This window comes from Candoia aspera, chromosome 2, assembly GCF_035149785.1.
Source record: "Candoia aspera isolate rCanAsp1 chromosome 2, rCanAsp1.hap2, whole genome shotgun sequence".
Lineage (NCBI taxonomy): Eukaryota > Metazoa > Chordata > Lepidosauria > Squamata > Boidae > Candoia > Candoia aspera.
The window spans coordinates 19038023-19180340 of record NC_086154.1 but is presented as its reverse complement, the minus strand read 5'-3'; the positions used below and the strand labels follow the sequence as shown (position 1 = coordinate 19180340).

The following is a 142318-nucleotide window of genomic DNA, read 5'->3' as shown; positions in this document are numbered from 1 at the left end:
TAAATGTCAATTTTGTCCCATTTTTTAAAAACATTGGAGCCGTTATTGGGAAAAGCGGGGAAAAAATGAAATTGAAATTGAAAAGGAGGCTGACTTATCCATTGGCAGTAGTTCTCAATCCGGCAGGAAACCTAGAGCGGAACCGCAGGAACAGCTGATTGGCAGATTGAGCAAGAGGGAGAGTCGCTGCCGCCAATCAGTGCAGTGGAAGATGGTCGGAAAAGTGCACCCAGCAGAAAAGAAGCTGATTGGCTCTCAGGCCAAAACGGTGGGAATAAAATAAAAGAGTGTGCCAGAGAGGAACAGGTTGTCAGGGACAACCGTTCGCTAGACTCCTCCATTCCTGTTCTTCTGCCCCAGCTTGCCGCCGCCTTCAGCCCTCCTGCACTTCTCCAGCCTGCTGCCACCTCCATTCCTGTCCTCCTGTCCCAGCTTGCCACTGCCCTCAGCCCTCCTGCAACCTCTCTGCCCAACGCCACCCCTGCACCAGCCTCTCCAGACTCAACCACTGCCGTACCTCCCCCTCCTGCACCTTCCCAGCAAGGACCAGCAAATGGATCTTAAAAACTCTTTAAAACTTTTTTTATCATCTTACTTTTTCATGAATACAGAATATTACATAATATTACATAAGTTTAACCCCGTCCCATTTTGCCATCCCAATGTCCCATTTTTGTCTCAAGGAAATATGGTCAGCCTACCTCTAATACGTTGGGACTATGAGTTGTAGTCCCAAAATATATGGAGGGCACATTCTATTATGTTGGGGAAGGCTAGTACAGATGGCAGTGGGTTCACACATCAAGTCACGACAAAATTTGGGCTGGCTTAGACTTTACCTATTGCCCACTTGCAACATCCAGAAAGCTTCCTGCAAGCCAGAGCAGCCAGTCTTTAAGGCAAAGGTCATCTCTTCCCACAACAAGAAAGGCACTTTACAGTTGAACCAAGTCAAGAAAGACTCTGCCAGACCTCAAAAAGGATGGTGATCTATACCAATGTCCTCTCATTGCCATCAACAGCCATGTGAGAGAGCCAGTCCCCTGCAGCAGACGAATGCACGGCTGTCACTCCTGCCTAGAAAGCAATGCCTCATTCTGAGAGAGGGCCTGAATACAGTTTAACGGAAAAGGGGAAGTTAGCTAAGCTGTGGAAACCTGGCAATTAAATTTTGTTTCACATATTATCTAGATGGGGCTGATATTGCCTCTGAATTTCTTTGAAAGCCCAAGCTTAGGTTCAACCTACCTACAAAGAACAATACCTCAGGCTAGACTGGATGAGGAGGTAGGGAAACCCCTGTTCCCCACCACTTCTGTGCCTGCCATAAACAGCTACCTTGAGTCATCCATGAGGTAAAATGGAATTCTTAGTCTAACAAGGAGCAGTTGAAAGGACTTTGCCTGATGTCCCATTTGTACTAATCAATATTACTGAGAAAAGGAATAGATCAGATATTCCAGCTATGAAATCCTACGTGCTATCCCAAGAAGCAATCCCATTCAAATGGATTGTGTACTGCATTGTTCAAGCTTGTGCTTTGCAGATAAGTTGGCCTTCCAGTTTGACCTTGCTGGCTGGGAGCATAGGGAGTGACAGTCTAAACACATTTTGGGAAACCTCAGGTTGAGAAGGCTGCTGTGCAGCATTTAAACAACAAAAAACAACCCATTTGGGCCAAACAACATTTCTATAAACTTAAATGGACACTGCGGTTTGTATGTTGACAGATTTATAGTTGTCAAGCCCCATGCCATGTCAAAGGAGCAGGAACGATACAGACTTTATTTATTTATCATTTATTTATCAAATTTATCACCGCCCATCTCCCCCACAAGGAGGGACTCTGGGCGGTTCACAATGAAAACATTCGACCACAATATAATATAAATACTATATAATAATATCAATAAGCAGTAAAATATTAAAATGGAATAGAGTCCAGCTGGCTAAAATTCTCACTCTGTCCGCGAGCAAAACAGGGCAGTTCTAAGGAGCTAGCCATCCCGGAGAGGAACTATTCTCTTTCCCGCCCCCGGCATGATGGCAAAGCCAGGTTTTTAATTTTTTGCAGAAGTCCAGGAGTGAGGGGACCTGCCTCAACTCCTCTTTAGTAAGGTATCTTCAGCGCTAGTCTAGCATATGTACAGAATCTTGGAAACTGTAAGAAGAATTTCCTAGCCTCTTTTAGACTGAGTTGATAAAGGCAGAGTCTCTTTGAATGATTGAAAACTACTTCCTGGATTTATTTGCACCAGGGCTAAGTCTATTATTTATGAGAAAAGCTGTCAACTCACTCACCTGCCACTGTCTTGTGATGGTCCGTGTCTGTGTTCTGTTCCTCTCCTTTCTCAACCTCTCCACAATCGTTCAGAATAATGAATCTGGATTAACAGGAAAGTTCTAAATCACTAAGAAAGGGACGGGAAGTAATTTGGGTTCATCTAAATGCATGGGATGCCAAGTATTATAATTATGTTTGCATGGAGAGTGATTTGGACATGCCTTCTATGAATTTTAGCTTGTAATAATGATGCCTAAATTAGATCTTTAATAGTGTGTATAAATACATGGGTAATTATTTGGTTCTTTTTCCAAGGTGCATTACAGGTAGTCCTCACTTAACAACCATTTATTTAGTGATGGTTCGGACTTACGATGGTGTTGGGAAAACTGACTTACGACCAGTCCTCACATTTACAACTATTGCAGTGTCCCCACTGTCACGTGATCACGAGTTGGGTGCTTGGCAACCGGTTCGCATTTATGATTGTCGCAGCATCCTGTGGTCATATGATCGTCATTTTTGACTTTTCTAGCTGGCCTCTGGCAAGCAAAATCAATGGGGAACTGTGTGATTCACTTAACAACTGCTGCAAAAAAGATCATAAAATTGGGTCAGATTCCCTTAATGACACTTCATTTAGCAACCAAAATTCTGGTCCCAATTGTGATTGTTAAGCGAGGACTATCTGTACTTTTTTGGCAATGTTTAAGTACCCATTCCTTTTCCTACCCATTAAGTACCCATTTCTCTTCCTACATGGATGCAGTTAGTTATTTCCAATATACAATTCAAAGCTCCATTCTACTCTTTACTTTGGAACAAGTCCTACCAGACATATTGAAACTTAATTTCTGAATAAATATACATACAATAGCACTCTATAGAAACTATTGCTATGGACAATCAACTTTGAATAAGAAGAAAAGCAAAAGTAGCAACTTCTTTTGTTCTCTAAAAGGTGTGTGCTGATACTATCAAACTGCCATATCATACAATATTTTGTTTTTCCTTATCTTCTTTCAATTTAATCTTAAATGCAAGTTTTCCCTTGACTCTAGCTATGAAGAGAATGTAAAGTTATGCCACAGAAATGCAGCATTTTTAGGATTTTATTCTAAGCAATGTATATAGCTGAAGTTTGTGAAAGTCAGCATTTTTGGCAGTTATAGTATGTTTTGGTCTTATGAAAGCTTGGTAAAGTGAGGAGTTTCCTTACGCATATTAAAGGGAAATAGAAAAGAACATTGGTTAGCCCTTCTAAGAGGTTAATTATTGTTTAATGGACAAACGTGGTCAATTTATTTAAGTCCCCAATACTTTTTTTTTCAAGCTATGCGGTTTATTAAGCTGAGATAACGGGAAGGGACTGAGATTAAGAGAGGAAAAAGTATAAATTGAGAAATAATTGGCTGGTTGATAGCCATTCAAGCAAGCAAGGCCTGATGTAAAGCACTTCAGATATTTGGTGTTAAAGCAGCAATTCTGGAATGCACAAAAGTCTCCAGGGATGTGTGTTTGTGTGTATAATACCTTTGTAACTGATCTGTTATTCTATATGTTACATTCTTTTTTCTGTAATTTCATATAGCTCTTTTATGGTAACAATGAATTTCTTATGTCATGAAATCTATGAAAGGTTGACCATTTTATGTAAACCGCCCAGAGTCGCTCTCTGAGTGTGAATAAATTTGATATACTGTATAAATAAGTATAAATGAATAAACACAGTTTAGATTGTGTGATCTGCTACTGTTTTCAGTCAATATTTGTTTTATTGCTTTACTCGGTTTTATTGTTTACATTGTATAGCTCTATCTTAGGCTTTATAGTTCTAATGTAAATAGTAAACACAAAGTTCTAACATGAATAATAAATACAATTTTTATGGTTTAAAATGGTTAGCGTTACAAAGTTTTGTTGCTATAGTTCTGTTATTACTCTTTTATTCTATACCTTAAATTCTTATTCCCAGAATGGTTGCAATTTTATATTCTAAATTGCTCTACAGTCAAAATAAAGATTAATGCTTATACTGTGACAATGATTTCAACATTAAAATCATATTCTTACCATGCTTGGGACTCCACCTGATCAGTTATCATTTTTTATAATAATCTTGGCATTATTTACTAGTGTTTTCTCATTGTCAAGATGCTTGACATATGCCATATCAGCAGCACTTATAATATTCTTATCAGAAGAATATACTGTAGGAATGTAGAAAACTTCCTGACAGGGATAAAGAGAAGGATCAGATATCTGGTCCATCTACCCCAATGTTGCTGGCACTAACTGGCAGCTGTTCGCAAAGTTTCAGGAAAATGTTTTTCCATTCCATCTTGCATATACCAGGAATTGAGCCTGGGGCCTGTTTATCCCAGCCCCTCCTTATAGCACATAAGTATGGTGACCATATTTTCTTAGGAAAAATAAAGGACATACCTGAAAAAGGGGCAAATCTGAAGGAGGTTCATAAGGATTAAAAAGCTTAATTATGTTTATAACTTTGCTTTGAAAAGGAAGATTCAAAGCAAAACCAAGAAAAACACATATTCTAATAAAAACATCTAAAATCTAACAGTATATGTACATTTATTTTAAAAAGAGAATTCAATTTCCGAATTTTTCACCTGAATGTGAAAGACTGTGCATGAAGGGGTACCATTTGTACGGTAAAAGTTAAATGACCAAAATAAAGGACAAAAGTGAGTTTTTGAAAAATAAATAACTCTAAAGGACAGCTTTCTGAAATAAAGGACTGCCCTTTATAATAAAGGACATATGGTCACTGTACCCAGAAGTCATGACAACAGCAAAGGCACATTGGAATTATGGACTTCCTGTTTTCCGGTTCAGCCTCCCACTGCCATTCTTTGCTGTTCATGTTCTAGCAGAATGAAAGTCATTTGCTGCATATAATCTGTCTTGGTCCTTTGCCAGAGTACTAACTTGTACTTGCTAGCCATAAGAAGCTTAAAAAAATAATAAAAAAATAATAAAAATCAATCAAGGGCTCCCTCTTGTGTGAACCGTCTATTTTACAAGCCAGTAATATGCTGACCCAAGAGGCATCTCCCTTCCTTTTACAGGTGATACCACATACATGGCAAGTCCATGTATATATTCAGTATTTCTGGGTCTGCTTGTATAGTTAAAAACTTAAATGAAAATAAATAATTACATCTGCTCAGGTCAGGGGCATAAGAAGTTGTTTCAAATCAGCTTAGATTGTGATGGCTGGCTGGGGAATTCTGGGAGTTGAAGTCCACACATCTTAAAGTTGCTGAGGTTGAAAAACACTGCTTTAGAGAACCAAGGATGGAATAAATTCCTGCTTATATTGGCTTATTTAATGCTCTCTTTCTTTGGTGCTTGCAGCAATGTGGCAGATAATTGGAACTGTTGAGAGTAAAGTTTTTAATTGTATTTCACAGTACTGGGTGGGGGGCGGGGTAAGGTGGGGGCAGAAGATGTGTCCTCCAAAAGACAAATAGCAATTTTGCTACAGTGTATTTATTTATTTATTTATTTATTTATTCATTCATTCATTCATTCATTCATTCATTTATCCAATTTGTCCCCTCCCATCTCCTCCCATTGGGGACTCTGGGCGGTTTACAACCATCAATTAAAACAACAATTATAAAATATACAGTATAAAATTACAATAATAAATAATATAAATAAGAGTAAAAATAAAAAGTCCAAGTGGCGAAAGAATCTAAAACAGTCCAAGTGTGGGAGGAGTGGTCTATAGCAGCCATCCCCATGTAGATCTATTCCCCTCTCCACCCCAAGCGAGGCGGCAGAACCAGGTCGTCAGACTCCGCCGAAAGGCCAGGAGCGATGGGGCCAATCTCACCTCCGGGGGCAGCATGTTCCACAGGGCGGGAGCTACCGCAGAGAAGGCCCGCTTCCTGGACCCAGCCAAATGGAGTTGTCTTAAAGACGGGGTCCGCAGCATGCCCTCTCTGCATGATCAGGTGGGAAGGGTTGATATAATGGGGAAGAGGTGGTCCCTCAGGTAACCTGGCCCCATGCCATGTAGGGCTTTAAAGGTAATATTGATGAGAAGGTTCTTCCAATTTATAATACATTTGTCTTTTCAACTGTGGATGCAGGAGAGAATTCATGGTGTGGAACTGTCATGAGTAAGGATGGCGAGCAGGGGGCTCCCATCCAGACTGTCAAGCACATGCGTAGCACTGAGGAATTGGTCAGCCATTCAAAGAGACACAGATCGGGACCGCCTTAACCCTTGGGGTTTATATGTCTGGGTTTTCCCACGCTTCTTCAGTTTGTTAGGATTCCTGTTAAATACTAGCAATAAATATTAGAGACCAGTTCCTTGTCTCAGTGTGTTTCCTGGCTGTTAGGACAGGAACAGAGCATAAAATATAGTTTTTTCACATGTAAGTAACTGAGAAAACAGGCAAGTAGAACAGAAGAAACAATGATCAGTTTCAAGACTGGAAAGTGACTGTGACCACAGTATTCAAAAGTATGCATGAGAAAGCTGACTGCCTCTTCTGGAAAGGGTGGGTGGCATGAAGTAACTTAGGCATAAGAAACATCAAAGAGTGTAGGAGCCAGCTGGAGCATACTCATCACACCCTGGCCCCAGCCAAAACCAGAAAAAACCTTGCTTAATTTGCCTGCAATTTTTCCCATGTCTTTTTAAATTATTTCAGTAGAGGAAAAATGTGGCTTTTCTTGATGTAAATGTCTGCGACTTTCCTAGCATTATAGTACATTCCAGGAATAAACATCCCATGCATCTCATGTACTACAAATTTCTCCGTTTATCAAAACAACCATCAGTTTTCAGAAATCTCCCAGTAGTAAACCACCGTCCTGTGATTTCCCCCCCCCCCCAATCTGCATTTAAAACATTTGCCAGCTAAGTAGCTGCACCTAGCTGGTCTTGGCTGATTAAAGAGCCAGTTTGGTGTAGTGGTCAAAGCACCCTGCTAGAAACTGGGAGATGGTGACTTCTACTCCCACCTTAAGCACAAAGCCAGTTGGGGGACTTATGGCCAGTTCCTCTATTCCTTTTTAAGAAGAGAATGCACAGTGGGACAAAGAGGACATACTACCAGCCAGAAAAAAGGGGAAATTTCAACAAGCACAGCTCTTGGTTCCACGTGACTAGAAGCATCAACCAAAACTCCATTACCTCTGAAGCTATGAAAGATCTTAAAAACTCTTACTCACTTGGCTAATGGGAAAAGCAGAATAGATGTGTCTAGTTAAAAGAAAACAAAGGTGGACGTACTTCAAGAAGGGTTGAGTTTTAAAAGATTAACCAATTTTAACTGATTATGTTCAGCTCTACACGGGCTGAGTTCGCATTCCACATTAGGTCAGTTGGCTGGGCTTATTATCATGCAACATTATAAACCATGTTTTGATTTGCTAGGTTCACTCATTGCACTAAGCCACAAACAAGCCAACCCACTGATTTCCGATTCTCCCCGGCAGCCTTGTCCTTCCCATTCTGCTACCTTCAGATATCCTATTATCATTCTCTCGGTTCCTCGCTGGCCCATTTTGTGTGGAACATCCTGCACAATATGGCTCATGCTATTTGGAGTCTTATGAAGCCTCCTGGTAAATCCTGTCTTAACTTCTTGATCCTCATCCCTAACTGAACCAAAGCACATAAATGTATGCATTCTTTTTTTATCCTGTTATTCTCATCTCTTATAAATGGTTCTTCTTCCTCTCCTCCACAAAAACAATTCATAATGGATTGATTTGTACTCCATTACCATAAGAAAGACTCAGTCATTATGTGACTTCCTCAAGGCAGGATTTTCATAGGCCTTTTAATGCTGGTGGTATTAAACATTATGTCAAAAACACAGAGTTTCACAGAAGAAAGAAAAATCAAGCACATTAATGGGTCATTCTGTAAACCTACAGATGGCTGGACCCACTGAAGTGGCAATCTTATCAAAACTTAGATGGCCTGAAATTTACACTACCCCTTTCCTTCAGGTAAATGTGTTTGTCAGAAGCCAAAAGAAAAATCAGTAATTTTAAGCTTCTTCAAGTCATTCTTCCTCCTCCTTGTCCCCCCTCCCAAGGAAAATAAAATCAGTCATTATTCTGCTGTTCCTTCCTCTGGAGAGGCGATATCATCTGTACAATCTGGTGGCTGCCATCAAGAAAAACGGTGTATATATGTGCATGGTGTGTTTTTAAATATATGCTGATAGATACACCTCAAGACCTGTTCCTTACCTGGCAACCTGATGAGCAGGACTATAGCCTTTTCCATTGCAGTGCCCATCAGGTTACCTGTAACCCTCAACAGAAAAAGGGCTTTCTGCCCTAATACTATGCAGACAAATTCATAAACGTTTGGGCTATTGCTGGCTCTTGGTCTTGACAGCCAGTGGCTATTGCCAGCATGAATGGCAGGCAGCATGACTTAAGTACCATCTGCTAGGGAGCAAGAGTGGAAGAAAGGCACACCATATATAACTGCTGTCATCTGCCCCACCCACCCACTTCCTGTCCACAAAAGACCCAGGAGGAAGACTTTTAAGACAGCACTTTATTTGGTTCACAAGCATGAGAGCAGAGATGGGCAGCAGCCATTCCTGGAACACCTAGGCAGCTTGCAGAAAAGGCAAAGGGTCTCTGGAATGTGGATGGACTCCAAAAGAGTGGACAGGCAATGGGGTAAGAAAACAAATCAAGCTCAGAGGGGCAGTCCAGCAGAGCAAGTTTCAGCACTTGGCATACCAGTCCCCTGTTGATAGGGCTGGAGAAAGAGTAACATTGGGTGGCAGCCCTTACCACCAGGGTAAGGAAACTTAGCTGCTCCTGGGAGCATGGCCACAAACAACCAACATCTCTTGACAGGGTTGGGCCCTATAATATTCTGAAGTGGGAGTTCTAGGATGGATGGATGGATGGATGGATGGATGGGGTTCATGGCCTTGCTGAGTGCTGCTTTCCTATTCCTACTAGGTTCCAATTGTTCACAGCGTAATTCAAGATGGTGCAAAGGGTGAATCTTTTAAAGTGCACATGGCATAGCTCAGTATTGGTTTGTTCCAACTATCAGGAGACTCCAGCAAGTCTCATCTGCCTAAGCCAAGTGAGGAAAGCATCTCTCTAAAGCAGCATTTCTCAACCTTAGACACTTTAAGATGTGTGGACTTCAACTCCCAGAATTCCCCAGCCAGCATGCTGGCTGGGGAATTCTGGGAGTTGAAGTCCACACTTCTTAAAGTGGCTAAGGTTGAGAAACGCTGCTTTAAAGGGTATCAGTTGCCTCTCCTTTGGAAGGAGGGTCCCCTAAATCCCTTCCAAAGCAGGACTACCCCAGCCTACAACTCCCAGTCTTAGGTCACACAAGCTGGAAAACCACCAAGCATGGTTCAATGTTCATTCAGCTCAGCTGGAACCCCTGGATCTCCCATTTGTTCCATAAGGATGAGAGAGAAACCCAAGAGCACCATCCACTTCTCCTGAAGGAGGTCTCTCCCTCTTTCCCACCCCTCAGTCCAAGAGAGTGTTGATGCATGCAATGCCCAACCCCTTGTTCACTTCTTCTTTTTCTCCTGGGTGCTGGTAAACCAGGAGTCCAATAGCTTTTTGCTGTAATAAAGTTGCCAGCCGTGAACTTGCACCGCCACCACTACCAACAGATACATGACGGAGACAGCAGAGAAACCAAAGATGAAGCGGTAGGCTTTGCCATGGCGGTAGAGCTGCTGAGCCATCGGAAACATCTCCATGCTGCCATAGATGAGAGGCGCCACCGAGAAGAGGCCGGTGCTGATCATGGAAATCACCAGGTAGCTGATGTTGTTTCGGGGAAAGGAGAAGAGGCCAAAGAGTGAGGGGATGATACTGAGCAAGTATGGGTACTCCCACTGGTAAGGCATGGCCACCTTGTCATGGGGTAGAAGTTTGAAGTGAGCTACGCACATTTGTGCTGCCACCAACAGCCACAGTGCCACCTGCATGTAGATCAACTTCTTAATCTCAGACTTGAGAGATACGCTGTGGAAAGCAGAGAAAAGATTGAGTGGGGATTGGTGAGTTTGATCCTGTGCTAAAAGTGGCCAGAATTTAAAAAACTGGAAACAAGAAACTGACCAGTCTTCCCAACCCAATGGCCTCTGGAAATGGTGAATCAGGAAGCTAAACGTCTTTGGGCACCAGGTTAGAATGTATTCCAGATGATATTAAATCTCTGTCCTCATGTCTAGATTCGTACCATATGAATGACATGACATGGCAGGATAGCTAAATATTTTCAGCAACTGGATACTGTTTGGAACTCGGAAAGGGTGTTGTAAGCACTTTCACAAAACAGCTATTACAGCGGATTTGGCCAAGGGCAATGAGAAAAATCCATTTAGTTGAAAGCGATGTTGTAATGTTATTCTCTACAACCTCCCTTAGTCTCCATGAATGCTTTGTACCAACTCAGTTTCATTTTGCCCTTTTTATTGGTAGCCAGCACACTCCCAAATAAAATACTGCGCTGCAGCCATCCAACCATTTTTATTATCTAAGACTGTGAAAAGAATTCCCAGACATTCTTGTAAATATCTGCTTGACAATGAGTCAGTGTGGTATAATGGTTAAGGGGCTGGATGACAACTGGGGAGAGCCACTCTCAGCCACAGAAACTCCCTGAGCGACTCTGAGCCAGCCATTCTCTCTCAGCCTTGCCTACCTTACAGAGTTGTTTTTGTGGTGGGGGAAAAACAGAAGGAGGGAACACTTTGTACATCGCCTTGAACTCCAGTACAAAAAGCTGAATATAAATCATAAATAAGTAAAGCTGGTGTTTATTTACAGTGGGTGTTTCCCTTTAATTCATGTAAAATCTTTTTAAAAATATTCAGCTACTGCAGACAATCTGGCAGCTAATAAGACAAACACTAATGGGTGTTTCATAACCTACTCAACTACAGGACAGACTTTTGCTTCTTTGAAGCAAAGTAGTCCTAACCTGGGGAAAGCTGTTCCACAAGAAAGGTCAAGAGGCACTCATGAGAATGTTTTTCCTCTGAAAGCCCCAGGGCTTCTATCACTGCACAACAAGCAAACACTCAGTAACTGTTTTTCTCATTGTAATGATGTTGCAATGGAAAAACCTTCACCAACTAAATTTCTGCTATTTAAATCATGTTTACCCTGCTCTTCACCCCCACCCCTGCCAAGAACAACCACCTTATGACATCTATGTTACACGCAAGCTTATGATAAACCTCTATTTTCTGATATAGTAGAACACTGCCCATCAAAACATCTGGTAAGTCAACCCCATGCTGAAGGTCTGGAAAGACAGAACTCATCTTTTGTTTTCCAGCTACCGCTATATAATTCTTTTTTCAACCACTAGTAAAAACAAGTCAGTTCCTTTATCAATTAACCAACAGTCACAAGGAAGGTGGGCTTAAGTACCAGATAATATTTTGATCGGTTGGCTAGACTCATGACATCAGAGATGAAGCTTTTTGCTTGACTGGGCAAAGCAGTAGTTGGTCTGTAACGGTGAAGGCACCAGGCTAGAAACTGGGAGACTGTGAGTTCTAGTCCTTCTTTAGGCACAATGCCAGCTGGGTGACCTTGGGCCAGTCACTCTCTAGCTCAGCCCTAGGAAGGAGGAGGCAAGGGCAAGCCACTTCCAAAAAATCCTTGCCAAGAAAACTGCAGGGACTAGTCCAGACAGCTGCCAGGAATCGAAACTGACTCGCACAAAAACAATAACCCTGCTGAAACCTATGGTTGCAAATAAAGATATTTTAATACAGCTATCCTCCCTATTTCAAAAAGCAGAGGACAATGCTCAAGAAAAGGGAAAGCAAGGAGGGCTTGCTTAACAACATCCAAGCAGGAGGCCCAGATTCTCTCTCCCGCCAACCTCTCTGAAACAAGCACTGAAAAGGTGGTGAAAATGAAGACACTGCATTAGCTGGATTGAATGGATTTATTCCATTTGAAATTCTGTCTAGGTGATTCTTGCCAGCCCTTGTTTTTCCTTGGTTTTTTTTCTTCCCAAGAAACTCTCTTCTAGAGAATTGGCTTCATTGGTTTACAAAGGAAATTTCTCATTCAACCCTTCCAAGAGCATTTCATAGGCAAAGACTTCCTCCAGTCAAGCTCACCTCATAAGCACATGCACAGAACTATCTGGGCAATAACGGGGGAGTAATTTGCTACTGTTTCTACTTGGAATCTTTTCAACTTCCCAGGCTGGTCTGCAGCCCGGAGAGGTCCTGGTCATTTCCCACTCCAGAACTAATTCTGTTCAGCTGTTTCCAGCTCATCCAGGGCAGTTAGATGCTGCCGCCACCACCTGCTGTGTATTTCTGTAGATACCCTCAATAAAAGAACCCAGTTCCTTCGATCAGAACTGTGTTTCTCAGTCTTGGGAACTTTAAGACCTGTGGACTTCAACTCCCAGAATTCCCCAGCCAGCATGCGTGGCTAGGGAATTCTGGGAATTTAAGTCCACAGATCTTAAAGTTCCCAAGGTTGAGAAACACTGGATCAGAGGCTCGTAACGTAGAGGACAAGCAAGCAATACAAGGAGAAATGAGCATGTTAAACATCATTATTCAAATGCAACCGAGCAGCATGCTACCCCCGCCTTTTCCTTTGGAGAAAGGAGCATATGTAGGGGCGGAGCGGAAAATGCACTAGCTAAATCTCATTTTAGAGGAAGCCACCAATTCAATGAACGGCAGGAGCAGCGAACGAAAATCGTCCTGCCGAGTCGGCAGCAGAGCACCTATCAGACAAGGGAGGCAGGAGGGCAGCAGCTCCCGATGCTGCAACATGCACGTTAGAGACAGAAAAAAAACGATTTGGCTTCCTAACTGGGTGCATGAGCGCGACCCCACCCCCACCTCATTTGGTAATGCTCGGCCACGCGCTCCCGGTGCCGGAAGTCGCTGCCGTCGGTTCCCGTGGCTCGAGGTCCCGCGCGCGAAGCCATCTTCACGAAGGGCAAAGAGCGAACGAGGAGCGCATGCGTTAACGTGAGTTAACGTATTGTTCTTGGGGCCCGCCCTCTGCGAATTTGTACTTCAATCATTGGATGTTCTGTTCCTCGAACGGGTGGGCGTTCCTTGTTTAGGAGGGGAAAGGGGCGGCTCTCTGCGGCATTTGCTCTCTCGCGAGAAACTACATTTCCCAGTAGCCACTGTGCCTCCTAACTGGGTTACGCAGACGCGCGCCTAAGTAGACTTTTCCGTGCAGGTCGCCGCGCACTCGGAATGTTCCGGGCTGTCCTCCGCCACCTGGTCTGCGCGCGCGGCAGGTCGCGCGCGCGCTTCAGCACCCCACCGGCTTGGTAAGAAAGTCAGCTTGCAAGCCCGGCGGACCGTCAAACTCCTGGGGGAGATGAGTTGTAGCCATTCGTACCATAATTCATTCGCCTCCTTCGAGCGAGGCTTCTGTCGGTGTGATGCGTGGCAGGCAGCAGCTCAACAGGTGTGACTCATGCCGGCAAGAGATGCAGTGAGGGGTGAAGTATCGCTTCTTCAGTGACTGCATTCCGTGCCTGCATTTTTCACAAAGAGGGACGCGCGGAGGCACCTCAAGGGCGGGAGTTAGCTCTGCCTGAATGGCTGGAAGCTCCCTTATTAGAAGAAGAGTGTTGCAGAGATCATTCGAGCCAGCATTCCTTAGGGTTTCATCTACAACCTGCTTATTGCACCAAGCCTTGGTCTTACAGGCATGTACAGGATAGCTTTTTCTTCACCAGGTTTATAAATGAGAAACTATTTATATTCAGCTATTTTTAGTGTCTCTCCAAATAAACTCGTGAATGAAGATTGGGAGCTCAGCGAGGGAAGTATTGAACGGCTTTAGCTGTATTTGAACGTCTTTCTGAGAAAATGCAAAATAGCGGGGATAGCACAGGGGAATCTGGAAAGGATTGAGGCTTGGGAAAGCAAGGGGAGCGTCAGGGTTGTGATTAGCAGAACTGGTGGAGTGACTGGTGCATTTATATCCAGTCCATTCCATCATCTGGTTTGAAATTGGAGGGAGAGAAGCAATCCATGTGATTTATCTAAGCTTCCAGTTCTAAGCATGGATGTTTCTAAAATGTGTTCATGTCAGCAGGTTAGAGAGCTCTCTCTCTCCAGCCACACTGCATATAAACACCAAGTTGCCCTATGAGAATTTGGAGACAGAGGAAGTCAATGACACCAACTTTGCTTCAAAATTAGCATGGAACGATCCTTCATGGTAGTCCTTGTCCATTTATTGTATTCTCATTAAAACGCCTTTCCTCCTCTGGGCATCCATTCGCTTGATCTCTTACCTGTAATGAAGGAAGTTGTGACTCTTTGGAGGTTGCTGGTCTGCAGTTCCAAACAACTCACTGTGCTGGCTGTCAGCACAGCAGCATCTGGAGTGCCACAGGTTTCCCCCTCGTTATCTTTTGTGAATCTTTTGATGAGCATAATTCCAGTCTTTAACTGCCTAGAATATCTAGTGGTAGTAAGATATTTATAACAAAATCACATTGCTGGAGAAATGGGAATTAATATGAAGATGGTAGCTGGCTGGCTATAGAGTGCAATGGTTTTTTTAAAAAATAATTTTCATTTGGCTTAGGTATCACTTGCTGAAGCAAAAAAAATTGGAGAAATCAATGAGAGAAATACCCAATAAAACAAGCTTACTGAAACCCTTAAAATCACTGGAGCCTAAGTCACTGTTGAAACTACTGGAAGCATCTATTGTACATGCAGATGGTATGTATCTTGTCTCATAATTCTTGAGCCAGTGGTAGGGAACCCCGCAGAGGTTGCTGAACTCAGATTCCTATTATCTTGCTTAACTGAGTGTGCCAGCTGGGGTTAATGGTAAGTAGACCCCAGCAACATTCGGAAGGCCTGATTGATCACCCTTGAACTGGAGTTTATGGGCAAACCGTGAAATCAAATGGCAGGAGATTTGGATGGGCAGAAGACAATGTACAGAGCCTTCATGAAGTATCCCAAAGTAATACCCAGCTGCTAAGGAACTGCAACAGAAAACCTTTGCCTTCATGCTGGGCTTGTCATTTTTGACATCTGCTTGGCTCCAGTGGGTAAACTGGAGTTTTATTGAGCCTCTAATGGGCTACCATAGCAAGCTTCCTCCTGCTTGGTGGAGCACAGGTTTGTTTTAGACTATTGGAGGGATATAAGCTGGTTTAAACATCATGCTAAGCTATAATGTGGCTTGACCTTGGCTTACTATGTTATGTGATCTCAGCCAGTATGGTTTCAGTAAATGGTATGGGTGAGCAAACCATAGTTCAGCATTTTGAATCTTGTATATGTATACTTGGACTTGTAGGATTCTAAACTTTGCAATGGAATCCGTTCTATAGATACAGGTAGTCCTCATTTAGTGACCATCTGCAGTTACGATGGTGATGAAAAAGTAACTTTACAACCAGTCCTCACATTTATGACCTTCATAGGTCTGTAAAGCAGAGGAAAGCTGAAGTAAGATCTAAGCAGTTTCATTTAGCAACCACTTTGCTTAACAACCAATTTGCCAGTCCAATTGTGGTCGCTAAATGAGAACTACCTCTATAGGAAACTGGCAGACTACAACTTGAGTTACTCTGTACGTTTTTCTTTCAAGTATCTATATATTCTCTGTCTCTCTCCTTCCCCTGAATTTAAGAGAATGGGAAGAAAGGAATGAACATGGGAACTGTAAAGTGTAATGAGATAGCCCTGCTGTACCCTCTCCCAAAAAAGCCAACCTAACCCATAACCCTGGACTTATAAAATCCTGCCATGCCATTGTTCTGAATTGTGGAGGAGTCTGTAAGCATGTTCTGGAATTGTTTTGAACGCATTGCCACTTGTCCTTGCAATTTTGTGTTTCAGGTACACTTGTGGCCCTTAATAAACCTTGTGGTGTCCCTGTAACAGGTATGCAGTTCTGTGGTTGGATGGGGTATGGGATAGCTGCCTTGGATACTTTTCTTATAAATGAAGTGGTGAGATGTTGTTTATACATCAATGAAAGCATTTGCCTATTGGCTGTTTAGCAGTGTTCTGCAAATTATTTAGGAGAAATGGGAGGCTAAAAGGTTTTCTCTTAAAATAAATTGGGAACTGATAACTAGTTTTAATCTGGAGGACAAGCAGACCTCTTCCAGTATGGGAAAAGACCTCTTACATGCGTAGTCAATGAGATTTGGTTAGAATGTGTACGTTGATAGGCTCTCTCTTCTTCCAACAGGCAAGTCAGAAGACCTGACTTTGCAATCTGTCCTACCACAGCTAAGCCAGAAACTAAATCTCCCACAAGATCCCCAGGTGATCAAAGCTCCAGAAAAGTAAGTAGCTAAATCCTAGTTCCAGGGGAAAATGTACAAGTGATAGAGTATAGGCTATATATATTAGGGTGTCATGATTTAATATATCCACATACTACCAGTCTTCCATCACGAAATTAACCAGATCTAGCCTCCAGGCCTGCTTAATTTCAAGAATGATGCTTCTTTGTAGACCATCATACGATGCCTTGAAATAATCAGCAAGAGGGCAATGACTGAAATCTCATTAAAACAGGAATATTACAGCCGTGTCCACTGTGCAGAGCTTCAACATCTGGATTAATTGCCATTGTGATTTTCCTGGAGTTGGGCTTTTACTTAAGCAATGAAAAGGAATTGTTCAGAGAGCAGTTTTGTGGTTGCTGAAACCAGTAGTGTGTTGCTTCATTTATGCCTAAGTAATAGGTGAAAAAAAAACTCTGATTGTTCCTTCTGAGCCTAACAACTTGATGTTTTTGTATTGATAATTCAAGACAATAAAAAAGTAGAGCCATGCAGCTAGCGAATATTAGCACCATTCCGTTGCAGAGCTCTCCCTTTCTACATTCTCTGATGGCAGTCTTCACAGCAAACAGATGTTTTGCACTGAATTGTCCCTCGTTCAATTACCCAGAAGAAATAGAATGATGGATTCACAGATCACTATAGTTTCCCCACCTGAAGACCTCTGGATTGCATCGGAGTAGCATGTAGCACTCCCAGAGTTCTGAGCCAAATGAGAATTCTACGAACTGTCATCTCAATAAATCTGGAAGATGAGAGTTGGGGAAGACTGTTACTAATTGCTCAACATTTCTGTGGCCCTTCTGCTTTCTACAAAGCTAGTTTCAGTTGCTCATTTCCCTCCAATAGCTTCCAGTTTCAAAGCATCTGTTTCTTTTTTCATTCAGCAGCTGATTTGATTGAAGTTCTTGATTTTCAGAACCCCAAATTACAGACAACCAAGTGAAAGTGTATGAATTGCTTCTCATATTCTTAACTCTGCTCTCTACTCAACTGATTGGAATCTGAAGCATTTATTTCACTGACAGCATAGTGCTGCTGCAGGAGAGAGGGAAGGGGCTGGTGTGAAAATAAAAATACACACACTTCTTGAGCAAATCTCTGGAGCAGCCTTTCTCAACCTTTTGACCCTGGAGGAACCCTTGAAATATTTTTCAGGCCTCAGGGAACCCCTGCACATTCAGGCTCAAATATAGGCCAGAAGTTACAAAAATTATTACATTTGTTTCATGTGTAGGCCTGTTTATATGCATTAACTGTTCTTAAACTAAAAATAAGGAATGAAACTTTTCTCTTTAATGTGAAGTTGCCCGAATTTGAAATAATTTTTAAAATAAATGTGATCTCCCAGGGAACCACTAGTGGCTTCTTGCAGAACCCCAGGGTGTCCATGGAACCCTGGTTAAGAAACTCTGCTCAGCATCACACCTGGGTCCATTTTTCATGCAGCTCAGCCCATGCTGAGAAATAGGTACTTCCAGAATTGTTTGCCTGCGAAATGAGCTGTCTTTGGAGCAGCTTTTTGAAGTAGAATATCATAACTGGTTTTTATTTTTAGTAGATTTTTGTGTTTACAATGACCCTTTCCTTTTGTCTTTTATGTGTCCCACAATACTTTGATTTCTTTATTTTAGAAGCCATTTAGGGACTGAGCTATTAACATTTTATAAAACACAGATGTAGTCTGTAACTAGAGCAGAATATAGATATAAAGGAGCAGTGGAATGGCAGTCGTAGAATAGGAAAATATACAGACTGTCAGTCTTATAGGTGAGTTCATGTATTATGTTAAACCATGTAGTTTGATTTGGTTAGTATGTTCTAGCTAGTCATGGTTTATCCAGAATCATGATTAAGCAAGCCATGACTCATGATATGATGTAAACTCAGACTATATTTTAGAATGGAAAATGTCCAGAGTTGAGATCCCATCACTACTGTGAATTAGTTGAGTGGTGTCAAACCAATCCTTAGCAGTTTGTCCACTGGATAAGATTTCTTAATAGCTCCTGTTAAAGAGTGGGTGGATATTTTTTAAAAGACTTTGCATTTCTCTAGGGAATGTTCTGGACTTGTTCTGCTGTCGAGCTGCCCAAACACAACCCGGTATCTCCAAGATTTTTATATTCGGTGTAAGAGTAAAAAACATCCAGTTGCAACATACTGGTGAGAAAACATTTTCTGTTGTTTTCCTGTTTGGGGGATGGAGGGAAAGTGTGGAATCATTAGTTTCCTCAGTTGGAAAAGCTGCAGTCCGAGTATCTGGAGAGCACCCATTAAGGAAAGCTTCCCTAAAGGGACATTTTATTTTTCTCATGTGCCTTCCCCATTGTTCCTAAAGCATTGCCTGATGTCCCTCTCTTTGCAGTGCTGTGACCACCAGGACTCCAGCAGCTATGGAAGGGGAAATTCATACAGGCCTCAAGCTGGTGAACATTGATGGCTTTGACCTGGTAAGGACAGGGATAACAGTGGGAAGCAGGGGTGTTGTTAGATTGTGAGTCTGGAAGGCTTATAGCTGCTGCTTTGGACAGGAATGGTTACAGATTCAGAAGAATCCCAGGATCGCCTCTCTGGGATTGCACTACCTGCCATGGGCACAGATTTGGTTAGGTGTTACTAGGTGGCCAGAGAGTGTGCTAATGCTGACCTTTGTCTGGATTACAGGTGGTGCCGGTGGCTTCTCCTTCTCGTAAGAGCCTCCAAAGAACGGAGGTAAAAAAGACAGCGACGTACTACAAAGTGCTAGATTCAAATGAAGGCTGTGCCTTGTTGCAGCTGCAGCCAGTGACAAGTGAGTTACAAAGGCTCTGTGGAGCAGAGGAGTGATTGACCTAAGGGGTGATTGACAACAGCCCAAAGTAGACGGTTCAACTCTCCTGAAAAGTGCAATTGCAGGTAGTCCTCGTTTAACGTCCACTCGTTCAGCAACCATTCGAAGTTATGCTGAATGAGGGGTACTTGCAATGGGTCCTCATAGTTGCACTGTCATAGCATCCCTGCAGTCACATGATTGCGATTTGGGTGCTTGGCAACCAGCTCACAATTATGACAATTGCAGCATCCTGCAGACACACGATTGCCGTTTGCAACCTTCCCTGCTGGCTTCCGAGAAGCAAAGCCAATGGGAAAGCGGCAGGAGGTTGCAAATGGCGATCACGTGACTGCGGGATGCTGCAACTGCACAGAATTCGCCTAACGGCAACTGGAACTGCTGGAACTGTCGTCATAAGTTGGCACAGTCACATGACGTTGCACCTTATGACCATGTTGCTTAGCAACAGAGTTCCTTGTCCCAATTACTGTCGGTATCTATATCTGTATCTACTTTTCTTTTCAAATGGCAGGCATTCCTGACTTCAGGTTAAACCTTTGCAGCGTGCAGTTTGGAATCAGGTTCTGGTTCTTGTGGTTGCAGAGAAACTTATTATTTTTACTTGATTCCCCAGGAACTAAATGGGATTTGACAATCTCCTCGTTTAAGTAGGGGATGGGGCTTCTCTGGCAAGTTTTTTGTTTTTCTCCTGTACCTCTTAGCTTCTGTTGTCTTTCTTTAATTTTAATGCTATTTCTGTGCCTTTTCTCTTACAATTCAACCCCAAATTACCTGTTCCAGTCCTCCTTCCTCTGTTTGTATCCATATTCTGTCACTTCGTTGTTTCTTAGTCTATTTCCAAACACTTTGAACATTGCATTCTGGGGAAAAAATGTAGTTATAGCCTTGGTCTTTTGAGTCCTTTTTCCCCCCAGTGTAGAATATATTTTTTGGCAGAGGATGGGAATACAGTCGGGAAGTTGTATTGTTATTTTACCTTATTCTTGGATTTTGTATGTCGATTCTGTGCTAAATCATTAAAAAAGGCTTAGAAAGCCAAGCTAAACCACGGGAGGGGTGGCTGATCTCTCTTGGTGGGAGTAGCCAGCTCTAGGTGTCCTCCTCCTTCTTTTGGCAGCCTTTCGGAACCAGCTCCTGGTGCACCTGACGCTGATCCTGAGCCCGGCGCTCGGGGATCATGTGTATTCTTCTCGGGTGGGAACAGTTCTTGGAGAACCCTTTCTTTTGCCTGCTGAGAGTGCTCTGCCTCGGACACAGGTACCGAACTGCAAAATAGATGCTGCTCCTGGAGTTTGAGATATGTAGACATTATATACCATAGAGCAGTGTTTCTCAACCTTGGGAACTTGACGAAGTGTGGACTTCAACTCCCAGAATTCCCCAGCCAGCCTGGAGAATTCTGGGAGTTGAAGTCCACACATTTTAAAGTTCCCAAGTTTGAGAAACACTGCCATAGAGTGCCTACGTGTAACAGGATGTCTTTGTAACCCCCAGATGGTGTTTGCAGAATCTAAACAAACATGTCTCTGTTTGTGTGTGTATATATAAAGAAATACAGGTAGTCCTGACTTAATGACCACAATTGGGTCCAAAATTTTGGTTGCTAAGCGAAGTGGTCATTAAGTGAATCCGACCTGGTTTTATGACCTTTTCTGCAGTGGTCGTTAAGCAAACCACATGGTCGTTAAGTGAATCACGTGGCTCCCTGTTGATTTTGCTTGCCAGAAGTTGGCCGGGAAGGTAGAAAATGGCAGTCACATGATCACAGGACACTGCAATGGTCATAAATGCGAACCAGTTGCCAAGCGCCCAAATCGTGATCACGTGGCCGTGGGGATGCTGCGACAGTCATAAGCATGAGAACCGGTCGTAAGTCATTTTTTTCAACACCGTTGTAAGTCCAAACCATCACTAAATGAATGGTTGTTAAGTGAGGACTACCTGTAGTCTATTTCTGATATTTCAGCATTCTTGCCTGACATCTTAGGAGATTTTCTATGAGAATTACCAAGATTTCTGCATTCTTATATGAGATTGGGTAATATCTTGGTGACAAAGTTGCTGAAATATCACAGATTTGGTGAACTTATCCTTGCAATCTCCTTAAAAGTTAATTATGCTGATAGTGTTGAATATACACTAGGGGCTTCTCTTGATTTTTTTGTCTCTGACAATGGGAATAATTCAAGTCAGATATACAAGTACTATAGTTACAATAGGGAACCCCTGATCAAGAGTATATCTGGATTCAGATCAGTTAATTCTCTCTCTCTTTGGCACACACACACACGAGTGTTTGCATGCCAAAGCATTGTTCAATAACATTAGTGGTAAACTCATCAGAATTTAAAAGATCAGCAGAACTAACCAGGGAAGGCATGGGAAAAGAAAAATGTTGTTAAGTGAACAGCATAGGTGAAAGGTGTACTTCTGGGGAAGGTTTCACAGTGGGGGCCCATTTCTGTGTGAAGCAATCCTAGTGCTTGGCAAGCTGATCTCTGATCACCATGTATTTGGATGGATGTGTTCATAGAGGAAAAGACAGTCCTTCCACAGCTTTAGTCTAAGGCAGTTTTTTTTTAATCCGTTCATTCGTGTCCGATTCTTGGAGACTACCTGGACATGTCCCTGCAGTTTTCTAGGCAAGGTTTTTCAGAAGAGGTTTGCCATTGCCTCCTCCTTCCCAGGGCTGAGCAAGAGGGACTGGCCCAAGGTCACCCAGCTGGCTTCGTGCCTAAGGTGGGACTAGGACTCACAGCTTCCCGGTTTCTACCCTGGTGCCTTGACCTCTACACCAAACTGGCTCAACCAAACTTTAGTCAGAGGAAGTTTAACACTCAGGCCTAAACAGCAGTCCTTACAATAGCTTTGATGGCCCTGTAGCAGGATTATTAATCTTCTCCAACATTTCACCTCACGCCCATCAAGCTGCTTTTAGTTTATCAGGATGAACAATGGTCTCAGATGGTCATCTCCCTGACATTCAGAGCACCTGTGGGCTGTTGTTTAAGTGAAAAAAGTACATGTCCTTCTCCCCCAAATCTTGATCACATGGCTTATTGCATCACTTGGACCAAAGTAAACGAAATATTATGCTTGGATGCATGAGAGTTCTCCTTGCTCTGTGAAGATGATTTTTTTTTATGGATTTTCATTCTGTAAGCCGCCCGGAGTCACCGTGTGTGCGTTGGGCAGCCATATAAATTTGTAAATATCTGGCTCTAGACCTAGATCACTATTCCTTAGCTTAATGTACCTTTTGCTTTTGTGGCAAACATAAAGTAGGGTTGCTACTTAACCTTGAGTTAAGGCATCTGTCAACCTGTCACTTCGCTGAGGTGTTGGGAGTTCAGATTTCACCATCTAGTTCACCTGAAGACCCTGTTGGTTGGAAGCTTATGACAACTGAAGTCTATCTCGTCTGGAAAGCATTAAGTTGGGGATGATGTAACAAGGATGGAAAGAAAGTCAAGCATGAAGTAAAATAAGGGTTGTAAGTAAGTTGACACAGGAATTATTTATAATACCAGTCCTTCTCTTCCCACCCAACCTCTCGATAGGTTCTAGAGGAACATCTGATGAAAAAGCTCCAGGTGCAGCAACAAGTGATGTTTCGCTTGCAACTTCACCTCCACCTCCACCAACTTGTCCTCCCTGATGACTGCTGTTCTTCCCGCACTATATTGGTCGCTCCTCCTCCTCCTCTTTTCCGCCAGACACTTCACAATCTTGGACTTAACTTGCCCCCTGAGAGAAACAAGCAGTGAAAAAACGTGTGAAGCGCTTGTCTGAATTCAGTAAATGCTGGCGGCCCTGTCACGTGAACATGGCTGCCTTAAAATCCAGCAGCAGGCCTCCCACGCAAGAAGTTCCTACCGTTGTGGAAGAAAACTTTGCTCCTTCTGGAAGGAGGCTCGGGTGTATATTGTGTATCACCGGAGCTGCTTGAATAGGTGGCATACAAATGATTGGGAGTGAAGAAAGGCTTATTCAGAAGTGTGATAAGAGGGAAATTTCTAAGTAAAAACTTCCTTTGTAACCAACTGGTATAATCTGGCTACAGAAGGTATTTTAAGGTGGGCATTAGCCAAGGAAATAGGGTGTTTTTTTTAACCATCGGTCTTTGTGTGGTGTGTGTGTGTGGTACTGCCACAGCAACACAGGTCCTATTATTGTTAGGATTTATGCATTCTTAATGTCCAGATCATATATTGTTGGATGGAGATAAGCGTACTTAATGTTTTCTCAATGGAGTGATGATGCCTGCTAGGGGGATAGGAAGGAGATGAGCATCCAGCCACAGTAAAATTAAGGGAATGTTCTCTTCCAAATATTTTTAGTTGCTGAATGAGTTACCATATTGAAAAATGCAAAGGAGAGCTCTGAATTTGCAGAACTATTTTGCCACTAAATTACTTCTTTGGCATACAGTACAGGTAGGTTGTTGCTGCTGATTCCAGAGAAATATTTATGTCTTGTGCTCAAGTGCATGGAGCTAAGAGTTGCCATGTCAGAAAGCGTCTAGTCTACTCTTAAATATTCTGAGTGACTTAGGTCAGGCAGCAGTAACTTTTTGAGCTGCTGTTGTGCTGTCTCAGTGCATTAAAAATAATAAAACTGGAAATAGTCTAATTTTACAAGATGTCAGTATTTTAGTAAAATGTTTTAATTAATTTTCAGGATACAGATACCTTCAAAGTTGTCCTGGTGACTAACATGTGCTGTGTTGATATTGCCTGGGTTGGATGTCATTATTGAACACAAAAGTATCGAACAGGAGAGCGGCAGCAATAAAAACAGTTTTATTTTTCCTAGGCTTTTAATTATTAAAGATTTTCAGGTAACGATGAACAGCAGGAGCTTTACCTAAGCTTCCTCATCTTTTCATCCCTTATCATTTCTGGACACGGGAGTAAGCAAGTTTTTAAGTTTTGCAGTTCTCGTAATTTGAAAATAACTGGACGCATTCAAACCTATGGAGCCTATCCCTGGCAGCTAGCTCTTTTTCATGACTGTTCTGGGTGAAGGGCTGTCTGTGATTTGAAAGCTTGCCTTCTCATATGATAACAAAAGTTCTCTCTCCCTGTTTGTAATTAACAACTGAAGCATGACTTGATTTGGAAACCACTTGGCTCTTACTTGGACTTTGGACAGAGGCTATTAGCAGGGCCAGGGGGTTACCTTCCTTTGCAAAAGCTTTCTTCTGCAAGATCAGCTGGAGACTTTGGCTTCTAGACAGTGAGAAGGCTTTTGAGGTGAGACAGCCAGTACCTAGATAGTTTCCACAAATATTGCCCATATCGGTATACAGCTTATTCCAGGCACCAAGTTCCACCTGTTTTCTTCTGGAATTATATATTGCCTTAGGCCTGATGCAACCACGTTATGTGGAAAAAGGCACTTTCTTTTGCTCGATGGTGACGACGACTGGCAGTGGGAAAGCTTTCGAGCAGTTCCCCCAGTGAAAGGGAGGGGCAGGATCATAGGGGTTTTTTTTTTAATTTATCTGACAGAAACATCAAGAATTGTACTACATCTGCAGATTCTTCTCCACACCAAAATATGCTCTATAAAAAAATGCAGCCTAGAATTTGTTTTGATAAAAAATGTCACCTATTCCAGTTGAACATGCAGATGGCAACATAAGGTCTCCAGTTAACACTGGACTTGAGAGAACAGAGAGGACCTGAAATTTAGGTTTGTGAATAGTGTTTGCAGTATCTGGAGAAACTGTAGATCAATTATATGCAGCCTCTGTTGGGCTGAAGACCTGTAATACTTACCTTACAGTGCTGTGTATACTCACAGATAAACTGAGAATTTTAGGTGCCAAAATCCAGCCAAAAAATTGGGTTGGGCTTATCTGCAAATGTATATGGTAATATTTTTTAAAGCACCCTTATATCCTGTATATATTTGTGTATAAGCCCACCCCAGATAAGCCGATCCTCAAATTTTTAACCAAAATATGAAATATGTCACGTGCAGATAAGCATATTGTGAAATTTAAAACACAAAGTTTTGAAGGATCGGCTTATCTGCAGGTGGCGCATTTTTCATGGTGTTTTGGTTAAAAATTTGAGGGTCACCTTACCTGTGGATGGGCTTATATGCAAGTATGTACAGTAACGTTTTGGAGGCGGCAGTCCAGAGTCTCTACGCTGGATTATGGATTAAAGTATATGTAACGTCTGTGCCCTAGATGTTCTGGCTTAATGTTGGAATCCAGTAATATCCAGAAGACAACAGCTTCCCCATCTCTTACTCTGCATATGTGTAGGTATTTGAGGAAGCAATACTGCTAGAACTAAGAACAGATCGATAAAGGATGGTGGGACATCTTAAAGCTGTTTGTGTTCTAAGAATTCTTATATCTAGATCGGATAACTCTCACATGCAGTCAGAACTGCTAATACAGAAGACGCTATCAGTAATGCTTGTTTTAAACTATATACAAAAGATTGTCCCATTTTCTTTTTGATGGCACTGAAAAAGTTTTTGAGTTGTTTACTTAAAACATTAAAACAGTCCTCCAAAGATTAAACTAATGTATTACAAAAGTAAAATTTATTGTTTTACAAAGAATTTACAAGCCACACTGGTACAAAAACTTAGTGTAAATATGTAAAAAGCAAAATGAGGAAGATATGACTATCTAAAGCACATATTTTATGGAATGCAGGCCAATTATTAAAAATACATAAAATCTTTAGTATCCTATTGTATTCTTTGCTATTTTAATAAAAAGTATTTTATGCATATTAATGGAAATCTGAAACCCTGAAATTTAGCAGATTTTGAGGAGCGGGGAATTACCTGGTATATGACACACTGTCAGGCTCATTTTATGTATGGCACCAGAGCTAGTAAGAAAATGGTTAGATAACATAGAAGTAGCATGCTAGAATATGTGGAAAATTCAAGCTCATTTATTTAAGAAGCAGTCTTGTGCCAGAGTAAATTAGTCCATCTGGTCTAGTGATCTCTAATCCTGGATCTTAAGTTGATGAGAGTTACAGTCCTAACATATTTGGAGACCCAAACTTAGGAATCACCAAATCCATTACTAAACATTGTGCCTGTTAATAACTCACCAAGATCACAAGCAGAAGACTATACAAGTCCTATCTAAGGACACTTTGTGGATTGAATGGATTCTGGAACTTCTTGCATACAAAATGTGTACATTATTATGATAAATTGGTTTCCTTGATCATTCCCTTTTTTATAAGGAAAGTACTGTGGTTTCTTTTATACAGAAACCACAAGGTTTTCCATGGAAGCTGTCAGCTATTTAGAACAAGGACCAGGAACAAGTCTTCATCCAAGGGATGAATTTACCTTCTGAGAAAGGTCTTGGGAGGCCCAATACAAATAGAGTTACAGCCATGGTCAAAGGGGGTGGAGTAGGCTGTGGTCTTGACCTCCACTCCAAGTTGTCATGTTCTCCATCCAAAAGCAATAAAAATATTGTAGTACGCTCCTCAGCCTTCAGTGGGGCTTATGCTCTAGTTAGTAAAGACTATGTACTACTCCAAAAAACCCAAGGGGGAAAAGTCAAATTCCATCTTTACATGCCTTGCATAAACCAAATCAAAATTTGACCCTACTTTGCTCAATTAGTTGCTCCACAATTAGAAATCAATGAAATCAGTCAAAAAGTTCTATTAATCAAATTCTAAATAGGAATGTGAACTCAAAAACTAGTAAATCAAGTAAGACAACCACCAGCAAAAATTAAAATTAGCTGGTGGCTTAAAAGAAATAAAGCAAACTTACAATTATTTTTTTCCATGTTCAAACGTACTGTCCGTTATAAGCAGAAATAACAAACTGACATTCACCAAAATTTTGATAATGATTAAATACAATAATGTGAAGGTGAAGCAACTACAGACAGCAGAAAAAGTCCCCTAATGTCAGATTCCCCGATCAAAGGTTTCACAGAAACCCTTACTGGAGCATCTTCCATCATTTCCTTCTCCCATGTTGCCAGATGGGAGCGGGGTGTGAAGTTGGAGTGTAAAGTGGTTTATTATGGCTATGGAGCACATCAAGGACGCGGGGTCGAGATATGCCAGGAATACCATCTGGATGGAAGGGGGAGTGACATGGCTTCATGGGAAAGGGGACTAACTAAGGGGGTGTAGTTTTAAGTTTTGAGCGGGAAATCTTTATTCGCAGCTTGCCTTCTGCACCGTTCATTACACTTCATTAAAACAGTTAAAGGAATCCCAGCCTCCTGACTGTGATTGTGTGAATGCTCAAATGATCAGGTGCTGACACCTAAGTAATGAGTCCTGAGTTGCTGTTAAGGGAATCAAGTTCTGGAGAAGATTGAAGTATTTAGAAAGGCAAATGAGGTTAGGAAGAATCATTTTAGATTGTTGTAGTAATGCTGGAATAAAGTCAACTTGAAGGAGAAATACAAATATATGGAAGAAAAATCAAGGTAAAAAGGGAATATGCTGAGGCACTGGAACATACAGTTTCATGGATTAGACTGGAGATTCACTGTTTGTTTGTTGTACTTCTCCACCGCCCATCTCATATACAACGACTGGGCGGTTGATTAGAGCTTCCTAGATGAGAATCAAACTTCAGATTGTACCTCAAAATATGGAAGAAAGGTAACAGGAAGAACAGAAGTGAGGAGATTAGGAGCTGTCAGATACTGTTGTACTCCAATCTCATCATTCCCAGCCAGCATGATGAATGGCGGAAAGTTGGTAATTATGGTCCAGTAACTTTTGGTGGGCCAGTAGTTTATCTCTAGTGGACCATTTCCATTTATGGAACTGTGAACTGAAACTATGGGTCACCGAGTGAAAAGCATGATTATTTATAACAATGTGGTTATTGAAGCATTTCTAGTGTACCCCAAACCTATGAGTCAACTCATGTCTCAATGTGTTTCTGCAGCTGATGGTTTAATAAACCTCATCGCATTCCAATTGCTTGCATTGTCATTTGCTGCGTGACAAGCTGAAGTAACCCAATTAATCTATAAGCCAGTTCCCAACTTTCCATCCTAGACTGTATGACCAAAAACAGAATTCAGGGTAATGGGCTGCTATAGTCAACTGGTATGTCCTATCAGAATCAGTAGGCTGTACAATGCTTCAGTGGGTACAGAAATGCACAGATTGCACTTGGCTACAACTCATTAAAGCAGCCATATCCTTTCCCAGTATCCTGGAAACAGGCATGGCTATTTCCCTGAGCCACAGACAAGTGCTGCAGGCATGCCTCCACATACCCCATATCATCTTTTCTGCACCAACCTAGAAGCATTCCACGGCCTTACCAATCGAAGCAGGTGGAAGAAAGGCATAGGGACGATTAGGGATGGGAGGCCCTTATCCATCTCTCCACTTTCAAATAGACCATTTTCCAGGGCATACACTGCCCATGTCATCCCTCCAAATCTGAGCTACTGGCATCATATCCATGGGCACTAGAGTATTCCCACAGACTGGCCCTATTCCCCCCCACCCCACCCATTATACTACCATGTATGCCACAACACTTTTTTTTTTTAATGACAAAAAGCACATGCTTCCAATTCTTCCCTGGCCGCCTCCGCAGATGCCCACTTTCTCAGTGAACATTAGATAATTGTAGAGTACGAGGAGGTCACTATAGCTGAACTGTGTGTGTAGTGGATTTGAAGGAAGTAATGCAGAGGGTGGATACTGGTTAGAGCAGGAAGACAGGTTTGTGGGTGTAAGAGTGACACCAGGAACATGGAAAAACATTTAGGAAGATGTATTTTTCTGGAAAGGTCGGGGACTGAGTTGGCTGCCTGCCCAGAGACACACGGGCAAATTTGGTCAGCGATTGCGCTGGCACATCAGTTGGGTGGCACTAAAGAGTTATTGTGAAATATGCACACCATTGGAGAAGGATGTTCAAAGTGATTGTTTTGACTCTCCTCATAATACATAATACAGCATTTAGAGGCACCAAACTCACCACCACTGCATAATTGCATAATTATCCATTGAAATAATGGGAGAAACAGTTTGTTTTTTAAAGGATGAGGGACTTTTCTGAATTTGGCTTCTCTGCTGCAAGCACAGCCTGCAGACTGAATCTTGAATGGCTTTTCCCCCCGTTCTTTGCTTCAAACACCACCAACGGCCTAGAAGTTTCGCTTGCTTTTGGCAAGTTCAGCCTTTTTCCCATAACGCTTCCCCATGGTTTTCAGTCGTTTCCCTTCTTACGTGTCAAGGAGGTCACCAAAAACCACTTCTTTTCCAGGACAAGCGAATGAGAACTTCAGAACATCATCCAATCACAGGAAGCAAAAGCTCCTGAAGAGGGCTACAGCAGGGATTGAATCCCCCTTTCTGAATGCCACTTAGTCTTTCAGAGTCCCAGCACCAACTCGAAGAAAGGATATTAACCGCTAACAAAAGCATCACTTGGCAAAGCAAGGTCAATTCCTAAAGGCAACTCACATGGAGCTCTCCTCCCTTTTTTTATCAGAATGAAGGCACAGAGTCAGCCGCCAGGGTAGAATTATTCAGTGCGGATTCAGAATCTTTCCCCCCCACAGGAGGCAATACAGACATCTGGTTTTCAAAAGCTGGTACAAGAGGTGGCAGCTGCTGCTGATCCTAGGCATGCAGGTGAAGAAAGGATGAACGGTTACTGGATGGGGAGAAGGAAGCGTGTCCAGAAGGGGTGGGGTGACATTTCTGCAAGAGGCTGCAGCAGGAAATAGCTTTGGATCATCCTCTTGAGAGGTGGGGATGCAGAAGGACACACAGAGAGGCCATCATTTTACATGCAGGGTTAACCAGTAAGTCTTCCTAGGGCAAGAGGAATGCTGTCCTGTGAGCACTTAAGGATTCACTGTATACCTGAGCCTGGCAAGTGGTCACTGCTTTGCGGTAGAAGAATTTGGGAGCTGCAGGAAGTAAAGGCCCAGCTCTGGAGCAGCAACACAGCCTTTGCAAACTTGCCACAGCCTTTCCATCTTTGCAGAAGAGACAGGGGAGCCTGCGGGAAACAGCCAGGCCTGGAGAGGAACCAATAATACAGCACATGGGCTTACTGGCGAGTACCTGGACAGCTCTAAACAGTGAAACATCCTTTCAGTGCAGTAGGCAGAGAAAAAACAAAGCTACAGAGCAGTCTCAGAAATTAGGTCAATGCCTGGGTCAACTCCAGTTTGCAGCTGAAGGGTGGCAGTAGACAAGATTAGGCTATGTCCCTTCCCGAACTAATTATGGTTTAATTCACACCTACTAGCAAACCATAAAGACAAATTTCTAGACAGCGTCCCCAACCTGGTTCTGTACAGAAGTGGCTATTCCCAAGAATTCTGGGCATTTTATTTCCACATATTTGGAGGGCACCAGTTTGGGGATGCAGTTCTAAGGCGGGGTGGGGGGAGGATAATCCTGGGAGATGGAAGGACAAACATCACACATGGACCAAAGAGGCCCACAAAAGAAAGACACACTAATTGCAAACCAGGGGCTCTCCTTAAGGGGTGGAGGCTCTTCAAACAGAAACCTGATTAAAAGTATCTCGAGCAGAGTGAATGTTATGTGAACTAGAGAAAAAGGGAGCAATGCTTTTGGAAATGGAGAATGAAATCTGGAGAAAATCAGGGGGAGGAGGATTCTGTTCCAAATTCTATGGGATTTTATGGACTGAGGGATGCTTTTGCTGTGTTCTCAAGGAAAGGAGATATGGCTGAACAAACCTTGCATTGCAATTTGTCTGATGGACGCTCCAGTGATGTGACTCTGAGATGCGGTGGCGGGAGGCCTCCTGGGCTCCAGACAGCTAAAACTCAACTGTAATATTTCCATCACTGTATCTCAGAAAGGGTGCTGCATCATGGCTTGGGAATGCAAGCTGGGTAGCCCCATATGAGGCTGATCTCAGTCATAACAGACATAGAGATAGTAGATTGCAAGTTTATATAAGGAATGGATATTCCTTTCCACCAACAAAAGCTGTCATTTCAGCTTTGGGGACTTCTCACCTACAATCAGTGGTTGCTAGAGATTTACTTTACAGGGTCCATTTGCAAATTATTGAGATAATAAATGAAACCTACAACAAAATACAGCTAGTCCTCGCTTACCAAACACTCATTAAGAGACCATTCAAAGTTATGACGGCACTGAAAAAGGAGACTTACGACCAGTCCTCAAAGTTGTGGCTGTTGCAGCATCCCCTGCAGTCATGTGATTGTGATTTGGGCGCTTGTCAACCAGTGCACATTTATGATGGTCACAGCATCCTGCAGTCACATGACTGCCTTTTGTGACTTTCACAGCCAGCTTCCGAAAAGCTAAGTCAATGGGGAAGCCGACAGGAAGTCACAAGTCATGGTCATGTAACGTTGTGTTTAACAACCATGGGTGATTCACGTAACAACTACAGCCAGAACTAACATTAAGTCGGTATGGTCACATGACATTTCATTTTACAACTGCACTGCTTAGCAAGAGTTGCTGGTCCCAATTGTGGTCCGTAAGTAAGCACTACCTGAAATGCACTACAGACTTTTCCTGTTCAGCCAGCCGCTCTCAGCAACGTTCCTTCTCTTTTTCCCCCTCCTTCCCCCAATAACACTTAAGCCAACGTTTTGGGGCTCTTAAACGTGCTTAGCTCTCACTGGATTGTTTTGGTTTTCTCTGAAGTTCCTGCCTCAAACAATGTTTTGCATTTGCAAATTTTCATCTCCCAATAACATCAGTGCAGTTGCAGAGCCCTTCAAAAAGTTGCTGCTGAAAAAAGTTTTATGAGACACCAAGGTGGCACTGTTAAATGTGTGGGAACAATCACACTAACTGTATTTAATAGGCCTCTACAATATTTTGAATTTAATTCCCAGAAGGTACATCTGTGTGCATGAATGTTTTCAACTCTTTAAAGCAGCTATGTCTTTTCCTGGGCTCATGTAGTAGCTGGAGAGGGCAGCCCTGTCATTCTGGAACAATAAAACATCATTGTTTTAAAGAATTGCAGGCAGGTGCTATATTCATGTACCCACGGGTTCTGAAGCACCTTTCTGAATAAAATTCAAAATACCACATTAATGAAATTCAGTTTTTGTTCTACCCTTGCTTACCTTTTGGAGTGTGCCCACCAACATACCATTCAAAAGCCATATATGGCCCTCAACACATCACTTCTACCTCCCCAATTTATGCAAACCTGTTTTTTGATTTATGTGAGCAGTGCTTGGATGAATATACAAAGTTCAGCACCATGCATCAAGTTGGGTCCAGAGAGGCAAAGCATTGTGACCATTCCATGGAGACATTTCACTTTATAATTTTTAACAATTTTATAACAAATTTTAAAAAACACAAAAATTATCTGTGTCTATAAGAAGCAATGCACTGTAGTGTGTGAAGTAAGCGGTGGATGACAAAAGGGATTAAAAAGGAATGGATCTGGACATTTCGCCACTAGCAGATTCACAGCAGCACAAATGCTAACTGCAATGAAGCCGAGCTCATTTTCATCCTGCTTCTGGGGAAAAAGATGTGATGGCAACTGAGAGAGTTTCACTTGCTTTTTACAATTTGGCTGAAGGGGATCTCAAACTTAAGCCCTCGGTCAAATGTTAAAATGTTACAGGTGCATTATTCTAAAAGCCTAAGATAACCATTTCAGAAAGCGGCACAGAAAAAGCTCTATTCCTCCAAGAGCACAAATGAAAATGTGTCAATGCTTTTTAAAAATTAAAGATAGAAAATGCTTCTTAGCTACCTTGTACCTTCTAGAAAGGGTTCCCTTGTCCACTTCTGGGTCCAATCTGGCCAGTTTTACTAAAAGTATGTTTAGTTTAAAAACTGGTATAAAAATGTGATGGTTTAGGAATTGCTAACCTTTAAAACAGCCAGTTAAATGGAATGGACTTGTACTGGTCCATTCATGCCTATTCACAACCCAGAAATTGAAGATCCAGACCAATCTGAGTGATTTTAAAAATTAATAGAATTAGAGCATCCCATCCCTACCGTTTTTCCCCTGACCTAAAACTCCTGCAGCACAAAAAGATTGCCAGCACTTATTCCTCGGTCCCATCTCCCTGGCCAAAGCCCATTTTCTACCCTTCTACAGTACTCTATTTCAATCCAACAGAAAGCACCTGTTTGCATGGACCTAACTATACACTGCAGATCAGAAAACTCAGAGCGCCCTTTCGTATTGGCCTATGTCACCACCGTTCTTACCCATTTTCACCTGAAGTCCACTTCGTTATGGGCCAAACGGCACTGAGATGCCAAGACTGACTAGAGAACAAGCACACTGACTATTCCTGCTTGGCCCTCTCTATCTGAATCCACCAGGCTGGCCATCTTTTCTCTTTGACACTGAACATATTTGGCTCGAACGAATTACAACTGGCTACTGGTTTGCATTTGCCAGTGGTACTAGAACCATCCCTGCTTACGTTCATGTTCTTTATTTTATTGATGTAAACATTTATACTCTGCCCTTCTGTGCAGGCACAACACTCAATTCTTCACCTCTGAAAACTTTTGCAAGCCTGCTTTTTCCAAGCTACCACACAGTCTCTGTTTTCCTCATCCCTGCTTGTAACCCAGATGAACACTTATTTCTTCTCTGCACACAGCTGCCAAAGACAGTCATCCTAACAGCTGCTCATTGACCACAACCTACAGCTCACTCTGCCATGACACATCCTGGCCAGTTTTTCTGTTAAAATCCTTTATTGGGAAGGAGAGTCCAACTCCTAGCAACATGATTTCCTTTCTGGGTAGACCCACAGCAGTGCTGCCCAGACCCTATAGCATGATTTCAGTCTGCAGCGACAACCCCGAGGGGAGGGCGGCCCCTGAGTCATGGCCAGTTTCTGCCTCTCTTTGACTGTCGCCTTCTGATCATAGCCGCTCTAATGGCACTGAATTCTGCAGCTGAAGCTAACTCCATGCCCTTAGGGGACGAAGGAGTTGGGGGCAATGGTATGCTATGTATGAAGGAGTGTCCTACGCATCGTAAATGCGCATGCACGTTGCGCCTCATGGGAAAGGAGGAAGAAAGGGGAGCATGAGAAACATGCAGCTCACCAGAGACAGGATGGATTTCCTGCAGATGCAGCCTCAGGCCCGGCTTCCTACCTGCCATGCCAGTGAGCTTGGCATGACTGAAGGTAGGCTCCTGTGGGGTAGCAGTCAATTCTTGAGAGCTTGATTTGGCACAGAGCTGAGCTGGGTGTGTCACTTTACCTCCTGTCATGACAGTCGTGGTAGCCATACTGTGGGCCATCAGCACTCTTCGGTTACGGGGGTCTGTTTTGAGCTTGCTGGGCAGCTTAAACCCTGGAAAGACTTTGTTGAGGGTGGGCTTCTCCTTAACTTTGTTCTCCTTCCCAGGAGCTCCTGGCTCTGTGGTCTTGATGTTTGCTGCTGCCCAGCATGGGGTAGGTGCACGAGGAATACTTTGGTTACTGCATCGGCGAATCAATTTAGGGACTCTTTGCTGCTGTGGACCACCACAGCTGTTCTTTGGGTCAGCAGCTCCAGAGCCTTTTTCGGATGGAGGTCGAGGCTTCTTGACAGTGGAGCCTTCTACCAAAAGGCTGATGCCAATGTACTGGGGAACCTCCACAGCAGCCTATCACGAGAAGATGGAAGTGGATGATGGGGGACAAGTCAAAAGGAATCTATTAACCTATTCCAAGGGCAACTAAGAACGTGACACGATCTCTAACCAACTACTGAGACTTGCAAATGATAGCAAGGAAATACAGCTTACCACCACACCACAATCGAATAAGGAGGTGTACAGCACTTGGTTAATGTTATGTAGATGCTCTGTAAAGGGTGAGTGAAGAAAGAATAACAATTATGCAATAAACACCAGGTATTTCCAGATATATCAGTGTTTCTCAACCTCGGCAACTTTAAGACATGTGGATTTCAACTCCCAGAATTCTCCAGCCAGCATGACTGGCTAGGGAATTCTGGGAGTTGAAGTCCACATGTCTTAAAGTTGCCGAAGTTGAGAAACACTTGAGATTGATAGTTCCAGAATTTGAATCCTACAGATTCTTTTCAATTTTCAGATTCAGAAATTACTTCTTTACTATGGTAGAGGGGGTTGGTCTAACTATAAGCAAACAATATTTTTTAAAAAATTGTTTTGCATAATTAATGAAACTTTGGTATTTTGCATTTCAAAGATTCATATATGAAGAAAGGGTATGGAATGGCAATTCCCTCTCTCTGTCCATGTATCTCAAGACTTACTTCAGAGGATCCCTCAACCCACCAAGTCATATTTCAAGGGTGTACATGGAGGAATAGAGATGTTAAACTTGTGTTACGTGAATGTGATGTTTACTGCCACTCACAGTGCTTGAGTTTTTGTAAGAAATATACACTGATATTTTGTACTTCTGAAAATCCAGTGTAAAATGAAACAGGAATATTGTGTGTACTTATAATACACTGCAATCAGCACAGAATTCAAGTATAAACAAACAAAAATGTGTGGGCAATTGTGCAAAACAGGAACATCATTTATTTATTTTTATTTATTCAAATTTTGTTACCGCCCATCTCCCCCAAAAGAGGGGCTCATGCTTATTATTGCCCCTGTTTAGAAAATGTGAATAGGGAGGGAAGAAAAGCTAGGTGGCTGAGACAAGTATATAAACACCCAAATAGTTCTGACTGTGATCCATACTCTACATCAGTGTTTCTCAACCTTGACCATTTGAAGATGTGTGGAGTTCAGCTCAAGCTGGCTGGAGAATTCTGGGAGTTGAAGTCTACACACTTTCAAGTGGCCAAGGTTGAGAAACACTGCTCTACATGGATAGGATACATATGTTTCTTTGACCAAAACAACAAACAAAACCCACTAGGAATGAATTGTGTGAATTGGGTTTTGCAGTTCTGCAAGATCAAAAAATGGAAAAACAACAGCTTCAAGTAAAACTAGTCTTGCATCTAGATACAACCAAATATGGAAGCAATGTAGCCCTTCTGCTTGGAAAATGGTGGAAACATAATTTTTTTATGTTATTATGCATATTGTATCATTACAACTCAACAACAGACACATTCTTAGAGCCCAATTCTCCCTCACCAAAACAACAAAATTTTCACCTTCATTTAACCATTACAAAGCAAATATGAAAATGTTTGTGATAACTCTCTATAGTCTGAAATATTAATGGGGTATAAACATGCTTCTGATTTTCATTCTAAGTAATAATAGGTCTCAGGAATCAAGTTCTTGAGAAATGCAGAAAGCATTTAATATCTGGGACAGATAATAGGCACTTCCCAGGAGGTAGATCTCAAGCATCTGGATTTTTTTAAAAAATCATATGTGCATATATGATTCTACCGTGGGTAATGGCCTGAGTAGAGATCTACGGCTCTATCAAAATAAAGAAACATAATAACAAGTTCTAGACAAAGGTGCAATTTCTACTGGTGGGCTCATTTTTGTCTCGTATTTGGGTTCTAGATGCTAATATGCACAAGTCAGTTACTTATGTCTCGGAATGTGTCATAGATACAATTTCTTTAAGCCCAAAAAACAAAACAACACACACACGCACACACAGCGTAAGCAAGGCAAACACCTAGACTCATCAACAAAACTTCCACCAACAACACAACAGCCTCACCCCTCTGCTACGATTATATCACTGCGTGAGTTTCCCTGGCAATTCCTTGGGCTTTGTTGAATAAGGAAGCGAAGGAAAGACAGCTCAACAGGTTAAGCAACTGGAGGTGGGAAAATCAGTGCACCTGTGCTCTGCTTCCTGTCCTCAACCTTTTGTTGTTATGTTTTCTATTTCAGTGAGGGGGAACAAAACACCAGCAACCGTACAGGGGAAAGAGCAAAGCCCACCCCACCCCCATCACAACAGGGAGAAAATTAACATCTTGACTTCAAGGCCAGAATGAGACAGGAGTTTCCACCAATAAGAAGCTGCCATCCCACTTCTTTGATAGTGATGGGTGGGACATGGGAGATGACATCCCGAGTTCCAGCTAAGGAACTAGTGGTCTAGTAGTTAAGGCAAGTGGCTAGAAATCAGGAGACTCTGGGTGACCAAGCCGGCTGGGTGACCTTGGGCCAGTCCCTTTCTCTCAGTCCAACCCACCTCACAGGGTGGTTGTTGTGGGGAAAACAGGAGGAGGAAGGAGTATGAAGTATGTTTGCCGCCTTGAGTTATTTATAAAAATCATAAAGGTGGGATAGTAAAAAAATAAATAAAAACCAGTGAACTATGCTGCTCTGAGTTGCAAAGGCAGAACCCCAAGTTAGGTAGATCCAGTATAAAGAGAATCACCCTGGAAGAAGTGGGCTAGGCATCCCAACAAATTGGACTGAAACAGGGACACTAACCTGTTTATAGATGAGCTCAAAGTTTCCTGTGTTGCAGTTGCGATCATACTTGCGGTCAATGACCACCCGTAAGGTGTCCTCCTGCACACTGGCACACAGCCGGGTGGTGATAGAAGTAGAGGCCGCCATGGTGGGGCTGGCATTGATCTCAATCAGCCATGGCTGGTAGTTTTCTCCAAAGAGGAAGTCTGCGCCATAAAGCTCAAAGCTGTTTTTGCGGAACTCCACTAAGTCCTGAGAGGTCTGTATGGCATGAATGATGGCTGCCTTCATGCCAGGCACAATCACCTTTGACCAGGCTTCTGGTGCCCCCATTTGCCGCAGGTGGATCTGGAATTGCTCAGAAGACCACATGTTGTCAGGGGGAAGCTCAGAGTGGCGGTTCAGGGAGTTCTCATAATGTTTCTGGATGGAGTTATTACACAGGTGGATGGAGCTGGGTTGAAGAAGAAGACGGGATCAGTGACGGTGACTGGATTAGAGGCAAAGGATTTTAACACAGGAAATGCTTCTTGGGTCCTTCTCCTGTGTGGCTCTGAAACTACAGAACATACTTCCTTTGGGGTGGCGATTAGTCCTCACTTCCTCTGTTTTTTTAGAAAAGTCATCAAAATGCCTCATTTTACCAACCTTTCCTATTGGTGTTTATCATATGACGATTGTTACTGGATGTTCATAATTATTATATTAAGCTAATCGTGTGTTAATTAGGTTTGTTTTTTATTTGTAATAGACTTGAATGCCATTCTTGGTCAGAAAAGCAATAAACAATACTAATGTAAGAAACTAATATCATTTCAATTTTGAAAAACTGAACAAATGTGGGAAGCAATCTTCTACCGAGCCACACCAACAGTCTACTTATATCTGTATAGACTGCCATAACAAATGAGAATAGCCTTCAAAGAGTTCGGCCAGGAGCCTTTCAAAGTTTTTAGCGCTTCATCTACGGTGATAGACAGAGACAGCCTTTCTGGCACGCCCTTCCTTGCTTTAATATACAGTCTTCGTTCTTGGGAATATTTTCCCACAAAATAGAGCTCCTCTAAATCAATCTTTACCTGCTCATTCTGCCCCCAAATACCCTTAGATGTCATTTACAGCTCTCTTTTTTTTAATTCCTTCAACTATATCTACTTCTCAAGTGAGTTTTCATGTCTATATTGAATTGATACTCATTTTCACATTCCAGTGCAGTGCTTCTCAACCTTGGCAACTTGAAGATGTGTGGACTTCAACTCCCAGAATTCCCATGCTGGCTGGGGAATTCTGGGAGTTGAAGTCCACACATCTTCAAGTTGCCAAGGCTGAGAAACACTACTCTAGTGTATTCGTTTCCCTGTTTTTTTCCTTTTCCATCTCCATCCACCCCATTCTACCCTGCTTTTTTTTCTGGTCTTTCCTGTAAGGGACAAATCTAATTACATACTACTTCGCAGTTCAGTAAGCTTTTCTGTACAAAAGTCCTCATCTAATTACAAGAGGATTTCCAGTTAAGGAACTGCCAACTGAAGCATACAATTACTGTATATGAAGCTGCCCATACCATTAGCAGTGCTCCGAAGTTTTCATATAGGCTTTCCCAAACATAATATTTACTCTGGAATAATTTGAATAAATCCTGAAGATTTTAAGGGGACATTAAAAAAACCCAATTCAGATAGCAAATAGATTAAACCAAGGTTCTGAATGACATCCTGACAAGACAGAAAATCTTACTGCTGCTTCTTGCCCTTGTGTGCATCCATACATGGAACATACAGCCGCCAACAAGAAGACAAACTCACGTATCCAGATTGTGTAAGGAAAAGGGCTGTGTAGAGAAACGGATGTAGCTATGTCGGTAGAACCAGATGGTGAGGGGGTTCCAATCAGTCACCAGAAACCATTGCCGCAAGTCAAACTTGGTGCCAAAGATGAGCAGAGGTGTCTCAATATATTTCTGGACCACCCATTTGCCATCCTTGACAATCATGGGGTCACAGTCCACTAGTTTCAGAATATCCCCTAAGCGGTCCATGCACATGATCCCTGTTGGAAAATGCTCTATTTATTTGATTTATAGCCTGCCTTTCTACTCCGGCGAGTACTTAATTCAGCTAACAAAACGTTTAAAAAGCAAAAACAGAATATCAAAAGTTAAAAACATAAATCAAAATGCTAAACCAGTCATAAAATAAATTAACAATTAAAAGTCTGGTAAAAGGGGTGTGACTTACCAACTTTGTTCCACACCAACTATCTATTTATTTATTTATTTATTTGATTTCTATAGCCACCCATTGACCTCTAGGTACCTTGTGCATGCCCACTACTGAGTGCCTCATTCATCTTCATGGCTGTAACCATCCACAGTGTAAATTGCCTAAAACCCCAGATCCACAGTCTGTTACCAGTACAGCATATTATTTGTAAACAATCTGGATCAAGAGCTTTGGAAAACCAGATGGTCATGAACTTGGCAAGGCAAAGATTAGAGTTGGACGACATCTGTTCAGGTTAAATTGCCCTGGAATTGTTCTCTGACACCTTTCAGTGTTCCTTACCAATTATGTGAAAATACAGAATTTGAGCTCACATATCACACTTAGCCATAAAATGGTTTGTTTGGTCTTAACGGTCTTAAGCAAATACAGTTGTAATCAAAATTATTCAACCCCCATTGCAAATCAAGTTGATTGTCAAAATGTACGGACTTTCAGCTGTTTGCAATGAACAAATCAAACAAAAGCAATTGAAATAGCTCAACACAACGAATGCTTCAAGTGGTGTCCCCAAAGTCAACTGAAAATGCAACTTATAATGACTTCTCCAGTCTCAAAATTATTCAACCCCCTGAACAGAATCCGTCACAACAGCCCACATACAGTATGCAAAACAGGTGTTGTCTCAAGCACACCTGATGCAACTAATCAAGGGCTTCACTAGTTGAACCAGGTGTGCTTGAGCTGGAACACATGAAATACTTGAAGTGGCCACGGGTTTTTTGAGTGTCACGTTTGACTGCATGTTAGAAATACAGTATGGCTAAGTCAAAAGAATGCTCCAAAAAGGTAAGAGAAGGGATCATTGCCCTTCACAAACAAGGAACAGGATACAAAAAGATAGCGAAGGCACTGAATGTTCCTAGAGACACCATTGGAAGCATAGTTCGCAAGTTCAAAGATAAAGGAACAGTGGTTACACTACCTGGACGGGGCAGAAAAAGGAAGCTGTCAATGGCTGCAACCAGATTTCTGAGAAGGCAGGTTGAGAGAAACCCTCGAGTGACTGCAAAAGACCTGCAGCAAGACTTGGTGGCAACAGGCACTGAGGTTTCAGTGAGCACAGGAAGGCACATACTAGACACAGGTTTCCATGCCAGAACTCCAAGACATACAGACTGCTGACCCAAAAGCACAAGAAATCAGCTCCAATATGCTCAAAATCATATAAATAAGCCACAGAAGTTTTGGGATTCTGTTCTGTGGAATGATGAAACAAAACTGGAACTTTTCAGCCCAATGGATCAGCGGTATGTCTGGAGGAAGAAGAATGAAGCATATGCTGAAAAGAACACTCTGCCTACAATTAAGCATGGTGGTGGCTCGGTGATGCTCTGGGGCTGCTTTGCATCCTCTGGCACTGGAAACCTGCAGCATGTGGATGGCAAGATGGATTCATTGAAGTATCAGGAAATCCTAGGAGAAAACGTCATGCCGTCTGTAAGGAAGCTGAAGCTTGGGCATTATCGGACCTTCCAACAGGACAATGATCCCAAGCATACCTCAAATTCCACTAAGGCTTGGATGCAGAAGAAGTCCTGGAAGATTCTACAGTGGCAATCACAGTCACCTGACTTGAACCCCACAGAAAATCTGTGGTGGGATTTGAGGAAGGCAGTTGCAGCATGCAAACCCAAGAATATTACTGAACTGGAGGCCATTGCTCATGAGGAATGGGCTAAGATTCCTCAGGAACACAGCCAGAAGCTGGTGTCTGGCTATGCATCTTGTTTGCAGCAGGTCATAACAGCAAAAGGGTGCTCTACTAAGTACTGAAGATACTTGCCATGAAGGGGTTGAATAATTTTGAGACTGAAGAAGTCATTATAAGTTTTCAGTGGACTTCGGGGATACCACTTGAAGCATTCATTGTGTTGAGCTATGTTCATTGCAAACAGCTGAAAGTCTGTACATTTTGACAATCAACCTGATTTGCAATGAGGGTTGAATAATTTCAACTACAACTGTACATCTGGTGCAATACTTTCTTACTGAACAAATGATAATTAAACAAACTGGCTTTGTATGATGCGTGAATCCAGCCAAAACATCAGCATCTCTCAACTGCTTTGTCAATTCCCTCTCTCAAGTTATTTGGGGTATTTAATCCCTGCCCACGGTACTTACCTCTGCCACGAGACTTAGCTCCTGGTTTGACAATCCAGATGCTCCTGTCCCCTTCCATGTCCAACTGTGGGACGACCTTTGCCAGCCGTTGCAAGATATCTTCACAGCGCTCAATGAGGCCACCCGTCTGCACCAACTGTGCTCCTTCACTGCAATGACAAATACTTGACCCAACAGCATGTCCCAATGCCCTTCCATTGTCATAGCCTATTTCAGGGATAGGTAACCTGTGGCCTATCGGTGGCAAATGAGCCCCAAGAAACTGTATTACTACATTTGGGTGGCAAGCCATTAAGAAACAACACCATAATTTCCTACTATTTGGGGATAGAAAGATTTAGGAAATTGTATTGTAAACTCTTTATGTGAATACACTAGAAGTTCTCATACATCTCCCCTCAACAGGAAAACCACTGGAAATCAGTCCTATGGCATCATGACATCATGATGCCGTTGCCTCACCCACTGTAGCCCTTGATTGTCAGAAAGTTGCCTATCTCTGTCCTTTTCAGTATGGACAGCCAAGTATTCTAAACTGCACAATCTGTGAGCGACGAACAGAATGAGATGGTTTGACTATTATATTCTGAGCATTAGCATTCTGTGCAGACCACTGTAATGCCAGTGGGAAAGCTCCCTGAATATTAGGACTACTTCCGTATGTAAGGGCTACACCCATCTGAGATTAATACTGTAACCCTGCATTCTCATAAAGTGATCGGCCTTGCATAGGTCTTTGCAATGTGAGCTGATTAACTTTCAGCTGTTTCTGCTTGTAATGGTATGTGGGAATGACCTTGGGAGACAGGAGGAAGAGCCACAGACTAGAGGTATCTCAAAAGGTATCTCAGTCCACAGAAGGAAAAGAAGTGTGGGAAGCCTCTTAGAAGGGACCCTCCCTAGTTTTCTGGAAAATGAAAGTACAGGAAGGGAGAAGGGCTTTCAGACTTGCAAGATTCTGTTACTGCAACCTTACAATAAAGGTAGCGTTGGTACTCATAGTTTGTGCTTCTTGCCTGGACTAGCTTGAAGGACTGACACTGCTCCAGAGGAAATTCTGAGGAGACAGTATTGCAATACTTCCTTTGCAGCTATGGGGCAGTGGTTTCCCACTGGTGGGAACTCCCACCTCATCCTGCCTCCCCACATTGCAGAGTTCCCTCCTCCTTCTTGAAGTCAAGGGACTATTGTGCCTTGGCATCTTCCCCCTGTCCTTCCTTCCTAGTCAGTCTAAGACAGTGTTTCTCAGCCTTGGCAACTTGAAGATGTGTGGACTTCAACTCCAGAATTCCCCAGTGCCCGTGTGGATGTGCCGTATGAGAGAGAGAGAGAGGAAAATGAAAGAAAGGAATTGCAGAAAAGATAATGATGCAAAGTTTATGGTTCAGTCCCACTGCCTGATATGTCCTCCTTAGCACAATCAAGCTACAAAGTAGTGTTAAAACCCCTGATTTCTGGAAGTGACAAACCTCATCATCTAACCTTATTCTTCAAAAAGAATGAAAAAGAATTACTGCTAAATATATATGGACATACATTTACACGCACCCTATACAAACCTATTGTTGCACATATACATAGGCACACAAGTTACATTAATAGATCTGGAACATTATACTCACAAAAATGAGGTCTATGGATTGCAGAAACTGGTGGTTTCCCCCACAAAGTTCAAACTCTTATACTTACTGGGCTATCTGATAGTAGCTATGTAGAAAATCCTCCCAGTGTGCTTTTGTCAATAGCAAGGTGGATCCAGGTTCTTTGTCAATGTCCTGGTGTCTCAAGGTGCTCAAATGCTCCTCACAAGCATGTATGGCTGTCTCAATCAGCTGGGATGAGACATTGGCTCCTTTCTTGTGACGGACACATTGCTTGGCTTCTAGAAGGGAGAGATTATTGACCCAACAATACTGAGTGTATGTGATAGGCAACATCTGAGGGGGGCGTGTGGGGGCAAAAAGGCAAACTGGTGGAGGTCAATACACAAGCCCCGTTTTGTATGTAAGTATTTTCAAGTCAGACTTGATTCTTGATGACTGCCTAGATGTGTACATGTACAAAAGGGACAGACTTACCACAATATCACATCCCCATCTTGCTTTTTTTACCCCATCCCACCCCCATTCCCACAGATGCCATTGAGTCAATGCACACATAACATGCCACAAATGAAAACCCAAGCTTTTAACACCTGTATAGGCTGGGATGCACATTGGATTAATCTTTTGCATTCTCTACCAATTTCTCTTTCATAGGCCAGATGTATTAACCTACAGCATTCCCTAATCAGCATGCTGGGTGTAGGAATAAGGGGACCTGTATTCTCCATCTGCCTGGACAACACCGGATTGGGAAGGTTTCTGTGTTACGTATTAAGAAGGGAATTCCAGAATTATAACTGTTAATCAGATTAAAAAAAAACAGTGTGCCATCTTATCGTGACATGGTTATTAAAGGACCAGAGGGAAGCTGAAATGCTTTCTCTCACAATCAGTTAGTGATACACCAATGTAGTATTTTGAATAAAGTTGTACAGAACTTTGGATGCAAAGACAAGGAGATACTTCGGAGCATGCATGGGCACTCATCACATCTGTCTTAAAGCCACTGCATCTTTTCCCAAAATCATGTGGCTGCCCTCCACATCTGCAGCAGGATTCCAGGAAAAGATGCCTACAGTCATGGGTGTTATATGGCATACCCATATGTTCCAGAAAGCCTTTTTGCCTTCAAATTTGAAGCACTTCATAACCCTAGTTTTGAACACCTGATTTTTCCTCCACATGGACAGCTCCAATCAACAACAAGTTAAGTGATTTCCAGGCCTCGGTTATGGAAAGTATGTCCAGGAACGAATGTTTAAAAAGAAGGAAGCAGCAGCATTTGTGGGTCAAGGATAAGGGGTCGGAGTGATGCAAGCTGTGTTGTGACATAACTCTGCTGCTTTTCTACATGCATTGCAACATCACACCCAAGCCCCAAGGAGTGGAGCTTGCAATGTAACACTGCTTTCACCATCCTGACAAAAGCAGCAAAAACCTGTGAATACTGCTGCAAGGGAACAAAAGAGTATAAGACTTGAAATAAAGAAATTGAACCTTCCCATCAGTTCTTGCTTTATTATTATTATTATTATTATTATTATTATTATTATTCAAAGCAGTACAATACTGAGAATACAGTGTATCACAACTTGAGCTTCTTGGAGCTAAAAATGATTAGCTATTAGTACAGCGTTCTCCACATGTAAGGGCTGCTTGGGTGCATCAAAACAAGAACAAACCACCTGGAGTAAGCTAGCTATCATCCCAAGTTGGTTTTTGCTCATCTAAGCATTAAACCCTTTGAAAGCTCAAAACTTACTAAAGTGGGCTTTTATGAAAAGTGGATGTAACAGATAATCACTGTCATAAGCAAACTCTTCCAAAACTCAGAAATGGATTATTTTAGATATAAGCTAGCCCAGGGTTTCTCCACCAGGGTTCCGTGCAACCCTAGGGTTCCACGAGCGGTCACTAGGGGTTCCCTGGGAGATCATGATTTATTTTAAAAATTATTTCAGTACAGGCCTACCCATGAAACAAACAGAATAATTTTGGAACTTGTGGCCTATATTTGAGCCTGAATGGGCAGGGGTTCCCCAAGGCCTGAAACATATTTCAAGGGTTCCTCCGGGCTCCGAAGGTTGAGAAAGGTTGGGTCTAGCCCAAACAGTACCAACACATTTACAAAACTTATTTTCAAATTTCCATCACCGCCCATCTCCCCCGAGAATGAAAATGAAAAGAGGTGCCTCTTTGGACCGTATGGAGGTGGTGCCCACCAGGGCTGTGGCTTCTGAATCTGAAGTGATTAGTCTCAGACTACTTCAAAGTGCCCAATATGGTTCTAACTGCCCCATTTTGCAACTAAACTTCCTTTTAAAAAAAATTCTGAGCTCGGTAGCAGGATAATACTGCCACATCCCTGGTCTAATCAGACCTGGACAAGCCAGGAATGCAGTACAGCTAGGTAAAATGTATTTTTACGGGCATTTACAATAAGGAAAATAAGACAGAATCCCTAAAAATGTTCTGGGAGGATAACCAAGCATCATTCAGAGAAAGGAAACAAAGCCTATGTGCATTCTAGTTGTGCTGCTCTGACTCACAGACTAGAATTCCAACACTTAAAATAGCAGTTGTCAAATCATAAAGACTATTTTCCTGCAGGATGCAGTCACCTTGAAGCATGCATAAAAATAATAAGACAAAAAAGCACTTAAACCCCTTGAGCTTCTTCCCATTTGCACTAATCCTATGGTGTCCAACCTTTCAGGCTTTCTATAGACTCTGGCAAGAGATTATAGTTATTAAATCCTCCACGTTTTCTACTAGCTGCACCTACCTGAAGGCCCTTGACCACCATGGGGCTCATTCCGATTTTCATCCGACGCTGCCACGAAAAGTGGCTTCCTCCAGTAACGCTTCACCACTATTTTGAGAAGGCTCCTGGCTGCAGTAAGACGGAAATCCTCTACCATGAAAAGCAGAAAGGCAGAATGTGATTCCTAGAAGGGCAGTTATTTCAGTTTCTGTGCTTGCTTCGTCCCAAGAACTCGGAGCACTGGTGCACAAGCCACAGCCTGCAGACTACAATGCAACTCCCACAATACCTTTTTCCCCCCGGTTGCCCTGGGCCAGAAGGAGCTCTGTCCATGGCTCTAACTGATCTGCTGGCCAGGGCGATTATCTGGCCAGTGGGAAACAGATTGCTGCTGACCAGGCGTGGTGAATACTTCTTACCAATAAATGCATGCTTTTCATCTTTAGCTCCAAGACGATAACACCGTGGAAAAAATGTATCTGCATCAGCCTGGTCAAACCATGGCAGGTTACGCAGGTTAAGACACAGCCCTACCTGAGAAAGAGGATAGGCGTTTAAAAAATGTCTGAAGTCCATGCACGTGTGTATATAAAGTCCTTTTGCTCAGATCCTGTCAGCTGCTGGATCTGGATACATCTTCTCAACACATAAGACATACATATCACAAGAATCACAAATACATGATATTTCAGCAACTTCATCACCAAGATATTACCCAATCTCACATAAGAATGCAGAAATCTTGGTAATTCTCTTTGAAAATCTCATAAGATGTCAGGCAAGAACACTGAAATGTCAGAAATAGGCTATTTCTTGAGAGAGAGAGAGAGAAATGCACACACACACACACACAGGTATGTTTGTTTAGGTTCTGCAAACACCATCTGGGGGTTACAAAGACATCCTTTACTTTTAGGCACTCTATGGCAGTGTTCCTCAACTTTGGGAACTTTAAAACGTATGGCCTTCAGCTCCCAGAATTCCCCAGGCTGTATGTGTGTGCCCATACACACTTCTGTGTGTTCCAGATATTTACGAAACAGTCCTCTGCTCACCTTGGTGGTGAAGGTGCCTGCCCTGGCGTAGTGATTCATCATCTGGTCCTTGCGCAGGTGGCGACAATCAATAACATCTCGCCGATTGGTCCAGATGAAGTAAGGGATCTGGTTACGAACCAACCTTGACTGCCAATGAAAGAGTGCAAAAAGGAACAGCAGGTAAAGACACAGTACAAAAGTGTAATGGTTTGAAGAACAGTAGGGGATGGTAAGAGGTTAAATGGCAAATAATTAATTGTGAGAATTCACAGTAGAGAGAGAAGCTGGATTTGTAAACATATACGGATGGTTAAACACCTGGCAGCTCCATTCCCACAGCAAACTACATTTGAGTATTTCTAACCTGCATTAGATTTTTTGTGGCTTAGAGTCCTTTGTGAGCCTAGCCTATTGGGTTGGTTTATTATTTAATGTATGGTGCAAACCTAGAATTAACCCATTTAATTCAGTAACCAAGTTAGGCATGTTACATGAATGAAGCCAAAGGATATTGCGGAATATGACTTGGATTGAAGAGACTCCTACAGGGCTAGGAAGCTCACCACCTGACCTTGGGTCTGTATTCCCTCTAAGGCAACTTACCTGCCACGGCTTCTGTGAAAAATAAATTTGAAGGGAGAGGGAGAACCAGGTAGCCTGCTCCTATTTCTTTGGAGGAAAATGGAACAAAAACTTAATCATAAAATGAAGCACTTAAAGGGCAGATCACTCTGGCACCCCAAACTAACCATCAGGCTATAGGTACCATCAGTATCATCCTGCTCATCTTCCTCTTCTTCATCTGTAGGGTGAAAAAAATGAGTAAGAATTAGAAAGAAACAGCTGTAATACAACAGACATGATGAAATGCTTGGCTTGGGATCACGGTATCTCAACACTGCCACTTATACTGTGATCATCAACCAATATCCTTCTCCAAAGAACATCTCTATCCATCTACAGCGAGAGAGGCTTTTCAGCATTAGCCCATGCTGACAGAATGCCCTTCCAAGGGATCTTTGACCTGCATAACCTTTGATGTATCTTAGACACTGGATCAGTGTTTCTCAACCTTGCTGGCTGGGGAATTCTGGGACTTGAAGTCCACACATCTTATAGTTGACAAGATTGAGAAACACTGTGCTAGATCAAAACTGATTTATTAATTATCTTCCTATATTTATAAACTATGGAGTTCTTGCTGCTCTCTGAGCTTGGTTGTTTGCTTGCAGACATTTCATTATAAACCAGGGTTTCTCAACCAGGGTTCCGCAAGAGGCCACCAGGGGTTCCCTGGGAGATCACAATTTATTTAAAAAATTATTTCAAATTCGGGCAACTTCACATGAAAGAGGTAAGTTTCATTCTTTGTTTTTATCGAAGAACACTGTTCATGCATATAGTACATACAGGCCTACCCATGAAACAAATATCATAATTTTGTAACTCCCTATATTTGTGCCTGAGTTTGCAGGGGTTCCCTGAGGCCTGAAAAACATTTCAAGGGTTCCTCCAGGGTCAAAAAGTTGAGAAAGGCTGTGAGTGGTGTTTTACTTCTTTTAATTTTTTTGTTAAAACAACCATGAACTCACTGAATAAGAAGGGGTATATAAATATTTGAAATAAAATATTTCAAAATTTCCAAGATTTTATAAAAGGCTATAGGGGTGGAGTAAGACATCTGCCAGCAGCAGGGAGTAAGCAGATCCTCTTTCAGAGGGTTATAAAATCCTCTGGAATCAATTTGAGAGTAAGGGGAGATGCAAAGAGGACCAGAAAGTACCATTGTACAACTAGAAGGATTTCCCCCAAAATTCGGCAGCTGAACAGCAACAGTGGCAGCTATCAGTAGCACATGATCCTCCCATGCCAGCTGCTGTCAGTGGGTCTGGTACCATGACTTATGAACAATGTAGTTTAAGTACAAAACGTGCTGAGTGATGGGCCTGCTCTGTGGAACAGATTCAGTCTGAATACAAATTCTTTTCATACCACTGTAAGAAAAGGCCCAGGAGTAGCACCGTGCTTCAGATTCGTTCCAAAAAGTTGTTACAGAACATGTAGGAGCATGAACACAGCACCTGCCTGCAAATGCTGAAAGCAGCTTCGTCTTTCCCTAAGATTTTTGGCTTCCACTGCACAATCCTGGGAAAAATTTGAAGAATTGCAGAGGGTGGCACTCTTATGCTCCCCCATGTTCTGAAGTACCTATGTGGAATTGAGTTTGAAGGGCTGCACAGCCCAAATAAATACTGAGGGGATAAAACAGACTTCCCTGAGCTGGTGCCACTCAAATGCATTAGATCAATGTTTCTCGACCTTGGCAACTTTAAGATAGGTGGACTTCAATTCCCAGAATTCCCCAGCCAGCACGCCTGGCTGGGGAATTCTGGCAGTTGAAGTCCACCCGTCTTAAAGTTGCCAAGGTTGAGAAACACCGCATTAGATGACAAGTTGCATATCATGGTCACGATGACTGGGACTAATGCAAAATGAAAACCAAGTATCTGGAGGGCTCTAAATTTGGAGAAAACTGAGATAAAAATGGAGATTATGTCCATATTAAAAAAATGATTGTGCTTCTCTTCTCTTAGTTGGGGAATGTGCTTCCAGAATAATATGGAAAGGGTTACCTGCAGCAGTAATATTATTGCCAACAGTGTGCTAGTGGACCTTGTTGGCAATCCTGGCTTTGCCCAAGACTCCTTTGGAAGAATACCAATTTATGAATTGTATCTTCCTTCTATCAAAAAAGCAGCTGTCTATGTAAGGCTGTAGAGAGAACAATAAGCTTAAATAGTGGTTAAAAAAAAGAAAAAAGAAATCCAGCAGTGGCTGAGGCTCCTGAAGGACTTACCATCATCAGGTGCATCACTGTCATCACCATCTTCATCAGCTTCGCCATCAGGGAAACGTTCCCGCTTAGTAACAACCTTAGGAATCTTTGGGAACTTTCTCTCCACCCAACCTCGGACAAGCAGTCGTCTTCGGATGATCGGGTAAGGACCATGTATCATAAAGATCTTCCGTTGCTATGAGTTAGCAGGAGAATTAGAGGATTAGCTACTTTGGACTCCAGGAGGGAGGACTGACTGGATCTTAGCGGCAACACTCCAAAACAAAGGAAAGCAAGAAAACCTGGACAAAGGCTGATACAGGGAGGCAACTTCAGCCAATATCATTACCTTGATGGCTCTCTCCACATATTGTCTGGCTTGCTTGAGGCGATCTGGGTTGAAAGAAAAGTTGACATTGATGCTGCGTTGTGTGCGTCCCTCTATTGGTGTGGCTGCATATCCTAGGAAGGAAGAAAAGAAACAAAATTGCTTTCCCAGATTCATGACTTCCAATCTCATTTCATGCAATGGGACTAATATCTGTTTGACACTTGAGCTGCTGACTGATAGTGTCCCACATAGTTCCATGTTGTCCCTCACGTTGCTCAACATTTACATAAAACCACAGGAGAAGCCATCTGGAGTTTGGGGTGATATCAGTATGCTGTTGACATCCAATATTATTCTTTACCAACCAATTAAGGAAGTAATTGGAACCTGTGGATACTGCCTAAGTTGTATAACGAGCTGGATCAGGGAGAACAAGCTGAAATTAATCCAGACAAGATGGAGGTACTGTTGGTTACATATGAATTTGGACTTGGAGAGTAAGTTTCAGTCTGTTTTGGGTTGCACTCCCTCAGAAGAAGCAGGTTCACAGTCTGGAGATGCTCCTTGATCTAGCAGTTGAGGCCAAGAATGTCTTACACAATTACTTCTAATTTATCAGTGGTATCCTTTCTTGAGCCAAGCCACCAGAGTCGGCAACAATTATGTACCCCTTGGTTACATCCCATCTTGACTGCTGTACCACACTTAATGTGCAGCTACCCCGTGCATTGCCTGAGAGTGGCAAGTGACTCAAAACGCAGCAGCTAGCCATATATAGGCATAATCATACGATGCCTGTACCAAAAGATTTGCACTGCTTGCCAAATCTTACTAGGCACAATTTAAGGCTTTGGTATTGACCTTTAAGTGAGAACCAGTTTGGTGTCGTGGATCAGGCCTCTGGCTAGGAACCAGGAGATTGAGTTTTAGTTCTGCCTTAGGCATGAAGTCGAGAGAGTCACCTTGGGCCAGTCACTTTCTCTTCCAAAAAAAATGATACCAAGAAAACTGCAAGGACTTATCTATGGAGTTGCCAGGAGTCAAGACTGCCTCAAGCTGACTCAAAGGCACTCCCCCACCCCCCAAAATTGTTCTTTAAAGCACAGACTTGCTTAAGGCCTGTCTAGTGAAGAGGCCACCTCTCCCATTAGGAACCCATATGGTTGTTAATCTCAGCAGGAAAAGCCTTTCCAAGAGGTCACTCCTGCCACAATCCTGGCAGTGTGGGTTTGGGGTGTGAGCTCATGAGCCCACACAGTAGCAGTTCAAGCTTCTGTCTGTCTATCTCCTTCCTTCCTTCCTACCTACCTACCTACCTACCTACCTACCTTGATGGCTTTATTGTGTCAGCTGAATGCCACCCAGCAGCTCTTTTTAAGGTGACTTGTTCCCTTCTGGGGAAAGATGTTCACCAAGTCTATCTGAAAGGCTTCTGTGAAGAATTCTTACAATGTATGGCAGACAAGCGTTGGACTCCAGCTGGACAGTGCCAACAGAGAGGATCAGAGGCTTGTATTTGTGAAGTGATCTGGATTGTTTTGAGCCCATCACTCCCAAGGAAGTGGACAGGGCCCTCTGCAGTGTTATGAGTGTTAAAGGTACTGGTCATCACCTGCAAGGCCCTAAATGACTCTGGACCTGGTCAGGTGAGGGACCTACTGATTCCATCTCACAAGAAGGGTGTGTCCTTTAATTTGAAGGTAGGGTTCTAGGCACATAGCATTTGTATTTGTTGGTTCTTATTTTTCTTGTGGATTTTGTTTATATCTAGGGGGGTAGGCTTTTTAAAATATGTTGACATGATTCATTTAGAGCCTTTAGGAATGGGCAGCGTGCAAGTAAAACAAGTAAAAAATAAAAAAAATAATTTAATAAAGGGAACTAGAGAAATTCATGGAGGATCAGACTATCAACGATTACTAACTGGTTATATTGTAGGAGGAGAACCAGATTAGTCTATGGTAGCTACAAATCAGGAGTCTCTTTATTTATCTGCATGATCTGCATGATCATCTTGTCTTCCCTCCGCCTCATCCTGATTTAAATACTGCATTAGTTTAGCCCATTCTATACATCTGATGAAATGAACTTATATAGCTTATGAAACCTTAAACTTTTTAACAAACTTTGAGAGTCTGAAAGGAAGCTTCCAGACCCCAGCTGGTTATATATTACCTCCAAGATCAAAAGCAACATGCCTCTGACAACCAGCTGCTGTGAAAAACAGGCAGAAGCCAATGTTTTCGGTCACCATCTGATGGAAAAATAGAATGCAGGGCTACGCAGGTCATGGACTCAATCCAGCAGGTCTTCTGATGTTCTTAACAAGAATGTGGTAGCTGACGTAAATGAAGAATGTCACGAAACCTTAGAGCTTTTTCTAAGAAGTGAGGAGGGCACCAACTGCTTAATATCTCTTCCTAACACAGGCATTATTATTTAATGGAGCATCAACTTGCAGTTTGCATTGCTCATGGTACATAGGATCTGGCAGTATCCCAGCCACTTACCTTCTGGCCTGTATCTGCTGGTATGTGACGCAGTAGATAACTGGTGGCCATTAGGAGGCAGGCGCATACGTTCGACATTGCAGGGCACGTCTCCATCCGGCTTCAATCTACTAACTGAACTCATTTAGATATTTTTTTTTAAAGGCAAATGTTCAAATGGAACAAAGAAAGTTTCTACTGCAACATATGAAAAGGAATGCCTTGAGCATGTCCACCTCCTGTTGTAATTAAAAAACAGAACCAAAACGTAGATATCCCAAAGGATCTTTGTTACTGTGTAAAACAAGCATGTACCTGGCTTTTAGGGTCCTAAAATAAAAAATCCCCCAAAGGCTCTCACCCCATCATGTTGGTATCCCATAGGCCAGTGTTTCTCAACCTTGGCAACTTTAAGATGTGTGGACTTCAACTCCCAGAATTCCCCAGCCAGTATGGCTAGCTGAGGAATTCTGGGAGTTGAAGTCCACACATCTTAAAGTTGCCAAGGTTGAGAAACACTGCCATAGGCAATGGCCTCAGTCTAATGGGCACCTAACTGAGAGTTGGAATATAAAAAGAGCTTATTGAACCGAGTAGTGATCCCTCCATCTGTGTGAGCAAAATAATACATAACAATAAAAGAAGTAACCAGCAATTTCTACTTCTATAACAGAATCAAATATCTGCTGCCCCAAATTACTTTCTAGGACTTAATAGAGGCTCCTATGCAACTAAGCTGGCCATATTCTCTAGTGCTGATGCACCTAAAATTACAACAAATGTCTACATGTGGCATATTTTGATTTCAGATAAAAGGGTATTTCAGAGGTAATATTCTATCACGGGTTCCATGCAGAAAGACTGCCTGCCATTCTTCAGGCCAGGCCATATTTGACCCCTGTCAAACATCTTGGGCTTCCTCCACTAGATTGTGCCAAGTCTCAGAAGAAAATATGATGTTACCAATGCCAAAGTCATGCTCTCTAATTAACAGTTTAGAGCACTGGCACAGGAATTGCAACAGATACAGTGAAAACCTGTTGAATGTAACAGAGCAGATTTGCATTCGGACTTCACCCAGAGATTATAAATAAGTCCATTATTTTTAAATTTACATAATTTACACTATTTGCATAGTGACAAAATAAATGTTTTTATGTTATTCACCTCAATTTATGCCACTTGTATAATGATGCTGATGGCAGATGATGTAAAAACATCAATTATAACCCTTATGCAAATGACATAAATTATGTCTATTATGTCAATTACAAACATGTGAAGGGGCATTTGAGTTTAAAAGTCACCCTCCCCTCCAAATGGTCTGTTAAATTGAGTTTCTATTGTATCTTGTCTTACCAAAAGGTATCATTTTTTTCAATGCAGATTGAAAAGAGGCAGATTGAAAAAATGCCTCTTTTCATTTCATTCACTTGAATGCCTCTTCTTTGGACCGTCACAATTATGGAAACCTCAGTCTGTTCCCTTAAGTAGATATTTAGCAATCCTTTGCAAATCTTCTCCATATAAATAATCTTAATGGGTCAAACCAAAAGGGTCCTTAGGTTTTACTACTAATTTGTAAAATAATTTCAGAATGTGAAGTTCTGCACTGGGGTTTTTCAGCAATTCTTTCTAATTACCCCAAGGCTAAGCCGTTGTCAGCCTTACCAGGTAGACCAGACAGGAAACATAGCCATATAAGCTATTTCATTGTAAAGCTACATTAACAGAATCCTGAAAGTCTGAAAGTACAATTTTCCCACCATCACCTTTACAGCCCAAAAACTTAGGGAGGGTCCCTCCTGAGCCTCTTGCTCCACCCACTGTGCAGCTGTGGGCTATGCTCCCTCTTATCTGACTTATTCCCTAGGCAGCATCTCTTTGCCCAGTCTCCCAGGATCATTCCCACATACAATTACAGCTGTCCTCTAAAGAAGTACCCATAACACTGAAGTTATTACACATGGCAGGGAGGTTACATACAGCATAGGATTGGGCTTCTTGCAGGATCAACTTCCCCTGAGAACATCTGCCAACCCCACATGCTCCCATAGGGAGGGCATGCTTCAGGTTTCCTCTTTTAAACTTGGCCATCTCATGGGACCTAGGAAGCACACCTTTTTGGTGGATGCCCTGTGCTCTGGAAAAATCCCCACCCCACCCCCACCCCGCCAATTACAACAGGCCCCCAACTCTGCTTGCCTTCAGAAAAGACATTAACACCTGACTTTTTCCTCAAGCATTCAGTCCAGTTGAGTGGACTCCTCTTTTGGTTGTTTAATGATTGTGTTTGGATGCACTTTATATTTTATATATTAGATAAGTTTTTAATGTTATGCGGTTTGGGGGATGTTTGGGTTTATTGTTTGCTTTTTGCTGTAGGCCACCCAAAGTCACACTGTTTGAGTTGGGCTGCCCTATAAATGCAATAAATAAATAAGTAAATAAATGTTGCTTGTACATAGAAGGATGCTTTAAAGGTGAACCCTGCCTCATGAACTTACAGGTTGTCCTCACTTAACAACCATTTGTTTAGTGACAGTTCAGACTTACAACAGTGCTGAAAAAAATTTATTTACAACCAGTCCTCACTCTTACAATCATCACAGCATCCCATGGTCACATGATCACTATTTTTGACCTTCCCAGCTGGCTTCTGGCAAGCAGAATCAATGGGGAAACACACGATAAGTAATCACCACATGGTTCGCTTAATGCCTTCAGTGATTTGCTTAACAACCACCACAAAAAGGTCATAAAATTGGGTTGGATTCACTTAATGACCACCACTTAGCAACCAAAATTCCAGTCCCAATTGTGGTTGTTAAGTGAGGACTACCTGTATTCCATTTACTTAGAACTCAATGCCAGGAGATCTATGCAAAAATACAAAGTGAAAGCCATAATCATTTTTTCCTTTGTGTCAGATATAGGCTCATGGAATTTGAGCCCAACCAATTCCACAGGGTTGTTGTGGGGAAAAATGAAAGGATATTCCCAAGTAGGCTGCTTCGAGCTCCTTGAGGAAAAGCAAAACAGAAATCTAACAAATACATAAATCAATCATGGTTAGTTTGGAGGAGCGATTCCCTTACCTCCTCCTTCAAGCTTTTTGCTCCCTTCTCTGTCATTATCTCCTTCTCCTTTACACTTCAGGCCTGCCTGCAAGAAAAGAAGTTCATGTATTTATTTTTTATCCAATCCGCCCAATAACCAAAGTTCTCTGGGTAGATTAGAAAACTATTTAAAACATTAAAAATGTCTAAAAACGTTTTTTTAAAAAGTCCCAAAATATATAGAACATTGAAAGCAGTCAATACTATTAATAAGTAGCACAGAAAAGATATAAAAGAAATAAAATTCGGTATTCCAGTGTAGGATAGACATTTAACATCAAACAGGGTACAAAAGGACAGAAATGTCTATGAGGAGCGAAATGTCTTTGTCTGGTTTTGAAAATATTCCATTAGTGGGGCCTCTCCTTACAGCTACCAACCTCACTTTGCTTTGCAAGAAAACTCAGAGAAAAACATAAAAAATGACTGCAGAGTCCAGACAGGTACATAAGGGAGAAGGTGTTCATTGAGGCAGGCTGGATCCACATCATTTAAGAATTAAAATTTTGAATTGGGCCTGAAAATCAACTGGCAGCCTTTAGAACTGGTGTTGTATCTGCCATTTCCAATTAGTGATCTTAGAGTTCTACTTTGGGCGAACTGAAATTTTCAAGCTGCCTTCAAAATGGCTTCATATACAATATATTGCAATAATCCAGACAAGAAGTTAGCAGAGCATGTTTACTTGACACTAATCTTCCCTGCCCCAAAAGGGTCATAGCTAAGGCATCAGACTAAATGGATAAAAGGAACATCTAACACCAAGCTACCTATGTGCCCAAGGATAGCGATGTATTCAGGAGCACCTCCAACAATGTACCTGTGCTTCCCATGGACTGCTACCCAGTGGGTAGGTGGGCTTTCCCCCACAGCTGTCGTATTTAGAATCAACTTCAGTATATACTGGCACTCATCCAGTGCCTCACTGTGCTTAGATATTGATTTAGACATCCATGCCGCAGTTCCAAGAACTCCTGAGCTGCATCAGAAATAGCCTTAGCATGCATACTGAATGCCCCTAGAATGACCAGCCTGGTGTCTTCAACACCAAATCTGAAATCATAGCTGTCAGCTCCGGTAGGGAGGCTGTTGGTGAATGGTAACTCAGCATAATCACTAATTTGTCCTGAAGGCCAAATACCAAGTACAGACATTCAGAACTGTCACTCATGTAGACAGGAAGTCTGAAGACAGGAATGGAATTCATAGCAACTCCCCAAGCGAACAGGAAAAGCTAACTAATGTTTGGTTGTATACTTCAAAAAAGAGGAAGAACAAGGAAGAATCCAGATGAGCAAAGAGGTGAAAATACTGAAGGAGTACGTCTGAAGAGCTAATTTCCTGAACAGCTGCTGATTGCAAGAGGGGTGCACTGAAAACTTCGGATTGTCCATTGTGGATGATTGAGTGACCACTTCCTTCTGAGCCAGCAGAGGCTGCTTCAAAAGACTATACAAGACAACTAGTTTCCAAGCTCCACTAAGTTATGTTTCACATTGCCATATAAAGTACAATTCCCACTGTCCAGGTACAGAGAAGAGCCCTCAAGGACAGTCCCCTTATTAACTCTTTATCCCATTGGCATGTATTTCTTCTTCCTTCCAACCTGTTAACATTGGGAGGGAATCAATCGAAGAGAATATTGGTAGCTCAGGGTTGAACTGTGGAGTCCTTGGTGCTCTCTGAGACTTGTTGTTTTCTTGCAGACGTTTCATTGCCAGACTAGGCAACATCTTCAGAATGTTGCCTAGTCCAGCAATGAAACGTCTGCAAGAAAACAACAAGGCTTAGAGAGCACCAAGGACTCCACATTGGGAGGGAAGCTGCCATCAATCACTGTCCTAACAGTGAGAATCACACTGAGACGAGGAGTAGTTCTCTAGTGTTTATTACTGCTACATAAACAGAATCCTAACAAACTGAATAAGTGTGGGAAAAACCCAGACATATAAACCCCAAAAGATAAGGCAGGCCTGATCTGTGTCTCTTTGAATGGCTGCTTAATTCCTCAGTACTATGCATGCTTTTTCCACCCTGGATGGGAGCCCCTTCCTGCTCCCATCATCACTCATGACAATCACTGAGAATACAGGGAAAGAGTCTAGAAATGGAATCTGGTGGGCAAATTTAACATGAAGTCCCTAACCATTTTCTCTTTGTGGGTATTCAGCTAACTGGATAGAGAATAAGTAAAATTAAAAAAGGTTTTCTGCTGGTGATAACCAAAGAAACAAAAGTTAACAGGTATGACTACAATTCTAACTGCCAACATTTGAGGCATATTTGTGTTCCTGGCCGACTGGAAACCAGGCAGCAACAGTGAGCTTGTAGCAGTGCTTGAAGAAAAAATAAGGATTGGAGCAGTGAAAAGTAACATCTGGTCGTAAGAGGGGATGAAAACGTATTAGACTACAGAAGGCACTATAATAGGAATTGTCAGAGGAAACAGACTTCACAAGCAAGAAAATCTAGCAAAAGAAAAAGGCAGGGGATAACAATGACAATCATAAACAAGATGTGGAAGACCTTCTGCACCTCTGAAATTAGAACAGCTTTTATGCCTTTGCAGAAGGAACAGGCCTGAAGCCTTCAAATGGAAAAAAGAGAAATGGCTGAACAAGAAAAAATGAGTGATCCTTGAAGAGTAGAGGGGATGCAGCTGGGCCATACAAAGAGATAAATAGAAGAGTCATTGTACCTATTAAATCACTTTTATGAAAAGCAAGTATATGCTGAATGAACCCATGAGTTCATGAAGTTTGCTGTCTGCAAGAATCACGGATTAGTGTTGTTAGAAGTAAACTGAAAGCCAGCTGTTCCCACATCACTTCAACGTTTCAAAGCACCACACAAAGGGTCTGTTCCTTTGAAGGAAGAAAAACTATGTACAGGTAGTCCTCACATAAATAACTGCAATTGGGACTGGAATTTTGGTTGCTAAGCAAAGCAGTCATTAAGCAAATCACCATGGGCATTAAGTGAACCACATGGTTGTTACGCAAATCACGTGGTTCCCCATTGATTTTGCTTGACAGAAGCCAGCCGGGAAGGTCAAAAATGGCGATCATGTGACCACGGGATGCTGCAATAAATGTGAACCGGTTGCCAAGCACTCAAATCGTGATCATGACTGTGGGGATGCTGCAACAGTCATCAGTTTGAGGACCAGTCACAAGTCAGTTTTTTCAGCACTGTTGTAAATCCGAACCATCACTAAATGAATGGTCATTAAGGGAGGACTACCTGTATGAATTCTTACATGGTCACAGTCAAACAGCATGGTATCAGGCTAGTCCACTAGCAAAACAAGAGACAGATGGAAACCATATTGGTATAGTACTTAAGGCAACAGGCTAGAAACCAGGAGACTGTGAGTTCTAGTCCCACCTTAGGCATGAAAGCCGGCTGGGTGACCTTGGGCCAATCACTCCCTCTCAGCCCAAATCTCCTTGCAGGGTTGTTGTTGTGGGGGAAATAGGAGGAAGGAGTATTAGGTATGGTCACCACCTTGAGTTATTTATAAAAATAATAAAGGCGGGATATAAAATAAATAAAATAAATAAAATCCCACCCCAAAAAAGAGTGGCTTTTCACCCATTAACCATGCAGGCAGGAAAAAGAATTAAAAAACAACAGCAACCTGAACCTTGATTTCACTATCAGTAGGACTTGCATTTAATACATAGTAGTTGCTAGAATTCTTTCATGATGGCTTCATTCATTTTTCTACAATAAATTTACTTATCAGAGCTTTTGTGTCCTTGGAAGTTTATTCTTGCAGTTTCTTGTTTAGTCAGGGAAATGTAGTTGGACACCATGGCATTGAACTACTACGGGCATATACGAACTATCTGCACCTTTATTCCGCCAGTAGGCAATCAATTGTTTTGCTTGACCTCCTTCTTGTTTGCATTAGATATTATCTAACCAAATTATGAGTCTTCTGCTGAATGGCAGTCTAGGACATTAGCCTGACCATGGGCTGTGATTTACTGTCACTTCATGATTGGGAGAAAGTGACAGATATGACAGAACAACTTCCAGAACTGCCAAGAGCCATTATAATTGCATCACAATGCAGTTTACAGACCCAAAAAATGGTATTCTCAGCCTCCTTCCAGATTATGGAATAGGACTAGCAAACAAAAGAAGAAGAATATAGGTAAACACCTGGCTTTGGAAATGTGGTCCACAGATGGCAAGCTTCACATCAGACTTGGTTGTGAGTCTTAGTTCTCCATTTAACCCTTTTTTCAGGAATTGCATTATCAGCAGAAGGCTCTCAAGATAATGACTTGGCTAGATGTATCTCTTTATTAGCAGACAAAAATGAGGTCATATATACACAGAAGATTTACCTGCTGCAGTACACAAAATCAAAGCCTATATGCTCCAGGGCTTAAAGAGCTAGGCTGTTTCCTCCTGTCTTTCCAAGTCAGTGGATACCTGGGTATCCTTAAGATGTCTACAGAAGGCATCTAATAACAGTTCTTTCTAGCCTGGGAATTTCTCATTCTTATCTCACCAACTTCATTCCTTACAACCAGGGAGATTTAGTTGTAAGAGACCATGGTCTAAATTATCTGGATGATGGATTACTGAGGTAAGATGGGTTGAACCACCTATGGTCTGGTAAAAATATGTCTGGCCAAATATATAGAGAACCTGTTCAAAAGGTCTGAATCCTGTGAGGGTTGAAGGTGAAAAACCAGAAAGAAACATCAAAGATAAAGTCTAATGCAGTGTAGAAGGAAATAGGAATGTTACTGTTATGAAACACTAACCACTCAATGAAAAATCAGCAAGAACATTGGAACATAAAGGTTCATGGCCATTTTTTAAATAACTAATGCCTAGATTATGGCAAATAAATAAGCTGGGATTGAATTCCTAGTACAAAAAGATACATATGACTCATAGATAAGTGACCTGTTGGGATGACTCCCATGTTTGGAACATAGCAACTGAAGCGTACAATTTGTTCAAAAGGAACAAAAGCAATGGAAAGGTAAAGGAGTTCCACTAATATGCTCAAAAAGTATCCAAGCCTGCACAGAAATTTAAATGAATTTGCCAATACTGTAGACAGCGTTTGATTAAAATAAATAGAAGAATGAATGAAAGCAGTATTACTGTTGCTATCTACTAATGCCCGTTCAACGAATAAGGAGGTGTGGAATCAAACTGCAGTTCTTTAAAAGAGCATTAAGTAATAGCAATGGAACTCAGTTAATGGATTTAACTGATAGGAAAGTGAATTCTGGTTGAATATTAGGAAAACATTTGTAACCGTAAGAGCAGCTTGATAGTAGAACTAATTAATGCGAGTGGTAGTGAACTCTGCTTCGCTAGATGTTTTCAAGCAGAAGTACCATCATCTGTTATCGATGCTTTAATTTAGAATCCGGCACAGAACACAGGGTAAGACTTTTCAACCTAAATGACGCTTTCAGCTCATGACAACACAATGCTATAATTGTAATATTTTGCATACACTATTTTCTCAATTCACCTGCATATTCTAGGTGCCAGATCCACCGTCTGTACAGCGACTCACAATTACCAGATACATCGGTCATGGCGCACTGCACAGCCACCTGGAAAGGACAAGTGACAGCTCACCATTACAATGTGCTACCTAATTTCCCCACATCACTACCCCATATATCATTTAGCTCAGAGCAAATCTGCATTGTAATTGAGGCATCTACAGTACCCACTACTTCTGTGTGTGTGTGTGTGTGTGTGTGCGTGTGCGTGTGTGTGCACGCCTTTGAGTCAGTTTTTGACTCCTGGTGACTGCCTGGACTAGTCCCTGCAGTTTTCTTGACAAGGTTTTTTGGAAGTGGGTTGCCTTTGCCTCCTCCTTTCCTGGGCTGAGAGAGGGAGACTGGCCCAAGGTCACCCAGCTGGCTTCGTGCCTAAGGCGGGACTAGAACTCACCATCTCCTGGTTTCTAGCCTGCTGCCTTCACTACTACACCAATTGGGCTCCGCTTCCTATTACAAGGTGGTGAACCAGTGCTCCACAAAAGAATACTTTTTGAAAAAGCCTTGTCACAAGAAAGAAACTTCTAGGTGCAGAGGTATTTAGATTATTCCTGAGAAAAAATGGAAGGGTTTATTTGGCTGCCATTGTGGTGCAGTGGTTAGAACAGTGTTTCTCAACCTAGGCCACTTTCAGATGTGTGGACTTCAACTCCCAGAATTCCCCAGCCAGCCTTAGAGAGTTACATTGGGACCAAATAAACCCAGATTCAGGTTTCCCATTGACCACAGAACCCAACAGGTGGCTTTGAGCCAAACACCGCCTCTCAGTCTAACCAACCTTACAGGGTTATTGTAAGCAAAACTGAGGGGCGATTCTCATTTATACCAACTTGAACTCTTAAAAACAAAAGACATATAAGAAATAAACAATCACACCAACAGCTATTGGCACACTGTCAGAAGCTTTGCACCAGTGCTACAACTGAGCTAATCATATTTACCCTAGGGTTATTTTTTTAACAGGATTTTCCCTTTGCTTCAGAGGAATCACAGTTGCCGCAGTGATCACAGGAGAGTCGAGGACAGTTTCCAAATCAATTTGAACCTCACACCAACAACCCTCTTTTAGAAATGAAGTGCTCCTTAACCAACCTACCTGTGTCTTGCACTTCCTCATGCCAATACACACACACACACACACCAGCTATTTGTTTTTTTATCCAGCCGCTTTCTCCCCTCCAAAACTGAAACCGTTTCCATAGCTGGGAATTTTACACACTGCCTACTACCTAAACCAGGATTTCTCAACCAGGGTCACAAGGGTTTTATTTATTTATTTATTTATCAAATTTTTATCACTGCCCATCTCCCCCCACAAGGAGGGGCTCTGGGTGGTTCCCTGGGAGATCACAATTTATTTAAAAAATTATTTCAAATTCAGGCAACTTCACATTACAGAGGTAAGTTTCATTCTTTATGTTTAGTTTAAGAACATGGTTAATGCATATAGACAGGCCTACCCATGAAACGAATATAATAATTTTGTAACCTCTGGCCTGTATTTGAGCCTGAATGTGCAGGGGTTCCCCGAGGCCTGAAAAATATTTCAAGGGTTCCTCCAGGGTCAAAAGGTTGAGAAAGGCTGACCTAAACTATACACATAAAAATAAGGCTCCTCCTGAAGCCCAATTCCACTTGTGCATAAAACCAGGGCTTTGGACCAGGGTTCAAGCCCCAAACATTTGCATTTATGACAGAGGAGAAAAATGTCTCTGAGCATATCCAAAGGGCACTTCTCTCCAGGCAGCCCTCAAAGGGGTCATGGAAGGGAGGGAGGACATAGACCTCCAGCCCAGGCTGGGACCTTCTGCCTTTCCAAAATTGTCACGACACTGCACCCCGGGGCCTTAGCCAGCGTCGCGCGCCTGGTTCCCCTCCCACGCCCACCTCCCAAGGCTGGACTTCTGCAATACGAACCGGGACGCACTTCCGAGGCTGAATCTCCCTTTCAGGCCGACGCGGGTCCGGGCAGCTCCTTCTCCAAAGACAACTCCCAGGCGGCTGTTTGGAGTTTCTATGGAAACTAGAGCGTCCGGGTAGATGCCGCCGGGCGGGAAGGCTTGCTTTGCCCTCTCCCCATTTTATTATCTTTTTTTATTTTTTGCATTTGAGCAGAACGGGTTATGCATTCCGGTGCACCAGAAAGGCGTTGCGATAAATGAAGCGGGCGGAAGAAAAAGCATACCATGACCAGGGAGCTCTCAAACAGACCCCAAAAGAGGCGATGCCCCTCTTTTGACTTACCTCTTGCACGTCAGTCAGTCGGACGTTACTAAGTGTGGGGAAGCCCCTTTTAAGGGTCCTGCATTTTCTCACGCAGACGCTTCCCGCCTCCTGCCCACCCTCACCCCCCTCTATGGCTGCTGATCTTTTCTACTGTATTTGGGCTGAATGCGCCGGAAAGGAAAGTTGGAGAGCAGGCTCGCTTCGGGTGACCGCGTGCCTGGAGAGACGGCGATGCGAGGACGGTCGAGAACAACCGGGCGCGCCGTTGTGGAGAAGGGAGTGGAGGAAGTGAAACCCGCGGCAGATGTCCTAGAGTGTGGGAGCAGGGAACGAAGTGACATGGTGGCTGGGTGGGCTTGGCCTCTTGTGTTCTGTGAACCTCCCCATTAAGCAACTATGCAAGCCACATCGGGTGGTTGTATTTATTCCTAAGCAGAGTCAGAGAGAACTCTGGCATCCTTGTTGGGTGCCAGCTGGGAAAAGGGCTTTCTGATTAGCTGCACTTAGACTTAGCCCAAGAAGTCCATTCCTTTCCCATTGTGTGTATAGAGGTTATTGAAAAGCCTTATAGGCAGTCCTCACTTAACAGCCACAATTGGGACTAGAATTTTGGTTAAGCAAAGCAGACATCAAACAAATCTGACCCGACTTTACGATCTTTTTTGCAGTGGTTGTTAAGCAAACCGCATGGTCATTAAGCAAATCACACAGTTCCCCATTGAATTTGCTTGCCAGAAGCCGGCCAGGAAGTTTGAAAATGGTGATTGCATGACCACGGGATGCTGCAGTGATCATAAATGTGAACAGGTTGCCAAGCACCCAAATCATGATCACGGGACTGTGGGGACACTGCAACGGTTGTTGCAGGACCGTCCGCAAGTCAGTTTTTTCAGCACTGCTGTAAGTCCGAACTGTCATTAAATGAATGGTTGTTAAGCGAGGACTACCTGGTCTAGTAGTTAAGGTGCTGGGCTAGAAACCAGGAGTCTGAGTTCTAGTCCCACCTTCAGCATGAAAGCCAGTTGGGTGACCTTGGGCCAGTCTCTCTCTCTGAGCCCAACCCATCTCACAGGGTGGTTGTTATGGGGAAAATAGGAGGAGGAAGGAGTATTTTATATGTTCGCCTTGAGTTAATTATAAAAATAATAAAGGCAGAATAAAAGAGTCGTTGTTGAGATGGGCAGTGAAAAAATGTGATAAATAAAATATAAATAAATAAATATTCCTGCAGGCTTTTATGGGATGTTATGGAACTTTTCACACTAACCTACTTTCTTTGCTGATTGAATGCTGCTGTAGGTAGTACTCTTGCACCAAGAGGTTAGTATTTTAATACATTAAAATACAAAAAGAAAAAAAGAGCAGTGCTAGCATTTCCCTAACATGCAGCTCATGCTGTCACCCTGCTAGCTTGGATGAATCATTTCACATTTCTGTCTTGAACTGTGGGCAAAGCTAGGCAGGCCCAAGAGGATACTGATCTGGATTCAGCATGGGCAAACCTACTTTGGGGTAAGAGTATGCAAAGCTCAGACGAGGCCCTGTGAGAATGTTTATGGCTCATTAGAAACCAAGCCCCCTAAGCTTGAGGCCTACCTTGAAAGAAGATGAATGGTGCCACTGAGTCGACTGCATGGAACTTGCAGAGAGTGTTCAAGATGTCTCAGCTATGACATCAGAGGACACCAGAACCATTTCATGGGCTAAACTTCTATTGGTCACCGGAACCATTTCTTGGGCCAAACTTATTTCGTCCTCCTGTGCCTTTGCTTCCCACATCATTAATCCAAGACTGAGAAGATGTCTGCTTTTATTCCAAAAGATAGGAATAATGCCTCTATTTTGTTACTATCTCCCATGGATTTATAGAAGAGGATTTACTGCTAGAGTTGGGCATTGTTTATGGATGAGACCTAGTGAGACAAAAAGACCCAGCTGAGTAAACTGGGAATACTTCAGCAGCGGTGACTTGTTATATTCATCCAGGCACCCAAATACGATTGCAAGAAGCATGAGTAGGCAGCTTCATACGTAACACTAGTAGCATCAAGATGTAAATATGGCTTTCAGTGATCTAGACCAGGGTCGGAGAACCAGTGATTGTATAAACGTTGCTGGCAGTCCCTAGAATTCCTCGCAACTGGCCATGCCTGCTAGGGCACATGGAAGTTTGGAGTACATTTCCCCTTCCTGATTTAGATTTCTGTCGTAGAAGGTAGAAAACAAAACACACATACACGTAATGTGTGTGCATGAATTTTGCCAGCAGTGCATCGATCGAAACAACCCTCACCTTTTTACTGATTACAGTATATCTCAGTCTCTAAACTGCTACAGCAGTTGAACTGAGGAATCATCAAGGCTGCTTTTTATGTAAAGAAAGGGAATAGTATAAACCCATCATTTTATAATTTGTCAAGATAGCAGAGGCCTTTGGATGGGGGAGTGTTGGAGAGAAAAGTTCAAAGTAAGAGTTTGTTGATTTTTATTTGTAACTTTTTTCTTCAAGAGTGAGGCGAAGAAGGGATCATCCACTGGCTATTCAGAGCTTCACTAGTGACTTAAGGCAGTTGTTTAAAACTTTTAAAATGCAAAGAATGCCTTGATCTTAATCAGATAAAATGTGTCATACAGTTGAAATCCTGCCCCCAAGTACCACTGCAAGCCAGTAGGAAGAGAAAACAGAAACCCTGTTTCTGAACATTAGGAAAAGGTATAGCAAAGCCTACCTTATAAAAATTATTCTTATTTCAAAAGTAGGAGCTCAGAGATAATTTCACCTTTCAGAATATACCTTTTTTTATTGGAATTTGGGCTTGGTAGAGGGAGAGGGACACACATTCAAAATGTATTATCAGTGAAAATGTCCATGGAAGTGATTTGCTTTCTTTGAGCGATGCAAAAAGAATTAGCTACAAAAGTGCCCACCTAACTTTGCATTATAGGCCACTGTGATGCAACCAGAAGTTCAGAACCCTTCCCAGGCAGCGTGGCAAGATGGAAATATAGAAGAAACCCCAGTAAAGCTAGACAAGAATCCTTATTTCAGGAGGCAAAGACAAAAAGGCTTTAATAGGGTAAAGTAAGAAAGATACAGCGTCATAGCAAAAAGAAACAAGTTACAGATTCCAGCTCCGTCCCATTCAGCTGACGCATGGCCTGGCCGACTCCCTCCCCCCAGTTCCTTCTGGCACAGGTATGGAAGCGAATTAACATTTCACTGTTAATACAAAGGGTAGAAACAGGAGGCAGTGCTGTGTTCAGAATGATCTAATTCAGTGTTTCTCAACCTTGGCAACTTTAAGAAGGGTGGACTTCAACTCCCAGAATTCTGGGAGTTGAAGTCCACCCTTCTTAAAGTTGCCAAGGTTGAGAAACACTGCTCTAATCCCTACTGGATTGGGAAAGGTGGACAGGGAAGAGCACTTTCTCCAGGTTATGGAGTGACTTGGCACAAAAGGCTTGCTATGTCCAACACCGACCTTGCCTGCAACCATGACCCCAATACATCACTCGGAAGGTGGATCAAGGTAGCCATCCAGTTATCACCTCTGCGCAGAAGGTTCCAAGCCTGGCTATCAACTCATTCATTCCCCGTCTCATTTTTTTCTGGTCCCCAGACTACAGAAAATGGCAGGTTTTGTCAGCTATTGCAGGCAGTCTTTCTATGCACACCACTGAACTGGAACTCCCCTAACAACTTCTGCGGAGGGTTGCTAGGGCAACCAATCCCACCTTCCCCCCTAGTACATTCAGGGAGACAAATTACAGCAAGTGATCATATATTTTAAAAAAAAAAGAATATCAAGTCAACACAATCTTATACAAGCACAGTTTTGTTCCAAAAATATTAAAAAGCACCCTCCCCTCCCCTCCCCTGGGCACACTGGCGAGAACGGTGTTCACTGAGCTGGGGCAGCCCTCGCAGATCTAGCTGCTTCTCATTTCACTCCTGAGCTGTGGCCTCTCTGTAGCCGCAATGAGGCAGCGGTGCAGAGAGAATGAGAAAGCAAAGCTGTGGATTCCAGCCCTTGGTCTAGAACTGCAGGGGAAAAAAAAAGAAATTAATTCAAAATTGTATTAATACTACTGATAGAATACAACTTAAGCAAGGCAAATACCATCAATGTCCTCTCACACACATAGGTACCCACAGCATCATCATTGCAGTTTTTAGGACAGTATCCTAGAGCAGGGGTTTTCAAACTTTTCTGTACTGCAGAACCCGTTTGTTCTGGGGGTGGAAAAAGAAATCCTTGAACTGCAATTGACAAAATGGTGGTCACAGTGTTTCTTCATGGGAGAACAAGCCCTACGCTTTCCACAGTATGTGTCAGCTCTTCAGGGTAGACCGGGCTAGGAAACCAAAGTCATGCAGGCCAACAAGGTCATGGTAACAGAACCTTACAAATCTGAACATGCTTCCCCGCCTCCCTCCCTCCATCTTTGTGAGAACCACGGAGGGTCTTCTCTGAGGCATTTTCTCAAATTACAGTTCGGCCCCAGACTTAGGCTCCTTTTATCTGACCGCTGTCTTGGTAGTGGCTCTTCCTCCTGCTCCTCAGCGTTACTCCTGCCCATTACAGTATGTTAGAAAAATGGCTATAGATGCATTTGAGTGAATCTGTGTTGCCTTTAGGCTCCCACAGAACTCCATCAAGCTCTCACAGAAACCCAGGGTTTGCGGAACAGAGTTTGAAAATATCCATACTATGAGCAAGATTCAAGTCGGTAATTACAATTTAATAACAGAATAAAATACACCCATTTTACTGTCCCTCTCTCTTAAGTTTTTGCATTTGCACTGGTGTTCACAGCACCTTGTCGCTCATTTAATGCATACCATTTGGAGCATAAAATTCTGCAAGGACCAATTTGATTCCCGCTGGAACTTTTTCTACAATGAACCACAATGGGCTTATTCCAACTCATTTATATAACACTACTTTTTTCTCCTGTAATAATTCTCAGTGGTAAATCAGTCTATAAAACATTCATTTCAGGCTATGTGATAAGCCTTAGAGATAAGGGATTTGAATCTAGGACTCCCATGCTCACAGACAATATTAGAAAAAAGCCCTTCTTAATTCTAAAAGTTTTAGTAGACCATAGTATCTTCCCTCTTAATAATTTGTAATGATAGGTGCACTCTCTCTCTCTATGTAATAGTCTGAAGTCCCGCCTAATAAACAACCAAAAGAGACCGATGAATTCTGACATACTGTTCGGGCATCATTTCTATAATGTGTCTAATAGGCCCTTACATTCTTAAGGAACTCCTCTGCCACAATGCGAGCCCTGGCATTGACTGACAGCTTCATTTCACTGATTTCCTTGTCAATTTCCTCCATAAAATGAATGACAAAGTCCACCAGCTTGTGCTTGTACATCTGCTCTGTATGGAAATTTGTGATCAGGAAGCTGATGTCATAGCCCTAAAATAAAAATAACATAGCAGATGATTAGCATCAGAGAAGCCAAGACTCAGCCATCATTTCTTCTATTCTGTTGGTTATTGATTCAGCATGGACAAAAATAATCTAGCCTATTTTTGCTGGTTGGGATTTAAACATCTAATATTTGTGCATTAGAAGTTCTGCTGTATTAATATTTGAAGTCAGACTATGCTACCTACATAATCAATATATCCAACAATTGAAAAGAATCAAGAGAATAGACAGATTATTCTAGGTACTGATAAGGGAACATCACCAATTAGGCAGGCAGGCAGGCAGGCAGGCATATACCTATACCTATACATATATTCTGCCTCAGTCCAGCTTTTCCAAGTGTACATAAAAACACAGACATTGCCCTGACAGCTAGCACAAAACCCAAGGCATTTGTGTGTACACAATTCATCCACGGTTAAACAGACCAAATCAAACGCAACAGTGTTCTAAGAAAACTATGTTATTTGAATCATTACAATTTTGTGAAAAGAGATTATTGTTGCTGATTAAATATGCCTCAAAGATAAGAGGCACATTGAAATTTTATGTCTGATGGAGAGCTTAAGATGTGACGTAACCCGCACATTGGTACTACCATTGCTGTCAAGAGAATTACACAAATAAGATGGAAATCACCCCAGATTTCCCACCTCAACTGGTTTCCGACGTAAAATGAAGAAGTTTTCTGCTCTCATCATCATGAACCGCATAAATTTGTGACATAGAATTTTCTCAATCTCATCAGCCTGCCAAAGGAAAACAGGAATCAGTCAGCATTTTCTCCAGGATGAGTCGCAGTGAGCACCTCATTGAACATGCTTGACTTACCTGTTTCACAGCAATGCTCACTCGCACAGAGTTGATAGAGCCTTCAATTAAGACTTTCTCTTTCTCATTCCTGCTAATGATCACAGGCTGCAACAGTAGTTCTTTGCTGCTTCTGCAAACCCACAAAGACATGTTTACGTCAGAGACTAGGAAGTACAGAGGCCCATACATTCCATCCTCTGGATATATTTTAACATGCCATCGTAACCTGTCCTCATGCCACTTATTATACTTCCAAATCCACAGTCTTGAAAAGTGCCTCTCATGATGAAAATGGTTGGAAACCTGCACTAGGAACTGACAGTGATGCATGACAATGGCTGATAGACTGCTGTACGGAAGACGGGCTGTGTGTCGCTTAACACATTATCTCAGCAACACAAAAGACAGCTTTATTTGTTTGTTTGTTTCTCACATTTCTTCACCGCCCATCTCGCCAAGTGACTCTGGGCAGTTATATCTGGACATCTCCAAAGGAACAACACCATAATCAAAGACATGACATCTTACAGAGCAACAGGAAGAAAAGCTCTGTGCTGAATTGCAAAACGCTTCAGGTGCTGACTGTGGATCAGACCATGAGCCAGAGGAAGACACATCAGACTGGAAAAAAACTAGAAAAGATCCAATCCCAATGAGATATAACCTAGAACCCATTCCAAGAGAGCATAAGATTTGAGCTAGAAACAGATTTAAAGACCTAGACCTATGTATAGAGAACACGAAGAATTGTGGAAAGAAGCTAAAATGATTGTAAGCGATGAAGGTAGGAAGCACACAACAAGAGCCAGAAGGAAACAAAAAAGGCTGGCTATCAAACAAGGCCACAGAAATAGCCATGGAAGGAAAAGTGACAAAAGCCAAAGGAGATCTTGGGAAAACTAGAGAATTTAAGGCAAACTTTCACCAGGAGGCAAGGAGAGATATCTGAAGTCAGAGTGTAGACAAACAGAAGAAAATAACAGACTGGGAAGAACAAGGGATCTGTTTCAGAAATCATGGGAACATTCCAACCTAGTATTAATATTATAAGAAACAAGCATGGAAAGGAGTTAATAATGGATCATAAGGTTAAAAAAATGGAAGGACTATGCAGAGTATCTGTGTAAGCGATGAAATCTTATTTGAGAGAGAAGAAATTGAAGATGAATCACTGGTGCTTGAGAGGAAGTCAGACGAGCTATAAAACCACTGGCAAAATAGGAAAGCCTCAGGGGGTGGATGAAATCTCCAAGGAGGCTGGCATAGAAACAATAAAGGTCCTAACAGCCCTCTGCCAACAAATATGGGAAAAAGCAGCATGGCCCAAAGACTGGGAAAGGTCTGTCGATATCCCAATCCATAAAAAGCAAGTTCTAACATGCCAGCGAGGTGTTGAAAATTCTGCACAAGAGGATAAAGAGTATGGAAAGAGAGGTGGCAACCGAATGAGTCTGTACAGCTGATACTAAGTGGGTGATGGAAACAGCGAGAGAATATCAGTGCTCTATTACTGCTTGCAAGACAGAAACAAAGTCGCTGTTGCCTTTGAGGCCACCTAATGCAACCACTTGAACTGCAGCGCATTAGCCATATTTACATTTTGATATTACTAATCTGGCTCACATCTGAGACGTTTAAATATTTGTCTACCTTTTTTGCTCTCATGATTCAGTTTCTTGAAATTGAACTGCAGGCATTCTTGGCATTCAGGAATTACATAGCTTCCTCTTTAACAATTTCAAATTGGTGGTTAAATCACTTTTCTCTAGCTGAAAGGGGCTGCATTCTAAAGTGCAAAGTAATTTACACAGATTTCCAAGGATATCCTATAATTGCTCTAAAATACAGACACAAACCTTTAAAAAAATGTTTCCAGCTCTCAGAGAGAAAAAGCTGAACAAGTTCAACTAAAATTGATGAAAACAAAGTAGCACTTTATAGTACTATCCCTACAACACTTGATTAATTAACAAAATTGTACAATAAACTATTGCAAGAAACGTAATCTACAGTTAACCAGGTTCCTGAATTAGCTTAAGAACTACGTCCTAAAAAGACTGAGGAAAATAACAAATCTTAAGAAATAAATTGTGGAATAAAGCTCTCATCTATTAAACCAGGCCATTGGTCCATTCAGCTCAATACTGTTTCTGCTGACTTCCAGCAGCATGTTGGTTTTTCAAGGAAGGGCTTTTCCCACTGAACTATAGGCCTTCTTCACTATACTCCTTTTCTTAATAAAACATACAACTAATATATATGCCCAAGAAGAGGTGCTGCAAGAATTTCTTTGAGGAATAGTCTGCAAGTGAAATCTATGAAGTCTCAGGACTGGACTGGAAAGGAACGAGTACAGAGCAATCACTTTATGCTAATAGGGGGGTGCTATGGTGGGCTAAAAGACCTTAAATAATCTTTGAAAGGAAATACAGAAAATACAACAAATGGAAGCAAGGTGGAACTAGACAGCAATCTGACCCACCTCAAGACATGTAGTACAGTAAGTCATTTGGGGGGCGGGGGATGGAGATTGAGCCAGTAAAAGAAAATTTTGCTGGGCTGGCAGCACATACAGCATACAGTATATCACTTCAGATACAACAGCAAAGGAGCAAAAGTACTGTAGATTTATAACAAGAGAATGTTTACATTGTTTGGTTCCTTCTAATAATCTATTTGTGTCAAGAATATAAAAATTCTGATAGATTAGGTCAAAGGCTTATATAATGCAGCATATTATTCCTACTGAGGCCACACTACATGGGAAACCCTCAAGCAAAAAATGGGTCCATAACACTGTCCAGCTTGTGTTCTCTAGCAACTCATATTCTGAAGTTTGGTCTATGGCCATCGTTAATAGTCAATATTGATAACCATCACTGTATCTTATGGAACCATATTTGAAACTTGCACACCATCTCAGGTACATTTTATTTAACAGGCAAACATACTGGAGCCAGTAGATATCTAATGGATTCATGTGTGCCAAATGAGAATGGAAACAAAACATAAATGGAGCAGTCCATAATTTGTTAGCTGAACCTGCTGCAGGAGAAACCAGTGAGTCCAGTATTGTGACTAGGCTTATTATGTGATGCACGTAGACCAGGACTTCATCAGATGGATGTACAGTTAACATTTTTATGTCACATGAAATACTGTTTTATATCTATTAAAACATAATAAGTATGAATCTATAAACTCACTGTGAAAGAAGAAAGAAAAGGCAAGACAGACTGACTGGAGCTGAGAAAATTATAATAGAGCTCAGGGTATTTTTTTTTAAGTGCCAGGTATGCATAAATATTCATACTTGCAAAAAGAAATAAAGGCAACACTGAGGAAGATGGGAAGGAAACATGAAAGCTGTTACAGATATCAGAGAGCTTTCAGCTGAAATACACTTATAACCTTATAACACCCAAGGTTTGAAAATGGAAGTACAGAAAGGGAAGAAAATAAAGCAGAAAATGAAAACTGACAACAGCTACAAAGGCAGTGGCAATACCAGTAAAAACCACAACAACTGAAAAAAATCACTGTTGCCAGACACAGCTATCCTTTCTGGAGAAACTGCTACGAGAATGGAGGTCTGAATAACTCAGTAAAGCACGAGTTGTTTCTTGAAAGATAAAGTAACTCATTCAAATGGGAGTGTTCAGTTTTACGAAGCTTGATAAACCATTTTAGATCAGCAGCAACCATTCATGATATGTGGCTGCACCAGGAGCTAAAGGTCTGTTTAAGAATCACTAATTTGGAACGAAGCAGTGGTATTAGGCAATATCACAACAGAACAGCATAATATATAAACCATGAATATTGGGCTGAATGCTATTGTAACCAACAAAAAAAGCTGAATAGAAGCAAAACAAGAGTAAAAAATAAGATGCTACCTTATTGGTGAACCAACTGAATCTAAAGCTACAAAATCAAAGGACTGAACAATTTTTTAAAAAAACTTTAGAAAGTAGTGTGTGTGTGTGTGTGTACACACACTGCAGTACTATGGAAAACCTCAGTCAGTGTAGGACAACAGAACAGAAGTGAAAAATATGCACAGATTCTCATTGATTTTGACACCTCTGTGCTATTTTCAGTTTTGCATGGCATCAACTTTCTGTCCATCTGTTCCCTATACATCTTTAAATAGCTTTGCCATTAACTACCCTTTAGGTTTGCATTTGCTCCTTTAATAAATCAGGGCAGATATTCTTCTTTTAAAAGCATTTTTCTCAATCCAATTTCCAAAGGAGGGTAAAGCTACCACTGACAAAGCCGTAATAAAGCTTTTCGGGCACATGATGCGCAGACCCAGCTCTCTGGAAAAGGCTCTAATGTTGGGAAAGGTGGAAAGAAAGAGAAGAAGAGGAAGGCCAGCAGCAGGGGGAGGGACTCAGCTACAGTGGCGATGGGTGCACCACTGGAAGACCTGAAAGACCAGGTTAGGGATAGATTGTCTTGGAGTAAATCTATGTGGTCGCTAGGAATCGAAAACGACTTTATAGAGTAAGGGATTGATTATGGAAATCGTTGTATATCCTTTTTGTTAAAAGTCGGAAGTCACCTCTTTTGTAACTTTAAAAAAAAATTCTCTTGTGTTTTCACACTTTTTTAGTTTTTTTCCTCTTTGTAATTTTTTGTTTTTCTGTAGCTTTTATCTTTGCTCGAAACTCAATAAAATTCTTATTTAAAAAAGGAGTCAAAAACGACTTGATGGCACATAACTTCCTCCACATAAAGTGCATAAAACACTATGTACATTGAACCCTCACGCACAGACCTGACTTCCACCTCAGGTTTGTTGTGCCGCTCTACCACCTGGGATGAGAAGTTCTCCAGGCACAAGGCAGCCTGCAGGGTGGCACGTACTGCATTGAGATAGGGGCGCAGAGTGGCTGTCTGTAGTGAGGAGAGGAAAACAGCAGGTATCACGGACTTTGCAGATCCTCAAGCCTAGTCCTTGACATCCCCCTCCCGTCAACCAGACAGGTTCTTGCCCCTCTCTGACGTCAATGAAGAGCTCTCCAAAACCACAGAGGCGGGCGCCTTTTCTAGGTTTTGCTGTCTCAGATCCCTTGCAGGACCGAGCAATTCGGGCCTGCAGTTCAATCCCGCCGAACGGTTTGGCCGCACCGCCTGCCTCCGCTCCCATCCTGCCAAGCTACTGACCGCTCTCATCCCACCTCCAGCCCAGCGTCCTTCTCCCACGCAGCCCCCCTCTCATCAGCCCCGCTCTCCCCTCCCGCCAACCTTGCCGACTCTCCCTCGCCTCTGCTCCCAGGGCCAGCACCCCTCCAAAGCCCGCCGCCCACTCACCATGGCAGCAAAGAGACTAGCAGCGACAGCACCCCGCGGCCTGGTGCAGAAAACGGAAGCGGAAGTGGCCACCACCAAACAGGCCTCCACTTCCGGACTGCTTGGGCCGTTCCAACATGTCCCCCGGGTGAGTGCGCGAGATCTTCACCCTAATCCTTTTCTCTCTGAGGTATGAACACACCGGGCGAAGGATAAAGGGTTCCCACGCGGCACCGAAGGAGATCAAAACATCTTGCGTAGGAACCAAGACGAATTCATTTTCCTCCCCCCATTTTTCGGTTAGTGTGGTACGACCCATCCTCCCTGCCTCCATATTTGGGAATAAGCGAGGACCTGGGTGGGGTCAAAAGAACGCAGTTGAAAGCAGGGACTTCTACAGCTCCGCGCCCTCGCGGGTTGGTTCGTAGCCAATGAGGGCGAAGCAAGAAGGGGAGCGTGTGGCCAATGACAAGGCTCGACCGCTGAGGCGGAAGGGGCGGGAGCGAAGTCTCGGGGTAGAGGGATTTTGTGGGAGAGTTCGGCGTGATCGTCTCGCCTCCATCCCGCCCCTGTGGCGGCTGGGAGTCTCCCTTGCGCGCGACTGCCGCATCTCCAGGGGATACACAGCGCCCCTTTTCCCTTCCAGGCGCGCTCCGGGCGGGTGTAACCCGGAAGGAGCCTCTAGAACCGGAAACTCCCCCAATAACCTCCCCCGCCTTTCTCCAGCGCCCCCTCCTGGCTTGTATCCCCCTCATTCATCATTTGTTTCTCCACCGTCCATAGATCTTAGTGCTTCCTATATCCTTTTTTAAGCAGCATCAGGCTCCAGTTCCCTCCATCCTCGTTACTTAGGACATCATTCGCACTGGGCAGAGAGTTCCCTCAAATTTCTTTTCTGTCCTCTCCTCCTCTCTGCAAATTGTTCACTTCCTAGTCTCCTCTGCAGTATCTACCCTGTCAGCCTGCATTGCCATATCAGCTCTTCTTTCCTGGTTATTTTTTTTAAAATAACTTTTGTTTCTCACTATGGATTCTTCCCATTCTTCTTCTATGGATTCAACGATGCCTGCAATGATATCTCCATCTCTGCAAGATTCCTGGATGTGAAGAGCTCCTTGTCTCCAATATTTATGTAGGGTAAGATTTTTTTTGTAGGGTAATTTCTCACTTATTCCCTCATCGATTCCACTGTTATTTAACAAGTTGTTAGTGTCACTGTTTACATGCTTGCATCCTGTCATGTTTCTTTTTCTTTTCTCAGGCCCAGCAGCACCATGTCTGAACTGAAGGATTGTCCCCTTCAATTCCATGACTTCAAGTCTGTGGACCACCTTAAGGTGTGCCCACGCTATACCGCAGTATTGGCCCGTTCTGAAGATGATGGTATTGGCATTGAAGAGCTTGACACACTACAGTTGGAGCTTGAAACGTTGCTGTCATCTGCAAGCCGCCGACTTCGGGTGCTGGAGACTGAAACCCAGGTCAGATGGTAATCTAGCCCTCATAGAAAGAATACCTTTCAGCTTGGGTCTTCCAGGTTGCTCCATTTATTTAGATATAATTGATCACACAGTCCTTATATCTGTGAAAGACAAGTAATTTTCGGAAAGTAAGAAGCCCATGTGAGTCCATGCCTTTAAGGTCAGCTGAGAAACTATCACAGTCTGAAAAGCTAAACTTGTGGAGTCTTTAGATAACGGTACAATTAGATCACATATGGCTCAGGAGATCATGCCCTTACATTGCTCCTGAAGGATTTTGTCTCGCAGTTAGCTGAGGAGTTCGTTTATGGAAGACTGAACTACCTGTGGCTACTAGCCTCGATGGCTGTGTATTATGCTGCAATTACAGGCAGTATACTTTAAATACCAGTGGCTATTAGCAACAGTGAGGGAACGCTGCCCCCCTTCTGTCCCTCTTCATGAGCTTACCAAATGCTTCAGCTTAACCACACATAACATAAAATCGTAGATGAGACAGACTGTTGATCTGTTCCAGCAGGGCTCTTCTGATATTAGTAAGAGTTCCACAATGCAGCAGTTCCCCTTTCACCGATTTCTCTTTCCAGGTTGTTCATAATATTGCTTTTATTCAAAAGTAGGTATAGATACCTAGCTACCTGACCTTTTTTTTTCCCTTTTCATTCTCATCAGATCCTGACAGACTGGCAAGACAAGAAAGGAGACAGGCGATTTCTGAAAATCAGCAAGGACCATGAGGTGGGTCCTTCTATCAAACATAGCAAGCTCAAGAAGCAGAAGCTAGATGTGAAAGGAAGTCACAGCACTCCGGGCCGGCCCAAATCCAAGAACCTGCAGCCTAAAATCCAAGAGTATGAATTCTCAGATGATCCAATTGATGTGCCCCGTATTCCCAAAAATGATGCACCCAACAGGTATCTACGAAAGAGATTGCCATCATCATCATCATCATCAGTTTTTACATTATGAAGCACCATGAAGAAATATGTGTATAGTTTAGCAAGTAGTTACAGCAGGAATGGGCAACCTCCAGCCTTATACACAAAAGAAGTGGAAGAAAAAAAATGGGGCCACTAAACATACTCCCCAGCACAAAAAGCTTGCCGTCACATCCCTTAATAATATCTGGCAATTATTGGCTCTCATTACATGGATTGTACTATCAGAATAAGTGCCCTGAAGTCCTCCAGATGCTGAACGTCAGTTCCCATAATCCCCATTCTCAGAGAGCATGACTGCTGCATTTGGAGGCTCTGGGCTGGGAAAGGCTATGTTATTCCTTGTGTCAATGTTCTCTTCCTGATCTGGAGGCCTCCCAACTAGGAACATTTTAGCTTCTTGGTAATCCAAATTTTAATGTATTAGACTGTCATGTTGCTTGTTATAACTAATCTTCCTGAACTGTAGTTCTGTTTCCTTCATCTTTGTAGATTCTGGGCCTCAGTGGAGCCATACTGTGCTGATGTCACCAATGAAGAGGTTCGTACCTTAGAAGACCTTCTCAAGCCTCCTGAAGATGAAGCTGAACACTACAAGGTAAAAACAGCAGAAACACTTCATTCAACCTGCCCCAAATGTAGACTGAGTCTTAATTCTCCATTTAGTCCTCATATTAAACTGTTGTGTGGTATTTACTTTGGATCTAAGGCAAATTCTGTATCAGGTGAGTCAAAATTGGACTAAAAGGCTGTTGGGGCCTATGCTGACTTTACTGGAGCCCAGAGCAAGTAATTCAGAAATCGCTAAACTACAACTGAGCAGTTCCAGTCAGCATGACCAAATAAGAGACAATAAGTGTTGTAGTTCAGTATTTGAAGGACCACAGATTCCCCATCTCTGACCTGGAGGTCCATGACAATTGTAATTGCCAAAATGTATCTTTTCTGTTGACTTGTCCTAATATTTTCTATGGATCAAAGCATGATAGTTGTTCTCAAGCAAATACGTTTTCTCTGTTGAAAAAGTATTTTCAGCAGCAGCATTTCCAAATTTGGACAGAGAGAAAAACATTTTTTTCTTTAAGAACACCGCAGTTGTGAAACAGAGGAAACCGTCACTTGTCCAGCTTTACCTCCCACCTCCATCCCCTCAGTGGCTCAACCTCTTCTCTCTTGTGGAAGAGTAAAGAGAACCCTGCTTGTTCCATCGGCTGGAACTGAGGGCGCCATGCTAGGGAAAAATGCAGGGCAGAACAGGCTGTGGCTCTGTCCACTTTTGCGACTGTGGGATTGCTGCAGAAAGAAATGCTTTTGGTACTCTTTTTGCCCTGATCTTTGAGGCTCTTTAGCTGGAGGAAAGATACTCCCATTTCCAGTTTACTTTAGCTACCCTTTTTTAGTATCTTCTCTGGCTTTACCAGCTCTATTTACTTTGGAAGAAAGTGTGATTATCTCAAGGAAACAGGATCTACACAGACAGTAGAATGACATTCTGAATTGTGATGGGGATTGGAGGTTAGTCATTCTTCCACCTTAGCTGTAAAACCGCTTAGCTCCGTTAGAGGAATAAGGATAGTGTGCTACGATAGTTTAGAATAGGAAATTTTGGAAGGGAGGAAGAAATCGTTGAGTTGAATGGAGGCAGCCAGACTAGAATTAGATCTGAAAAAGGGACAGGAAGTGTATGGCTATGTGGAATCAACACAGGATTCAAAGCACAAATAATCAAGGCTGATTGCAGTCTTTATTGATGCAGTGCGCACCGGAGCAGTCCTCACCAAGATGGTGGGTACCTCCCCTGCGGACAAAAGAAACGCACTGATATTTATACATTACAGAAAAGGAAATGATGTAAGCATACATATTCATATGATGATGCAGGCATATATACATATTCATTAGCAATAGATCTCGTTACTTTCTGCCCTACTTATCTACTCTGAAGAAAGCCATTGTCTTAGTGGGAAGAAGGGAGGGAGCAAACCTCTTGAATACAGGGGTTCGTGGGTTGCCATAGGAATGCCCTGATAAAAGTTAGCAGAAGCTGCAGAAGCTGGTGTGAGATCGCTTCCAGGGTTGTTGCCGCATACCTTTATGTTTCAATTTGGTTTAAATTTTCATTCATCTGAAAACTTATTTTTCTCACAGCTACATTTATGTATTGAGACACAGTAGAATTCTTTTGGGGGTATTTACCCTTTTGGTGTCTGAGCTGGCTCTTGTTCACACACTGTTGTCCTGTCCTTGTAGATCCCACCCCTGGGAAAACATTACTCCCAGCGCTGGGCCCAGGAAGACATGCTGGAGGAGCAGAAGGATGGGGCTCGGGCTGCAGCTACTGCCGATAAGAAGAAAGGCATCCTTGGACCTCTGACAGAACTGGACACTAAAGGTATCTTGAGCTACTCTGTGGTACCTTTTCCAGAATGGAAGAGACTGAAGATGCCATTTTTCCTAGAAAGGTCAGTTAGTTTACTTGCACAGTCCATGCTTTACAGGTAGTCCTCGCTTAGCGACAGTAATTGGGACCAGAATTTCCATTGCTAACCGATGCAGTCGTAAAGCACGACGTCATGTGACTTCAGTTCCTTGCTTCTGGGAGCTATCAAAAGTAGAAGTTTCAGAGGTTTTCTTATCTCTGCTTTATGTAGTTATTCATTAGCTCTAGACCAGTGTTTCTCAACCTTGGCAACTTTAAGATGTATGGACTTCAACTCCCAGAATTCCCCTGCCAGTGATCTTTAAATGAAGCCACAGGTTTGGATATCCTGATTGAGATTAGCGGTTTAAAGACTGGGACTCGCTGGCAGTTCCTTAAAATTAGCATAGTGCGTAGGATAAAGTCAATCCCTTCTGATGCATGGAAGGTTTAATTTCCTTCATTTTAATAGTATGGTGAGAATCCCAGAATTACCCACTGCAAAGTCCCACGTTTTTGCAACTGGTGCTGACCTGTCCTTCCCAGTTCTCAGTTGCTCCTTCATTCCCTCCTCTCCAGATGTTGATGCTTTGTTGAAGAAATCAGAGTCCCAGCATGAACAGCCAGAGGATGGGTGCCCCTTTGGACCTCTCACCCAGCGCCTTCTACAGGCACTTGTAGAAGTAAGGAGGGAAAAAACAGAGCTGGCTTCTTCAGCTACAGCAGGCTCAGATTTTCTAGGGGAGGGCCGAATGCAGAGAGCTCTCTCGGTCTCTGCTCTTCCCCTCTCAATCCACCTCCCTCTCTCTAGGAGAACATCATCTCCCCCATTGAAGATTCGCCTATTCCTGAGATAGCAGGCAAAGATTCTTCAATTGATGGTGCCAGCACTTCTCCCCGCAGCCAGAACAAGCCCTTTAGGTGAGCATTACAATTATTTCCTTTTTGAACACGTTTCATTTTCCTTAAAACATTTGCCCCACCCCTCCTCACCTTCAGCTGTTTAGGAAGCATCACAGAGTAATAGTATAAGCAGGTCTACTTAAAGTAATTCCTACCGAATTTAGTGGATTTGATTTCCATGGGATCCAGAGAACCCCAACCCTGCCTGCCTTTCATAAGGCCTTAAAGGAATTTGTGTTCCTGTCTGATATAATTGTTTTGGTTGTTGAATTGCCTTGGTGGAATTTGTTATATTTTTAAGATGGTTTACTTTTTGTTTCTTGTTCAATTGCTCTGAGTCAGTTTTAAAGGGTGACTGTCTAAATTAACTGAATAAATAAATATGTGCACAGCTTTGAAAAAATCTAGACTAAATAGCAAAAGAAAAGTATGCAAGGAGAATAAACAGTGAAGGTAAAGACCAGATTTAATGGATTAAATTTGCTAAGAGTGCCTGCGGAACTCGAGACTGAAAGTCATGACATCACAAAAGATAAAGCAAATAAGATATCCCCAAAAGCCAAAGAAGGCAAAATGGCTGTCTGCTGCCATGCTGAAAATCTCTGAAGAAAAAGGCAAGCGAGTCAGAGGAACATTTGTCCAGCCAAAGGCTAGATTCTGCAGAAGAGCAAGAAGCGTCAAAGAGTTATATTGAAATAAGCAATGCAGAGAAATGGAGGATGACAAGCTGGAAGGACAAGAGATTATTTAAAGGAAGTATAAAAATGAAGTTGAGCACAATAAAAGACAAGGCAAAGATCAACCAGAGAAAGAAGCCAGGAAAAAATGTCATGCAAAACTGTTATCGATCCCTCCCGCCCCCAAATCTGATGATAGATACAAAGACGTGAACTAGAGTCAGACATTCTGGCAAGTGGAGTTAAATGAGTCCCAGAAAAAATTGCTGCCAACAGAGCTACATTCGTTGATGATATACCAACCTAACCGCTTAAAACCTTGCCAGGTGTTGTAGCTAAAGTGCTGCTTGCCGTGTGTATGCAGCTGTGGAAAACACAGCAGTGGCCATGGGGCTGGAAAAGATTGGTTTATATTCCATTACCAAAAAAGGGCAGTTTTAAAGAATGCTTAAACTACTAAACAATTACACTTCTCCCACAGGCCACTAAGATTTTATAACCCAGGCAATCCATGGAATGAGAACTGCCAGATGTACAGGCTGGATTCAGGGAAATCACAGCTCCTGAGATCGAGATGTCTGTACTTGTTTTATTGATTATATAAAGGGTTCTGATTGGGTAAACCACAACAAATTGTGAATAACCCTTAAAAACCAGGCCACCTCATCTGCCCATTGCAGAATTTATATGATGACCAGGAATCAACAGTTAGAACAGAATATGGAATGGCTCAGAATTGGAAAAGGAGTATGCTGTTTACTGTCACCTTTACTTAATTTCTGTGCAGAAAACATCACAAGAAATGCTGCACTCAAAGAGGCAGAAATTGGAATTAAACATCAGTAACCTCAGATAAAGTGAAAGCAAGGAATATTTAAGGGATCTCTTGTTGATGGTGCAACAACAGAAAAGAAAAGCTAGTCTGCTGTTTAATATTTTTAAAACTCTGAGATGATGCAAACCCAGTGCAGAAGTTGAAGTAGTAACTGACTTTATCTTCCTGAGCAAAAAAGAAATCACAGGAATGGTGACTGTAGCCATGAAACAAGTGTGAACATCACAACTTTCCACGTTGGAGCAAATGGCTGTGAAAGCTGGACCATCAGAAAGGCTGAATGAAGAAAAATGGGTGCTTTGAGTTGTTATGCAGAAAATTGTTGAGAATACTTTGGACCACAAGAAAAGCAAGTTGCTGAATACTAGATGAAATAAAACCAGACTAGCCGGTGGGCGCTGTAATCAAGCTTAAATATTTTGGACACAAAATGTGAAAGCAAATCATTAGAAAAGACTCCGATGCGTGGAAAAATCAAGAGAGTCCAACAGTTGACTAGATACTATCAGTGATGAAATAAGCAAATAAGAATTCAAGCAGTTATCAACAGCCAATTCTGGTGGAATGTTATCCATAGGGTCACAAAGAATCAGCAGCAACTAAACAACTGAATAACAATAAAAACTTTCAGCACATTAAAGTGGCAATAAATTACTTAAATGATCGGTATTATTTCTAATTTAAAAAAATACTTAAAAAAAAAACAGGCAGTGGGAGGATAGCAATATTGGCCTTGCAGAAGGTGGAAACATGAGGGCCAACAGATGGAACAATTTTAGGGAAATTGTTGGTGTCATAGCCAAAGTCATACAGAAAATGCCAAAACTCAATGAATTTTCCCACTTCAAATGCTTGGTGGGAGTTAATGGCCTTCATTTCCCTTCAGCAAACACAATTGTTTGTTTTCCTGTAGCCCTGGGCAAGTGCCTGGAAGCTGACTAGTGCTGCAGAGACTTATTTATTTATATTTCAAATTTTGTCACCGCCCATCTTGCTCAAAGTGACTCTGAGCAGTTTACAATAAAACTTAAAATAAATACAGATCCTTTCCACTGATGTGGGGAATGTGTATGGATTTGTTTAAAGTGGCTATAAAGATAGCCCTCGACTTACGACCACAATTGGGACCAGAATTTCCAAGTTGTTGCGGTCATAAGTCGAGTCACCACATGACTGGACCTGATTTTAGAATCATTTTTACAGCAGTCATTAAGTGAATCATGGGTTGTTAAGCGAATCCAGCTTCCCCAATGGGTGTTTTTTGCCAGAAAACAGCAAAAAAGTTGCGAGGGGTGATCACGTGACTGCAGGACACTGCAGCCAGTTGTAAATGCAAGCCAGTTGCCAAGCGCCCAAAATGTGATCATGTGATTGGGGGGGGGGGGCACGACATTTTGCGATGCTCGGAAGTGCTTTACAGGCTGTAAAGCACCCATTCCAAGGCTGTCATAACTTTGGAGCATCGTTAAACGAATGGTCATAAGTTGAGAACTACCTGTAGAGGGGAAATTGCAGGGGGGGGGTTTTGCAAGAACTGGGTTGTCTGTTGCTGGACCTGCCCTCTTTTACCACCTCACCTGTATATATACTTTTAAACCACCTCTGGATTGCGTGGCTTATGCACATCACCCAAAGAAGGAAACTGCAAAGGTGTGCCAGAGCTTTCTCTCCGTGGACCGTGCTGGCTGTTCAGATGCACGTAAGGAATGCTGAATCTGTGTGACGTCCAGGTTCCTAGTAACGCTGCTTCTGCTCTCTTCTCCCCTCCAGCGTACCCCACACAAAGTCTCTAGAAGGCCGCATCAAAGAAGAGCTGATCGCTCAAGGACTGCTGGAGTCTGAGGACCGGCCTGCAGAGGACTCCGAGGACGAAGTCTTAGCCGAGCTGCGGAAGAGACAGGCTGAACTCAAAGCCTTAAGTACCCACAACCGGACCAAGAAAGTTGAGCTGCTTAGGTGAGACAGAGCAGCGAGTCTGATAATCCAGTCCCACTGCTGCCTTGAGGCTGCTGCTGCTGCTTGTTTTTTTACTGCCTTTTTCACCCTGAGCATTTGTTCTCTGAAATAAAATCGGATGAAGGGGGTGAGGCTCCACTGACACCTCAAATTTTTGTTTGTCTGGTTATCCTTACAGGCTGGCCAAGGAGGAACTGCATAGGCAGGAGCTGCGGCAACGCGTGCGCATAGCCGACAACGAGGTCATGGATGCCTTCCGCAAGATCATGGCTGCACGGCAGAAGAAGCGCACCCCGACCAAGAAGGAAAAGGATCAGGCTTGGAAGAGCCTCAAAGAGCGTGAGAGCATCCTTAAACTGCTAGACGGTTAATGCCACAAGATGCCTGGCCAAGCTTCTCCGTTTGAACCACAGCAGAGGCCCCAGCTTCAGGGGAGATGGCAGCTGCTGATGCAGACTACGGCAACATCCTTCACTGGTTTATCGTCGCTCCTCTTGCTATATTACAGCTGAGGCTCTGGACAGGCTGGCTGCCAGCAGGGTGCCTTCTCTTTTGGGGTGTGGCTTCGAGGCCTCTGCTGTGAAATGAGAGCCTGGATCGCTTCAACTGGCAGCCCCCCTTTTGACATCCGCAGGGACAGTATGCCGTGGCGTGAAGACGAGACTGGACAAAACCTGTATTAGCCTTCTGCGCCAAATACTAGCTTTTAGGACCTGTCAGCAGCATAAACTGGAGCAGATGGTGGGCCACTCTTGAAGCTAGATTTTTTTTTCCTTTTCACTGCTCTTCCTCTGTTCAGGTTAAGGGGAGCAGCATTTTGGAAGCTGCAGGCACAGTGAAGGTCAGGTGTAGGAGCCTAACTTCTCAAATGGCTGTCTTTTCTTGCATTTGGGGACAATTTATTGACTCTGTGGCCTCACCGGATATATTTCATCAGCTCCTGGGGCTGATCTAAGATGAAACAGCCAGGGAAGCTCCAAGGCATGGAAAGAATTGCTGTTCCATGGGTGGTGCAAGTAGATGCCTGTAGTATTCAGTTTTGAACAGCAGAGGGAACTGTGCCACCTTCTGCGTCTCGCTGTTCAAACATAGTTACAGTCCAAACCCTGTCAAGGATGAGGTCTGTACCACTTGGCTGGACATATTTCTGTAAGGCAGCTATGATGTCTTTACTTCCTGTTTTGCTCAGTGTCTTCCTCTGGTGTATTGAGGGTTGTGCATTCTCTCTCCTCCTAGCTCCCTAGAGTGGGTAGGAAGGAGTTGTCCTTCACAGAAGCAAGCAGAGAAACGCTAGTGGGTTCTGGAGCAAAGGGCCAAGCAGAATAGAACATTCAACGGTCCAAGGAGAGGAGGGAAAATGGGTCCAGTATTTTGGAGGAATGGACTGAGTGGCCCAGACTCAGCCCATATCACTTCCAGAAACACACAATTCAGTTCCAAAATTACAGATGGCTAGGAGGGTAGTGAGGAAACAGATGGGGGGGACTGGGGAAGGAGAGATTCCCTCATCCCTTGGAATCCGTGTTTTTCCCCAGCCTCACTCAGAAACTCCAAGGAAGTGAGATAGTAAGCTGGGAAGAACCTTAACTAATGGCCCTTCATAAAAAGAGACATGGAAGAACAGCTCCTCCATGAGCCATTCCCAGGGAGGGGAATGATCCGCTGTGCTCCCGTAGTGGTTTCCCACAAGCTGCATATGGGTTGAACCCATTTTGGGAGCTCTCATTTCCACCAGCTATTTAGCAGGCAAACTGTATAAAATGCTGGCAAGTTGGTGGTGGAGGGGCACAGGGGCAGGACAAGGCCATCTGTGTCTCTTCCTCACTTGGGTATGGATAAATCATTGCCCCAGGAGCCTGCTTGTCTTCATCAAAAAGCAGCGTGTATTTAGTCTGCCTGCCTGTCCATCTCTCCCTTGATTAATTTCACCTGGCCTTGGACTCCCTTTGTATTGCTGACTGTTCCAGGATGAATGTGCTCACTCTTGCTGAAATTGGTCATCACACAGTGCTATATGCCATGGGGTGGGGGTCCCTTGGTGAATTTTGTGTTGATAGCCACTGGAGAAGAGATTTGAGCACATACTTGCCTTTGCCTTGGATTGTATCTGCCTGCTGCATGTATGGACTTCTTCCACCACCAACTTTTTCAAAGCTTGACTGATCACTCCTAGTTTTCTTATTAAGTATAGGATGTCTGTTTTACTCCCACCCCCAGTCTGGACTCCCTTTTGCTTCCCTGTTTCCCAGCAAGTTTCAACATTCTGCCTATTGTGTGAAGGCTTCAAACTCCATTGCTTTGAAAAACATAAATGGCTTTAGGGAACAGCTAGAAAATAAAAAATATGTGCATGGCAAAAGGATGCTAGGTAGAAGAGCTGGCATTTGGAGAAAAGATCAGAATTATCCCCAAAGAATTAATAAATCCAGGAGCAGCTGGTGGCTGTGGTGTGTTTGATTTTTTTTCCAGTTCTTTGGGAAGGGGCCAAGAGTGTGTGGGGCAAGGTGGTGTTGCACAGTGGCTGATGTCTGGATTCACACAACATGTTGACTGATAGTTAGATATTCTGCAGGAGGGTGGTGTCCAATATATTGAGCTAAAAGCTAATCAGATTGGCTGGATTGACCCAGTACTCTAAAGCAATCCCCAAAGGGTTATAAGTGAAGTCAGCACATTGGGTGCAGGTGTCTGTTTAGCTGCTTGGTTAAGCGTGTTGTGTGATCTTAGTCAATTTAGTGAACTAATGTGATTTCTACATAATTGACTATGTTACGTCGTTTTCAACTCCTAGTGACCACATAGATGGATCGTCTCCGTGACGATCTGTCCCCAACCTGTTCTTTCAGGTCTCCCAACAGTGCACCCCTCACCACTGTAGCTGAGTCCTTCCCCCTTCTGCTGGTCATCCCCTTCTATTCTTTCCTTCCACCTTTCCCAGCATCAGAGCCTTTTCCAGAGAGCTGGGTCTTCACATCGTGTGTCCAGAGTAGGATAATTTGAGCCTGGTCATTTGTGCCTAAAGTAAAAACTCTGGGTTGATTGTTCAATGATCCATCGGTTTGTTTTCTTGGCTGTCATAACAGACCAGGGACTGAAAAGTTTGCCTGGAATGCTGGTCTTAAGAAGAAAACATTCCACAAGCTTATTTGCTTTCCTGTGTTCTATCAAATTTAAATGATTGGCACAGAGATGAAGAAATGGATAAAGTAGAGATGGGGATTGCAACATACAAATTTAGTTGTTGTGCACAGGGAAGATTATACTGGAAAGAAGGAAATATTCCAGATGCCAAAACTGGAAGTTTTCTTTGATTGTGCTGGTGTGTTGTTTCAGGAATCATAATTTATTTATTCTATTTACAATTTTTGTAACCTGCCCCAAACTAAAGATTCTGGGTGTGATACAAAAAGGACAAAAGATTAAAAACAAGAAAAGACAGCCTATTCCAAAATAATTCAAAGAGATGAACTCCCAAGACATCAAACAGGATTAAAAGCAGGGTGGAGTAACATTGTTTTGGCAGCTTTTACAAATTAAAAGGCAACAGGAAAAGAACTTGGAAATTGCGCAGTGTAAACAACATTTCTGTTCAAGTTCCATCCTGGCCACTTAATACGTTAAATGTCAGTGTCCTGTCTTAACATTTTTCAATCTCTGTATCTGAGGATTATTTAAAAAAATCACAATTCATTAGGCTTCACTAGACAGTTTTCTTCTGCTCTTCAGAATGTCATCCTAAACATTTCTAGCTCTGTACCTCGCTATGTTACATAGAAGATAATGGGTGGTAAATGTTGTTCAAGGGCAATGGAGTCAGGTTCATATCCTCACTCAGCATGCTGGCTGGGGAATTCTGGGAACTCCACACATCTTAAACTTGCCAAGGTTGACAAACACTGGGCTAGCCTAATAGCCTACTAAACAATAGTTTAGTAGTAACTATTGTGAGTATAAAATTGATAGGAAGAAGAACTAAGTGTGTTGCCTTGAACTGGAGGAAACAGAAGATTAAAAAAAAAATCTAGTGTGGATGGTGAATGGATTCTAGTGTCTGAGCTTTGCAGTGAGTGGCTTTCAGTTGGTGGTGGTCATATCTGTAAAATACGGGATAATTTGGTGGTGATGATATAAGAAATACAACAAAGATGACTTACTGAGCTGATCTGATAACTCTAGAGACACCACAGTTCACTTGGCACCCTCTAATTGTGTTGGGACCACAAATCCTGGAATTTCCTAGCAAATGTTTTTCAACCAATCGGGGAACGCTGGGATGGTCCCAACACGACTGGAGGATGCTAAATCGAGGAAAGCAGATCTAGATCAGTGTTTCTCAGCCTTGTGGACTTCAACTCCCAGAACTCTCCAGACAGCTTGCTGGGGAATTGAAGACTTCTCCTGCCCAGTCCAGCCAACAAGGCAGTGGTTACTGTAAATTCAAAACCCGTAAGGAAAAAAAGTGAACCTGTAACAACGAAATTGATCGTCAAGCTAATTTTCCACGCAGAAGCTCATCCCTGCAGCAAAAACTCCACCGAAACCGTGCAGAATGCCTTCACTCCCAAGGTATATATAACTTTCGGCAAAGGCTTTCGAAATCCGAAATTCCAGGAAGAAGAAAGATCCAGCACACCGCGGTAGAAATCAAGCCCTTGCTTAGAGCTGCTTTCCTGCAAGAAGCCAGCCCAGAAAGCGAGAGGGGGCCGCGCGGTGAAAGTTACTGCATCATCCCCCAATTCAAAGGTTGTGCAGGCCCCGGGCGGGCACGCGCGCACCTGGCTTTATGAATGGGAACGTCTTGGCATTCCCCCCCCGCCAGCTCTTTCTCCGGTCTTGGTTAATTTGAGTTTAAGCCCATCGCCAGGCCGTTCCCGCCTCTGCTGCCGCGGATTGGCTGTCTGTGGCGGTCTAACCCCGCCCACTCGTGCTGACACCTCGCGGGTGGCTGGAGAGCGGGCGCAAAGCCGAAGAGAGCAGCGGGTCCGACGCTTCCTCAAGCTCCGGGCACAGCAGGGTGGGGTGGGGTGGGGTGGGGGCCGCAGGGACCACTCCTGCCAGCCCACCCTCCCCGAGCAGCCGCCGGACGGACCTCTCGAGCGCGATCCGCCTGAGGTGAGCCTGGCAGCGAGGGCAGATGGGCAGGGATGGAGCGGTGACTGCGTGGCGTTGTCCGTCTGCCTCTGCCGCTTCTGCCGGCGCCTGGGCGCCTTGCCGGTGGTGTCTCTGGGCACGGCTGCCTCTTTCTGCGGAGGCTGCCCGCGTGTTGCGGAGGGGAGCGGGTACCTGCGCCCTTCCGTGCTAGGGACCATGTGTTCGTGTGGGGTCTGTCTGCAGTTGTTTCTGGGCGCGGTGGGAGAGACAACCCTGCAGAGTTGGTCCACGTGGCGGTGGGACGCCTGCCTGTCCACCTCCTGACAGGCCATCCGGTGGGGTTGGTGGTGGCCTTGCCCCTCTGCCCCTTCTTAAAGCTGAGTGGCTAACGCATGGCGTGGACGGTCTTCGTGTTCATGACGGTTCTTCCTAAATCTTTACTCGAGAGTTAGCCTTATGGGAGTTATGGTGGCAGGGGCCTGGGATTAGGGTTGTGGCTTCTTGTGCAGTTGTCCCTCTTGCTGAGTGGTAGTACTACCCACCCTTGATGCCTGCCCGCCCTGCCCGCTTGCCCGCCCTGGGCTCTGCACAATTGTGTGACTATACCCTGTGCAGGGAAAGTGGGCATGTGCTGGCACCTGCAGAAGTGAGGGTTGGGCTGCAGCAGGGAGTAGGCAACACACTGCTGCTATTTTTAAAATGATGCCCCCAGAAGTCCCACCCCACATGGCCAATGCAGAGATGATGGGGAATATAGTGTGCATGAATGAGAAGAGTGGCAGACTGCCTGTGCCTGCAACGTTTAGCTGCTTTTGAGTTGATGCAACAAAATCTACTGGATTCTATCTCTGGTGATGATAGCTGACTTTGGCCCCCTTCTTCCTTCTCCGATATTATTTCTTTGAATAGATTGACTGTCTGTGGGCTTTGTGGGGACCAAACTCTGCAGAAATGACAGGTTGCCTTTTTTGGCTTCTTACACCTGGGGGTGGGGGGGTCAAATACTTTTCCTTGAATTGGTAGGTTGGTCTACACGCCGGTGTTCATCTACTGATTTTTATTTAATTGGAAAGACGCATCTTAGTGTGGACATGTGGGACAGGACTTGGTCTTCATTAGCTTCTCTGCTTGTGTGCATCTGCATACCTATGCAGGTGGTGTGTGCATGGTTCTGGAAAGGTAAGCCTGTGATTGTTGTTGCCCCTGTCTGCCTTAGGATGTGCGTATTATATAATTTTTTGTAGATACGTAGGTTCTTTCAGTCATCACTGCTCTTATCAGTGCTGTGCACAGCTTTCTTTCTCCTACTGTAGTCTAGGTATCTTTGTGCTGTCTACCCCATCCCGGCATCCTCTAATTCATCTGCAGCTCCCCCACACAGCTGGCTGGAAATGATGGATTTTGTGGTCCAACATACTGGAAAGGCACCGAGTTAAGAAGAAAGCTACCTTAGTGATTGTCACCATATGGGCATATTTGAAACCTTGGCAAATAACCCACTACCTCTGCAACACTGTTTCCTCTCCTTATTAATATTGAATGTCAATATTTTCTTCATTCTTGCATAAATGTTGCTGTGGAACCACCCAAAGGAGGCAAGACTGGGATTTGTCACATTTAACGTTTCTTTGGCTAAGAAATCTCATTGTCTCAATGCACTGGTCATGCTGTTTGGAGGACAATGGAAATGGGATTCTCCCAGTTGGTGGCATTAAATGCTGCTCATTGGATTAACAATGTAGATTATGACTGTGGAGAGCTTCTCAATTGTGCTTGCGTTGTCATAATCATCATGACTTGCCTTACACATTTTTTTCTTTGATTTTGTTTTCTGGGGGGAAATTGTGCTCAATGCTGTTCTGTTCAGTATCTGTTCATCTAGCAAGATGTTGCAGTTGTTTTGCTGCTGCTGTTGAAAAACAAAAGGTTAGGCAGGTCTGGGGGCATCCACAAGGTAAGGTATCAAAAAAATAAGATGGTGGGTGTGGCCTAATGCTCAAAGCCCTGCCCCTTTTTACATGCACTATGTACGTGATGCACAGAAAGGGGCAGGGCTTCAATCACACGGTCACAGCTGCCATCCTGACCTTTTTGACCACCTCCTGCAGACATTCATGGACAGGTTCTGATCATTCTGTTCCATCACATGGCTTCCACCAGAGACAGACTGGGAACTCTCCTTCTCAGCTTTCTCTAGACCCACAGGCAGTCAGGCAAACGAGCCACTTCTCTCTCCCATCCGCAACAGGTACTACGCAATCTGTATATTTATTTATTTATTTGATTGCCATCTCATCTTTCCCCTTCCCCATCTTTTTCAAGGTGGATTATATGAGGATCTCCACAACCCTAAATTCTCATAAGAACCCTGGGAGGAAGGCTGGGCTGCAAGGGGACCCAAAGTCAATCTAAGTACCAAGCCTCAGCATAACAAGGAAAGCCCAACACACTACAGATTCCTGGATAATGGTGTAGATTGATCGATTGATTTAATCAATTGATATGGCTGCCCAGCTTGCAGGTGCAACTGTGGGTAGCTAACATCGGATTAAAAGCCAGCCCAGGAAATATCCAGACAAAAAAGAAAACAGCAAATCTGAGGCCAACCATTCTCTTGACCCTTGTAGAATGGTCTCATCTAACACCCTGGCCCGATGCCTGGGGTAAGAGTCAGATTTTCAAAGCCTTACAAAAGGCCGGAAGGGTTGGGCCATCAGGATCTCAGGGGGAAGGGAATATATTGTTCCACAGGAAGGTTCCGAGACAGAGAAGGCACACCTTCTAGATCCCCTCCGATGGCATTCGTTCATAGAAGGGACCCAGAGCATACCTACCCTCTCAGATCTTACGGGATGGGCAGAGATGCGTAGAGATAGGCAGTCTTCAAATAACTTAGTCATCTGCCACAAAGAGCTGTATAGGTGGCAGCCAACACCCTGGGAGCCACTACAGTTTGTTAAGTAGTGTTGTCACACAGAACAGAACATACAATGGTGTGCCCATAGCTACCTACACTGCTGCATTCTGGACCAGCTGTAGCTTTTGAGTGGTCTTCAAGGTATAGAGCGTATTGTACTGTGACAGTCCAAGCAGGAAGTCGCATGCAGATGGCAAGGGCTTGTGTAACTGGCTCTGAGCTTGGTCTGTAGTGGCTGACTCAGTGTGGCATGGGCTGCCTGCCTGCTTATGTGTCTGGTAGCGTTTCTCTGTCTGTCACTATCTCCTTCTGCTGTTGCCACTGCTGCTTATACCAACTTATCTTATAGTCTTCTCCCTCTCTGAGAGTCATTATCAGGAGTCAGGTGGGTGGTTTCTTGACTTAGAAAATACCGGGAAGTCTGATAAGATCCAAGAATGAAGTCGTGGCTGGATCTTAGACTGTTCTCTTCTCCATAACTATCCTAAGAACCGTCAGCTGCCTCCTGTTGCAAACAGTGCACCCTTAGAATTAAACAATTTGTTCCGAGTAGCAAGAATAAATGGGTACCAGTGCTGCTATTCCACAGAAGATGCGTTAAGAAAAACCTCAAATTTTCTTCATTTGGGCAATATGCTTTGCAGGGGGGGGGAATCATTTTTTGGCCCCTTCATTAAGCAGTTGAGAGTCCGTTGTTTACTTCCAGGAAATCTGAAATCATCAAATCAGTGAGGATCCACCTTCTACCTACTCCTGTAACAAAGGGGTGGCTTGAAAATAAGCAGAAGCAGACACTGTAGTTCCATGTTAGAAGTGTAAATCAATCTTCTGCATCTTCGGTTTTCTTTTTAAAGAAAACTCAGGTTGTATGACTTTGCCTGAGGCCTAGATAAAATGTTCTCTGTTCAGGCAAACCGGTAAGTATAGGCTATTGGCAGATTGTTATCTGTGTAACAACATATGGAGTTCAGGCTAGGCTGTTGGCAGCTGGTAATCTCCCAAGACCTCTGTTCCAAGGAAGATTCCCTCCTTCCTGCCATATATACACATTGCTGCTCCTGCACCTCACATGCAGTGGCCCGTTTAACCCCTGCTATCCCTGTCACATTGCTCTTACTAACAACTGCTCCCTGGTACATGAAAGCAAAGACACATGCATACAGAGCATACTGTATGTGTGACCATCCAGATGTTGCTGGAGTGTACTCCCCATCGTCAGTCTCACTGCTAGTCATGTGGGCTGAGGCTGATGGAAAACCAGTGATATCTGGAGAGCCATATATTGCCACTATCCTGAACATAAGGGAAGAAATCCAGTAGAACAACTCTTGCTGCATTACTAAGGATGATTAAAGGCCCCTGTGCCATTTGTAAACGTGCAAGGATGTGGACCAGCAGTCCAGGACTGCCTTTACAGTACCCTGCTAAATTTTCTGCTGGACTCTTATTGGCAGGTATAGAAAACTGGATGGAAGAAATAAAGACATTTGGTGGTGGGCCAGATACTGATGAACGACAGCTCCCAAGAGCCCCAACCATCGCCGTCAGTGATGAGGGATGCGGGAAGATGCACTTCAGAAATATCTGCTAAGAATTCTGTTGGGCTCTTCCTGGCAGGCGTATAGAGCTGGTTGGCAGGAGAGAAACGTGTACCCCTCAGATGTTTCTGAACTATAACCTACAGCATCATTGGCTAAGATGGCACTGATTGCTGGGTTCTGTAGCTCATTGACATTTGGGGGCAAGCATACTTTCTCCCCCACTCCCTTTCAATGTCCCACAGAAGAAAAGTGATCCAGTAAGATAAGGTTACCAGATTGGCAGTAAAGAGACTCCAAATTAAGTCTTTGTTCAAGCATGGCATTCACAAGTAACCTTGAGCCGGTCACTCACTCTCATAGCATTTTTTTTTTGGTAAAGATTAAAACAAGAGGGAGTCCCCAGGTATATTGAGCTCCTAGAGAAAATGTGAGATATAAGAGCAAGAATAAATGAATAAGAAAGGTTCAGGACTGGAACCTTTTCTCCAGTGACCAACTAGATTTTGTGCCTAATGGGATAGATTAGCCCATTCCACATATTGAAACTGACAGACCAAACTTTCTTCCATGCTGATGGCAGGATAATATTCTCCAATGCATTTGAGGGCAGCAAGCCAGTATGGGGGGTACAGGGCAGGATGCACCCAATGATGGCCTGTAATGCCTTGTCAGATCTCCCTGACTTCCAGCATTTCTGCCTAAGCTGGGGCCCTTCTTCCTCTCTGTGTTGCACCTGCTCCATCGTTCACTGTTATTTATTTTTAAGAGTCCATCTCCCTATCCTTCATATCCTAGGGAGTATTAGCTGCTGAAGTGAGAAAAGACACCAGGAAAATGGCCATCTCCAAATTCTTTTGCCTTTATTTCTCTCCCTGCCCCAGTTCTTTTGAAGTAGAAGGAGACAGAGTGTGGAATAAACCGAGATAGGGAAAAAGTGGGGAAGAGACAGAGATAAGCATCTCTCTCTCAAATCAAATCCTCTATTCAAATCATTAGCCTTCATTTAATAGGGTGGTGGAAGCATACACTGAGAGTATCACACAGGTCTGCTAAATAACATGGAGAAGCCTGAAAGTTATTCCTTCAATCCATGCTCAAATCAAAGTGGCCTTAATTAAAAATTAGGCACTTCTCATGAATATGGGATTCACAGCCAGAGAGCTTTGCTGTAGAGGTCTCAAATTATATAATGTTGACTCCTGAGCCTCAGACATGCTTTTCCCTGGAAAATGCTGCTCTTCCCTTTTTCATCGGCTTTATTACATTATTCTTGATTTCAGTTTCTGAGTGCCATCTTCACATCTACACGTCTAGGCTGAATATTCTATACTGGCTCCAGCAAGGCCGGGCTCCTGTTTCTCCTGGAGAGGAACATGTCTGAGTTTTTAATGATGATTGTGAAATCAATATTTGTGTTCAGGTGGAAAACCAGCAATATGAAATAGAGAATGGCTTTCTATTTTATGGAGACACACACACAGACAATTGGCTTGCAGAGACAAGAGTTCTAGGCTGATGCTCTGGACCATGGGTGCTAATGTGTGTGACAGAGAGGTTTGGGGGGAGATTGTCTCTCGAAAGCACTTGAAAGTTAGAGATACTGGTGACTCAGACCTTGTTGAGGAACAGCAAGTGGGGTTGAGATAACAACTCCGCTTCCTTTAGTTCACACAATAGACAATCATTTCAGTGTAGCATTATGTATTTTAATACCCTTTAACACCTGTATCTTCATACAGGATGAACTTTCCATTCATAAAAGGCATACGATGCAGCCACCTTGGGAAAACGACCAATTCAAAAATGCATGTATAAATGTTGCTTCCCTCCCCTTTCCTTTTCTTCAAGATTTCCCTGTGGATTGAAAGCTAGCATCCCTTGGAGAAGGGAGACCGAGGACAATTCCGTTCCCTCAACACATTTGCTTTCCAGAGACAGCCATGTTTTTGAGATGCTGGGACATTCTCAGACCTTAAGACCACGTGCCTTGATCCATGCTGAACTGGGGAAGGAATCTTCTTTCGGGAGGTTGAATGCCCTTACTCCTTTAGTTGAATGAATGTTATTTGAGGACCTGCTTGCTGGGGTGTGTCTGTCTTTTACTGAGAAGCAAGCCAGTTTACACTGTGGGAATCTGAGCCAAGAGGAACTTTAATTGCTCTCACGTGACTTTACTAAATGGGATCTTGGATGGGTGAGGAGAGCAAGATTAGTGTGTCATTACTTCGGTGAAAGCACATGCAGGCATAATGGGTTTGAAATATTTAAATGATGCCCTTGTTTTTTCAGCCCCAGGCAGAAGTTCAGGCAATGCAAAAGCAGCACCCTCGTGACCGGACTCGTCACCCAGACTAGTACCCAGTCTTAGGTAGCTGTTTCTAGAAGCTGGCTAATATTTCTGGAAATGCTAGCTGTGCCTGCTATGGAGACATGGCATCTAGTCCTTAACAGGGTGTGTGTGAAAATATGAACAGATCTGACCCTGAGAGACCATGTTTAAGGCACAGGAAGGTGCTGTATTTTCAGTGTTTGCAGGCACTAGAGCTGTTTCCGTGGAGACAGCTGTAATGTTACCAAACAGAGCAATATGCTGAAGGGTACAAAAATGAAGAGGAATTGGGAAGAGAAGGGATAAGATGATTGCCCAACAGCTCTACCGTCCCTTCTGACCCCTTTGTAAAAGGTCATGAACCCTTTGCTATGGAGGTTTGGGATCTGGGTAGTCTTTGGTTTACAACCTCTCAGAGGGGCTTTTCAGCTGAGGGACTTTCAGAGACTTTGCAAACTATAAACCGAGGCTGTGTGCTCAAATGATTTTAAGCTAACCCTTTTCAGCAAAGACAATAAGCACAATGGCTGCTGTGGCTTAAAGCCTATTCCCTGAAGGGAAGAGGATATTCTTGCTTCATATTGTTAGGAGGACAATATGTTTATGTTAGTTTATGGTGGCAAAAAATCAGATGTCTGGGAGCACCTTTTCTGAGTAACAAATTCTGTAAAAAGGCAGAAGCTTTCACGAGGCATAGCAAACTTCATCAGATGCAGTGCTCCATATGTATGGGAAAACCGAGCTGAATACGCAGTTATTGGTCTGCCTCACGTTGCTACCCAATTCTTTCTCCTTAATTTCAGGGTGAAGCCTTCAGATGCCTTTTTTCTAATGCCATCTGCCTGGACTTGGCTAGCTAGACCCTGAATTTACTACATCTGTCTGCTTCTCTGCTTTGAGCCAGCTGGGAATTGAGCATCCCAGCTCTAAGCCCAGGAAGAACCATGCCTCTGGAAGATGATGAGCTCAGCTGGAAAAAACAAGCCGAAGATATCCGAGAAATCTATGAATTCCGGGAGGTGCTGGGCACGTGAGTTCTTTCAGCTTTAGGGCCGTCTGGGTAGAGACTGATGCACAAAGGGGAAAGTTTCCTGGGATGAATGGTTCCAGTTGAGAGTGTCAGGATTTGAATTTGCAGTTGTTTCATCTAAAAAGCTCCTCCTGGATATCCTGCCTGAGCCTTCTTCATTTCAGCAACCTTAGCCTAATTTAGAGAAGACCATGGTGGGAGTGGAATTCTTTTACAACTGTTGCTAAACAGTTAGGAGAGATGGCAATCTCTGTGAACCTTTTCAGATTACCCGGTCATCTGCCAGTAGATCCAAATCCAAACAGTGTTCTGCCCCCACCCCCAACTTGTTAGCTCAACAAGTTCCAAAACGTTGAGGGGGACACACCCATGTTGGGTCATTTACAGGTTGCTATATTTTTTGCAGCTCTGAACTACACCCAGCAGAGATAAATATTCTTAAGCCTGTTTACCGGAGCTATGTTGGGAGTTTCCAAATGAGCCTGTTGTTGATTTCTGTCTTGAATTCGGCCAGTTGGCTTATATCCGTCTTTGGAAAACCATTTTTTGCAAATTCAGCTAGAAGTAGGTTGGTGAATTCAAATTAACTGAATACAGAGAAAAAGGTTATAGAAGTGAGAAGAGCCAACTTTTTAAACTGAAGTGGTGGGTGGTGTAGAGTCTTTTGACCAAATTGCTGAAAAGTTGGACTGTGATGCTATTGGGGGTGGGGAGGATATATGGAAGGAGCGTTTTCCTTTTTTAGCTTGCCTTAGCGAGGTCTAGATAGAGAAGCAGTTGATGCTGTGTTTGAAGCAATTTGGCAAATGTAGCCCAGGCTGTTGTGCCTTCATGGCTAACACTCCAATCAGGAGTTTGGAGGCTAAACAAAATTATAGTTCAAACATAAGGCTAAGCCATCACTTAGTCATCCTTACCCTAGAGCAGTCATCTCCAACTGACATTCTCCAGATATGTTAGATGACAACTCTTCTCTCCAATCATCATCACCCCAAATAGCTTTGGAAGAGCAGAAACTGCCTCCCACATTCTGCAGTAAAAGGACCATCCCTACATTTGCAGCCTTAAGAAGTCACTTGAAATTGTTTTGTGTTAGAAGGAACAAGTCATGGATATCTATGGATGCTATGGGTTTCCACGTGTTTCCAGCTGGGGGTTGTCTAGGCATTTATGGAAGGCATCAGCTTGGAGAAGGTTGGCAAAGTGGCCATGGGGGAAAGTGGCAGCTGTATGAGAATGCAAAGCTTGTCCTTTTCTTGAATTGCTAGGCATGCCACATCTCAAATTAGTGCCAAGACTGGGTCAACAGTTGGTGAATGAGTTCTGGAAACCCATGGCCTCAAATATTAGCACAGGACTTTATCAATATTGACAGGAGGTGTGGGCTGCAACTTACCTATGTGCACAGTCTTATCATGTGCTGCTATTTTGAGGGAGAGGATTAATTGCAGGTGGCTAGATATTGTAAGCTGTGACACTAAATTTGAAGGGCTTCATCCTGAAGGTGGAAAGGCTCTATGTTCAGACAAGCCAGTTGCCATTTTGAAATGGACCTTTCTTCAAAGGAACTGGAATGACCTTTTATGGGTAGAATTAGAGAACAAACAAATATGGCTCCACCATCAAAAAACCAAAGCCTATCTTTTCCTCTCCCATTTCTGGAGAGTAGGGTGCTATAACCCTGAGGTTCCCATTCACAGATGCTTTTTAGAATAAAGGTGGTCAACATAAGCATTCTTTTCCAGAAGGGTCAGTCACCCAACAGGCCATTTGTGTCTGACATTGAATTGTCATAGACGCTTCTTAAATGTGATGGCCATTTGAACCTCTATCCCCTGATTTACTTGTATTTCTTTCAACATCCAAGTAAGTCGTGTATCCAATGGCCCACAACAACTCATGCCATAATTATGAATATTTTAATGTTTCAGACATCTCAAGTTTCTTTGTTGCTTTTGTTAGGTATTCAGGAAAGGGTAAAGCTAAATCACTGATGCAGGGTGCTGCATCCCCTGAGTTTCCCCATGTATCTCATGCACTTATGGTGGTTTAAGAGTATTAATGCACATTTAGGGGAGTATGGTGATGCATCTAAGTAATGGCTACATGTATGAAAACTAATTGGGAACGATTTTATTACTCAGCCAGTCCAGAGTGAATGGATGCTGTATCTTATGTGAACCAAATCAAGCACTCTCCCCCTATTTCCTAATGGCTGGAGGAGAAAAGTAGGGGGCAGCCTATTCATTAGCTTTTGCCAGTCTTTGTTTTTAGCAGTGCAGCTTGTTTTATGCATAAAAAGCATCAGAGGAGCCCCTGCAGACTGGATCAAAGGCTTATCTGATCCATCATCCTGTTTTCCACAGTGGCCAGCCAAGTCCCTCTGGGAAGCCCATGCACTGTTTGAGAGGTCATGTCATGTTGTTCCCTAGGAAGTGGCATTTAGAGGCCTGCTGGAGATAGCAGATCACTATCATAACTAGTTCTTGTTGATTTCCTTATCCACCACAAATTTCCCCAGGCCATAAAAAGCAGCTGGTAAGTTGAATTTATCTGGTGGGACAAAAGGTCTTGCTGACATATCAGAGTGTAAATACTGATGGGTGGATGTGTATGTATGGGTGCAGGCCCTCTCTTCTGATATTCTTTGATTAGCTAATCTTCTTCCTCACTGTTGTCAGGTATCATCTTGGCCTTGAATCGGTGCCATTTCCCTACCTCCTCTTATCATTCTACCAGATGGGACTGCCATCGTAAGAAATAGGGCGAGTCCATTGCTTGCCTGCTGTGTGCCTATTCTGAACAAGGCACAGGCGAGGCTTCCAGAAAAAAGGGTGCCTGTTTCCACAGGAATGAGGGTGTACCCTTAAATTGTACACCTCTGTTTACGCACGGGGATACCAGCCTGTGGTTTGGGGTCCAGGTATCTCTCCATCAGGGTGGAAAGAATGCCCTACTTATCCTCATTCTTGCTTCACTCCTAACCTAGTGGTGGGATCTTCTTCCTGTGGTGTTTTTCTCCCCTCATCCCCTTTGTCTGCAGATTCAGGAAGGCCTTCCTAGTTTTGCTGTTGAAACAGACTGAACCTTGGTGGCTCCACACCAACCTTTCCTCCCAGGTTCCTAAGCTCAGATTCTGCCCTTCTTGGCCCCTTCCCTTTATGCCCTGCCCATTGCTTTCCCCCGGTCTTCTTCCTCGTGGCACATTCTCTCTCCTTTCTGCCCAGTGCCATCTCTCACATGTTCTCCTATAAATAGCTGAGATTCTGCAGGTTGCTGTGGTGACAGTGGCTGGGTGAGAGATCCAGCCGGGTGTAAGGGGGAGGGGTTGGTGCTGAGAAGAGGGCAGAGCAAAAAGTGAGGGGACTTGCTTTGGCCCCCTCCCTTTACCTCTCTCCCTTCCCTTTACTTTTCTGGGCAGTTGGACCTCATTCTATTGTTTGCTTCAAGGACCTCAAACATTTTATATCCCTTAGCACTCTGTAGTAGGCAATGCCCATCTAAATGGGGTACCTCCTGGCCAGGGAAATGCCTGATGTCTCACCTTCTTCCTCACAATCCATCTTGTTTTCCAGAGGTGCCTTCTCAGAGGTGGTGCTGGCTGAAGAGAAATCGACCCAGAAGTTGGTGGCCATCAAATGCATTGCCAAGAAGGTGCTAGAAGGAAAAGAGAGCAGCATTGAGAATGAGATTGCCGTGCTGCACAAGTGGGTGGTACCTCTCCTCGTTTTCTTCCTTCTTCACTCTTATCAATCTGGTTCAGAAAAATAGCTGCTGATCGTTCAGACCAAAAATCCAGATCTGTTCCCAGCTGTGACCAGTCTAGTTGCTTTGAAAAGCTCAGAAGCAAGTCAAATCAAATCAAATCAGGAGAAACTAACCTCTATTGCATCCTTCTGAGATTTTGATTCCTCACACATCCTGAGGGGTTTTGGGTTAGGGATGCTATCTTGTTGCTTGTCTCTTCTTTGTTGAGTTGCAAATGTGCAGAAGAATGTTACACATTCCTGTATGCTGCTTTTTTATTGCATAATCAGAAAAGTGGGAAGCAGAGCAAAACAGAAATCTTGGTATTTTTACCTTTGTAAAGGGTTTTTTATTTTTATTTTTTTAAAAAGAATGTAGTGGGGTGCTGCTTCTCATATGCCAGAGCATCTCTCCAGATATTATTCCGTGAAATGGAGATGTAGCAGTAGAATTGTCTATTCCATACTGCATGGCCATCACCAATGAACAGCATAGGGGGACAGCCCTGGAGATTGTATCTCCAGCTGCTTCAAGCAATTTTGTCCTCAGATTGATTCATTTCCAGCAGAAGAACAGGATTTGGATGATGGGATTGCTTGAAGCAGCAATGGAGTACGGCAAGCTAAAACAGGAAAGGGCCAACAATATTTTCATCCCCTAACCTGAACATTTCATGTAAAAAAATGGGCCACTTTGCTTCCGGGCACTGTACCCAATATGTGGGGAGGACACATAGCTGTATCATCACAATTAATGCAGCCCTTTAGTAACAGGAAAGACACTCCTAAGACCACTACCTTGTGAAAATCAGTTGCTCAGGTCTAAGTAAGTCCTTAGTCTCAGTCAGTGTTTCTCAACCTTGGCAGCTTGAAGATCTGTGGACTTCAACTTTTAGAATTCCCCAGCCAGCTTTGCTGGCTGGAGAATTCTGGAAATTGAAGTCCACACATCTTCAAGTTGCCACGGTTGAGAAACACTGGTCTAAATTATAAGAGGCTGTTTTTATACTACAACACTGAAGCCTATCAATGTCAGGATATGATTTTGGTTATGTTAACCATTGGCCAACACATCTGGAGGGCTTCAGATTGGGAAACACTGCCTTACCCAGATGGTAGGGACTAGATTTCATTGGTGAGGAGAATTAACTTTTTTTTCTGCTTGAGGGCTACAGCCACCCTTGCTCAACAAAAAAATTCCCTTGCCCAGGGAAGTGAGAAATTTAGAATTGGGTTTAGGAGCGATAATCCCCGATATTATCAGGTTTCCATTTTCAGTTTCTTCAAAGCAAGCACATCAGTAGCATTCTGCACCAGCCAGATATACTCATCCTTTTTTTAGTTACCATATCTGGGTTGGAATATCAGCTTTTCTGAAAATAGTCCAGGTTGGCACTACACAGTGTTTTCTTGTGCCCAGAACAAGCCGTGTGACCGTTCCCATACATTGCGTATGCTTTATTAGGGCGCCCTATCTGCATGCTCTGGCATGAACCCTGCGCAGGGCATTCAGATGTGATGTAATTGTCACATCAGATGTCTGTTACAAAGTTGGACTCCCCATGGTGTTTCTAAGACCTGCTCGTGAGTTTTCAAGTGATGGGCTCTTGCTTAGCAGCAACTATCACAAAATAAACAGCTGAAACTAGCAAGATGGAAAGATCACTTAAAGGGAAAGAGCTATGCAAATTCTCTGGGGCCAATGAGCAATTGCTGCAGTAGTTTATTTCAAAAAAGAATCATAAAAGAAAATGTTAGGCAGGATGATAAGGCAATGATGAGGGGGGGGGCACGTTTGTACATATGAACAATATCTTATCTCATGCCCCCAGCAAACAAATATTAGTTTTAGTCGATGATATGGATGTTCAGTTAATGCCATATTTACTTTATCATTGCTATTGTTTTTGTCTTGCTCTCTTTCCGTAGAAAATCCAGACAAAGCCACTACCAAATTAATGCAACTCTATGGACTTTATTCTTCTTTATACAGTACTTTGGCACTATTTTTTTAAAAAATGAAATTGCATTTCAAGCCATGTGACCTTGTCTAGTCTGGACTGGTGAAATCCTTTTGAAGCTTTTCAGGACTCTAATGTCTTTAATTAAAATCTCCCTGCTCATTATATCTTATTATATCAGGAAGCTTTTATTGCTTCCTGTTAAGCAAGGTAGGAGGATGACTGATTATTTCTCCTGAATTGCACCTTGGATAACCTCTCCTAAATATCCCTAGTATCATTTTCTTTCACTGTGTAGCAGTGGGAGTAGAAGTCTTCAATAACTGACTTTTTCTTCACTATTCCCTTTTTTTCTTTTATAAAAACCACTACAGAAGTATGATGCCAAGAGGGAAGGTCTAAAAGGACTTGGATTTTTTGTGGTGAAAGTCATTTTTAGGATCTAAATTTGCACATTTCATGGATTTCCATGAGGCCAGTCATATAATTTCCTATTGCCTGGTTTAGGAACGTATTTGTCTTACCCATGTTTTTTGGTGATCTTTTCAAAATTAATAATTATTTGCTTTAGATGATACTCCTGTGGAAGTGCCTACAAAGCCCTTTCAAAAGCAATCAAAACCAAAACTGCATGATATCAACAAATTGGTCTGCTCAAGAATGTATTGCCAATTTTAAAAAATGCTTGTATCCTTTTCCCCTTTTTAAAGGCAGTTCTATAGTGTTTTTGCGCTTTCTCTAGCTTCTATTTAGCACTTTTATAGTCATTTCTGTGCATTGGCTCATTAATTCTTACCATAAACAAGCAAATTGGGGCAGCAGGGGCAGTCATTAGAATTCCCCCATTGCTTGCATGAAATGCCCTGCATCTGTGAGACTATAGTTTGATTAAAGAAGCCAAATGACTTGTGAGAGCCATGCAAGATTTCATGGGGAAATAATTGAAAAGATTTAAAAGCTGTCTTCACGAGACAGCTTGAGGCCCAAAGCAGCCAACTGTGTTTCATTCTAGCATGTTTTAAACCTAACCCTATGTGGTTACTTTATGCTTCTGTATTCATACAGAGAACTTTAAGCTAATTGAGTAAACCATTATTAAGTTAACTACAGAGAAACATGTTAGGCAAAAAAGGAGTTAATTGGTAATTTAAAAAACAAATAGAAATCAAGGAGTGAATTCAAGTGACATTTATATATGTTAGTTACTGTTACTCAGTGGGATGTTAATTAGTGCCAATCCTTAGTTACAATTCTGGCCAAATTGAAGTTCCTGACTTCTAGGGAATTTTCCACCAAAGTTCACCTCTCATTCTGAATTTCTTCCTTTGGAATTTAGCTTCTACTTGACAGTCAGATGCTTTGATATCCCAATATGTTTCATCCAGTCAGTTTTTTGACTAGTGGTTCTGTCAAGTAGATAATCATATTAGCAGGGTCAAAATACAGCAACCTGCCCACCACCCCAATTTTCTAGGAACATTTCCACTTAGTCCTTGCACCAGGTTCCCACAGGCAAGGCTTTCTTCTGTTACTGGCTTCTTCCTCATTGTCCAGGCAGGCTGCAACAGAAGCAGCCAAGCAGTGTTTGGGAAGAGGGTCCTAGACTGATGGGCGTTGAGAGCATGTTCTGCAATGGAGAGGAAGATTAGGTCGGCCAGATGGATTAATTGACTGGATTTAGGCATTCCCAGAAGAAGACTGACCAGATGGAGTTATTTTTAGCTCCGTGCACAAGTGCACAATTACTGGCAGGGTCAATTCTTCCCATAATGAGGTTCCCATAAGACAGTAATGTCAATTAATTATCTTGGGGAAATATGGGGAGAGTAAAAGTTGGATTGACCTGCAATTTGGCAGGGCAGATTTGCTCCTTTAAAATAGAGGTTAGAGATTCCACCATCACCACCCTTCTTACAACTCCTGCACCCCAGGTTCTTTTGCACAGTCTCCTCAGGACTCTGGCTCAACCCCTGAGGTGAGACTTTGTCCTCAAACCATCCAGCTTTCCACTCCCCTTCATCTTGACTGTGACATCAGCAACTTTTATTCCCAGGTTTGCTCTTTCTTACTCCTCTGCTTCTTTTTCTCTTCCAAGCTCCTGGTAATCTCATTCTTTAGCCGCTGCCAGATTTTATTAGATTATCCTCCAAACCAGCTCTCGGCTGATATATGAAAAAACCCTGGCCGTCTCACCATGAGAAACGGGACTAACGCTAACACAGTCTTAGTTTTGTGGGGCAACTTCCCTTAGGCTGAAGATAACAAAAATGTCTTTAGCAATGTAAGTGCAGAACTCTTTCGGTACTGTATTTGCCCTCAGCACAATCTGTCCCATGAAGAGTAATGGTTGTAGTTAACACTGCAAGATATTCTCCGCTGATTTAATCTTTCAGAGAGTTTAGAGGATTTTTCTTTTACAATAATATCAACGTTAAAGCTGTCAAGGCAGAACAAAATGGATTTCCTGACAGTTCTGTACCACTTCCTCATTAAAACACGTTTCCCCCCCTTGGCAGAATCAAGCACCCCAACATTGTGGCCCTGGATGACATCTACGAGAGTGGAGGCCACCTCTACCTCATCATGCAGCTGTAAGTTGAAGATTTAGGAAGGAAGAGGGAGGGAGCCACATTCTCAGGCCTTGCTAGCTCAAAGGGAAAGGGAGAAACATTGTGGCATGCCCTGGGCTTCTTACCCCTCTGAGTCTTGTGGTGGATCTAATCCATGTTGGAGCCCTGAAAAGCTCTCTCTGCATAGATCTTATTTGTATTCTATCTCCTTGCGGTAGGGTTTCCGGAGGGGAACTTTTTGACAGGATAGTGGAGAAGGGATTTTACACAGAGCGAGATGCCAGCAAGCTCATCCGTCAGATCCTTGATGCCGTTAAATACCTGCATGACATGGGCATTGTGCACCGTGACCTCAAGGTGGGTTGCTGAACTTGTCCAGGTGTATTTGCATGTTGTCATCCTACCATCTGTCCTGCTGTCCCCACAAGCTACTACTGAGGGGTAAACTAAACACAATTCCTGCAATCAGTCACTGCATGCAAGTTTGTTTTTGTTCTTGTTTTTAAAAAGCAGGTTTAGCTTTTCTTCCGGTATAAAGTAGCTGATGTGCTCCATCCTTCCCCTCCCAATCTGCATTAGAATTACAGCAGGAATGTGATGTTAAAACCCATCTATTGTCAGACTTCTATGCCAAATCCAGCCCCCTTAACAACCATTGTTGCAGCTCATGGTTGTTGGTTGTTAAAATGCAGATAATGCAGATAAAATGTATTTGTTTAAAACATCCCTATATTATTTTGTTTTTTATAAAAATCTTGATGATAAAAATATAGAAATGGCATTTGATTTGCTCATTTCTGCAGTTGTTGGTCATAAACATTCTATGCTGGAGAAAACAATAAAACACTTTGTGAAAAATGAACGGACTTTCAGTCTGAGAAGTGTAAATCATTGCACAAAATCTTCCAACAGCATGCTGAAAATGTATAACTGGAGAGCTGACTGTGACAAGCTAAAATAAAAAATGTAAAGAAGTAAATCTTATGACCACTTTTTATTGTCCTAAATGCTCTCTTGTGGGAATTTGAATAAACATTTCTGCAAAGAAAACATTTCCCCCCATTCCAACTGATTACTTGATGCAAATCATCCTCCCTGCTAGCTTCACTTTGCTGGTTGCTATTATGGTTAATAACAATTGAGATGAAATAGATGGAGACAGGGAGTGGCTTGCAGCAGGAAATCATCCAACTTGTTCTAGTTCACCTGTGCAGCTATGTTTTGGTTTTTAATTTGTTTTAATTTGTAAGTGTTGGCATTGCTAATTCTGGAAAACTCAAGGCCAAAAGGGTTGAACTAGAGTGCTTAGCTCTAAAAAGAGATTAGATGGAAAGAGAAAGAGGAGGAGAGATTAGATGCAGTTCTCTGTAGATATTACATCTGTAGAAAGAGATCTGTAGGAAAGCTAGCTCAGGGAAAATGGAAAGAAGGTGTAATTATGGATAATCAGATAATTGTACATTGATCAGATAAATATTACAGTTCTCAGGAATTGCAGTGCAGCCTTTTTCTTTACATATGTAGAAATGACAAATGATGATAGTGGTTTCATATGAACAGTGCCAAACAGTGGCTAGAAATGCGAATGTTACAAATTGGTTGGGAACCTTGGCTAAAACAATGTCATTCATTCACTCATTCACTCATTCATTCATTCATTCATTTATATATATATATATTTGCCTAGAAAGCCCAATATAGTGATCCTGAATGTCAGGCTTTGGCATCTATGCAGAACAAGCATAGTTCTGCATAGATGCACCTGGCACTCCTTTGAATGTTATGGTGCCAATAATTGATTGCTGCTTACAGTAGGTGTAGATTGATTGCCAAGCCAGGATTAGAAATGGCATGAGGTTTGGGTAGGAAGCTCTTACTGGGAGGATGTGTAGATATTTACTTCATTTTGGTAAGATAGCTCTATAAGCTATCTTATGATGACGGATTTCATTGCAATAGTACCAGTTCAGCTTGTAAAAATATTGTAGGTGTGAATCTGGGTATCCTGAGTTTTGTCCTCAGCAATTTATTTTGAAAATATTCTAGGTCTGAGGAAATGTTGAGGGACCAGGTTTCAGCACAATAAGAAAAATATGCACTAAGTTAATTTCAGCAGGTGTAACATTGATTGAATTAAATGTTTACCACCTGTACCTCAAAACAAGTATTCCAAATTTTGAAGATCAATAATGGCTAGCCCAACTGCCAGATGAAGGAACATGCAAACCAAGATATTGGTGAAAGGTAGGCCAGCTGTTGTTTCATTCTCTTTTCCCCAAAGACAATAATCTTGAGTTTGCTATAATTAATGGCTAATTAGGGCTTTTTTCAGAATCCTTAGCTAAGACCAAGGAAAGTCTACAAAGATTAATCTGGGAGCAAGAAATAAGGATCAGCATAAAGATGATAAATTTATCTCATGTAGCTTTGCAAGACAAAACTAATCATCGCTCAATGGCTTTGTCAGTGACAAGAAGCTAAAAGGATGTGAAGCCAGGGCACAGCCTTGCTTAAAACCCTGGGAAACTGGGATGTTTTCAAATAGTGATCTGAAGTGAAAACCTCACTTGGATAGTTGGACTCTCATGGAAACACTGCAACAAGAATAAAAGGAAATGATTCATAGTTGTACTTGTTCAGTTTGCTCATTGGTGGAATATAGTAACAGGTCTCTTGAGTATTGTAAGTGATAGGCAGATTCAGTTGGAAGAAGGCAATCCTGCCAATACGTGGGCCCCAAATAATTGAGGGCAGCAGAGGAACAATGGGTGGGGTGCAGATGTTGAATGTTTCCCTGAATACTACTAGGGTCCTGAGAAACCTTTTCTGTCCCAGTGTTTTTCTCCCACAAGGCAACAAAAATAAGTCCAAAACCTTGGTTAGAGGAAAGTTGGAGTGAGGGACTTTCACAGGAGAAAAATGACTGGCAGGAGGTGAATGTCAGCCTTGCGAGGTAGTCCAGACAAGAAGCATACCCAGAAATACTAGCTCTAACTTTATTGTAAAGTTACATTAACAGAATCTTGCAAGTCTGAAAGTACGTTTCTCCCCCACCATCCCTTTTATAGCCCCAGAAACTAGGGATGGTCCCTTCTGAGATGTTTGCCACGCCCCCATTCCTTCTGGGGCTCAGATGCCGCTTATCTGACCATTGTCTAGTCTGTGACTCTTCCTCCTGTCTCCCAAGGTCATCCTCACAGACCAGTATACAGTGAATGATGTTTTCCCCACATTGTAAATGGTCCTCTCACCTCACTCCTTTCCAGCCGCTCTTAGGTTCTCTGCTATATATGTAGTTTCAACAAATTCTTCAAACTTTGGTAGCAGCAAGTTCAGTGTGGCATGTTAATCTCTCTCATGGAACGTGCAGGGGATTTCAGATATCAAAGTTTCAGTTCTCTTTCTCTGAACTGAAATGTAAACTCTAGTCCTCATGACAAGATCGGATGGACTGCAAAACACGGGAACTGTGGAATCGGAGAAGAAGGAACCAGGGTAGAGATTTTCAGATTTTAAAATGTTTTTCTATCTTTATTTGTGGGAACTTCTGTATGTTTGCTACAGAATCCTTATGCAGTGCAGGTCATATTTTCTCCTCACCCTCTACGGATGCATGCTCAGTTCACAAAAAGTGTTGGGCTAGTCTTCTGAACCTCAGTAATGCCACAAATGAACTAACACACTCAGCACTCCTCAGCAGCTGCTTATTGCCAAACAGGATCAGCCAAGATGCCTTGATGCTTAGTGAAAGAAAACGAAATGGCATTTTCTTCCATTCCAATATATGGCAGTAAGAAAATTGGCCTTCACTTCTTCCTTCCCACTGGTGAAAGGACAGTGTCTTCCACAATTCTGGAAGGCCACAGGTAACTTAGCGATTGCAAGACTGATGTCTTCTGTGGCTTTCTCCATTCCCCATCCATCCCTCACCTCCATGGCTGAGGCAGCTGCCCCCTCCTGCCTAAGGGCTGAGGCAGCCCAGTTGTCACAGGAAAAGATAGCCCTCTCCCAGGGAACCATATCTACTAAGATGTATCTTCTAAGTGCGTAGCTGTCTGGTCCTCTGGGTACAGGGCTGTCTCTCATTAAGGCAAGATGAAAAAGACACGCTCAGTGGTAGACCAGGATGGGTAGCAAACTGGGGACCGGGTCCACCTGCCGCCTTCTCAACCTGCCACTTGGAGCAGCTGTTCCACTCTTTGTAAAGCACGCAGCTTGCTAGAACAGCATTGCTGCTATGGAGTTAGCAGCTGCAGATTCAGAAGGCTGGGGCTCATCTGTCAATGGTTATTGACCAGTAGTGATCACACTGTTGATATGAGAAGCTTCTAGTTGTGTGTCTGTGTGTGGGGTTTGCATTTGTGTTTCCTGGGAAAGAAGGTAGCTGTGTTCACTGCAATACTGTGCAAAATATGGAATGACACTGCAGAGACCACGGCATGGTTTCCAAATGCCTGCAGAAGGAAATAGCCATTTTAGCGTGGGTCCATCCCTTTGATAAACTCTACCCCGATGTGTATTTCCTCTTGGCACTGTTTAGAAGATTGGAATCCCAACCTGTTTCCCTTCTCTGAACCACATCCTCTCTCATTCCTTTCTAAAACGAGGCTTATCTTTTAAGGCCAACTTTAGGAAACTTGGCTCCGGCTTTTTAACTGACTGGTGTTTTATTTCAGGTGCTTATTTTCCATAGCCTATTTTGTTCAGGTTTTACTTCTGTTAATTTTGTTTTGTAGGATGGGTATTTTTAATTTTTTAATGATCTGAAGCGTTTTTTAAAATGCAGTCTGAGGATCTGTTTGTACGGATTTACTTGGAACTTATTCTGCAGTTTGATAAATATGTTGAATTCTCCCAACTCTGCCTCCTTGTTTTCTTCCAATTCCCCATCCCCATCAGCCTGAGAACCTGCTCTATTACAGCCTGGATGAGGACTCCAAGATCATGATTAGTGACTTTGGGCTGTCGAAGATAGAAGGCTCGGGCAGTGTCATGTCCACAGCATGTGGGACTCCTGGCTACGTGGGTAAGCAGCAAAGGCTCCCCCCGCCCCGTGTAATGATAGTAATATTTGGGTGGGGGGAGAGTAAAGAGCCAAAGTGGTAATGAATCTTACCAATCTTAAAAAGTAAAGACTTCCTTGAGTTCAGCTTCTGGTGATTACATAGGAACATCCATGTAGGTGGAGTTTTTTGCATTAACAGGGATTCTTCTTCTGGATTCTTTTTCTCTCTCTGTCTAGGCCAAGGTTTGTCAACCTTGGCAACTTTAAGCTGGGGAATTCTGGGAGTTGAAGTCCACACAGCTTAAAGTTGCCAAGGTTGAGAAACCCTGGCCTAGGCACTCCCACCCTTATAATTAGTATCTTTCTTCTTTCCCTCTTTCTTTTAAAGAAACTTATAATACGTTGCTTGGTGTTCCTTTGTCACTGCAGCTTTCCCAAATTGCCCCTTTTTAGTCATATCCATTCCAGGTGGGAAGGATTTCGTTGGTCTTCTCTTTGTAGCCCATGGAAATTAATGTATTTCAATGTTTCACTAAAGGAAGAGTAATTGACAAACAAAAGGCTAATTCAGGATTTCCACAGCCATGCAGTTGAATGGGCAGGGAGAATGCTGCTAAGGAGCAGCGAGAAGTGGGATTTCTCCTGTAAAGAGAATTCATTTTGAGTAATCATATGACAGGAGTTGATTCTTCGGAACAGGGATTGCCAAGTAATATGGTATAGTGTTCTATCAAGTGCTGTGTTAAACTTTCAAAGCTTTAAATGTCGTTTGCAGCTGACTGTAGAAAGCTATGCCTTCTTACTGCTAATGCATCCTAACATGCAAGTAACCTAGATTTTTCTGACCCCTCTCCCCTCTTAAGAGGGGAAGGTAAGAGAAGAAAGAGGGTACACAGGGGAAAACCTATCTTCTTGAATTGCTGTACTTCAAACCCAACTGAAAATACATTAAGATCTCACAGCTGATGTATTAGCCCACACCAAGGATAGGTAACCTGTGCAGTTCCAGCATCCCTAGGAAGCATGACCAGGACTAAGGGATTCTGGGATTGCAGTTCAGCAACATCTAGAGACTCTCAGTTACCTACTCTTGGCCATACTTCAAATACTTTAACCAGGTACCCCTAGGTATGTTGGACCTGAGATGGGATAGAATTTGGAGGCATGAGACCTCCAAATGACCTCCAAATGTTGTGAAGGAAGAAGGACTGAACTAATATGACAGGCCAGAACTGAGAATTATCCTGGAGGAAGATGGAAGCTTGAAATCAGCTTTAATAGGAAGCAATTCAATTAACTTTTTAAAATGTATTAATAGACTTTTGAACATTATCTCAATTAATGGGATAGCAACTCTCAGAATTGGGTCAAGCAATCTGTGGCTTTCCAGATGCTGTTGGACTCTCATTGCTAAATAGTGGGTCTGCTGACTAGGTCTATTGGAATCCAACATCTGAAAGTCTTCCACCACCTCTGAAGGTGCTCCCTAGTGTAAGGACTATATTAACCAATATAACACTGGATATAGTCTCTAATGGTTGCTTTCTTTCTTTCCTGCTGTTCCACCTTGACCGGATCCAGCTCCTGAAGTCTTGGCACAGAAGCCTTACAGCAAGGCTGTGGACTGCTGGTCCATTGGAGTCATTGCCTACATCTTGTATGTATTGAGTGGAATTGTGGTGGGGAGGGTAGACAGGGAGATAGGGAAGACAGATACTACTTCATGTTATTCCTAAATACATCTCTATCTAGGACATCGTCTTTAATGACTTTCAGACATGATCCTGCCCCTTTGCCTTCCAGGATGTTATTTGGTATTTGCATAGCTGCTCCACTGGTCCATTGTTATTCCTTTGCATGTGGCTTGAGACATTTTATATGACTCCCCTTTTGGAATCTGGAGGACTGGAAATTCCACTCTTCTTGGTCGTGACATGTTTCTCTCTCCTTGCCTGCATCCCTTCAGTCTAGGGCAGTGTTTCTCAACCTCGGCAACTTTAAGATATGTGGACTTCGACTCCCAGAACTCCCCAGCCAGCAGAATTTTGGGAGTTGAAGTCCACACATCTTAAAGCTGCCAAGGTCTGGTCTAGGGCATAATTGCATTATCTCTATGTTTTTCCACTGAGGTGATAATCTCTGTCTGGGGTTGTTAATTCCTGCCACAAAAAATGTTCTGTACATTTTGAAACAATTGGCTTCTTTAGACGGAACACTATTGCAAGTTAGAGATTGACAAGGAATTTAATTTTTCACATTTGGAAAGGTATGATCCAAATCTCCCGTGCTGAAAGATGGACTACAGCTTAGTTTCCCAACTTGTTTTTGCACTTTCTGAATGTTTTGGGTTCACAAAAAAGGTAACCAAGTAAGTAAGGAAAGTGTGTTTTGAGTGAAAATGAATTTGCCAATGCATATTATTGTGCAGATTAATGTAGAAATTGGAAATGATAGTCTTATGGGTGAAGACACATGGAAATAGCATTAACTGAAAAGGGACTGGTTAGTCCATGCCTGCATAAAGTACAGGAACTGCATATGGCTGGGAAGCTCACTTCCAGAACAGATGAGGACGTGGAATGTGATCCCATTATAAATCAACACTGCTGCCACTCAGTCAACTGGAGTAGAGGGCAGTATGACTGTCCTAAAAGCACCTTGCACCACCATTGGTGCAAACAGACATTACATCTAAAGACTACTGTAACAACTAGGGCGGATCCAGATTAAAGGACCTTTAGAGGGAACCCACATATCTAAGGACATGGGTGGAGAAACACCTCCTGCCCATCAGTGGAATACATCAAGGAGATCACTGATCACCATAGCAGACCGGCTAAGTCACAAGTGTCTACCATAAGAAGAACGGGTACGCCATCTGGAGAATTTTCATGAGATCTCAACAAAACAGAGGTGTCCTTCTGTCAACCAATTCAGTAGAGGAGATCAATGCCCTGAGGGCGCCCTGTCTGAAAGGGTGGCTCGGTGCACTCCCCTATTTACAGTGCTGTCCAAGGTGGTAGTAAGACCCTAACAAGATAAGAAAGTAACACCTTTGAAATGTCCTAGCTCAAGATCCAATACGCAGCCCAGACCCAGAGTGACTATGGACTTGGAAATTGAACAGAGCAATCCCCGAACATAGATCTTCCACATTATATGGTAGACACCATTTTGGTACTTACAGATACATGTTCACATGTTGTGCAGCCTGGACACTTCGTTTTTAAATGAAATCTGAGGTTGACCCCTTCATCCAGAATCCAGATCTTGCTCACTATACCTCTCAGCAGAGCTAGCTAGGAGTTTCAGATCAACCACATTTGGAGGGCCACAGCTTTCCCAGCCTGCTCTGTTTCTCAGATCAGCTGTCCTTCTCCCCAAAAGCTTTGGCGATTACTTTTTCCTCCTGAGGGTGGATGGGATGAACTAGTTTGGAATTACTGCAGCTATACTTGGAATTCACAGTCTCTACAGGAAAGTTTAATGGCTCTAATATTAAGCCTGGTTCTCTTCCTATCCTTCTTCTCACTTCTGGGTCCAGGTATAACCAGTTTTCTCTCTCTCTTTCCCCTCTCCCATGCATATACTTCTCTTCCTCACTGTCTCACCTGTTCCCAACCTACGTTCCCCTCCCTGCAACATGGACCTCTAGATTTTATAGTCACGCATGCCCTATCCCCCGTCTTTTACCTCAGATTGTGTGGGTATCCTCCATTTTACGATGAGAACGATACCAAGCTGTTTGAACAGATCTTGAAGGCCGAATATGAATTCGATTCTCCCTACTGGGATGACATATCAGAATCAGGTGAGGGAAGAGGCATCCTACTTTCTCCGAATGCCCCAATCAAGCAAAGTTGCCTTTGCTTGATTAGGTTCCGTAGCAGCACAGTTTGCTCCTCATTTGCCTTCTTTCTGCTTCCAGCCAAAGATTTCATCCAGCATTTAATGGAGAGAGATCCCAAGAAGCGATTCACTTGTGAGCAAGCCCTACAACACCCGTGGTAAGAACTAAAACACTGTTGAGCCATTTGGCTTTTGAACCTTAATTAGGATTGGTGTGGCCTTGGTGTCTTTCTGTGTCTTTATTCCTTTTCCCATGTACGGTAGCGCCATTGTGCCTCATCCATGACCAGTGTTTTTCCTTCTGGCATTCTGTTTACCGCATTCAGATTTCAGATGAAACATGCTGCTTAAAGAAACACAGATTCATGCATATTTAGTATGTGTTATTACAAACTGCTGGTCTCAGTCTCCCTAAAATTTAATTATTGATACAAGTGTGTGATTACATGGCTATTTTTGTCTGAAGCCAGTTTGGAATGTACTCTCACATACCCATCTAAGCGTGGGTTCAGGTTATCGCCTGGCAGAGTGAAAATATACAGGAAGAACTAAAAGCAAAGTGTTATTTGATTTAGAGAAACAGGAGTGCCCATGCACTTATTTCTTCTCCCCATGATGCCCTTTCCTTGTTAATGCACCAAGTCCCCTATAATGGAGTTCCCAGTTTCATTTGGAAATTGGAAGTTGGAAATGAAAGTTTTATTATTAATTCTGCATGCTCTACAGGTAGTCCTCATTTAACGGCCATTTGCTTAGTGATGGTTCGGACTTATGACAGTGCTGAAAAAAACTGACTTGTGACCAGTCCTCACATTACGATTGTTGCAGCGTCCCCCACAGTCACATTATCATGATTTGGGCACTTGGCAACTGGTTCGCATTTATGACCGTCACAGCGTCCCGTGGTCACATGATCACCATTTTCAACCTTCCCAGCTGGCTTCTGGCAAGCAAAATCATGGGGAACTGTGATTTGCTTAACAACCACATGGTTTGCTTAATGCCTGCAGTGATTCATTTAACGATCACCACAAAAAAGGTCATAAGATCAGGTCAGATTTGCTTAATAATCACTTCGCTTAGCAACCAAAATTCTGGTCCCAATTGTGGTCATTAAGCGAGGACTACCTGTATTTTGTTTGCAGAATTTGTATCTTTGTTGCATAATTTGGTGTACTTCGAGCACGTTGTATTTAAAACGTATCACCTAAAATAAACCCCTGTAAAAAATAAGTGCTAAAATGACCCTAACATCGGTAACCTGATGAGTTTCTTTCAGGAGCTTATCCACCACCAGGGGTAACACCGCTGGTCTCTCTTTAATAGCTGATCCCCTAACCTCTTAAAGAAGTGGGGTGACTGTCAACAGGAACGAATGTTTTCCCTCTCCTCAGGATTGCTGGAGACACTGCGCTAGATAAGAACATCCATCAGTCAGTCAGTGAGCAGATCAAAAAGAATTTTGCCAAAAGCAAGTGGAAGGTGAGGATGCCCAAACGATGCTATTTTATTTTGTTTAACTTTTATACCCCTCTTCCTCCCAAGCTTCCTCGTCCTCCCAAATGATGAAGAATGGTATGGACATCAAGTGGGGGAAGGCTGATACAGTTACAGGTAGTCCTCGACTTATGACCATTTGTTTAAGGATGGTTCAAAATTATGATGGCCAGGTGCTTTATGACCTGTCCTCACACTTACAACCATCGTACTATCCCCGCAGTCACATGATTGCAATTCAGGCACTTGGCAACTGGCTCACATTTATTGCAGCATCCTGCGGCCATGCGATCATGACTTGCGACCTTTTTTGCTGGTTTCCAGCAAAAAAATGGCAAAAAACTTCCATTGGGGAAGCTGGATTCGCTTAATGACCTGTGATTCACTTAATGACCATCATAAAATGGTTGTAAAATCAAGTCCAGTCACATGATGACTTGACTTACAACCGCAACAACTTATGAAGGAAATTGCACTCCCAATTGTGGTCTTAAGTCAAGGACTACCTTATAACAAGTGAAGTTCCTATCTGCATTCCTGTCTTCCCCAACGCCAGTTCTTGGCAGCACTGAATGTAGGGGAAGGAAGACAAAGGAGTTACTCTTAAAGTTTTGCTCTCCTGCCAAAAAGCCTGCTGCAAAGTGGCATTTGTCCTGCTTTTTATTCTCTCTTTCTCCCCCCTCCCATTTAGCAAGCCTTCAATGCAACAGCTGTGGTGAGACATATGAGGAAGCTACAGCTTGGAACCAGTCAAGAGGGCCCTGGCCAAGCCATGCAGGAGAGCAATGGTGAGAGGTTAGGAGTGTCTCGGTGTGGCCTTTCTCCTCAAAGCCCTCTCTCCTGTTTGTGAGCATTGATACCAGTCGGCCAGTGGCGACAGCAGCGCTATATCTGAGCTTTTTCTTGAGCCTGTTTGTCATGCCACCAAAACTTACAGATAAAACTGACTGTGCTGGGGACCAGACACACTACTCATAGAGTTAGTTACAAGCGGGCCAGCCCCTGGAAGAACCAGGTCTTCAGGACCTTCTTACCTTCCTAAGCCGTCTTAGTCGATAGGAGCTTCTTTGCTATGTATGTCATAGTCCCAGCAACGTACATGTGGGCTATTTAGTTCATTTTATGTTGTTCATAACAAACGTCTCCTTAAAACACATTCCAAGGATAAAGTTAAAGTATTATGAACCATGGAGTGAATCCGGTCACTAAACCCAGCAAATAGGGACTGGGTAGCTTCCCTTTCTTGAACTAGGGGAAGCACCGGGACCATCTGCTTTCTAGTTAATCTGGCCTCGATTATCCTTTTCTCTCCCTTTGTCTTCTTCAGGCTCGGCTACTAACAGCAGTGAGGAATCCTTGGGGAACAGCTCTCGTCGTCAGACTCAGGACTGAACATTCACCAAAGGACAGAGGACTAGATGGCACAGCCAGCAGCAGTCCCAACTGAGTGGGCAGTCCCAAGCCCAGCCCTCCCATCCTGTTCTAAGAAGAGCTAGGGAAGGGTCTGGGACACCATCGCATCTTCCCAGCACAGTACAGCTGAGTCCCGTTGTAGGGGAATGGAACGTGTCCCCTATTAAGTGGCATCCTCCAGAATCTGGAAGTGGGGGCTAGTACTTTCTAAGCCACACACTTCCCTGGAGATGCTTTTTCCTCTTCCGCTCCACCCCTCACCCCGTCGGCCACACCAACGAGACCCATCCTGGGCCCCATGCGCATTCCTCACCTGAAGCCAGCAATTATGTCATCCTCTTTGGCCCATCATAGGAGTGGCTAGGCCTTGGAAAGAAATGTTCAAGACCCCTCTGGCTTTCTGCAGCAGCTCAAGTAGGAGTTGGATCTCCAGCTGCGCACACAATTGTGGAGCTTGAGGAAACCAATGAGAAACCCTGCTTCTCCCACACGATCCAAGCAAGCAGACCCCAAGGGATGAGGACATACATCGTAGCTGGCCCTTAGCTCCGCTGCGTGCAGTGTTGGAGAATAAAAGTTAGTTTGTTTGCAGAGAGAAGTTTGCAGTAGCTTGTAGCCTTCCACAACAAGGACCTGATCTATTGAAGTTTCTCCGGAGTAGAAACTGTTTTTCTACAGTCAGGAAATATAGGGTCTAGAGCAGCTTTCCTGTTGCCCTCTGGATGTGAGGGGCCATGGCTATCCTGAGTGATGGCTGATGGGACTTGACCTCTGAGGACCCTAGAGTAGTCTGAGCCACGTTGAAGGGTCACTGCTTTCGTGGGGCCAGCTGTGCCTCTTCCAATGTCATTTTGCCAACTCCGGATAAAGACTAGTAATGTTTTAAGAGTGGTCATTTTATAGCACTATCGCTGTCCTCTTACACGGTTACCCAAACTAGAAAAAAATTGTGACAGGTTTGCAGGTGGTCACAGTACGAAGTGGGAGAAAGTCAGCTGGGATCAGATCTTTTCAATAATCCCTGGCAGTTGTAAAATTATTCTTCATATTTTGTGGCTAGTTGAGGGAGTGGGTGGGGCTTAAAATAAGAATAAACTCATAAATGCATGTGCGTCTCTTTCACTTCTCTCTTAAAGTTGCATGAAGTAGGAGTGGGTGAGTGGGAGACCAAGTCTGGCCATCCTTAGCGTGAGAAGCCGCCTAGTGAAGATTCCACTAATTGCTCTTAAAATGTTCTCTCTTCATCCACAATAGTCCTGGTGCCATTTATCTGGTATAACTAGTGGTCATTTTTCATTTGTTAGAGCCAAGGCCTCAAAACCTGGAAGTGGCCTGGATGTTTCTGGATCTCTGGGAGGCCTTGGTCCCCTCCCACAGTAGAAGCAAAGCTACCTCAAGCCCTTTCTCGCATACCACAACTACATGTCCTCACAATTAGGCACCCACACACTTTGGCTAATCAGAAAAGCAGTTAGGGAGGGGGCCTGGTTCATGCTCACCTTGATGCCCACTTCAGGAAGGAAGTAACTAGGGCTTTTCCCACTGTCCAGTTCCTCTCCCGCCTGATCTGAAAGCTCATAGCTCCTCATTTTGCCTTGTTGACCTTTTTTCCTACCCTCTTGGTTCGAGAGGAACTTCATAACTCAAAGTTTCTGTGCTGTTGGTTGTTCTTGTATTAAAAAGGAAGCGCACAAGGCTAGCCCCACTCCAGGTTTGTCAAAGGCTGGCCCCAAAAGAGGAAGCAGGCACAGACTGGCTGCCTGAGATGAGCACAATCAGGTTGCAGACACATTTTTAGGATCCAAAGTGAAGGGACAAAACAGTGCTAGAAGAGTCCTAAGGGACAAACCAGCATTGTTTTATTATGATTGATACAGCACTTAGAAATAACTTTAGAAGCACTTTATAAAAGGATAAAAATAAGTAGATCTTTGCCCCAAACCACTAGAAATGGCCAAAGACAAAAGGAAGAAGTGAGCTTGGGTAACAGGAACTATATAATGGTTTCCTAAAACGGTACACAATAAAAAACAGGCCACAGCCAGACCAGGTTGCACACTTTAAAAGTCTCTGTTCTGATAGTGAGATTCGAGAAAATGTTGCTGAAATCAGAAAAATGCTGAGCTGGGCTGTAGCACGCTCATCATTTGGGTTTAGGAACCTAATATACAACTTCATTATAGAAATGGAGGATATTAATGAAGGAGAGAAAAGGTAGAGTATTACAGAGGACTGAATGTTAGGTTTAGCATTCTAAATACATGGGGCAGCAAAGAAAATTGGAGGCGCTGTTGGGTCACATATACATAAGCCAACACATAAGTGGAAAAGGGAGGAGGGCCTGTCTTACAAGACTAAGGTGCTTGCTCAGCAGCTGGATGAGCATCAAGACATCAAACCAGAAATGAAACAAAGTACCTTTTAAAACAGATCCCTGTTATTGCTGGGTTTTGGCACAATACCGTAGCCATTTCAGTAAACCACTTGGAAACCATCACTATCTCCAATGACCAGTTCTCTCCTTTCAAATGGGATCGCCAGCCAACACATATCAGCTGGAGAGGGTCTTCACTTATAGGGCAACCCCATTCATCCATTCAGATGCTTTGAGTTCAACAGGGCTTTTCTCCAGGTAAGTGGCAGAAGACTGAAGCAATGGAACTAGAGTTAGGTAGAGTTAAGTGATTCTATGGGACACAGTCGTAATGCAACGGGTGCCAAAGACTGAAAATGTTCTGAAACACCACTGTAGCATCCTGAGGTAGCCAACTTTGAACTGTGGGGATCCCTCTTTTCTTAGCTAACAGTCAAATGGTGGAGGTGTCATCTGCCACAAAAAGCGAGCCTGTCACAGGCAGCCTCTGTGAATGGATTCAGGATTGCAGAGTGCATGCAGACTAACACCTCCACAGAGCAAGAGAACCTGGCAATAAAACTCACTCCCTCCTCTAAACACTGAGTATGTTTTAATTTTATGTGATGCCATTAAGCTACCAGTGACCTTTAGCACAGGGTTCCCCAACCTTGGCAACTCTAAGCTGTGCGGACTTCAACTCCCAGAATTCCCCAGCCTCTGGGAGTTGAAGTCTGCACAGCTTAGAGTTGCCAAGGTTGAGGAACCCTGCTTTAGCAGACCCAATGTGTCTGCTGAAATTCCTTGGGGGAATCGGGGCAAAGCCCACCCAATTTCTGCCTACCCTCACAGACAACTTATCAATATCACTGGCTATGAATGAGACTCCAGATTGCCCTGGCTAATGCTTGCCACCTCTTTCCAAACAACGATACTTTTGACATTCTCAATAGATGACCCCGGGTTAGAGACGATGACTCTCGTATGGCCCACTTGAAAAACTGCCTTATGCCCAGTACTAACGCACAGCAAGCCCATGGCAATTACAAAAGTCACAAGGAAGTGGGGAAACGTCCTACTGTTTACAATACATGGCAGCTACATGAGAAGCTTATGCTACAAGCACCCTCTGGTGGGAAAAAGACAAAAAAATTAAAAAGCAGAAGTAGAAGCAGCTGTCTGAGGAGCCCCACAGCATACAGCTGCCTCAGTCTCTTTCAGCAGCTCAGGCAGAATCCTTATTCTTAGCATGGTGGTTTCTCTCTGGCTCCAGCCCCAAGCAGGAATGGTCGTCTTACTTGCCTGAATCAGTCACACAAATAAGGTTGAGCTGCAAGAGAGGTTACTAAGTCAAGGTGGAGTGGCTGGTCCTGGCCACTTTGATGCAACGGTGTTTGGCATCTGGATCTGAGGACTCTTGGTTCTTCCGTAGGTCAGCACAAAACAGGACCTGGGAAGAGCAGGAAAAATCTGGATGGCATAAAGGGTTACAGATATTCAGAAAATGGGCCGTATAAAGTATGGCCGCAAACATCCAGGTCGCCTATGGATGGCAGCCAGGAGGAGAATTTTTTTCTGTCTCTCACTGCTGCAATCTAGTGGTTATTCAGATTTTTGCAGCCCAGATATAGCAGCACTGATATAAGATGGGGGAGCATGGAAAAGTTTAGGATTAATGTCCTTATACCCTGTCCACTAGAAACTGTATTCCCCCTTCTCCTAATTCCTACCTCTAATTCCTGAGATAATCACAGGACACTCTGAGCCTCTGTCAAGGGGTCAAACCATGAACTGCAGAGCCAAAGAGCATTCCTCTTGATTTCTTTCCACCATCCACCTGATCTGCCTCTAACTAGGAAGTTGGGAAGAGAAAGTTGTTCCAGCGTTACTAGTGGGAGCTTGGGGCCATCAATCTTCATCTGGGGCACTGGAGAAGGCTTTAATATCAACCTCCAGGAATCTCCATCGTGGCTGCTTCTGTCTTGGTATATAGAACTGGAGGAACAAAGGGGGCCGTATGAGGGGACGTTATCTGTATCTGGATGGAAGTAGAAGAATGCACGTAGCAGAGGGAGGGAGGGAGGGAGGGAGGGAGGGTTTCTGTGTGTAAACAGAGTGAAAGAGAGAATTTACCTATCCTGGCCTACTGTCAATTTTTGTTTTGTGGAGTCCTTGGTGCTCTCTGAACTTGGTTGTTGGCTTACAGACATTTCATTGCCTGACTAGGCAACATCTTCAGTGCTAGTGAAACGTCAACGAAACGTCTGCAAGCCAACAACCAAGCTGAGAGAGCACCAAGGACTCCACAGTTCAACCCTGAGCTACAGAGATTCTCTTCTATAGTTTTTGTTTTTTTGTCTTGGGTCCAGCCTGACTCCTAGCAACTACACAGAGAAGTCCATACAGTTTTAGGCAACATTTTCAGAAGGGGTTTGCCACTGCCTTCTTTTTAGGGCTCACAGGTTAAATCATCCAGCTGGCTTCTGTGCCCAAGGGAGGACTAGAACTCATGTTTCCCCTCTCCTAGTCCATGTCTTAACCACTGGACCAAAGTACCAGCCACTAATTCAGCCCCCAAAGGACTCCCCAATCATGAATATGTCCCACCATTAGATTGTGACGTCCCATCTCTATAGGCTGACCGTATGTCCCGTTTTGAACAGGACAGTCCCGTTTTTTTAACATTTCCAGACCGTCCCGTCGTTTTAATATAAATGTCCATTTTGTCCCATTTTCTTAAAAACCTTACTTAAAAATTTGAAAGTTCCCGTGAACCTGTCAGAACGCAGTCTGACTTTGAGTGGAAGGAGGGGGAGCTCAGCAGAAATGGCGGGAAAAAATCAGCAGAGCTCAACCTGGCGGGAAACCTAAAAAGAAAAAAACAGGATCAGCTGATAGGCAGTGATCAAAGGGCGAGCCGATTGGCTTGAAACGGCTTGAAAATTGCCTTGAAACGGCGGGAAGAAAAGAATGTAAGAGCATGGCCAGAGCAGGAATGGCTTGTCAGGGACATTCATTAGACTCTCCAGCCCAGCCTTGCATCTCGCGGATGAAGGAATCCAAAGATTCCCAGCCCGAGAAAACCGGAGAAGTTCCTGCCTGCCAATCCAGCCTGTTGCCCAGCCCTGCCCCGTTTTGCCATCCCAATGTCCTGTTTTTGTCTCAAGGAAATATGGTCAGCCTACATCTCTACCTTGAGGAACAGAAGCTTGCTTTAAAAAATGAGAGTTCAGATACTTGTGTTGCTGAGCTATGTACTCTAAATCAGTTCTGCATTTTGCTAATACAGGTAGTCCTCGTCTTACAATCACAGTTGGGACCGAATTTTCATCATAAGTCATTGCAGTTGTAAGTTGAGTCACCACGTGACCGGACCCGATTTTACAACCATTTTTACAGTGGTTGTTAAGTGAATCACTGCATTGTTAAGCAAATCCAGCTTCCCCAATGGGCATTTTTTTGCCAGAAAATGGCAAAAAAGTCACAAAACACGATCACATGACTGCGGGATGCTGCAACTGGTCGTAAATGTGAGCCAGTTGCTAAGCGCCCGAAATGCAATCATGTGACCATGGAGGAGTGTGACATTTTGCGACACTTGGAAGTGCTTTACAGGCCATAAAGCACCCATTCCAAGGCAGTCATAACTTCAGACCGTTGTTAAATGAATGGTCGTAAGTTGAGGACTACCTGTATAAGGACAGAAAGTTTGTGCACCATATACAGAGATATGTTCTCCCAGTCTGGCATCTTACCTCTTTACACCTACCTCTGGCCATAGCAGGCAATGGCACAGAGCAGTAGTGGGAGAAGGGGAAAGCAATTTGCACACTCACCGCTTGTGCCCATCCAGAATATGGTCCCCAAAGGCTGCGGAAGAAGTTCCCTGAAGGCAAAGCAAACTTAAATGAGAATGTGGCAGAGAGCTAGCCCACACAGCCTGAACAAAGGAATAAGGGTTCATATCTTGACATAGCTCATGTCCCTTCTCATATTATTGTATTTCAGTTCTAGGCATCTGCTGGAGGAGAAATTAAAGATTTAACAGAACTTGTATCAAGCTTTAAATATCTATGGGTGGTTTTGCATGCTTCTAGACAGCTAATGGAAGGCTCTTGTCCAAGAATGTCCAGAGGACTACCACTCTATTTTAATGTTTTTCCAGACTTTTATAGCCATCTTTAAAGGCTATTACAGACGTTTTTCCCCCTTTTATTGTATTGTCATAAATATTATATTTATATTGTTTCAATGCAGTAAAGTTTATATAATATGATTAGAGATTATTAACATTCTGTTATCTAAGAGGTTTAAAGTGTTGAAAACAGAGAAAGAAAAGTAGAAATTCTATCACTATTAATTACAATTTAGGATGTCAATATTACAAGCATAAAATTATTTGGCTTTTCATCCAAGAGGCTCAATGTGTCCCAAATGCTGAACTATAACTGGAGGCAGCTGCAGTAGAGGACCAGATATGGTGGTCCATACTTAGCTTGGCTGCTGACCAGAGTTATCCTTCCTTCCACCAAGGCCACCCTCTGTAATGCTACCAGATGGATAGGAAACTTCATAGAAATGAAGTTTACTGAAGAAACTGCTATTTATAATTGTTGTGTGTATGTTGCTTTCCTGCAAAACTAACGCCCTCCTGTCCTGCTGGGGGGGTTCCCAGAGCTTATCATTGGCCACTATGGGAAATAAGATGGGGTTGAAATAGATCTGACTCAGCACAGCCACTCTGATTTTCTTATACATGTTTTTGGAAGTGTACTCCTGGATCGGGAGGCCTTGCTCACAGTCACCCATGCCTTAGTCACCTCCTATTTGGATTACGGCAATGCACTGTACATGGGGCTGCCCTTGAAGACCATCCGGAAGCTGCAACTGGTCCAGAATGCAGTGGCACATGCAGCTTTGGGTGTCCCGCAGTTCACTGGTGCGCTGGCTTCCAGTTGCTTTCCAGGTGCAAAGTCAAGATGCTGGTTATCACCTTTAAAGCCCTACGTGGCACAGGGCCAGGTTACTTGTGGGACTGCCTCTCCCTGAGGGTATCTGCCTGTCCTGCTAGGTTAGACAGGGTGAGTGCACTGCAGGTCCCCTCCCTCAAACGTTGCCATCTGATGGGACCTCGGAGGCATGCTTCTCCGTGGCTGCCCCAGTCCTCTGGCACAGCCTCCCACCAGGGATCAGAGGGATCCCTACCCTTTTAGCCTTCCGGAGGGCTGTGAAGACCTGGCTCTTCCCCCAAGCATTGGGCTCGGAGGGGGCGCTGAGCTATGGGGATGTTTGGTCTGGTGCCTGGGGGGAAGGGTATGCTTTTAACTAAGTTTTAGGGTTTGTTGTGAGCCGTCTAGAGTCATTGTACGAGATAGGTGGCCATATAAGTCCTGTAAATAAATAAATCTGAAAGTTTGAAACTTGGCACAGAGAGGAAAACATGAGACTGGTTCCCAGTGTGAAAGGGAAGCCGAAGGTGGTCTTATGCTTCGGCTCACAAGCAAGCAGAACCTGTTCCGAAGCACCCTCACCAATCTCTCGATGGACACGCTCCGTCACGCTGCGGGCCCCCATCCCCAACTCTTGGCCATAGTAACGTTTGGCAACCTGCCATATATGGGTGTCCACTGGTACAGCCTCAGCTTTGTCCAACGCCATGAGGCACACACAGTCAGCCACCTGCAAGGGAGAAGAAGGGAGATGTTTATCAAATTTGTATGCCACCATATTCTCTATGTTGTTGATATATTTATCTTTATTTATATTTCGAATTTAGTCACCACCCATCTCACTCAAAGAGCATATAAATGTGATAAATCAATCAATCAATCAATCAACAGTAAATAAGAATTCCAAAAATGTCCGTGGTAATGAAAATACCATATGACACATTAAAATAATTTAAGTCCATTTTAATCACAGCAACCAACAATAAACATAAATAATAAACATAGATAGCATCATCCCAACTTAGACCCCAAATGTTCTTCAGAAGAGCCCCATCCTTACCAGCTTCTAAAAAGTTACTTAACGGGAGGCTAATCTAGCTTCTAGGGGGAGGCTGACCCACAGGATAGGGGGTCATTACAGTGACTCCAGCCTCAACTCCCCTTGCCTCATGAATGTGGAAAACCACCAACAGTTTTTCCCAGGATGAACAAATCAGCAGGTTTTTTCTGGTTGGAAAATACAGCTGTTACTCTTTGACTATCAGAGATAATCAGATGTAGGGCCAGGGAAGAGGTATTTGGCTTTGGCATTAAGCTCAAATGGGGCCTCAAATTTAGGCACTTGCTATGTTTTTAATTTAAAATATTGTCAAATTACAGTCCACTGCTTTGTTTTACAAGTGGCCATTTTTCATTTATGTTATAGCCAAGGCCTCAAAAGTTGGAAGTGACCTGGATGTTTCTGGATCTCTGGGAGGCCTTGGTCCCCTCCCACAGTAGAAGCAAAGCTACCTCAAGCCCTTTCTCACAAACCACAACTACATGTCCACACAAATAGGCACAGCCAACCCCACACACTTTGGCTAGTCAGAAAAACAGTTAGGGAGGGGGCCTGGTTCATGCTCACCTTGACGCCCACTCCAGGAAGGGTGCACAAGGCGTGCCGGGCCTGCTCATAAGGGACACTGCGCAATTGCTGTAGGCCAGCAGCACCACCCAGAGTCTTCAGCACAGCACGGGCACTCTCACTGATAAAGCGTGCCCGATAACCAAACCCCAGGTCCCTCAGCCGAGCCTCTGTATCTGGTCCTGCAACAGTTTGCCCCAAGAAGTGAAGACATGGAACCAAATCCAGAAATAATTCTATTTTCAACAAGAAATAGGCAGTGCAACATCAGTCAACTGCCTAACGAAGAGAAATAGATGGCTACAGAAGGAACAACAGAGTAACACCATCCTTTTAACAGATTTACCTACTCCAAAGTAAGAATTTACTTCCCAAAGGAACAGTCCTATGCACATTTGTCCTCTCCTTAGCATCTGCTGCTGTTCTCACCAAGTCTCCCGAAAGACTGTTCACCAGCTCTTCATTAAAGTAGAATAAATTCAGAATTTTCCTTTAGCAAGTAAATAGAATTTTTGCTGCAGGATGGACCTTAGTAGCTCATCTCTGGGATGTATTTTCTCACAACTTGTTTCAGTTACCTAAGTTACTACTTACCTGGTTCAGTTCAAGCAATGAGTAAGAACTATTAGGCAATGGTGCTAATGGATAGTGGGTCACGTCACTCTTCATTGGCACAATGTCTTTACACATCTAACAAAACTGCAAGTATCCTTGTACAAACCGCCTAGTCAAAGGCTCAAAAGATCTTTCAAGGAAGATTTATGACAGTTTATGAGAATGGTGCCTTTTCCCAGTTCCATTCATTCTTTCCATACCACTGATTGTTGGTGAGAAGACTAGGCAGTGCCGAAAACCAACTGCAGCTGTCTACATTCCCAGCAATTGACAATTGCTCTTTGAGGCCTTTAGCACTTCTATGTGCAATCTTACATTGACTTTCCCTTCAAATCAATGTCCATTTGGATGTATTCATCTTTTACAAGCCTGAATTGCCAGTGGTTTCCTTATCCTTGCTGAGTCGTGTTCCCAAGCACTTAACATTTCTTCAGCTATATGACCTACACTAAATTAACAGATCTTAAATAACTACTGAATTGCTGTTAAGGGAGTCACATCGAGATGGTGTACAGAATACATTGCTGTTAGGGTTTTCTTAGCTGCAGATTGCTGAGAGACTTTGGTACTCAGTGGTATATAAAGTATAATAATAATAATAAGTGAAAAGTCCTGTTGGGAAGAAACTTATGACTACAAATAAAGCATGTGGAGGTTTAATTTATTTAATTCTATTTATGCTATTCGTTATTTCAGAAATAGATTTAAAGCAGAACTGTAGTAAAATTGTACATTGAATCAGCTAGCACTGTGACCCTGGAGTGGAGACAGATAACAGAAACCAGACAACTATCCTTCCTTAGAGTGTGAAGGAAGTAGCGTGAAAGGAGGAAGTCGCAATCATATTGAAACAGGTCATCTGGAACAGGAAGATCACCTCCTAGGTCAGGGTTTCTCAACCTGGGTTCCGTGGAGCCCTCGGGTTCCACAAGAGGCCACTAGGGGTTCCCTGGGAGATCATGATTTGTTTAAAAAATTACTTCAAATTCAGCAACCTCACATTAAAGAGGTAAGTTTCATTCCTTATTTTTAGTTTAAGAACACTGTTAATGCATATACAATTGTCCAGAGTTGTCGTAATACAAGATGGGCGGGGGAGAAATATGATATATATATATATATATATATATATACATATATAGATAGATAGATAGATAGATAGATAGATGGATAGATAGATGGATAGATAGATAGATAGATACTTGGACAGATAGATATCTATATAGGTATCTATAGATATCTATAGATATAGATATAGATATCTAGATCTATCTATATCGATAGATAGATAGATAGATAGATAGATAGATAGATAGATAGATAGATAGATAGATATAGAGAGATATAGAGAGATATAGAGAGAGAGGCCTACCCATGAAACGATCACAATAATTTTGTAACTTCTGGCCTATATTTGAGCCTGAATGTGCAGGGGTTCCCCGAGGCCTGAAAAATATCTCAAGGGTTCCTCCAGGGTCCAAAGGTTGAGAAAGGCTGTCCTGTTCCCACACTCTCCCCTTTGGCCTTCCGCAAACACTGCAAAAGTTGTGTGACATCAGCTACGAGCTTCCCTACGTGTGGCGAAGGGAAAACACCAGCTTCTGTGTGAAAAAGCTCCAGACCCAGAGTATGAGTGCCTGCAGACTCAACGCTTGCTCAGCATAAATGATGCTTGGAAGAAAAGTGTGTGAGTTGGGAGATGGCAGGTTCCAGAGGATGATAAGGAGAAATCTGCAGAGAAAGCATCTACCTGATCAGGCCTGTACGAATAAACTCCTCCACCCTTCTATGCTGCCGAGCTGGGACTCAGCTCATTGCCCGGGCAGGGAAGAGAGATGGTTCCGCTTACTGAAAAGCCTTCCTCAGCAGCAAGGAAGGGGCCAGAGACCTCTCAAACCATCCTTCCACCTGTCTAACTCAAGGAGGGAGGCGCTCATACACCCACAGCTGAGGGTGGAAGACTTCTTGAGACTGCTGGTGTGAGAGCAGGAAAACAAGCCTCAAACTGCTGCCTCCAGATCCATTTACTTCCTTGGTTAGATATTTTATTTCAAGCTTTACTTTGAGTTCTTAGTTTGGACTGCTGAGGCTCCAAAGAGTCTGTTTTTGTTTTCAACCCCTAGCCCTGCATGCTCAAGAGCCTGGGAAGAGTAAGCTTCCAGGGTTCTCTACATCTTGGAAAGTCCCGTGCTTGCTTTCTGTTACTCGCAAGTCAGCGCCTGCATTGGTATCTGGGGATGACCTTAGGAGATGGGGAAGAGCCGCAGCCAGGGGAACAGTCGGATAAGAGGCAGCTGAGCCCGCAGCAGGAATGTGGGCGTGGCAAAAGTCTCAGAAGGGACCCTCCCAGTTTCTTGGGCTGTAAAGGCCAGGCGGGAGAAATGTGCTTTCAGACTTGCAAGGTTCTGTTGATGTAACCTTACAATAAAGTAGAGCTAGTTCTTCTGGGTGTACTTCTTGTCTGGACTACCTCCCCACCTCTCTGTCTACAAGGGTCTCTGCCACACTATGCCTTTCTGCGTCACCCCAAGTTATTCCCACTCCACTGTTTTCAATCCTACTTGGCATAGCTACCAAGACACAGATTATTTGGGAGCAGGAGTGGGGCTGGGCAGCCTCACCCAAGGGGGTCCACTGTCTAAAACTGAGAGAGCTCCAGATCTCCTTGCTCTCAGCCAATGGCCAAGGCAACCTCTTGTATGCCCAACGACCAAAACACAGAAGTGCTCCCCTGTTGCCTCCCATACTGTTCTGTTTTTCCCAAGCATGTCATAGGTAAGAAAAAAGCAAGGAAATTAATGGAGAAACACACAATTTTTGTAACAATAAACCCAACCTTTTTGAAACTTAAGTTTGTGCCAAACAGATGCATGGTTACATTAGCATTGCATGATAAATTTCTGTTGCATGGTTATGGTCTTTTGACATGGGAGCAGAAGAGCTTTTTTTTTTTTTATGTGCCCTTTCAGGAACAGGACAGGAAGCAGAGAAGGCATTAGACATGGAAAAGGATGCTTTGTTGAGGGAAAGGCAGCAAAGCAACTTAGCTGCCTAAGGTTTTACCTGCCATTGCTTGCAGTGAGGGGAACGCATGGTAAGTCTTGGTGTCCAGCTGGCAGAGGCGGCGCCCAAAGGCCTGGCACAAGTGTTGAATCATGTTGGTGATGCGGGACAAGTGGTTGTTGGAGGTGCAGATAAAGGAGAAGAGGCATTCCACTGGGTCCTGCCGCAGCACCCGTACGCCTGGAGGAAGAAAGAGCCAGCCAAGCACTCAGTCAGTTCTTGTAGGTGGCAGCTATTCGAATTAAATGGGACGAGAGCTCAGTGCCCAGCACTGCAAGCGCTCTGTGGGCTTCATCCCTGGGGTAGACCACCACTGGGACGTTGGACCTGACCTGAGAAGCAGGTTCAGCTTTCCATCTTGGCTGGACAGTGCCAGGACACAGCCCTGGGCAAGCAGCTGCCTCCACTGAGCTGAAGCATCACTCCCTAGTTCCATCAGGTCCCCTGTGCAGGAGACGAGGAGGGATGAGTGATGCTTGCTGCCTCTTCCTGCCTGGAAGACGCCTGCTTTTGCTTGAGCGCAGTGGCAGCCCAGGTGGGTAGGTTTGTTCCATCAACACCTTTCTCTTCAAAAAGAGAAAGACTCTTGCAACTCGTAGTAGGGGAAAGGGAAAGGCCCCACTTGAGGCCCTGCAGGTTCCTCATCTGTAGAATTATTTTCCTGAGAATCTCACTTAAAATCAAAAGCACCTAATCCTTGATTTTAAAAAGTTGACAAATGTGCAGGCAGCACAAGATGGAATTTCAGAAGTACCCTCTTTGAGGGGAGGGAAGAGAGACCGAGTTAAAGATTTGGGATGGCTCTGAGACCTCACTCCTGTCTTCCTATCACCAGTCACGTACTTTATGGTTAAACTAACTGAGGAATTCAGTTTTTCTTGGTGCTGACTTATAGGGTGGTTTCTGTTTCTCGATCTTCATAGGACTAGCAGTAAGAGCTAGACGTCCATGCAGGAAGCAGAGGGATCTCTGGACAAGAAAGCCTCACTTTGGGGTCACTTGTCTGCCCATTTTCAAATCTCCCTTTGCCAGACAAGGACAATGTTTGTTCCCTAAAATGGATAAAAATGAAGACATTTAAGAATGCAAACCCTGCATCAGATTCTATGAGAAATCCTGCACTCTTAATATCGTAAGACACAGCTTTGCTGCTGGTCAACTACTCTCAGCTAAACAAAACATCACATGGATGTCATGGACATGAACTGGAGAGCCAGTTGTGTGTAGTGGTGAAGGCTCCAGGCTAGAAACTGGGAGACCGTGAGTTCTAGTCCTGCCTTAGGCACAGAGCCAGCTGGGTGACCTTGGGCCAGTCACTCTCAGCCCAAGAGCCAATCAGGCGTGGTATGAGAGTTCTAGTCCCGCCTTAGGCACAGAGCCAGCTGGGTGACCTTGGGCCCAAGAGCCAATCACGCGTGGTAAGAGAGTTCTAGTCCCACCTTAGGCACAGAGCCAGCTGGGTGACCTTGGGCCCAAGAGCCAATCACGCGTGGTAAGAGAGTTCTAGTCCCACCTTAGGCACAGAGCCAGCTGGGTGACCTTGGGCCAGTCCCACCCTCTCAGCCCTGGGAAGAAGAAGGAGGCCAGAGCAACCTACTTCCAAAAATCTTGCCAAGAAAACTGCAGGGACTGGTCTAGGCAGTCTCCAAGAATCGGAAACAATTGAACAGATTTTAAAAAACAAAACATCACATACTTCTATTTCCTGAAAATAGGTGCTCGTGCACAAATTAGGATATTGTACTGTCTCTTCATCACATAAAAAAACGTATTTTTCTCGCAGCAATAGATCACTCTCCAATGCTATTTCTTAGTTCACCTACCTGGGAATTTAACGCCTACTTCCCGGAAGTGTGAGTCAACGTAAGACCAACCCTGGTATAAGCCAGATACATTTACATGCAGCTGGAAATAGTCCTGGAGGATCTGCGAAGGGGTCAACCCATCTACTGCCCGAGCCAGCTCTCCTGGCAAGTGGCTGCCCGGACGTTCACTTGTCCCAGCACGACTAGGGCCGGGCAGTGTTTGCTTCCTGCTCTTCTTCACGGGGGGTTCAGAGAGGCCTTCTTCCTCCCTGCCACCCTCCTCCTTCTCCTCTTCATGCAAGGTGTACCAGAGTTGTTCCTCAGACTGAGTTAGGGTCCAAACGCGTCCAGCCAACACGCCAGTCCAGTAGCCAGGGCTGGTTTCAGACCACCTGAGAAGATCACAGGCTTGGTTAGCAGCAGAAACAGCCAAGTATCACCTAAAAAGGCTACCCAGGTCCTCCAGTCGATACCTCATTTGCCTCTCAACTGAGTTGCCTCATTTCTTAAAGCTGAGGTCGCCTATGAAAAATGTCTGAGCCAAGATTCACCAAACTAACAAAGTTTGCACTAACACCACTCCAGCTTGGATCCCAAAATAAATTAATTGTGAAGTTCATAAAAGGAACATTTCAGCTCTCATGTCTTTTCTCCAAACTTCTCTCAAATGACACAGGAGCACCCCCCTTCCACTCTATGAAGAAGTTTTCCAAAATGGCTGTAAGGGGAAATGAGGGAATGAGAAACTTATTTTTATAACTTTCCTTAAGGCTGTGTGCAATTTAAGTATTAACAATTATATTAGACTGCAAGATGGTACAACATGGTAGTGCTTCTAACTGATCTTAGGAGCCAAGTTAAGGAAAGAAAAACACAGCACGTCTATTAACTTCTAAGCAGGCAAAAAATGAAATGGGAAAAGAAAAATTGCAAGCTTCTTATAACCAGTGAGCCTGTTTTTCAACTAGCCCAGGAGCATCTCCTCCAACAGCAGCTCTTCAATCAACCATGATCAGCAATCTGATCCTTTTGAGCAAACAACCAGTGATAGAAACTGGGTCCTTCTATTTAAAAAGCGTTGTGTGCTCTACCATTAAGCTGCTCCCTTCCCCAAACATCACATCTAATGGATATTGTTATAAGAGTTCTTATTATTTCCTGCCTTTTATCCAAAGAGATGAACAATCTAAATCAGTGTTTCTCAACCTTGGCAACTTGAAGATGGGTAGACTGGCTGGGGTATTCTGGGAATTGAAGTCCACCCATCTTCAAGTTGCCAAGGTTGAGAAACACTGATCTAAATTATTTTATCAATAAAAATGCAACTACCATTATTAGTAGTGCAATTCAAAAGACATGGCTGGAAGGTACAGTCTTAATTCCTTTACTGAAAATGGAAGGAGCGAGAACTAAATTTATTTCTGGGAGAAGTGCACTCCATTGCTTGCAAGTGACCAAGGAGAAGCTCCTGATCCTTATAGTCCACAATTGGGCCTGAGATCACAGGCAACTTTAAAAGTGTTTGCCTGGATAATGCAAAAAGATTCATACACATTTATATCCCACCATTTTCCCAAGGACTTCAGGGGAACATGCAAGGGGGTTTTTGCATCTGGACAGCGTTTCAGTGAGAACTGTTCAGAGAACTGACTGGCCCATGAAGTGTCACAGTTGAGCTAAGATCTGAAATGGAAGTCCAGGACTCTTAATTGTTTCTCTGCTGACATCTGTCTCGGTATTCCTATGTGTTCCTCTCCTAAGATTCAGATGTTTCAGAGTGCGATATGATTTATTTATTACTGTATTTATAGCCACAAAATATACAAATAAAATAAAACTGAGGTTCAGACTAAATCTTGTTGCAGTGTCTAAAGAATGTCAAAGTGTGGTTGGAAGCCAACATATGCAGTATGTCACTTCAGAGAAACAGCATCAGAGACCTCTGTATACTTCTTCTTAGCTCTGTATGGACATCACAAATATTTCAGCCTACCCTGCAACATCCAAGTACTTCTAATACCAAATATGAACACTATAATTAGCAAAAATGCTTAAATGCCCATGTTTTTCTTAGCTTTACTATCAGTCAGAACCTCAAAGTGTAACATCCTTGTCAAAGATAGTTAAACTATGAAATCTGATGCTAACAGATTATTAAATCATATATTTTTAAAGGGGGAATAGACAAACTGAATAAGAGCTAATGATGAGAGCTGCTGATTGCCCAGTGTGGATGACTGAGTGACTGCTTCCTAGTGAGTAAGCAAATACATATGGAAAGAAGGCTGGATCACAAAAACTGAGACAAATAGCCTTAACTGTAAAATTAGTATCATGAAATTGGCTGGGACTAACAAAGGATGCTAAAAGTAACAAGGGCTTTTTTAGATATGTTTTTTTTAAGAGAACATTTTTCTGCCTTTACCACTGGTCAGTAAAGGCAGGAAAATGTCAACAGGTATCAAAAAAGGCCAACAACTTGACTTTTATTTTGATAGGTCTTCCACCAGTGAGAATCAGGATGAAAGGGCAGGATTGAAGGCTGAGACTGATAGAAAGTGGTCAGGGAATACCTTTTTACCTTGAATGAATTTCCAGGGCCAGATAAATTGCATTCTAGGGTACTCAAAAAACTAGCTGATAAACTGGTCAAATCTTTGTTTTATCTTTCAGAAATCCTGGAGAACAGGTGAAGTGTCTGGAGGAGAAGAGATACTGTTTCTTCCTTCATAAAGGAGAAAAGGGAAATCCAGCAAACCACAGAGCAGTAATACTACATCAACATCTGAGAAGATTATAGAACAAATCATAAAGAAATCAATCTGTAAACATCTTGAAAACAATGCACTAGGTACTGGAAATCAGCATGGATTTATCAAGAACAAATCCTGCAGATTTATCCTTGTTTTATGTTCTGATCAGGTAGCTTCTCCGTGGGAAAGCTATAGACATACAGTAATATATCTTGATTTCAGCCATGGTGATTAGCAAACTAGTTAAGCAAGATGACATGATAATTAACTGGATATATAGCTGGCTTGAAAATCAAAGGATACTCATCAACGGTTCCTTATTATATTGGAGTCTGATATCAAATAAGATGCTGCAACAATCAGTTTTGGGTCCTCTATTCTTCAGTATTTTTATTAATAGTTTAGATGAATAGGTAGAGAGAATGTTTATCAAATTTGCAGACGACACAAAATTGAGTGGGGTAACTAATAGCGCTGTGCATTGATCCAGATGTGAAGAAGAGGCGATTTGGAACAGGCATGGGCACTTATATTGTCCCCACTGGGATCCCTTTATATCAAACATTTATTTTCCTGAGATCATGCAGTTCTATTTCTAGAAGACAGAAATAAAATTCAATATGATTTTAATATAACCAAATATCAGACAGTCCTTGCTTAATTACAACTGGGACCAGCAACTCTGTCACTAAGCAATGTGCCCATTAAATGAGATAACATGTCACTGTGACAGAGTTATGACCTCACTTCCTCTGCAGTTGTTAAGCGAGACATCACATGACCACAACTGATTATTTTACTGCTGGCTTCTCCTTTGACGCTGCTTGTTGGAAGCCAGAGCTATGAAGGTCGCAAATGGCAATCGTGTGATTGCAGGACGCTGCGACAGTCATAAATGTCTGCCAGTTGTAAAGTGCCCAAAACTCGATCATGTGACTGCACGGATGCTGCAACGGTCATAAGTGCGAGGACCAGTCGTAAAGTTACTTTATCAGTGCCGTTGTAACTCTGAGCAGTCGCTAAACAGGTTGTTTGCTTGCAGATGTTTCCTTACCCAACTAGGTAACATCATCATCACTAGCACTGATGTTACCTAGTCGGGTAACGAAACGTCTGCAAGCAAACAACCAGGCTCAGAGAGCACCCAGGACTCCACAGTTCAACCCTGAGCTATATAAATTCCCTTCTGTTGTAGGTGATCTCTCAGGTTCTTTTACAATACAATGGCAGCAAAAGAAAATTCAGAAAGCCAATGGCTGTGCCAAGAGGGAAGGACTGGCGCTGTAGTACAACTCAAGCCTTTAGCTCCACGAAGCCAAGGATTATATGCAGAAATCGTAAGAGTTTAAAAGGACTGAATTGATTCTACTGATCAGTCATTCTCAGAAGAATTAGAGGGGCTTTCTTAATTTAATGGTATTGTGGCTTTGGGGGAGGGAGAAAAGGGGCAGCACCATTAACAAATACAAAGGGTTGCCCCTCCCTCCCACAAAACCCAGATGGGTGCCACCACCTCTTTGCAAAAAGAAGGAGCGTCCGCCATCCTTCTTACAAGTGGGGATGAACAAAAAAAGGGTGGTTGTGATGGTGGAAGGAGCCTGCAGGAGCCTTGCTGCGCAAGACAGAACACACACGTCGTTATGAAGAGAACCTTGCCATAATCTCTCGCTCTTTTCCCACGTATATTCTCGAGCGCGCCTGCCTGCCTGCCTGCCTGGGTTTTCATGCATTCAAAGCGCAGCTTCCTTCACCCCCGAGCCTCCGTGCACCCAAAAGTTGCACTACCCTGGGGCGTAGCCGACAGGAAAAAGGCGGCAAACGCAGAGAGGGAGAGGCAAAATGCCACCGAGAAGAAGCCGCCCAAGGGCTGCAGCGATGCGGAGCTCGCGCTAAGGAAGGGAGAAGGGACGCCGCGGCCAGGCAGGGGCAGTTCAAGGGGGACGCCTTCGAAAAGGTTGCAATTCCTAGCTGGGAGCCGCCAGGGGGCGCACTAACCGGAAGGTCTGTCCGCCACAGAGTACCAGGTCGAGGCGGAGTTCGGTGCGCGGGCAAGGCAGGGAGCGCCAGGGAGTCGCTCGAGGCAGCGGGGTCGGCCGGGCGTTCATGTCGTCCCTTCTGCTGTTGCTGCCCTTGGGGAGGAGGCGAGGATGACCACGCTCCAGCCGCCGCTGTTGCTGGAGCAGCTTGGCGCAAGACCCGTACCTCCGAGCCCGTACAATCACCATAGAGAACGGGCACTGAATTTAGAGGAGGGGCCGCGCAGGGGTAGAGCGGAGTCACCCCTTGCCGCTCTAGGCTACGAGGCGCTCTTTGTAGTCTGTTTGGGCGGAAGCTCGGGTCTTCTGGATCAGAACGAGTCCTTCCTGTCCGGGGGTCAAGGCTGGGCAGGCGCCAAAGGGGGTCTTTTGGAATGGCTACATCACAAAGCGGATGGGAGGTGGAGAATGGAAATGGAGCTACCAGTATCTGGGCTGCAAAAATCAGGATGATCAGTAGATGGCAGCACAATGCTGTATTAACTGGATACTGTTCACTATAAACGTGGGTTTAAATATCTAGCAAGAGTTCCAGAGCAGAAAACAATTATTTTAAAAAATGGCAAAATAATTTATTGAATTAAACACTTAATATGCATTATAAAGTGTTTGATCTTAGCAACAACAAAGCTAGATTTCCACTTCTTTTACCTGGTTGTTTTTTATTCGTTTAGTCGCTTCCGACTCTTCGTGACTTCATGGACCAGCCCACGCCAGAGCTTCCTGTCGGTCGTCAACACCCCCAGCTCCCCCAGGGATGAGTCCGTCACCTCTAGAATATCATCCATCCACCTGCCCTTGGTCGGCCCCTCTTCCTTTTGCCCTCCACTCTCCCTAGCATCAGCATCTTCTCCAGGCTGTCCTGTCTTCTCATTATGTAGCCAAAGTATTTCAGTTTTGCCTTTAATATCATTCCCTCAAGTGAGCAGTCTGGCTTTATTTCCTGGAGGATGGACTGGTTTGATCTTCTTGCAGTCCAAGGCACTCTCAGAATTTTCCTCCCAACACCACAGTTCAAAAGCATCGATCTTCCTTCTCTCAGCCTTCCTTATGGTCCAGCTCTCGCAGCCATATGTTACTACGGGGAACACCATTGCTTTAACTATGCGGGCCTTTGTTGTCAGTGTGATGTCTCTGCTCTTAACTATTTTATTGAGATTGGTCATTGCTCTTCTCCCAAGGATTAAGCGTCTTCTGATTTACTGACTGCAGTCAGCATCTGCAGTAATCTTCGCACCTAGGAATACAAAGTCTTTCACTGCTTCTAAATTTCTCCCTCTATTTGCCAGTTATCAATCAAGCTGGTTGCCATAATCTTGGTTTTTTTCAGGTTTAGCTGCAAGCCAGCTTTTGCACTTCCTTCTTTCACCTTCATCATAAGGCTCCTCAGTTCCTCTTCGCTTTCAGCCATCAAAGTGGTATCATCTGCATATCTGAGATTGTTAATGTTTCTTTCAGCGATTTTAACTCCAGCCTTGGATTCCTCAAGCCCAGCACGTCGCATGATGTGTTCTGCATACAAGTTGAATAGGTAGGGTGAGAGTATACAGCCCTGCCGTACTCCTTTCCCAATCTTAAACCAGTCCGTTGTTCCGTGGTCTGTTCTTACTGTTGCTGTTTGGTCGTTATACAGATTCTTCAGGAGGCAGACAAGATGACTTGGTATCCCCATACCGCTAAGAACTTGCCACAATTTGTTATGGTCCACACAGTCAAAGGCTTTAGAATAGTCAATAAAACAGAAATAGATGTTTTTCTGAAACTCCCTGGCTTTTTCCATTTTCCAGCGGATATTGGGAATTTGGTCCCTAGTTCCTCTGCCTTTTCTAAACCCAGCTTGTACATCTGGCAATTCTCGCTCCATGAATTGCTGAAGTCTACCTTGCAGGATCTTGAGCATTACCTTACTGGCATGTGAAATGAGTGCCACTGTTCGATAGTTTGAACATTCTTTAGTGTTTCCCTTTTTTAGTATGGGGATATAAGTTGATTTTTTCCAGTCTGATGGCCATTCTTGTGTTTTCCAAATTTGCTGGCATATAGCATGCATTACCTTGACAGCATCATCTTGCAAGATTTTGAACAGTTCAGCTGGGATGCCGTCATCTTCTGCTGCCTTGTTATTAGCAATGCTTCTTAAGGCCCATTCAACCTCACTCTTCAGGATGTCTGGCTCTAGCTCACTGACCACACCGTCAAAGCTATCCCCAATATTGTTATCCTTCCTATACAGGTCTTCTGTATATTCTTGCCACCTTTTCTTGATCTCTTCTTCTTCTGTTAGGTCCTTGCCATCTTTGTTTTTGATCATACCCATTTTTGCCTGGAATTTACCTCCGATGTTTCTAATTTTCTGGAAGAGGTCTCTTGTCCTTCCTATTCTATTGTCTTCTTCCACTTCCGCGCATTGCTTGTTTAAAAATAATTCCTTATCTCTTCTGGCTAACCTCTGGAATTTTGCATTTAACTGGGCATATCTCCCCCTATCACTGTTGCCTTTTGCTTTTCCTTCTTTCTTGGGCTACTTCTAGTGTCTCAGCAGACAGCCATTTTGCCTTCCTGGTTTTCTCTTTCTTTGGGATGTATTTTGTTGCTGCCTCCTGAACAATGTTGCAAACTTCTGTCCAGAGTTCTTCCGGGACCTTATCTACTAAGTCCAGTCCCTTAAATCTATTCTTCACCTCCACTGCATATTTCTTAGGAATATTAGTGAGCTCATATCTAGCTGATCTGTGGGTCTTCCCTAATCTCTTTAGTCTGATCCTAAATTGTGCAAGAAGAAGTTCGTGATCTGAACTACAGTCAGATCCAGGTCTTGTTTTTACCGACTGTATAGATGTCCGCCACCTTTGGCCGCAAAGGATGTAGTCAATCTGATTTCGGTGTTGTCCATCTGGTGAAGTCCATGTATAAAGCCGTCTCTTAGGTTGTTGGAAGAGAGTGTTTGTTATGCAGAGTGAGTTGTCTTGGCAAAATTCTATCAGCCTATGTCCTGCTTCGTTTTGTACTCCCAGGCCATGCTTACCTGTAATTCCAGGTGTCATTTGACTGCCCACCTTAGCATTCCAGTCTCCTGTGATGAAAACATCTCTTTTAGGCGTGTTGTCCAGTAGGTGCTGCAGATCCTCATAGAACTGCTCTACTTCAGCTTCTTCAGCATCTGTGGTTGGGGCGTATATTTGGATCACTGTGATGCTAGATGGCTTGCCCTGAATTCGAACTGAGATCATTCTATCATTTTTTGGATTATATCCAAGCACTGCTTTAGCCACTTTACTATTAATTATGAAGGCTACTCCATTTCTTCTGTGGTCCTCTTGTCCACAGTAGTAGATCTGGTGGTCCTTTGATGTGAAGTGGCCCATTCCAGTCCATTTCAGTTCACTGACGCCCAAAATGTCTATTTTTAATCTTGACATCTCACCAATGACCACATCCAAATTGCCCTGCCTCATAGATCTTACATTCCAGGTTCTAATGGCGTGTTGATCCTTAGAACATCGGATTCGCCGTTCACCACCAGCACCGTCGGCCGCTAGCTGTCCTTTCGGCTTTGAGCTAGCTGCGTCATCACGTCTGGGGCTAGTTGAACTCATCCTCTGTTCCTCCCCAGTAGCATTTTGACCATCTTCCAACCTGGGGGTCTCATCTTCCGATGGTATACCGACATATCTCTGGTTGTACTGATCCATTTAGTTTTCACGGCAAGAATACTGGGGTGGGTTGCCATTACCTTCCCCAGGGATCGCATTTAGTCTGACCTCTCTGTCATGACCTTCCCATCTTGGGTGGCCCTTCACGGTTTAGCTCATGGCATCATTGAGGTGCTCAAGCTCCAGCACCACAACAAGGTAACGATCCTTTGCTGAAGTTTACCTGGTTACCTGCCAAAATCCACATTAAGAATAATAAAGTCACATCAAATAAATACACTGGGCACTGCAGCAGAAGCTAAAATGGCACTCATTCCATAGTATAACAAGTTAGTATGTGCTCTGTGCCACATAACAGTTGAATCCTAGATTCTTCTTGCAAGTAATGCATTTTTTTTAATTTCCCAAATTGGTAAAATCAGAGGGAATATAACACACATTTAATTTTAAAACCATTGTTTTCTGCTCTATCATCATCATCAAAAGATATGTTTCATTAAAAATTACTGTAATTTGTATAAAATATATTCAGCTGACCTTTGGATACCATAGTTAATTAGCCATCTCAAAGACCAGTTCTTAGTATAAAATAGTATGCAAGATGTGTGGTATCACAGAGCTCTTCTTCAAACAAGTTTTTTTTTAATGTTTTTATGCTTGTGAGGGTTCTTTGTTTTCCAAAGACTGGACACATCACAGCATAGAAGATAACTGTACAAATACAGTTTTATTGTACGCACCTTTCCTAATAATAGGCTGTTGCCCTGGGTTAACTCACCCTCCTAGGCTATGTAAGTTGATCTAGTCACGCAAATAAGGCTTTGATGTTCTTATAAGAAATAAGTCTTAACATTTATAAAGTGGCATGCCACCTTGTCTTCCTCTAATGTTCTTGCACTTGTTGGGATTAGGTGCTGCCTCAGCATGGTTGCTACCAAGGTGCAGGCCAAGCTCTAAGCCAAGCTCCAGGCAGGAATCACACCACAATGGGCTGCTTAGCATTGCTTAATGTAGCTTGTGATCCTGGCAGTTGACTGATAGCCCTCTTCCTTGCCTGTACATTCAACAATGTATAACATTCCCAGACATTACTTCCCACTTTGTCTGTTTGTTGTCTCCTTATCCTCCACCTTTTCTCCTATACACCCACACTTTTGTAGGCTAAGGGTGTGGGTGGGGTGAGGCTTCCTATGGATGTTGGCACATTCCTAAAAACACCAGGGTGTGGTTCAATTAGCCAGACACCTGGAACACTGGCATGGATGCTTGTGAGTCAACTGTGAGTAGGGGAATGAATGAATGAGCCCATCTCCTCTCAAATTTCTGAGACTGTAAACTTTTACTGCCCTTGAGCTTAGCCTTGGTGAATTGGGGGTGGGAAGCATTTCTGCCTTGCTGCAGCTGCTTTTCTCAAATGCAGAGAGCAACCCCAGCTTCATTCCCTCACAACGCTAGGACGTCATTTTTATTTATAACTACATGAAAGGATTCTCACACAGTTTCCTCATATTTGCATACTTTTCCTAGCCTCAGGAAGGAAGAACTCAGTGTAGGTCATCCTCT

The 142318-nt window shown here is 43.2% G+C and overlaps 7 protein-coding genes across 9 annotated transcripts; 3 read left to right on the top strand and 4 right to left on the bottom strand.

Annotated features, from left to right (window-relative positions):
* Positions 1-8831: 8831 nt before the first annotated feature.
* On the bottom strand, positions 8832-13272 carry JAGN1 (jagunal homolog 1). Its single transcript, XM_063291432.1, has 2 exons — positions 13174-13272; positions 8832-10309 (listed from the first exon to the last, which is right to left on the bottom strand). The coding sequence occupies exons 1-2, from the start codon at positions 13260-13262 to the stop codon at positions 9847-9849; spliced, it is 552 nt and encodes a 183-aa protein (XP_063147502.1). The 5' UTR covers positions 13263-13272; the 3' UTR covers positions 8832-9846.
* A 224-nt stretch (positions 13273-13496) lies between these two features.
* RPUSD3 (RNA pseudouridine synthase D3) lies at positions 13497-23540 on the top strand. Of its 2 annotated transcripts, none has more exons than XM_063291430.1 (9): positions 13497-13619; positions 14894-15033; positions 16168-16212; positions 16526-16622; positions 18684-18791; positions 18994-19078; positions 19293-19419; positions 20579-20718; positions 23022-23540. In XM_063291430.1, exons 1-9 carry the CDS (start codon positions 13543-13545, stop codon positions 23226-23228), a joined length of 1026 nt encoding a protein of 341 aa, XP_063147500.1. In that variant the 5' UTR covers positions 13497-13542; the 3' UTR covers positions 23229-23540. The 2 variants fall into 2 exon arrangements, with proteins under 2 accessions (XP_063147500.1, XP_063147501.1); XM_063291431.1 differs by having other exon boundaries at positions 13531-13759.
* Positions 23541-28997: 5457 nt separating this feature from the next.
* Positions 28998-53389, bottom strand: TTLL3 (tubulin tyrosine ligase like 3). Of its 2 annotated transcripts, XM_063291427.1 has the most exons (14): positions 53310-53389; positions 50818-50930; positions 50490-50664; positions 48382-48434; positions 47651-47779; positions 47015-47129; positions 46617-46745; positions 43917-44109; positions 42228-42376; positions 39624-39867; positions 37837-38272; positions 34533-35079; positions 31625-31777; positions 28998-30487 (listed from the first exon to the last, which is right to left on the bottom strand). In XM_063291427.1, the coding sequence occupies exons 1-14, from the start codon at positions 53374-53376 to the stop codon at positions 30279-30281; spliced, it is 2712 nt and encodes a 903-aa protein (XP_063147497.1). In that variant the 5' UTR covers positions 53377-53389; the 3' UTR covers positions 28998-30278. The 2 variants fall into 2 exon arrangements, with proteins under 2 accessions (XP_063147497.1, XP_063147496.1); XM_063291426.1 differs by lacking the exon at positions 53310-53389 and having other exon boundaries at positions 50818-51380.
* A 14383-nt stretch (positions 53390-67772) lies between these two features.
* On the bottom strand, positions 67773-75905 carry ARPC4 (actin related protein 2/3 complex subunit 4). The gene is made up of 6 exons (XM_063291429.1): positions 75765-75905; positions 75229-75347; positions 70464-70575; positions 70286-70381; positions 69447-69617; positions 67773-68224 (listed from the first exon to the last, which is right to left on the bottom strand). Exons 1-6 carry the CDS (start codon positions 75765-75767, stop codon positions 68219-68221), a joined length of 507 nt encoding a protein of 168 aa, XP_063147499.1. The 5' UTR covers positions 75768-75905; the 3' UTR covers positions 67773-68218.
* A 77-nt stretch (positions 75906-75982) lies between these two features.
* Positions 75983-87393, top strand: TADA3 (transcriptional adaptor 3). The gene is made up of 9 exons (XM_063291428.1): positions 75983-76880; positions 77005-77224; positions 77897-78138; positions 78655-78760; positions 80413-80554; positions 81161-81264; positions 81393-81502; positions 84767-84952; positions 85131-87393. The coding sequence occupies exons 2-9, from the start codon at positions 77018-77020 to the stop codon at positions 85321-85323; spliced, it is 1290 nt and encodes a 429-aa protein (XP_063147498.1). The 5' UTR covers positions 75983-76880; positions 77005-77017; the 3' UTR covers positions 85324-87393.
* A 2549-nt stretch (positions 87394-89942) lies between these two features.
* CAMK1 (calcium/calmodulin dependent protein kinase I) lies at positions 89943-119008 on the top strand. Its single transcript, XM_063291425.1, has 12 exons — positions 89943-90064; positions 97634-97860; positions 101436-101567; positions 106084-106158; positions 106356-106494; positions 111037-111163; positions 112724-112799; positions 114841-114953; positions 115071-115149; positions 116386-116473; positions 117180-117276; positions 117816-119008. Exons 2-12 carry the CDS (start codon positions 97775-97777, stop codon positions 117878-117880), a joined length of 1077 nt encoding a protein of 358 aa, XP_063147495.1. The 5' UTR covers positions 89943-90064; positions 97634-97774; the 3' UTR covers positions 117881-119008.
* Positions 119009-121031: 2023 nt separating this feature from the next.
* Positions 121032-137323, bottom strand: OGG1 (8-oxoguanine DNA glycosylase). Its single transcript, XM_063291424.1, has 7 exons — positions 137062-137323; positions 132332-132705; positions 130509-130688; positions 126831-127012; positions 125786-125933; positions 124091-124140; positions 121032-121704 (listed from the first exon to the last, which is right to left on the bottom strand). The coding sequence occupies exons 1-7, from the start codon at positions 137289-137291 to the stop codon at positions 121600-121602; spliced, it is 1269 nt and encodes a 422-aa protein (XP_063147494.1). The 5' UTR covers positions 137292-137323; the 3' UTR covers positions 121032-121599.
* Positions 137324-142318: the final 4995 nt, after the last annotated feature.

Coding starts and splice junctions, on each gene's coding strand:
- JAGN1 (XM_063291432.1), bottom strand. CDS start 13,262: ATGGCTTCGCGCGCGGGACCTCGAGCCACGGGAACCGACGGCAGCGAC. Junction 10,310..13,173: donor GCCGAGCATTACCAAATGAG/GTGGGGGTGGGG, acceptor TGCTTTCCACAG/CGTATCTCTCAAGTCTGAGA.
- RPUSD3 (XM_063291430.1), top strand. CDS start 13,543: ATGTTCCGGGCTGTCCTCCGCCACCTGGTCTGCGCGCGCGGCAGGTCG. Junction 16,623..18,683: donor GTGATCAAAGCTCCAGAAAA/GTAAGTAGCTAA, acceptor GCATTTCTCTAG/GGAATGTTCTGGACTTGTTC. Junction 18,792..18,993: donor CATCCAGTTGCAACATACTG/GTGAGAAAACAT, acceptor CTCTCTTTGCAG/TGCTGTGACCACCAGGACTC.
- TTLL3 (XM_063291426.1), bottom strand. CDS start 51,081: ATGTTGAGCAACGTGAGGGACAACATGGAACTATGTGGGACACTATCA. Junction 47,780..48,381: donor ATGGTACCTATAGCCTGATG/GTTAGTTTGGGG, acceptor TTTCATTGGCAG/TCAAGGTTGGTTCGTAACCA. Junction 42,377..43,916: donor AGCTACTATCAGATAGCCCA/GTAAGTATAAGA, acceptor TTGTCATTGCAG/TGAAGGAGCACAGTTGGTGC.
- ARPC4 (XM_063291429.1), bottom strand. Junction 70,382..70,463: donor TGAGCATTGCTGTGAAACAG/GTAAGTCAAGCA, acceptor TTCCTTTGGCAG/GCTGATGAGATTGAGAAAAT. Junction 69,618..70,285: donor TACGTCGGAAACCAGTTGAG/GTGGGAAATCTG, acceptor TTTTTATTTTAG/GGCTATGACATCAGCTTCCT.
- TADA3 (XM_063291428.1), top strand. CDS start 77,018: ATGTCTGAACTGAAGGATTGTCCCCTTCAATTCCATGACTTCAAGTCT. Junction 78,139..78,654: donor AAAAATGATGCACCCAACAG/GTATCTACGAAA, acceptor TCATCTTTGTAG/ATTCTGGGCCTCAGTGGAGC. Junction 84,953..85,130: donor AAGAAAGTTGAGCTGCTTAG/GTGAGACAGAGC, acceptor TTATCCTTACAG/GCTGGCCAAGGAGGAACTGC.
- CAMK1 (XM_063291425.1), top strand. CDS start 97,775: ATGCCTCTGGAAGATGATGAGCTCAGCTGGAAAAAACAAGCCGAAGAT. Junction 101,568..106,083: donor GAGATTGCCGTGCTGCACAA/GTGGGTGGTACC, acceptor CCCCCTTGGCAG/AATCAAGCACCCCAACATTG. Junction 112,800..114,840: donor GGAGTCATTGCCTACATCTT/GTATGTATTGAG, acceptor CTTTTACCTCAG/ATTGTGTGGGTATCCTCCAT.
- OGG1 (XM_063291424.1), bottom strand. CDS start 137,291: ATGGTGATTGTACGGGCTCGGAGGTACGGGTCTTGCGCCAAGCTGCTC. Junction 127,013..130,508: donor CTCACTGCAAGCAATGGCAG/GTAAAACCTTAG, acceptor AAACTGTTGCAG/GACCAGATACAGAGGCTCGG. Junction 124,141..125,785: donor GCGTGTCCATCGAGAGATTG/GTGAGGGTGCTT, acceptor CTTTGCCTTCAG/GGAACTTCTTCCGCAGCCTT.